The sequence below is a fragment of the Clarias gariepinus genome, chromosome 9, assembly GCF_024256425.1.
Source record: "Clarias gariepinus isolate MV-2021 ecotype Netherlands chromosome 9, CGAR_prim_01v2, whole genome shotgun sequence".
NCBI lineage: Eukaryota > Metazoa > Chordata > Actinopteri > Siluriformes > Clariidae > Clarias > Clarias gariepinus.
Genome location: NC_071108.1, coordinates 19,380,792 through 19,523,323, shown reverse-complemented (window position 1 = coordinate 19,523,323; position 142,532 = coordinate 19,380,792). Strand labels below are relative to the sequence as shown.

Here is a 142,532-nt window from a genome sequence, read left to right as displayed (position 1 = left end):
GCTGACGCCACATATTGTGATGATAAATTAGTCTTACAAGGTGAAAGTTCACAGTATCTCAGTAAGAAACAGAAAGACACAACTGCACATGAACTATCCTGATTATTGCTAGTTTAGGAACAACCATGTGGGACCATCCACGACAACAGTATGCCAATAAACCTCCCAATCTGCTTCTTTACCTTATGATAAAGCTATTTAACAAAATGTCCAACATTTTATAATGTTCAATATATTTTTGCTAATTACTTTGCAGTAGGCAGCACAGTGTAGTATTTAGCACTGTTGACGACCTCCAGGGTTGAGGGTTTCATTGTGTCCATGGAGTTTGCATGTTCTCCCTGTGGTTGGTGGGTTTCCTCTGGGTACTCCAGTTTCCTCCTACAGCCAAATTGCCCATGAGCGTGTAAGTGTATCAGGTGTGCAAAATTATTAGGCAACTTCCTTTCCTTTGGCAAAATGCATGGGTCAAAAGAAGGACTTGACAGGCTTAGAAAACTCAAAAATAGTGAGATATCTTGCAGAGGGATGCAGCACTCTTAAAATTGCAAAGCTTCTGAAGCGTGATCATCGAACAATCAAGCGTTTCATTCAAAATAGTCAACAGGGTCGCAAGAAGTGTGTAAACTGAGAAAAGTCAAGCGTGCAGCTGCCAAGATGCCACTTGCCACCAGTTTGGCCATATTTCAGAGCTGCAACATCACTGGAGTGCCCAAAAGCACAATGTGTGCAATACTCAGAGACATGGCCAAGGTAAGAAAGGCTGAAAGACGACCACCACTGAACAAGACACACAAGCTGAAATGTCAAGACTGGGCCAAGAAATATCTCAAGACTGATTTTTCTAAGGTTTTATGGACTGATGAAATGAGAGTGAGTCTTGATGGGCCAGATGGATGGGCCCGTGGCTGGATTGGTAAAGGGCAGAGAGCTCCAGTCCGACTCAGACGCCAGCAAGGTGGAGGTGGAGTACTGGTTTGGGCTGGTATCATCAAAGATGAGCTTGACTCAACTCCCAGTCCTACTGCCAGTTTCTGGAAGACACCTTCTTCAAGCAGTGGTACAGGAAGAAGTCTGCATCCTTCAAGAAAAACATGATTTTCATGCAGGACAATGCTCCATCACACGAGTCCAAGTACTCCACAGCGTGGCTGGCAAGAAAGGGTATAAAAGAAGAAAAACTAATGACATGGCCTCCTTGTTCATCTGATCTGAACCCCATTGAGAACCTGTGGTCCATCATCAAATGTGAGATTTACAAGGAGGGAAAACAGTACACCTCTCTGAACAGTGTCTGGGAGGCTGTGGTTGCTGCTGCACGCAATGTTGATGGTGAACAGATCAAAACACTGACAGAATCCATGGATGGCAGGCTTTTGAGTGTCCTTGCAAAGAAAGGTGGCTATATTGGTCACTGATTTGTTTTTGTTTTGTTTTTGAATGTCAGAAATGTATATTTGTGAATGTGGAGATGTTATATTGGTTTCACTGGTAAAAATAAATATTTGAAATGGGTATATATTTGTTTTTTGTTAAGTTGCCTAATAATTATGCACATTAATAGTCACCTGCACACACAGATATCCCCCTAAAATAGCTAAAACTAAAAACAAACTAAAAACTACTTCCAAAAATATTCAGCTTTGATATTAATGAGTTTTTTGGGTTCATTGAGAACATGGTTTTTGTTCAATAATAAAATTATTCCTCAAAAATACAACTTGCCTAATAATTCTGCACTCCCTGTATGCATGTGGCCTGCAATGGATTGCACCCCCATCCTGGGTGTACCCCGCCTCATATCCCAAGTCTTATGGGCTAGGCTTCAGGCCACCCGCGACCTTGTATACAGGATAATGCAGTATAGACGATGAGTGAGTGAGTACTTCTGCAGTAATTCTCATAAAGGTCTATTTTTTATTTTTAGTTCATCAGTGGTCGTACACAAGTTTCACTTCATATTATACTGTGTATGTGACAAATAGAATTTGAACTTAATTTAAATGTAGAGTAAATTAATTTAATTCTTAACACACTTGAAGGAAAGCACAGTCTACCCTCTTTCAACACCGTTTGGCTTGCTTAGAACCCTGGATAAGGATGACTATAGCATCTTACATCTCAAACTCACAATGTTTATACAATAAAGCAAAACATATTTTACAGCTTTCATACTACCATTTTAAAAGTCTAAACAAACAGATAGCCCTAGTGTTATCGGTTTTCTGCTTTGGTCAGTTAATATGTTTTCCCTAGTTTTCAGTGTAATGTAATTCTCCATATTTCTGGATTTGTCCAAAATGCACCTCACCATCCTAAATATCAGGCTGATAGCCTTCAAGTTGGTGTAGAGTAGTTGTAGATGTTTGATGTCCCAAACCATAGTCATGTTCATCTTATGAAATCAAACACAGGTATTTAATGGAACTGATCCTCAATTATTATAGAAGTATTTAAAATGTTAGTTTACATGTTTAAATAAATTAAGCATAAAACAGCATAAAACTCTCAACCCTTCAAGTACATGTGGGCCAAGTGAAATGAGCAGCGTTTCCACATATTTGAAAACTTTTATTGCTCTGAACATTTATTGCTCAAAGGGAGACAAAAAAAGAAAATCATCATTTTACAAGGTAGTGAACAGTACCGTGGACAAAAAGATCTTTGAACAAATATTAATCTGTAAACAGGAGATGACAGTCGAATGAGTAATTAAGCCTGGGTCACAACATTCACAAAACATCAACATATTGTTTATATAAAAACTAATGAGTACAGTGACATAAAAGGAAGGACCCTTTATTTAGGAAAAAAACAACAACCCACACCTCAGAATACACAACAGAAAATATTTAAGATAGGAGGAGAGACTTAAGTTACGAAGGAGATTGAACACTTTAGTTTAATACACAACTTTTCCACTCACTGAAGTGTTTGGTCATCTATAAAACCAAAATGGTAATATGTTTAATCATTTAGACTAATATATTTATATTAATATTCCAATATGCTGTATTCATAATTCATAATTAAAAATCAGAATTTATCACTTCCTCAGTTCATAATTAACTGTGATGCAGGTGAGCTGAAATAACGGTTAACATCTGTTAATAATCATGCCCTTTTTTCTATACACACTTGTTATCCATGTATGCATGCATGAGCTAATTTATGGATTTATTCAAGCACAGAATTTATGTTTAAATTTGGCACATAAAAGATGAACACTAGACTATACAAAGTTTTTTTTTACTATACTATTTGTTTCTGAATTTAATTAATAATTGGAGAAAAATAAGCAATGTCCATACTGGATAAAATAACTGCACTAAACTTTTAAGTCCAGGACAAATTGGGGGTGGGATCAGCGGTGTGGAAGACAGTATTGTCCTGGTTAATAAAATAGTGCTCTAGTTTTTCCTGTTGGCTGCTGCCCCCTAGTGGATATATAATGATGAAGCACGAACACTGAAACACTAATAGGTCATGGTATTCTCTCTACAACTGATAATTCACCAAGGCACAGACTCTAAGGCACTTAGAAATTAATAATTAGAAAAACTGCTGACATCATATGGCACTTGTTGTGAATAAATTCCTGTATGGTTAGTGTGTGTGTCCAACAGAGAGTGAGGAGAAATTCTAGTACCATTTTCTCTATTGCCATTACCCTCTGTCCATGAACAACAAGTGGGGCATAGATAAGCATGAAAAATGTGAGAAGAGACTGGTACAGTGAGAGTTGCTTCTTCCTAACAGTGGACATGACAGAAAGAGAGAGAGAACGAGACAAACTGCTAAACCTGAAGCACTTTACAGTTTTAAAAATAAACTAATTTATTTATCATCCATGATAAATTATTTGCAATGTAAGACTGCATCTGTGGTGGCATATCAATTAGGTTCTATATATGGGTAATTAATAAAGTTAATGATCGGTCACATCAGGTCTGTGTAAATAAAGTTGAGCACATGGAGTGATGCACAAAATTAATTCTATTTGTTACAGAAAAAAGCTTATGATAAAAGAAAAGTAAACCGTATAAAAGTTTTGAAGTGCCCAGAATGATGGGAGATACTGGGTTTAAAATTATAAAGCCAGTAATGAAGTAGATGGCCCGGGCTTTCTATTGCTCTTATAACAAACACATACAATACATTATTTTTTTTAGTCATCTCCAGGTTTCATTTTCATTTGAGCCTGCATTTGAGCAATCATCTGCTGCATGCGTCTTAGCTGTGGACAGAAGGAGAAGGAGATGAATTAGCCTGATAATGAGAGGATTGTAAAATACTAACATATAGGCTTGTAACATGTCTAACACAGATAGGTCAGGAACTCTATGTGCTATACAACACCCACTTTTCAACTTATACAAGGATCTGGATTGTAACCCATGACTCCAAAAAATAGTTATATATATTGCTCCATCTACTATACAGAATATCAGAACCAGCTGCTTTTCAAGTGTCAGCAAAAACTGTATGACTTTCACATCTTCCCATTAAGATATACTGAGTACTGACATAATGACCATAACACAAGCACAGGGTCAATGCAATCCAAAATACAGCTTCTGCTGAAAACATGTTATTAGAGGATTCCATAAATACACACTGTATGACAAGTAATTTATAGAAAAGTCTTTACAAATACTGATTAAGCTGTGTTATGTCAGACAGGAAACTGATGTCATGTCCTGTGGCATGTTTTAACAAGTTCTGATTTTCCCTACATCTTACTAAGCAAAAAAACAACACAATAATCATGCCCATGGAATGCAGTCTTGAAACCATAAAAAGTAAACCTTCTTATACAGTAAAAGATTGAATCATTGATACGGTGTACAGTAGCAACGCTGTTAAATTCAAAGTGCGGGGAATTAACATGGGTTCTTTGTCCCGTTTACAGTTTGGTTAAAATCTACACAACATAAAAATAAAAAGGACTTAATTTATTTGTTACACAAATATCATAAAACAAATATCATTGTACAAATATCAGTTATAATAGACAAACAGCATCAGTGCTCAGGGTGAAAAATACAAGACATTTTTTATTACATTATAATAATTTAATAATGTCATCTAATAAGAAATAAAGTATATATTACAATGAGTTTACTGTTATGGTACAATCTATATTAATAAAAGGTTTTGTCTGTAAATGGGTCAGAACTTGCTCTCATCTTTACGTTTCATACACTGGGGGACCAGAAACCAAAATTTCTGTCTGATGTCTGTCTTTTTATATGTCTGTCTAACTGATTTTGTCACAGCATCACTCAAAACTGGCTGGATGAAATTTAATGAAACTTTGCCAGACCTTTGGTATTTATCTGAAGTTAAATCTGCACCATAAATGAAATCAAAATGTTGAGTCGAAGGTATGTTATAAGCAAATTTGTGCCACATCACAGCACAAAACGTCGTTACATCACATTACGTCACAGCAGCTAATGCTTTTTTGGACAAATATAGTGCTTTTTATTTTGGGGTGGGCGTGGCTATATGCGTCACTCAACAGAGCTGATTAACGTGATAATTTACCTGGTATAGACAGAGTATGCGTAAGACAGAAACAACCATAATGCATCTACAAATCGCCTAAATCCTTATGAAAAAAAACAAAAAACAAACGTGCAACACAGCATGGCTTTCTTAAAAAAAAAAAAAAAAAAAAAAGGCAACTACACTATGAAAAATTAACCTTCAAAAATGTTTTGACAGATCAATGAAACCTTAGATTGCGAGTAACCCGGTTTGCGAGTGTTCGGCAAAGACAAGCAAAGATTTTAAATAAATTTTGACTTGGAAAACAAACAAGTCTTGGTTTACGAGTACCGAGTATCATGTATCACATATGAGCTTCTTCTTTTGATGCAGAGCGTCACGTGATCACAAATGAGTCAACGGTTTTTCTCTCTCTTGCACTGCGGAATTGTGGATAATGGGTCTTAGTGCGCGTCTCTTACTGGTATAAAACCATCCGTGCATGTGTGTACTGTTTACTATAACACTGTGACCACGTGTGTGTGTGTAAAACATGTTTTATTTTGTGTCTGTATGCGTGTGTGTACAGCGCGCGTGTAAAGCAAAAGCAAGTCTCATTAGAGAGGTTTAAAATCTATTTTCTTTGTCTGCTTTAGGCTGCTCTTTGTGTCTGTGTGCATGCGCATCATTGGACACCGTGCCACACACACAGAGACCCCTCCTACTTTCGCCTTCACAGACGCACACAGACACACACACTCTTTCTCTCTGCTTTACACAGAAACACTGCTCTGTCGCAATTCTTTTTCAAGGTAAAGTGCAAGTTAATTTGTTTTTACAAATTAATTGTGATTCCGTTAGTGTGTCGCTCAATCGAGATTTCTTGTTTATTTTTCCGATAAAGCAGTGTTTCCGTTGTGTGCGCGCGTGTGTGAAAAGAGTGGAGGAAGGGTGTGTAAGACGACACACACACACACACACACACACACACAGCGCCTGCGCGCACAAAAGGAAACACTTATCTGTCGGGATTTTTTTTTTTAAAGATAAAGTGCAGGTTAGTTTGTTTTATTTTTACTTTATATCTTGTGTTAATTATTTTTTGGGGGGCCTGTGGAACGAATAATTTGAGTTTCCATTATTTCTTCAATTTGGTTTATGAGTGTTTTAAAATATGAGCCCACTTCCTGAACGAATTATGCTTGTAATCCAAGGTTCCACTGTATATTTATTTTTCTGCTGGACGTTTAAAACCACTTTGTCTCATATGTTGTGAAACTGTGGCACTAATATAAAGCAGTAATGTGAAGCACCATTGTGAAATAAAAAACAGGTCGTAGGGACAAACATATCCGCAGTAGTCGAGGTGTGGGGATGTAAAATACCCAAACTGAACGTTATACACTAAAATCAAAATGTTGAGTAAAAGTAATGTTATGAACAGTTATGTGCTGGATTTAATAATCAACTGTAAACAGGGTGTGATTACAACGTGGTTGACAATGAAGGAAGCACAACTTAGTTTTCATTTTTCACATAAATGAGGACCAACTGCAGTCAGTTTCTAATTTCTTTTCGTACAGTCTATAATTTATAGCACTATTTTTTTTTAAACTGCATTGTCAATATTGTAAGTTTTTTTTTAATATAGATTTTTCAAATAAAATTTTTACAATTCATATTCTTGTTATTTATTAGAATATTAATTAATTTTTTAATTGTACTCTACCAGTGCCATTTATTTCTCACATACCAATCTTTCTTTTTAGGTAATGGGCAGCTGTATAAGCATTTCACCGCATATCAGTGCCTACTGTGTATGGCTTTGAATGTGACAAAGTTTGAATTAGAATTTGGAGTCTCATTAATGAGCTTGTGAACAAAAGTTTACAAAACTCACAAAAACTATAACATTTATGGTCCAATCCTATAAAAGAGCTGCTGTGGCAAAAATTCCTAAAAAAAAAAAAGAAAAAAAAAAAAAGCTATAATTGGCTATCATAGAAAGATGTTGGAACACACTTTCCATTGCAGCTTGCGGTGTATAAGGTTCCCGGTCTCCGGTTTAAAATCCCTATAATAGGCATTAGAACTGTACCATGGAGCACTGAAAGAAGGTGACCTGGTCTGATGAATCATATTTTCTTTAACATCATGTGAACAGCCAACTATGTGAAGGGCAGAGCCAGCAGGATGCACTATGGGAGGAAAGCAACCCAGCTGAGACAATGTGATGCTTTGAAATGTTCTGCTAGGAAACCTTAGTTCCTGACATTCATGCAGATTTTATTTTGACGCATACCACCTGGATAAATATTATTTTCCCCTACACAGCAATGATATTCCCAATAGCAGTGGCCCTTTTCAGCATAGTAATACACCCTGTCATGCTGCCAAAATTGTTCAAGAATCATTTAAAGAACGTGACAAAGAGTTCAAGGTGTCATTGTCCATTACTGGTTTTAGTTTTTCTTACCTTTTTCTCTGAGCCTTCACTCCAATCATCAAAAATCTGCACCTAGCTGTTTTGGAGCTGCTTTCAGTCTGCTCCTAATCAGTAACAGTGCAAGTCTGCTTCTCTCAGTTAAATTTGGACTCTGTCTCTGCCCTGCAATATGTGTCTATAGGTTTCAGACTATTTGTGTTTCTTATGCTCATTGTAATCACCTATCTTTTTTCCTGCCTTGAGTTGCAGCCTCATTCTGCTTCATTGTGTGACAGAGTAGCTTCATCTTGCTTTCATCTTGCTCCTAATGAGCAGGGCTCAGGCTTTGGGTAACAACCAAGTGGGAAGGTAAATCATCAGTAGGAGTTTATTCATTAAATCTGTTCATGATTATACTATAGAGTTTAGAAATGTTTACACTTTGCAGACAGTTAATTGACCAGGCATACTTTATAGGATGCTTTTTATCAAGGGCTTTCAGATCTTCTAAAGGATTAACTAGCCAGGAATTGCCAAGGACTGATCTGGCCATAAGGATAGAATGATGATTATGAGGGCAGAATAGAGATTGGTCTTTCTGTATAAAGAGCCACACCATTTCTTCCTGAGAACTGCAAGTTGTACGCCCCCCCCCTTTTTACAGACCAAAAAGTGGACAAACTAACACTTATTGGTTAAACTGTAATTATTAATTATCATTTTAGTTCAGGAGTCTTTAAAGAATTCACTAAAGGTTGTTTCATTAACATTAGTTACTTACCATTTTTAAAAACTCCCATCAACGGCAGGTACTAAAACTAGTAATCAATATAAAGGTGGTTTAATGCGGCTCAATTAAAAGCTAAAAGTTCCTTTTAGCACAGCATGCCGTTTAAACTATTGTTTTTAGCTGTGTATATATGATGTTAAATGTCTTGTGAAACAAAATTAATGCCAGTCTTGTTCAGGTTTTCTAAAACCAGTGAATTGAATAAAAGACCTGTTAAAACATGATGAAAAATATCTTACCTCAGCCTCCTTTTCCATTAGGATCTGATCTTTGTCTAGCACCTCATCATCCACTGACCTGTAAAATACAAACACACGTCATGGTCTATTCACCAATGAACGTGGATACAGTACTCAAAGTATGTTTATTTCTGTTAATTATGGTTTTTAGTTTGTTTAGGTTGGAAGAGGAACTGCTATGATTTTACGAATAAAGCTGCTTTTTGTTTTCATCACATACAGTCATGTGAAAAAATTAGGACACCCTTTGAAAGCATGTGGTTTTTTGTAACATTTTTAATAAATGGTTATTTCATCTCCGTTTCAACAATACAGATAGATTAAAGTAATCCAACTAAACAAAGAAAACTGAAGAAAAGTCTTTTCAAGATCTTCTGTAAATGTCATTCTACAAAAATGCCTATTCTAACTGAGGAAAAAGATAGGACACCCTTGCCCCTAATAGCGAGTGTTACCTCCTTTGGCTGAAATAACTGCAGTGAGACGGTTCTTGTAGCCATCTACCAGTCTTCGACATCGGTCTGAGGAAATTTTACCCCACTCCTCAATGCAGAACTTTTTCAGCTGTGAGATGTTTGAGGGGTTTCTTGCGCGTACAGCCCTTTTCAAGTCACCCCACAGCATCTCAATGGGATTCAAATCTGGACTTTGACTTGGCCATTCCAGGACTCTCCATTTCTTCTTTTTCAGCCAATCTTTGGTTGATTTACTAGTATGTTTTGGGTCATTGTCATGTTGCATGGTCCAGTTCCGCTTCAGCTTTAATTTTCTAACTGATGGTCTCACATGTTCTTCAAGCACCTTCTGATACACAGTAGAATTCATCGTGGATTCTATGATGGTGAGCTGACCAGGTCCTGCTGCAGCAAAGCAGCCCCAAACCATGACACTTCCACCTCCATGCTTCACAGTTGGTATGAGGTTCTTTTCTTGGAATGCTGTGTTTGGTTTACGCCAAACATGTCCTCTGCTGTTGTGTCCAAATAATTCAATTTTGGACTCATCTGTCCAAAGAACATTATTCCAGAAGTCCTGGTCTTTGTCAACTTTATCTCTGGCAAATGTCAGTCTGGCCTCGATGTTTCTCTTGGAAAGCAAAGGTTTCCTCCTTGCACACCTCCCATGCAAGTTAAACTTGTACAGTCTCTTTCTGATTGTAGAGGCATGTACTTCTACATCAACAGTAGTCAGAGCCTGCTGTAGTTCTCGAGATGACACTTTAGGGTTTTTGGAGACCTCTTTTAGCATCTTGCGGTCTGCTCTTGGGGTGAACTTGCTGGGGCGACCAGTCCTGGGCATGTTGGCAGTTGTTTTGAAAGCCCTCCACTTGTAGACTATCTTCCGGACAGTGGAATGGCTGATTTCAAAATCTTTTGAGATCTTTTTAAATCCCTTCCCAGACTCATAGGCTGCTACAATCTTTTTTCTGAAGTCCTCTGACAGCTCTTTTGTTCTCACCATGGTGCTCACTCTCACTTCAACAGTCAGGAGCACACCAAACTAAATGTCTGAGGTTTAAATAGGGCAAGCCTCATTCAACATGCAGAGTAACGATCTACTAATTATGTGCACCTGGTGTGATATACCTGTGTGAGATCTGAGCCAATTTAAGAGGGAATACATGTGAGGGTGTCCTATCTTTTTCCTCAGTTAGAATAGGCATTTTTGTAGAATGACATTTACAGAAGATCTTGAAAAGACTTTTCTTCAGTTTTCTTTGTTTAGTTGGATTACTTTAATCTCTCTGTATTGTTGAAACGGAGATGAAATAACCATTTATTAAAAATGTTACAAAAAACCACATGCTTTCAAAGGGTGTTCTAATTTTTTCACATGACTGTATGTAATGCGTAAGGCTGTGAATTTCTTACACCTGTAACATGTGTTGAGGTTTTCTGTCCTTATACTGTACCTGCCAACTCTTTTCAGTCTCTCTGAGCGGAAGTTCTCATAGTGTAGATCCTGAGTCACTTCCTGTAGGTCCTGCATATGAGTCCTGAACACACACACACACACACACAGCTATATCTTAACCATTTTACTTAATAAATCACTTAACCTTCATTTAATGGTTGTTGCATGTCTATTGAATTCATTTTGCTCGATGTCCAGTGGAGGGCGCCACAGTATACCACTCTCAAACACTATTGGCATCACCAAAAGTGACACTTGATAGTGAGAGTCTCACTGTACTCACACCAGCATGGTGCGCAGTTTGAGGAAATCATTGTGTTCAGGGTTTTCCACTTCCACCACACCCCAAGGGTACAAACGACCTCGAATCTTTTTCCCCTTCACCTCAATCAGCTGGTTAGAGCCAATCACAGCAAAAGGTATGCTGGCCTAGAGAAGATTACATAGGATAATGTTTAAACACTTCAAAGCAAAATATATATATTTTAATAGGAACTCATGGTTGCACACCATCTGACCTTTAGGACACGGGTCTGCTCTTTAAACTCCTCGTCTTCATCAGAGTCTGCATCAGGGAGCTGGTAGATCCGAATGCCATGCTCATTAATCTCATCCAGGATCTACATAGAGAAAAGCATACAGCAGACATAATAAATTGCATAAAGATCTCAGTACAATAGATTTATTTCTTTGTCTATATACCAGAATAAATGGTAAGTTTAAACTAGGTTCTGTTCAGGCCATACTTATAAAAGTTAACAAATGGCCAATGCTTTTGCTATTGTATGCACAACAAATAAAAAAAACTTTTTTCACAATCAGCTTTGGTCAGACATAAGTTCAGAAACCAAATCTGAAAGTGATTTGTCCATGCTCGAAACACACAATTTCTCACAAAATAAGCCACACCAGCCTAAAGCTCCGCTTGTGATTCAGAACTATTCAAAATTCCCCTGTACTTTAAATGCACCTGTGGGGAAAAGACACAATTATTTATTTTTTCTTACATCAAAGGTAGAACGGCAGAGCCTTTTTCACAATGCTATTTTGTATCAGGAGCCAAAAACGCCACCAGCAGACTTTTCCTGACATTCTGATTGCTTTCATGTTCTCTCAGCAGGGACAATGTTTCAAAAGGGCAGAAGCCCCCCACTCCCCTTGTACTATCAACAAATCTCCTCCTGTTATGAAGAGGCTTATTTTCATAGCATGGAGATAAACCCACCGGGACTGTGCGTGTATGTGTATGTGTGAGTGCTCATGTGGGTGTCATTGTTGTCTGGTCCTAGTCCAAATAAACATGGCACGTCATCTGGATGGTAAGCGTGACCATGGACACGGATCAGTGAATCAAATGAGAAATACAGAAGCCTACAGAAAGAATGGAAGAGGCAAAGCACAATATAAAAGAGGGAGACGGAAAGGAAAGTACAAAGACAAAAAAAAAGAAAAGAAATAAAGAACAAAAAGAACCTAAATACTTGATGCGTACATCGGGCTTCCTCCAGGGAAGGAAGAAATAAAGCGCGTCAATATAAAAGCTTGCAGTTTAGACCGACACGGGCGGAGACGTGAACTACCAAAAACTTGGAGCAGACCAGGTGTACTGATTAAAAAATAAATAAAGAAATTTCTACTAATAGCTTTCTATTTTTATCAAAGCTTTACCGTTGAATGAACATGACAAATGCACACATTCTGGATTTTCCCCCCTTTGATCATTGATGTCAGGATTTAATCAGTGAATATCTGCATGTCTCCTAAAACTTTAAAGGGAACCTTTACAGCATTATTTTAATACTGACTAGTGTGTGTGCATCAGTGTTAGAGGACACAAAGGGAAGCACATGACGCGATGCACTCATCATGCACTCATCATAGTGCCCAATGTACAAGCCTCTGGACGCAGTGTTATGATCTGGAGTTGCTTCACAGTTGGTCAGTTCTAGGCTCAGCAAAGTTATGAGAAAAATAAAATTAAGTCAGCTAAAAACTGAATGTATTGAATGAGCAGGGTAATCCCATCATTCGATTTTTTTTCTTCCCTGATGGCACAGACTTACATTTTTAGTGATTCTGGAAATAATTTTCACACATGAATTGAAAACCATGTTGTGTGCCTCAATCAATACACGTCTGTTCGTGGATCTGTGTTCTCTAATTAATAATTGGCTGCTGTCAGAAATATATAAACTACTTTGGTTCATGAAACAAAACATCTCCAAGCTTGATTATTAAAACAGATCTCCAACTTACTTAAGCAGAGAATTACTAATAGCTTTCTACCGCTGCAAAAGTTCAGACTACTTCAAATGGAACAGGGCTTTAACACCAGCTTAAATCAAGGCTCAAGGTCATCCAGTCTGTTTATATTGGCTGGTCACTGAATTCTGGACAATAGGGGCAGAAGTCTCTCCAAAAATTAAAAAGGAAGTGAGGCTCACTGTTTCTGTTGGTGATTTGCTTGCTCAAGGATGCATTATGACTTAGGATTGTGTTCGTGAAGCAGGACTCAAACGAGCCTTAGATAAGCATTTTTGAATAAATCATGAGAAAATGCCTATGATTTGTCACTCAGACTATGAAAAAGGCTAATACACACTATGATTACAGTATTACAGTTTGTGTGGTATTAAAGTTCATAATTAGAGTAGGACAGCATTTAGATTGTTAAAATGAATTAATCCTATGCACAGTGAAGCGTAATCCTTCTTTGAGGACCTTTACATTGTGTTGTGTGGTGTTGTTAATTCTGTTTTAAAACTACAGTAGCAGTAATAGTGAACAATGCTCTATTCTTAGTGCAAAGTATTTTTCTAAAACAGCAGCTTAAAATTTGAGATGACAGGCTATATTTGACTTTTACACACAAAAACACATTATAAACACAGGGATTTACCCACAACCCATTATTACTGTACAAACAGGGATTTTGCCACGCAATGCAAAATAGGCTTTTCATGGCAAGACTCAGCATGACCTTATTGTCACACACACACACACACACACACACACGTCTATAAGTGGGTACTGACTCACACACAGGCAGTGAATCACAGAACAATCTCTCTCACTTAGAAACAGTTTTTGCATTTATCCAACAGTTTGTATATAGTTTTTATATACTGTTTTCAATACTTGAAAGTTTTACACAAAGAATTCAAGTGAAAATGCATCTAAAGCTTACAAGCACACATACACACACACTCCTGCACATCTCCTAAAACAGTGAGGGCAAAGCTTTACCATTGAATGAACATGGCAAATGCACACATTCTGGACTTTACCCCCTTTGGTCACTGACGTTAGGATTTAATCAGTAAATATCTGCATGCCTCCTAAAACTTTAAAGGGAACCTCTACAGCATTTTTTAAATACTAACTACTGTGTGTGTAACAGTGTTACGAGTTGTCTTCCAGAACCTCTACAAAAGTAGGGTGAAGGAAACATTTGCGTTGGCAAAATCAGCAATATACACTCCATGGCTAAAAGAAACGTCCTCATTCCAATGGATGGGCATTAAGCAAAAAAGAGGGATTGCTGAAATTACTGGAATTGGACTAAGAACTGTCAAATTAAAATGATTTTAATATTCATTTTGAGAATCCAGAAGACCCTCTGAGAACAGCATTTATGTCCATACTGAACTCGGTAGGAGTAAATCAGTGTGTAGTAGGACCCACTCATAAAGCAGGTCACACTTTAGATTTAATAATATTATTCAGATTAAGTATAAGAAATTTATTCACAATTCCACTATCTGAAGTTATCTCAGACCACTATCTTGTCTCAATTCAAGTGTGTCACAGTAATAATGTACGCACAGCGCCGTGCTACCATATGAAATGTACATTCACATCAACTACCAAACAGAGTTTTATCAGTAATCTCCCAGAGTTCCCAACTAGATTAGATCACCGTCTGACCCCACAGAACTCGATCAGGCGACTGAATATTTTGAGTCGACATTTCGCTATACCTTAGATAATAAATATTATTAGATAAAAAATTATTAGAAATAAGAAACTTGCTCCCTGGTATAACGATTACACGCGCACTTTAAAACAGACCGCTCGGAAATTAGAACATAAATGGCGTCAAACTAAATTGTTAGTATTTCAAATAGCATGAAAGGAGAGCATCCTGAACTATAAAAAAGCTCTTAGTGTAGCTAGATCAACATATCTCTCCATTTCAATAACAAAAATAATCCTAGATTTTTATTTAATGCTGTAGCCATATTAACCAGAAATAAGACCACTGCAGAAATCTCCTCAACAACATCATGCAATAGTGAGGACTTCATGAACTTTTTTAATAATAAAATTGTAAATATTAGGCATGAAATAGAGGTTTTGAAACTGAACAATGTAATTGATGCAGATGTTAATCTAGCCATGTCAGATCAGAACCTAAAATACTTTACTCCCCTTGACGAGAATGAACTAATTTCACTCATCTCTTCTGTAAATTCTGCAAGATCCTGTACCGACACATTTTCTGAAACAGATAGTACCAGCAATAACAAACCTCCTGTTAAGAATAATTAATTCTTCACTCAGCATTGGTTATGTTCCAAAATCTTTTAAATTAGCAGTTATCAAACCAATAATTAAGAAACCTGACCTCGACCCCTGTCAGCTGTTTAATTACAGGCCAATATCAAACCTCCCCTTTATCTCTAAGATTCTGGAAAAGATAGTAGCGGAGCAGCTATGCTATGAAATGGCATACATGAACTGTATCAGTCAGGATTTAGGCCTCATCACAGTACAGAGACAGCACTCGTTAAAGTAGTAAATGACCTACTATTGGCCTCTGATCAGGGTTGCGTAACTATGCTTGTATTACTCGACCTCAGTGCAGCTTTTGACACCATTGATCACGCTATTCTTCTTTACAGATTAGAAAATGTAGTAGGAATTATGGGTACAGCCCTCTCCTGGCTCAGATCCTATCTGACCCATCGTTATCAGTATGTAGACCTAAATGGTGATTATTCTTCATGTTCTCTAGTGGAGTTTGCCATTTCGCAGGGTTCAGTTTTGGGTCCACTGCTTTTTTCCCTTTATATGCTTCCTCTGGGCAACATAATCCGTAAGCATGGTATTAGTTTTCATTGTTATGCTGACGACACACAGTTATATGTCTTAGCAAAACCTGATGAGAAAAAACAGCTTAGTAAAGTTGAGCAATGTGTGCAGTACAAAAGAAATTGAATGCTAATTAACTTCCTTCTGCTTAATCCGGATAAGACAGAAGTTCTAGTCATAGGACCGCATACAGCTAGGAGTAAAATTTTAGATCACACCATAACTTTAGATGGCCTTTCTGTTCCATCAAGTGCAACAGTGAAAGACCTTGGTGTGATTATTGATTCCAGCCTTTCATTTGAAGCTCATGTAGATAATATTACCAGGATAGCATTCTTTCACCTCAGAAATATTGCAAAGATAAGAAATTTATTGTCGCTAAACGATGCAGAAAAACTAGTTCATGCTTTTATCACCTCTACTGTAGGTTGGACTATTGTAATGCCTTACTGTCTGGTTGTTCAGCTAGATGCATAAATAAGCTTCAGTTAGTCCAGAATGCAGCAGCGAGAGTCCTTACTAGAACCAGAAGATATGAGCGCATCACCCCTATCTTATCTTTACTGCATTGGCTCCCTGTGAAATTTCGCATTGATTTTAAAATACTACTCTTGACATATAAAGCATTAAATGGGCTCGCGCCGCAGTACCTGAGCGAACTGCTAGTGTCTTACGATCCGCCACGCCTACTTCGATCAAAGGATGCAGGCTGCTTGTCAGTACCGCGTATTATGAAAAATACAGCTCGGGGCAGAGCTTTTTCTTACAAAGCCCCAAAATTATGGAATAGTCTTCCAATTGGTGTTCGGGACTCAAACACAGTCTCAGTGTTTAAGTCCAGGCTAAAAACCTATTTATTTAACCAAGCATTTTTATAAATAGATTTGCCTTAGATAAAGAAGCAGATCTGGGGGACTCATGGATGTAGAGTATAACGTAGAGTTTAGATGCTGTCTTCCTCACTCTCATTGATCACTCAGGTTTGCTGACGGTAAGGTGATTGTTTGCTTTACATCACAGGAAGCCCTTGTGTTTGTGTTTCCTTCTGGCTCTCCCTTTTAGTTATGCTGTCATAGTTATCACTAACTATCATAGTCATAGTATAACTGCCATCTCTCCTCTTCTTCTCTTTCTCCCCCTTTTTCTCTTTCCTCTCTCCCCGTCTTCCCCTTTTACTCTTTCTCTCTTTCTGTCGAGCTACTCATGTCGTTCCTAAGCTGCCAGTGATCCAGACTCCCTATGCCCTCCGGACCTGTCTGACCCATCCTGGTGCCCCGCTTCCGGTTGAAGATCTCGTCACATGGATGCCCTGTGTGTCTCTCTGGGATGCGTCTGGCGTCTGGGGATGATTCTCTCTACCTAGAAGATGGTTCTGGCCTTGACTGGTGTTGGCAACTGTTTCTCTGGGGACTTGACAGTTCGATAGTTCAGGACTGGAACTTCCTACAAGTCTATCTGGGTCTTCAATAACTACCTGGACTTCATATTAACATCAATTAACATCAGCTATTATAGCTGAACTGCCTGCCACCTAACACACCGTATAAATGCAGATCATTTACTGCTTTCTGTTTCACCCAAATGAGGATGGGTTCCCTGTTGAGTCTGGTTCCTCTCAAGGATTCTTCCTACTACCATCTCAGGGAGTTTTTCCTTGCCACTGTCGCCCTCGGCTTGCTCACCAGGGACTATCTGACCATTTTTATTTATACACATTCACATTTCATACAAATTTAAATAATTCTTTTGATTGTTTAAAGCTGCTTTGCGGCAATGAAAATTGCTAAAAGCGCTATACAAACAAAATTGAATTGAATTAAATTGTCAAATGCAATAATAAACTCTTAAAGTACAGTGCTGAACCTTCCTGAAGAATTATGGTCTGAAAAAGATCATGCTATCACAGTTTGAAAGAAAACCACTTGTTAAGGAGAATTATCATGGGGAAGTTTTAATTTGCCAAAAAGCATAAAAATGGGAAGATGCAGATGTGCAAGATTGGACTTCGGAAAGAAGTTGACACAAAGGGAAGAACATGACGCGATGCACTCAACATGCATAGTGCCCAATGTACAAGCCTCTGGACGCAGTGTTATGATCTGGAGTTGCTTCACAGTTGGTCAGTTCTAGGCTTAGCAAAGTTAGGAGAAAAATTCAGAGAAAAATTCAGCTGAAAAGTCAGCTGATGACTGAATGTATTGAATGAGCAGGTTAATCCCATCATTCGATTTTTTTTTCTTCCCTGATGGCACAGACTTAAATTTTTAAAGAGTGATTCTGGAAATAATTTTCACACATGAATTGAAAACCATGTTGTGTGCCTTAATCAATACGTGTCTGCTCGTGGATCTGTGTTCTCTAATTAAAAATTGGCTGCTGTCAGAAATACATAAACTACTTTGGTTCTCATGAAACAAAACATCCCCAAGCTTGATTAATAAAACAGATCTCCAGCAAGGATATAATAGCTATTACTAGCTAAAAACTTGGATCTGTAAAATGGGAAATAAAGCATGAAGTAACAAAAGATCTATGTATAGATCCTATTACCAAACAGATTAAATTGCAGCTCTGGCGCTACTGTTTAACTGTGAGCAAGTACACAAGGATAGTGGCCACATTCCAAGGTGCAATCACCCTGCAAAACAAGACAAATAAACAAGAACAATTTTTTTGTGCACACACAGGAATAAGCCCTAATTATACGTGTTAGACGGTAATGAAAGGTGAGTGTATGATGAGGTACTGTCTATATACAGGATGTGACTTCATAATCTCTTGGCTCATGTTGCTGAAGGTGTAACACAGTTATAAATTTTTCCATGTAAATGGCATAACAGAAGAACATGCTTGTGCCAAAATGAGCTAATAGACAGAGTCATGATTCAAGCCTTCCTTAAGAAACAAAACAGTACTTGAGTTCACAAACCCTCAAAAACACACGCACACCATTTGGGAGTTTTCAGGAATGACATATATCAGTGTACTCAATTCCACAGACAAAAGGAGGAAAGGTTTAAAGGCTCAGCAATGGACAGCAACAATAGAATCCAAATTTCACACACTATGAAAATGCTGCTCAGAGTTTACTCAGGATATGTAAGGAAATGTAGCATTGTTTTCATGCTATTATGTATAAATTCAGAAATCAACTGTACAAAAACTTGTAATAGAGGTTCAGCAGCAGCTTCTCACTCAACAGCTCTCCATTCTTCAGAAATCCACAGCGCGAGCGTCAACATGCTTACGCATTGTTCAAACCAACTAATTCTCTTATAGTACAATAGTGAATGCACTGCAAAGGTTTTTTAATACAGTTTTATTCCACCTAATAATTCATATGCATAGTGCACGCTGTATGCTCTGAAATACATAAATTGCAAAACCAGGACATAAGTGAGCATCAAGCAAACACAAAAGTGCTTTATGAGCTATGACCTCAGGCAGGAAAGCTGCTGGTCCATTTGGACAAACTCTGATAAGTATCCAACACAGCCAATGTCCACGCCACCAATCGCTTAGACATGCATCAAAAAAGGCACGACAGGCTGCTTCCTAGTTCATAAATCAAAAGGAGGGGGTAGTAAAAAACTAAAAGCACCAATGACACAATGAACAACAACAAAAAATCTGAAAAGACTTCAGAGTACAAGTAAAAAAAAGTCTTTCTTTGCAATGTGAGAAAGCAGATGAAATGTTTAAAAAATTAGATTTCACTTGCTTGTAAAATTCACTGCATATAATGCGTTGTTTGCTATACTTGGGGCTTGAGGGTGTTAGAATTTTGGCACACTTTATAGCCACACTGACATAATTAAAAACAAAAGGAAGACTCCCCTAATTCAGCCTTTCACTGACCTGTGCAGCTACGCAGAGGTTGATGCCAGTAGTGTATTCAATGTCCACATCCTTTTTAAAAGGTCAAACTTAACACAAGGGTACCTGGTATGCGTTTACCAGGCATTTCTAACAATACCACTTAAACTAATAACTCGATGTCCTGCCCACTGAAGGAGAGGTCATCGACTGTCTAACCTTCTTTTTTTTTTTGCAGAAAAACAATAGGCATGTCACAATATTAAAATAAGTCGTCTTTGCGCTTATATGTGGCTTTAAGCTCCTGCAGAATTACCAAAATGCAAGCAGTGGAACAAGCAGGTTATCCTCTGTTGACATGGAGAAAGTGATGCACATTTAATTGCACAAAATGAAGGTTGCATACAGACCTGTGCAATTATTTTCCAAAAGGATGCAATTTAGTACGAGTAATATATGCACAGTTGGGAATTTATGTAGAGTTTGTCAATAATTACAAAAAATTATAATTTATTTGTTGTTAGCCTAGATAAGCCTAGGCATTAGCGTAATTTGCATACGAAAATGGTACATTTAATAGTTACATACCTTAGTTTAAATTACAATCACTATACTGTATGTGTCAAAATAATGGCACTGTGTTTTTTGTTCAAATCGTGCAGCCCTAATGGTTATAAATCACATGAATACAGCAACTGAGTTTCCTGATTTAATGTATGGATTTAAAATACAAACATGCTCGATAAAAGGTTTGGCAGAGGGCAATTTCCGAATTTCTCCTTATTTTTTTCCATAATATAATAATTTAAAACAGAATTGTGTAATTATATTTATACTTATTAAATTAAACCCAAATATATAACTTAGGTTAAACCACAGGCGCAAACCCAAATTGTCCCAAAGCAAAATATACAATATCAAAGCTGCAGGAGACAGCCACTTACATGGTGTGAGCTCATGCTTGGCTCTTCGTCTGCTATGGTTAAAGGGCAACACAAGGTTTGCTGAGCAAACTGGAGAACATCAATGCAAGGAAATAGATTGATTGATTACAGGAAAACAACTTAGACTACACTGGTCTTATCACCGCTATTAAGACCACCATGAGCCCTATTGGCACCAGTGCACATATCCTAGACAAATGACTGTAAAAGGAGTCAAATGGCCAACAAAACATTCTCCATGTTCTTCAGTCCAGGAAAAACTCCAGTGTGCTTGCCCATCTCAGGGTTTCCCCACATTTAGAGTACAGTAGGAGGCCGCCCAAGTATATTTGTGCACCCTTTTTAAAAATCTGTTCGGGAGAGTGATGCCATCCACGATCGATTAATTAGTAGCAAATATTTTATTAAAAAGTCATATGTACTATATTTGTTGTATGTATGTAATTTCAGACCTGTGGGGAAGACTGAATCTTCTTGTTTTTTTTTTTTTTTGCTCACAAAATAGCCTTTTGCCTTGATTCTACTGAATTTTCCCTTCAGTGGGAAATCAAAACCTAACATAAGATTTAGACAAAGAATGGCAAAGTCAAATGTTCTGTTTGTGCTATATACTGAAGACATTTGGTTTAAAAAAAAAATCTAAAGCTAAGACAATGGATCATAATTTCTGCTTGCAATTCCTGATATTAACATTTAAATATGGTAAACAACTTGGCATCTTTAAATCTCAAATCCACGTCTTAATTGTATATAAAAAAAAATAAATAAATAACAATTGGCCTTACCATTCCAACACTTTTAGAATGGGGGCTGTAATGAGCCTCAGGCTCTTGGGCACTTGTGTTCGAAGCACTAATCTAAAACAGTTGCTTTTAAAAAGTCTAAAGCTCATTAGGGCCCTCTGTGCTGATTTCGCAATGGATACAAAATCAGCACAGAGGGAATTATGAAGAACAATCATATCAGCTCCTAGCAAAATTAAATCTAACAAAAAAAAAATGCACAATGTATGCCACAGTATTGCTACTTGGCTTTGAGTTCAAATTTCACTATACTGACACCCTCTGTGACTGTGTAAAAAAATCTTATATAATATTGTGACAAACGTGTCTTCAAGAGACAATATTTACTTTTAGTATTACTGTTTTTGTCATCATCTCTCAAAATATCACAAAGCTATTAAAAAAATATGTACTTACATTTAATTACCGCATTACAAAGACCTAATCCACAAAGATGGATCCAAAAAGAATTATAGTTTTTCCATTCCACAGTATGTTTTGTTAGGGAAGTAACATGTCTGATATGACATCCTATTTAAATTTTTTAACAACATCTATTTACAACATGTAGTGCTCCCTTTCTTTCACTCTCACACACCCGAGTCTTTCATACAGACTGTCAAGCTTCAACCCACTACTGAATGCAAATTTACATTGCAGACTGGCAATTAACATTAGGCTGCTCAGCTTGTCATAAAATTCCTGATAAGAGCAGAAGGGAAACTGGGTAATGACAAATGTTAACATACTGTAACTATGTCATCCATTTGCTCAATAACATATCAGCATATGTGCCAGCATCCAGCAGTGTCAGCAGTTTCTGACACTGAAACAAAGGAAAGCATCTGCAAAAAAATGAAAGTAACTTTACTGCTATCCGGCGAGGATAACAGCCATCACCTCTAGAACACACACAGTTGTCTTAAGACCAGAGTAACAAGACCTCACTTAAACAAAACCCTTTTTCTTTATGTCATGTGTGTGTCAAACACAAATTTATAATATCTCATCTAGGATTTGTGGGAGTAAGATACACTTACCCTTCGCTTCAAGCGGTCCCTCTCTCGGAGTGTCAGAGTGTCAGCTTTTGCTATGACAGGAACAATGTTCACTTTGCTGTGGATGGCTTTCATGAATTCAACATCAAGTGGCTTCAGTCTGAAACATGCACACAGCTTTGACAATAAGTATTACATATACCATTCATAATCAGCATTAATAATTAATTTCTGAGGAGAGCCTCACAATGATATTAAGGCAAAAGTGTGTGGTTTGTTTTACCCGTGTCCAAATGGAGAAATGAAATAGAAGCAGCAGTGAACTCTGTTGTCCACAATGTGTCTGCGATTTAGGCCACTCTCATCATGCAGGTAGCGTTCAAACTGATTGTCAATGTACTGGATGATGGTCTTAAAACTGTAGAACAAGATAAACAAAGGTTAATTTACTGAACCATTTTAGCACAGTAGTAGAGTAATTCTGGACATGTGCTTACATTTAAATTTAATTTAAGCTTAATTTAAATTGAATTAATTCAAGCGCCAAAGGCTGAGGATGCAAAGCCTTCAGACCAGCGGTGTCCAATCTCATGTGCAAATGTCCAGTGTTGTTGTTGTCTTCATTCCAACTGAGCAGAAGCCAAAAGAGACTGGAGGCCAAGATCAACTGATTAAACAGGTTGAATTAGGATTGACCCCTGCATTAAAACCTAAACCCATGCTGGCTTTTTGCACATAAGATAGGACTTCAATCTTTTTATAGTTATAGTGGTCTAGAATATCTAAAATATAGAAAAGAAGTGATACAAAAACAAAGTGGAGAGAAAAAAGGTATTATCCTAGATATTATCAGAAGAGGTGGGTTTCAGAGCCTGGCTGTAAATGAGTTCCACAATCTGCTTGAACTGGGCACCCTGGGTGAAAACTGGGGATCTTGACTGCTAAACGGTATAGGATACAGTGACATACAGTAAGTGTAGCTTTTGGCATAATTTTCATTAACTGCAAATTTGTGTTAACTTAAGCGTTGATATAATAACCTTTTAAGTCCAAAATGACCTTTTTTTTTAGCTGAAAACTGAAATTTTTATCTAAAATGCCTTCAGTGTACAGCAACAACAAAATAAATGGTCTTACCATTCCGATATTTTTAAAGGGACTGTAAATAAGATGTCTCTCAGCATTCATTAACATTACTCGAATACAGTATACTGTAACTCAAAAATAATAAAAACTCCTGTTCAAACATTGTTTTGACCATTTTTCTATCCACTGTACCTGTACAACATAACATAAAACATCATGTCCTGTCTCATTTTAAGACCTTTAAACCTACAATGTAATGTTTGTTGCCTTGAATTGGTATTTCAGACTCACATTAAACATCCATAGACTTTTATTGAATGTAATTTTGAGTAAATATGTCTTATCAAATTCTTGATATTCTAGATATTATCAGAAGAAGTAGTGTATATAAAACCTTATAATCCAAAGAAAAACATTGCTTTCTAGTGTTTGAATCATACCTGTCTCAGTATTAAGTAAACATGCCCCTGGTATCGTTCTATATCTAATACTATAAGTTACCACTTGGTTTAATGGTAACCAGGCATGATCACAAATGCTAAACCAACCAGACATCCACAAACTCACTTACCAGTCTTGACTGTTGATGGCATCTCCATATCCAGGAGTGTCCACAACGGTAAGGCGGAGCTTCACCCCTCTCTCCTCAATCTCCACCGTCGAGGCCTCAATCTGCACAGTCCGCTCAATCTTCTCTACAGTAATCATGAAGAAAACAAAACAAAACAAAACAGGAGCCCCCAGTGAGCCTCTGCCTTTACCTTTACACTGTTTAAATTCTCACCTGACTGAGAGGAATGAAGCAACAACAAATCATTTAGAAATTGATAAAAGTCGAATATGCATTTATTCATTCATTCATCTAATTAATCATTCATTCAAATTGTATGCACAATTTATGCACAAAATTATGAGTATGCACAGTTGGTAAGTGAGGCTCTAGAACCTTAACCTCCCATTTTAATTGCAAACCAGTGGAATAAAAGCTGTAAAAACCATCAGTGTCTGAGCAGTTTGGGAATGGCAAGGTTACTTATTGTAAAGTTTAGTCAGTTAGGGGTATGTGAGCTATGTGACCTGGCTGAAACAGAGTCATGTGTAGGATTATGCCGATTAAAAGTGGGTTATTGTCTTGGAGTTTTAATATATACCTGACCCCATGGGAGACTTTAGGGGGCTTTTCTATTCAGGAGACTAAAATGAAAAACTTTCTGCATTCCACCTTAAGCACTCAAGTTTTTAGAAACTTTACAAAGTCATCTATTCAGCATTATTTCGTTATTTATTGGAGGCCATGAGGGGAAAGAGAAAGAAAGAAAATGTAACATTTGGTAACATTTAGACCACAAAGATACCTGCTGCTCCAGGTATGTAGCGTTCTGGATAGAGGTCGGTGAGAAACAGGCTGTTGATGAGGGTGGATTTACCCAGTCCAGACTCTCCTACAAAACAAAAATAAGTCAGACAAAGTAAAAAAGAAATTGTTTTTAAAAACTCAATTTAGTCACCTGTGAGAGTGTGTATTTTTGTAACTCACCTACTACCATCAGTGTAAACTCAAAGCCTTTCTTCACAGACTTCCTATGTACCTGGTTAGGGAGGTTAGCAAAACCCACATACCCGGCTGCTTCGGGGAACTACAGCAAACGAAAAAATATACAGAACAAAGAAATCATTACAATTCTGTTTAAATCAGGAAAAATATAATAGAAATGTAATTCTTGATCATTGAATTATGATTACTGTGGGTGCTGGTTACTAATATCCTACCTTTCCTTTTTCTCCAGATTGTGACATGCCTGCAGCAACTTTGCAACAAAAAATAAGGAGAAAAAAAAAACAGTTTAGGTGCATGTCCATAATACACTTTGAAGTTTATGCACAGCATAAAACCCAAATGTTTTTCCTTAAAACTACTTTCATCTGGCTTTTTCACCTCTGGCACACTTATATTCATCAATGACCACTTGTGATTTATATTCACATACTTGCACATAAGTGATGATACAATATAAACCTCAGGACGAGGTGGGAAGTGTGTAAATCCATGAACCGATAGACAGTACAGTTCTGTTTATTTTTCATCTTGCATATGGACTTAGAAAATCTATGCAAGGTGCTTATTTGTACTGAAACCGACTAGCACAATCATAAGATGTTTCTTAAGAGGAGATCTTTCAATAATATAAAGAAAAATTTTTAAAGCTTCAATTAAAAAGTTAGAAAGCTTATCACCAAGTATCCAAACTTTTGTTTTCAGTAGAACTGCACAAATGCATTAAAATAGAATAATTTCAGGAACAGCATACTATAATATGATAATGGAAGTTTAATGTTATATGGTCTTTTTTTTTTACCTTATACTTTCTTTCTATTGAAATGGAAGCATACAGATGCCCAGCAGAATACATGGTTAAAAAAATACTCAACATGGTTAAAAAACAAATTCAACAATGGCAAGTGGTATATAATCTCAATTTCCCTAATAAAGTAAAAATATTCCAGATTCTGCATGGGCCAAAAGCGAGTATACATACACGCACGTACACAGCGGGAGGTGCTGTTACTGCTTGCTGCCAGTAGTGAAAACAATAACATGGATTTAGATTAATGAAGTGGCTCTTTTATTAACACAGGAATCACACAAAGCAGCTTCACATGAGGCACGGAATAAGAGCACAGATTTACGCACACATGTATTATTCAAACTTGTGGGCATTATACCGATCTCTTTGCTAACAAAACTTAGATTTAGTTTTTATAAACGTTTCTGCTTTAAAATACAACAGCTCTTTCTTCAAATATGAACAATCTGTCCTAAACAATAGGAACAACGCTTATTACATTTTCCTGCCATTGTTGAGAAACCTACACTTTCCACCCCCTGTAGCAGGTGACCACCAGTAGTGACCCGACTTAAAAGATTTGCTATTTCAACCTTTAAGCTTAAAAGGGCTGTAAAGCTCTTAACTAAATTCCTGCTGAAGCTTTGCATTGAAAAAGCCATGGAAATGTGATCCACACATACAGGAAATGGGAGCCACACATACAGTAAGCTTATTAAGGGAATTAGAATAATTTAGAGGCACAGACGCAAGGGAGAGAGACAAAGACTGGTCTCCTAAAATTGACATTGGAGAGGTGAAATAACCGTGCACTCAGATTTATAAAATACTATAAAAGTAACCCAGTAAATCAGTACTTACCGATGATAAATTTGATTTAAGTACAAGAGAAATACTTAACAAGCCATCTAATTTAAAGATTCAAGATTCAAAGAACTTTATTAATCCCAGAGGGAAATTGCTTAGCATTTTTAGACCAATGGTTTAGGATAGTAACAATTGTACAAGCTCACATTTTGTTCTGTGCCATAACCAAGAAACCATACTGAATTTTGTCAAAAAACTGAACACAGACATATGAGAAACAAACTGTGTGCCACTGATTAACCATCATAGATTTGTTTCAAAAAGCTATTTTGAACAAACCTTGACATTTCTGCCAAACACAATGGTAGTGATTATTTTCTGCTGCTGTAGTACATTAGATGTCTGACAGAACCCTATTTGATAGTCGGCTAAAAAAATGTGTGACATTGTATTAAGTCTCAAAAATTTGGGAGTGTTATCTCTCTGTTTCACAAAGAAATATTTCCACACTTGGAATCTTTTGGGCTGCTTGTCACCATTAACACAACCCAACAAAGGTTCTACTCAGAAAAAGCACTATAAGGCTAATGAAGTATAAGGCTAATGAAGTAAAAAAAAAAAGCTCTATGCCTCTTATTTTATCTCTTATATTGAATGAGAAGATGGTGTCATGCTAAATATTCTAAGTTAAGGCCACTATTTAAGGCAATAACTGGTCAGCAACCTAAAACTGCCATATGATGGATACTGAACAACCGGTGTATCAATCAAAGTGTTGGATCACACAATATGGACACCTTACCCTAGCTAAAAACTGATTGCTGGGTCTAGTCCTGCTTAAAGCTCACAAAGTCTATGTCATGCATTAGCTCATAAGTAGGAAGAACCCTAGCTAATTCAGTGTTAAGACCTGAATGCTAGTCAGAGCAGACAAACAGCATATTCACTTCAGAGTACCATATTGCTAATATGCAAACATATGATGAGACTTCCAGATAAATTTCTCCTTGCTGATAAATGTAGCCTAATTTTCCCCTGGTATCACAGAATAAACTAATGAATAATAATTATTTTAGCATTACAGTGTGTGGCTATACCCAAATGTGCACTTAAAAGGTTCCTCTAGCAGACTGAACATGCAAAAATCACACAATATATATATATATATATATATATATATATATATATATATATATATATATATATATATACACTGACACTATTATTCAAATCATTTATTTTTATGTGAACTCAATGCAAGTCACTTTTGTCAGCAGGTCATTTTGCTAAAACACAGCTCCAAGGTTCCAGTTCAGAATTCCCTGAGCTCAGGTAACTGTCTATGCAAAATACCACTCGTTTTTCTGATGTCCATATTGGTTTTCTGAAAGTTCCTTCCATAATTACCTTACAAAAATATGCACAAAAAAAAAAAAAAAGAATACACATATGCTAGTTTTGACTATAGATGCTATAGTCTATTAGACTATGGTACTGTGAACCATAAGTATCAATTTTGCATAAAATAAATGCACCAAATGTAATCGTGTTGATTATTATTGGCTTGTTATATAAGAAATAAATAGAACCTCAACTGGATGGCATTTCCTTAAACTATTAACAATATCGATACACACTGGAATAGAACTAACGCCTTTACCATTTCATAAGACATGATTTTATTAGTGCTGGCTTAATTAATCACTGCTAACCACAAATCCCTTCTGTTTATCAGCAGAAATCCTATAGAATGCCCTGCCATCTGCTAGCTCCCCCCAATTACAGCATACAACCATCAAACATGTGTCAGGCTTTATAAAGCACTTATTACTATTGCTTTTAACCATCAACTGTGAAATACTGACCACCAAGATAAAGACCCCCAAAAGAAAAAAATAATTGCATTCTAAAGCTGATGTCAGGTACAGGATCTCTATACTGGAAAGGTCCCCATTTTGCTCTCAACCTCAATTCTTTGTGCTGTGAGTTCCAAAATACGTTGCAAACATTCTGTTCCATGTTAATATGATTGCATAATTTCAACATGGACAGATTTTCCAGTTACACTTTAATGTTGTAATGAATCTCCCCCTCTACAACATCCCAAACGTCTTCTACTTGATTCAGCTCCAGTGGCTGAGAAGGCCACAAAGAACATTGAACATGTTGTAATGTTCATAATACCAGTTAGGAATTTTCCCTTTGTTTACAGTATATAAACATATTATATACATACATATATACTATATACAACTAATTGGTGTTAATGAGTCCAAAAGAATGCCAAGAAAAAAAAATTCTGTCTGTGCTGAATTCTGTCCATACCATCTGTGCACATGAGCAGAAATTGAGATTCTTTAGCCCAGGCTACATTTTTCAGGCTTCAGCTGTCCAGTTTTTGTGAGTCTGTGCCCACTGCAGCCTCAGTGTTCTGTTTTTGGTTGACACAACTGAAATATGAATTGGTCTTCTGCTGTTGGAGCTCATCAGCCACAAGATTTGACAAGCTGGGCAGTCTGAAATGCTTTTCTGCTTAACACAAGGTGGTTATCTTAGACTTTATGTCAGCTCAAATGATTTTATTCATTTTCATTTGACCTCACTGATCAACAAGATATTTACATTTTCTGAGCTTTTTCTTTACTTTTTCTTTACTTTTTCCTTACTTTAATGATACAATGAAGGACCCGAAACCAGTCTCCGAATAATTTGCTGTATGTCTGGCAGAATTTAATGACACTTTTGCAGTGCTTAGGTATTAAACCATAAATGAAATCAAAATGTTGAGTAGAAGTGAAGTTATAAGCAGTTATGCGACATCCACGCACTTGATTCTTAAGTCTGATTAATGTTTTACATTATAGTGCTGCTTAAATACAACACAAAACTGGCTGGACAGACTTTAATGAAACTTTAGGAGTGCTTAGACATCTGCCTGAAGTTTAACCTGCGCCATAAATGAAATCAAAATAGTAAGTAAAAGCAATGTTATGAACAGTTATGTGCCAGATTTAATAATCTATTTTTAAATAGGCTACTAATAAGCTCCTTGCTCAATATAAACACACATCTGCAACAATAGATATTAATTAGAAATTTAAAACTGATTATTTTTAGTGCAATTGGTTAACATTTTCACAGCTAAGATAACAACACTGAAGTGGTACAAGCGAATTTTAATGGTGTTATTTTAAGAAGTTTAAGAACTTTATCTGAACTACTTTTTCAATTTCTCATCAGTAATTTACTCTCCAATTACCAATTACAGGGAGTGTACTTGGCTGACGATGAAAGGATTTCGGCCTTTTAACTATTTCTACAAACTCTTTTCCCGCCAATAATGGGTACTGTTGTGCATGAAAATCCCAGGAGATTAGCAATTACAGAAATACTTAAAGTGGCTAGTCTGGTACCAACAATCATGCTATGGTCAAAGTCACTGTGATCACAGTTTCCTCCAGTCTTGTGGCTGTATCTCCAAGCTTTAATGCTTTGTTGCCAAAAGATTGGATATGGAGATAACTGCATAAATGGGTGTGTGTACAGGTTTGTGCTTAGTAAGTGTGTATGTGTAACTTAAAAGGAGAAAAAATAGATACTTTATGCCAGTTTTAAAAATGCTACATAAATGTTCTCAAAACATTTAACTTTTCAGCAAACCCAATCACACCAGACCTTTAAAAGGTTCCATGCTGTCCCTCTAAGATCCATTCTGCCTGAACACTATCTTTCTATTGGTGGCAGTGTTCAACGTGAATAGCACAAAATCCACATAAACTTAGAAAGAACAGTAGGGCTTTCAGGTAAATGTAATACTGGATTTCACTGGGCCTTCACCGTCCTATTCATTGCTTTAGCCGCCCAAAGCGCCCACACCCTGTTTTTAAGGGCACTGCCGTTAGCACTAAAACAGCTGAGGAATGTTAAATAAACACCGTATCGTGTTGAATGATTACTTGAAATATTCGGTAAATAAAATAAACTGACCAACTTTTAAAGTGCGCTATTGCGACGAATTCCAAAGTATTTCAGCTGTTCGTGTAAACTTTTAACTTCCGCACATCAGTCTACAGTGTTTCACTGGACTCAGCTGTTAGCTCAGGCAGCGCAAGCAGGCTACCGCAAGCAGGCTCAACACAGAAGAAGCGCTTACCTCGGTGTAAACTTTTGACAAAATACAAAAGACAGACTTCTCTTCTTCTCACTTATATTCACACTTTTCCCAGGACTGTCCAGGGGATCCGGAAACCGCTACAATCCCGCCTCCGCCCCACAATGCCGTTCAGTCTCTGCCCCTGAAGTAGAGAGCAACAAGCGACATTCCGGCTCCTAATGGGCGTCGCGTAGAGCGAGGGAAAAGGGCCATTAAGAGCCAAGATGGTGGAAAACGCGCACAGTTTCTCTAGAAACCTGCACGCGCTGTTTTGTCGGGGATCAATGGAGGTGACTGGACATGATGTTAAAGAAACAAAAAAGTTTAGTCCATCTATTTGGATGTTCCCTTTTCGTTTAATTATTATCCGGAAGTTGAGTTATGTTAATTGGACTTCTTCTTAGTGTAGTGGAAACATTTCACTACTCATCCAAGGAGCTTCTTCAGTTTTTCAGTTTTTCAGTTTAATTATTATGGTTATTTAAATAGCTCTATGAACCTGGACTGGTGTTAAAACTGCACAATGCAAAACCCAAACAATGTAGAGCAAACTGAAATCTGTAAATGTACACACCCTCGAATTACTGTTTAAATCTGTTTTGACTGTTTGTCCATTACTGTTGTCTCCTTCCGAGGGGAAGGAGACCCCAAGGAACTTGGCCTGCCCATGGACCACCCCGAAGTGTACCTTGAAAAATCTAACATATATCTAATACATTTTAACATTAAATATCCCCCGCTCCCCTCCTGAGCAGGAAGCAGTAACAAATGTTTTCACACTCCTTTGTTCTTGCATGTGTGAATACAATAGTTCAATAGTTATTATTGTAAATGTAAATAAGAGGTTCAATTTAAAATAAGTTCCTTTATTTTTTAAATCTAGCATTGTTATTCTGTATCCTGTATGTTATCATGTATACTGTAACTTCAGTGACATATTGGATGTGTGAAAATATTATAACATTAGTCTTAAAGTAAATTAAAGTAAATAATGCTTAGCATTTGGTTAAATATGAATTTTTCCCAATAAGTGCATCAAGCCAGTGACTCACAGATATCACCATACTGTTGCATTCTTTTTTTTGTGATGCTTTCCAGTTTTGTACTATAGCGTCTTTTCAGTTTATGTTCCTTTTGGAGGGTTTTGCCCCTTTCAGTCTCCTCCTTTGGTGGTAAAATGCATGTTCCATAGTAGTTATGGTCCGGTGATTGCATTTGTCCAGTCTAAAATCTTCCATTTTTTGCTCCAATAAAGTTTTTTGTTGTGTCTTTTTGTAGTAAACAAGATCACTGTGTTGCACATTCTATTCTAATATATGGACACCATCTACTGCGTAATCCCCCTTTTGTTACCCCAAACTTTGCAATATATCTTACAATAGAAAAAGTTCTGTATATCATACTTAAAACTGTCTGACCTTACATTGTGCTTTAGATTATCTTTGTAGATTTTTTTAATATATTTTTTTAATAGGGTCTCAGAAGCCACTGAATTTTTACTCACTCACTTACTCACTCATCATCTATACAGCTTTATCCTGTATCCAGGGTCGCGGGGGCTCTGGAGTCTATCCCAGGAGACTTAGGGCACAAGGCAGGGTACACCCAGGACAGGGTGCCAATCCATCACAGGTCACACACATCATACACCAATTAGCCTAATCTGCAGGTCTTTGGACTATGGGAGGAAACCCACCAAGGCCAGGGAGAACATGCAAACTCCTCGCACACAGAGATAAGAATTAAACCCAGATCCTGGAGGTGCAAGGCGACAGTGCTAACCACTACACCACTGTGCTGCCTGAATTTTGACTATTTTACTTTTTTTTTTACTTCGACTATTAATAACTACTCCAATGTGCAATGCTATCAGTCCTGTTCTTACCCATCCCAAAGAATATTCCTTCTCTGCTGGAAAGGTTTAGAGTAAATATGAAGTAGCATGATTTGCTCCCCAATGGGGTTATACCTATTACTGTATCTCTTGTAGCCATTTCTTTTTTTTTTTTTTTTTTGCATGATGCAAATAATAACTTTTGGGTTACAGTGGACAACATGCTGCCTTGTGATTGCAGTGAAAAAATTAATTAATTAAGAGAACATTTGTTAACTGTCATTTAAGAGATTTTAATGTATTTTAATGTATAATGGTAATGTTAATGTTTGAAACTATGAACGAGGACTATGAACATCAACATTTGCTAAATGTTTGCTAGGTTACAGGCTTCATGAACAAGTTGTCAATTTTTATATTGAAATAATATAAAAACTTCATTAAGTGGTCAAATAATGCAGTGTTATTTTGGAGAATTAAAGCGTTTATTAATTCTTTAAAAAAAGAAACTTTAAACTTTATAAAGGTATCAGTCTCTCCATCCTATGATTTTGCTTTTAAATTACATGGGCGTGTGTTTATTCAACACTAATACATGAGTTCATAGCCAAAGCTGTAATTAGCCTCTGCTGAGACTGTATAGGGGAAAACAGTTATTAGAACTATATGCACTTAAGTACAGTATATATTTTTAAACTCGTAGTCCTAATAACTTCTATTAAAAGTTAATGAGCTGGATTTAATTAAGTTAAACGTACACGACATTAAGTGATTAAGATTATATAGGCTACAACAGTACTCGTGATAGTTTTCTGTCTCCCCCTCATCTGTGTCCCTATGTCCAGCCTGCTAGAGAGTTTCAAACCAGTAGGTGCCTTCCTCCCCTTCCTCCCTGATGGTCTCACTGCCCAGCTTCCTCTGTTTTCTATTGGCCACGAGTAGATGCGGCGCTTTGTGATTGGACAAAAGTTTGGCTTTTCTGCTTGAACACGCTTGCAAGCTCAGTCACCCCCTTCTTCTGGTGTACCGTTTGTTAGCAGCTTTGATTCTCTCCTCCTCCTCCTCACTCTCCTGCGCGCAGAGACCGTTACTCAGAGCTCCTGCATCACGCAGTGGTGTTTATCTGAGGGGAAGCATCTGCGTCTTTTAAACGACCAACTGGAAAGTGGACCTGCTGTTTATCATTTAAGAAGCGGACTGTTCACCAGCCCCGAAGGGTAATACTAAGGAGAATATTCTAAGGGAAGATGGCCTCGGCGGCTCTGGAGCTTCTCGGCCTGATACTAGCCGTGTTTGGCACGCTGCTGGAGATGATCGCATGCGGTCTGCCCACGTGGAAGGTGGCGGCGCACATCGAGGCCAACATCGTGGTGTCGCAGACCATCTGGGACGGCCTGTGGATGTCTTGCGCTGTTCAGAGTACGGGCCAGATGCAGTGTAAGGTGCACGACTCGATGCTGGCGCTCAGCAGCGACCTGCAGGTGGCGCGCGCACTGACTGTAGTCTCGTCCGTGCTGTGCGTGTTGGCGCTGCTGGCCGTGATCGCCGGAGCGCAGTGCACCAACTGCATCCGTGCCGAGCTCGTCAAGGTGCGAGTTGTGAACTTCGGTGGAGCGCTCTACATCGTCAGCGCCGTGCTGGTGCTCGTGCCCCTCTGCTGGATGGCCAACAAAATCATCGCCGATTTTTACAACCCGCACGTGCCCCCGGCCCAGAAGCGCGAGATGGGGGCCGCGCTGTACATCGGCTGGGCGGCCGCGGGGCTCCTACTGCTGGGCGGCTCAGTGCTCTGCTGCTCGTGTCCGCCATCATCAGCGGCCGGGGCGGGTTACTCCATCAACTACGCACCCACAAAAAGAGCGCCCACATCCAATGGAGACTACGATAAGAGGAACTACGTCTAAATCCACAACTAAAACGCAGGCGTAAAGCCATGGTTAGGGCGGACTGCAGAACCCAGTAGCTGCAACATGGGATTTGCGCGCAACACTTCCAAACGGCTCCCTTAAAGATCTTTTTTTTTTTTCGGTTTTAAAGGTTCTCTAGAGGACCATACAACAGAGGATTTTACTTCTGGGTTCAATCTAGAATCCGGTTAGAATACTCGAACCCGTAACCATCCAAAGAAACCTTGAACTCTTTTCTAAAAGTCTAACACCGTCTGTCCCATATATCAATTCCGACATTATTCGCATTGAATAAAATATTGCAGAAGAAGAGGAAGGAGCCGACCACTGCCCTAAAATCTGTAAAAAGAATTTCAGGACTAAATGTCTTTCTGCATTGAGTTAATGTACCGCTGTACTGTAAAAGCAAAGTGTCGGGTAACGCCTGGCTGTTTCCTTGTAGCCTGTGTGATTTTTGCACCTGTAGATTTTTTTTGTCCTATATATAAACCACCTGTTTTTTCCTAGTCATGGACTCTTAATGTCTTCTACGGACTTTTTTGGACTCCCTGTTTTAATCATAGAAGGCTATGTGTTTTGAAGGGCCAAAAAAACTGATTTCAGCTTAATTTTTTGAAAGAATATTTCCACTTTTGATTGTTTGTTTGATTGTTTGTTTGTTTTTTACGCAATTCTTTCTTGAATTTTTAACAAAGCATGATGATGATGATGGTGATGATAATGATTGTTTCCATGGGAAACTTGAAAGTCTATTTGCTAGTCCTTATTCTATTTGGGAGGTCTGAAAGCAGAGATTTTTCCTTGCATGTGCTGTCAGACACACATCTGCCTAGCTCAGAAACTGATGTTGATTTTAGTAGCTGTTTAGTTAAATGAGCAGGTGCGTTAAAGGACAGGCCAGACCAGTGTGCCATTAAAATAATGTGCTGGGCATACTTTGTTTGTGCCTTGTAAAATTATTTGTACATTAAACTAAAAAGACCACAATACCAAAATTTTTCCTCAGTAGTAAATTACTATTTTTTAAACATGTTTTGTTTTAAATGCTTTGAACTGTAATGTTTTTAATAAACAGTTATCAAAATGGAACCGTGAATGTTTATTTAGCCGTTAAACAGCAAATGGCAACAAATCTAAGAAATATTTCTCATTTATTTGAGTGATGTGATTGTTTTTATTCCTGGAAATAGACTTGGGTGACCTGGTTTTAAAAGTGGTTAAATGATGTTATTCTGCATTTCCAAATGTGTCCTACTTATGTGTTTACTGGAAATGTCTTTCACTGCACTTTGTTTCAGTCCCATTGTCTTCAGAACCCCCTCCACACATGCAAGCGCGTGCGCGCACACACACACACACTCCTTGTCTATCTGCCTAAACACCACACGGTCACCGCACAATAAATTTAAGCTCCAATTTGCATCGTATTCTCAAGGCACCTATGTATGATTTAGAAATATAGTTCTGCCTGCCCAACTATAAATCTAAATCTTACATGGGTGTCTTTATATAAAAATAATTTTCATACTTAGCAACTTCTCATTGGGCGTAATACCATAACTTTTAATATTTAGACCTTGTTGTTCACATATTTGGCTATGTACAGGCCTTTATTGTATTTATTATTGTAATTGGATTAGATACACATTAAAACAAATTTACTATTCACCATTGGATTAAAGTAAAATTGAAGCCAAACTCTAGAAAATTTGACATTAATTTACAAACAGAGCAGGAGACAAAAAGCAGTGCCTGATTGGGTATGGGCTTTGCTCAGCATGCTTAAGTAGACAGTGCAAAGTTTTAAAATGGTATTTAGCTGCTTAATTAGTCAATGTCTAATGCTTAATTAGCTTTAGCTGTTTAATTTAATTAAAAAATGATTACATTTAGTAAGATAGAAAGATTAAATAAAGCTAAAAAAATAATTAGTCTATTAGTATAATTAGTAGCATAGTTGCCCCTGAGTTGGGGCAAAATATGTGCAAATAATATTTAAATGTATTTAATTAGTGTCCACATTGTTTTTAGGTAATGAACAAATACAGTAAAAACAGAGAGCTCCAGTGAGAGCTTAGTCAAAGCACTGCTGTATTTTACAGCGTTGTTGACAGTGCTCACGTCAGCCCACCTCTCCACTATAGTCTCTGCACAATGACGCCTATCTGAATGTTCCAGACCTGGAGTAGCTTTTTCAGACTCCATTGTGCAACTGTTAGTTCCAGTCACCCTGTTACAGCAGACTAGGTTATGCAGAAGTGTAAGGTGTGTGTGTGTGTGTGTGTGTGTGAGAGAGAGAGAGAGGGTCTAAGTTGGGTGTAGTAGTAGGGGGAAGGGATGAGTTTTTTAAGGACCCTCATTCCACAGCAAACAGCGAGGCACACAGGGGCAGGCACAACATCATTAAAGAACCTTTGTCATGGCAACCATAAAGAGCCTGTAGATGTTGCCTGGTGACAGTTCCCTGTAATGTGGTCTTATGGATGAAGACAATAAGGACCCCGATGGTTCACATTCCAAAACACAGAGGGAGAGAGAGACAGAAACAGAGAGAGGGTGAAGGACAGATACAGACAGTGGGGGAGGGAAAAGATGTGGGAGGTGGTGTGTGTGTGTGTGTGTGTGTGTGTGTGTGTTAGGGTCAGAGTAAAGAGCAGAGCAATCTATTTCTTTAAAGGTCTTACAAGTCTTCCTTAGGTCAAAATTAGATTGTACAAAATAAATTATTTAGTAAGTATTAACATGACAAAAATGTAAACCAAACATCAAGAAATATGAAACTTTTGTGGGGTATAAAAATCAAATCAAATAATACAATATTAATTATCTGCTAGCTTAAATAGCTTATTTTTAAAGGTGGGCTATTGTATTTAAAACCACAACTTGATTTACACATTGGTAGTATAGAATAATTTGGAAAGAGCATGGTTGTGTGTTAAATTTAGACATAAATCAAAGGGATAGATTTAAAAAGGGATTTATAAATAAAAAGAATTCTTAAATCAAAACCGAGATGCTTATAAGTATATTTCAATAGATCTTGGTTGTTGTAAATTTTCCTTTCTCTGCATGCCAAACTTTGTCACCCAGAGCATGAGTACAATGTATCTGGTTAGCCATGTGGATACAAGAGTTAAATTTGTGCTAAATGCACTGTAACCTTGAAAGATACCAACTTGATTTATCTCAGTGGGACTTTTTGTGAGTCAGAAGCTTCACGTGAGTCTCAGCTTAACCTCGGAATGCATTGTTTTACAAATATTACATTGTTATATTACAGAAACTTCACATTTGAGGTGAAGAGCAAGAGAATTTATAACAACTGATACCTACAGTATGGTAACGTTACTGCTGTCACACACATCATCTCATTCCCATGGTCACTCATACTGTTGCTGTCATACCTACATTTATATTCATTTTATTCTAACTGTATATTGTATATCTGTAGATTTTATTTTTTACATTCTTATCTATTTGCCTTTGCTTAACTTCTTATTCTGTTTAATTTTTTCTTTTTAGTCCAAGAACAGTCATGTAAGCATTTCACTGCGTATCATACTGAGTATGGATGTGTACGTGACAAATAAAATGTTGAATTTGAAATTATACTTATATGCTGGAAAAAAACTAAACTATTTCTTTACCTCCTGCTGGTCTAGACTTATATCACAAAACTAAAGACACAGACTATTTACTATTACAGACTATTGGGTCATAAATGCACACAATTATAGAAGAGGTGACTATACCCCCTCTCTTTCTTTTTCACACACAGTTAAACAATTGTGATTCTATGTTCTCATTGTGGCACTTTCTCATGTAGCCTTTGTCCCTCTTCGGTTGGGGACAAAGTCATTTCCTTCTTCCCACAGCTGAGTATTTGTTATCTCATCATCCAGATCACTGCCAACAGGACCTCACAAATAACCTCTTACCTCTTTTCACACCACTGGATTTTGTGTATATCGTTATCCCTTTCCCTGTCCATGTTTAAATGCTGCTTTTAAAAAAGTGTTCTTATTAGGACATTACAAGGTATTTATGTCCACCAAATGCTTATTGAGATTACATGGGCAAAATTCCACCTGGAGCTGCAGTCAAAAGTGCATTACACATAAGCTGAGTATGTGAAAGTGAATAAGTTATGTTCTGCTTGTGAGTAATATTGTTCCGATCAACATACATTCTAGTCCCCTTTGTCCATGTACACGTGGGTGTGTGTGATGCACAGATGTGTCACAGTGTAGGAGAGTAATGAGACTTCCTGCTTAACGATCAGCAGGTCAGGAAACAGGAAGGAAGTCAATGAGGAGAGCCTATGTACCAAAGTCTACAGAAACGTTTATTCTTCTGTAATATTTACTTTTTGAAGACAGGATTTAAAGGTCACAGTGCTAACCACTATGCGCCACCATGTTTCCATAAAATTAAAGAAGAAGAAAAAAAATCAAGAGTAATTTTCAAAATATTGGCAAATATTAATAAATTAGTAACTAAATCTCTGGTCATGAAGATAAGGAATCTCTTGGGAATGTAATGCCTCGAGTAAGTGATGATCATGCTGTCAGCTCGTGAAAAAACCTCGCAATGTGACTTGTTTACATTCAGATTCAAACTCTTGGATCAAGGTCGAGGTTTGAAAACATTGCTGAGCCATCGAACTAAGGTGTGAGTTCCATCAAAGTGGGACTTGGGTACTTGTCAAATATTTTAACCTTGTTAACTGCACAATGATCCATACAGAGGTGCAGAGCACCAGGCTCCTCCTTAGCCAACACAAGTTTGCCAGAGTAACAGTAAAAGTTGCAGACTTGCCTGTACCCAAAAGTGAGAACCAGAGCATTGTAAACAGTTAGACTGGCATTCTGTTGGGAAATAACTAAAAGTTTGGGTAAAATATTGCTTCATAAAAAAGTCAGATCACCGTAATTATGCAGGGCAGTAGATGGCACAACCAAAAACTGTTTAATAAAATAGTATCAACTTTTAAGAGAGATACACTGGTACCAGTGTCCACCTGAAATTGTAGATGAACATTGAGACTGACTGTGCACAGTTCAATGTTATAAGCCTTGAGTTCACATTGTAAGTTATTGTGGTCACAGTTGGGTACCATTGTTGACTGTTTCGGCTAAGGCAAAGTAACATGATGTTGTTGTTAGTCTTTCGGCTGCTTCCATCAACTTGGCACAGGTTTTATGCCGGATGCCTTTACTGACGCTACCCACCCAAAATGTATGTGAGCAAATTTATTGAACGTAGTTAATCTTTGGCATGTCAGTTCGCAAGCTAGCCAGGTCTTGTATATCTCCTGTTGTCTCGCTGGAATGAGAGGAAGGATCTGAAGAAGCTGCTCAACTGAAAGTTGATACTTATTGCTGAGTTAAATTAGTTGCTGATTACGTAGTAACTCTACATGCATGGCCTTTCTGTTTAATGTGCCGCAGTAAAAGTACACGCATTGATTTGATTATTGATTCCAATCTTTCATATTGAGCAAGTACAAAACATACTGTATATAACTGTGATAGTACCTGTTTATTTCAGAAATAAGTGCATTATTCCTCTCTCTCTCTCTCTCTCTTTCTCTCTCTCTCACTCACTCATTCACTCACTCACACTCACTCACTCACTCACTCACTCACTCACTCACTCACTCACTCACTCACTCTCACTCACTCACTCACTCACTCACTCACTCACACTCACTCACTCACACTCACTCACTCACTCATTCACTTACTCTTTCACTCACTCACTCACTCACTCTCTCACTCACTCACTCACACTCACTCACTCACACTCACTCACTCACACTCTCTCACTCACTCACTCACACTCACTCACTCACTCATTCATTCACTTACTCTCTCACTCACTCTTTCACTCACTCACTCACTCACACTCACTCACTCACACTCTCTCACTCACTCACACTCACTCACTCACACTCACTCACTCACTCTTTCACTCACTCTTTCACTCACTCACTCACACTCTCTCCCTGACTCACTCACTCACTCATTCACTCACTCTCTCACTCACTCTTTCACTCACTCACTCACACTCACTCACTCACTCACTCTTTCACTCACTCACTCACACTCACTCACTCACTCACTCACTCACTCACTCACACTCACTCACACTCACTCACTCACTCACTCAAACTCACTCACTCACACTCTCTCACTCACTCACTCACTTACTCACACTCACTCACTCACTCACTCACTCACTCACTCACTCACACTCTCTCACTCACTCATTCACTCACTCTCTCACTCACTCACTCACACTCACTCACTCACTCACTCACTCACTCACTCACACTCACTCACTTACTCACACTCACTTACACTCTCTCACTCACTCACTCACTCACTCACACTCACTCACTGACACTCACTCACTCACTCACACTCACTCACTCACTTACACTCACTCACTCACTCACTCACACTCACTCACTCACACTCACTCACTCACTCACTCTCTCATTCACTCTTTCACTCACTCACACTCACTCACTCACTTACACTCACTCACTCACTCACTCACTCACTCACTCACTCACTCACTCACACTCTCTCACTCACTCACTCACTCTCTCATTCACTCTTTCACTCACTCACACTCACTCACTCACACTCACTCACTCATTCACTCACTCACTCTTTAAACTGCTTATCCTGTACAGGCTTGCGTGAGGTCTGGAGTCTATCCCACCACGGGGACTTGGGACACGTGGCAGGGTTCACCCTGGACATGGTGCCAATTCATCATGGGGTACACAAGCACACACACACTCTCACATTTTGGAAGTGCTAATTCACCTACTCTGCATGTCTATGGACTGTGAAAGGAAACCAAATTACCCAGAGGAAACCCACAAGCATTGGGAGAACATGCTAACTCCATGCGCACAGACCTGAGGCAGAAATTGAACCCTCGACCCTGGAGGTGTGAAGCCACAGTACTAACGACTACACCACTGTTGGTACCTCATTATTATGACTTACTAATTTATAAGTAGTACTTACTAATAAATAAGTATAATGTACTATCTCATAATTATGACATTCTGATCTTGTGATTATGAGAAAAGGTATGGTTGCTGACAAAGTATGTCATAATTAGGATGAATCAGGATCTCATGAGAGAATAATTGATAATTATAAGAAAAGTGATAATTATGAGATACATGATGAGAACGTAGTGAGATCAGCTAAGCGCACCATCTGCACCAGTGAAGGACCTCAGCCACCCTAATAATGGACTGTTTTCTCTGTTGCGGTCAGGAAAGCGATTCCACCCCCTGTCAATTCTGTCAATTTCCACAACAGTTACTATATTTTCCATATTTGTACACACATTTCGTCTATATTTTGTACAGCTAAGTTTTTTAGAATATATATATATATATATATATATATATATATATATATATATATATATATATATATAATATTTTGTTCTTATCTTGTATATTTTATGCTCATTTTCCATAATTTATTTCTTATTAATAATCTTGTTTTTTAAGGTCATGGACCATCCTAAAAGCATTTCACTGTATATCATACTGTGTATGACTATGTGACAAATAAAATTAGAATTTGGATTTGAATTTCTGTAGATAACAGTGTAAGTTAAGGAACTTCAGTCACAGACATTATGGTGAAATTTACAGATAATCTCATCAGATACGATTTAACACTAAACTATTATTTAGTTAATATTTTACGATATCAGCATAGTTCATCCTATTAAATATGTTGTTTTTTTTACTTAATTTTCTCCCTATTGTGCACAGTGACCTTGTCACTCATCAGACAGCACAGATAGAAGTGAGACAATGAATACACGCTGAATACACTGTCTCACTGCTATCTGTACTGTCTGATGAGTGACTAAGGTCACTGTGCAGGTGGTCACACCAGTGTATTTAGCCATTTTGCACATAGGATGAAACTAATGGATTAAAAAAATTGAGACAATAGTCAGTATCTTACAAGAAAGGATGGAAACAAACTTTTTAGTACTTGTAAAATCAAAAGGAGCTTTTCAGCCTCATTTAACACATAGATGGGATGATGCAAGTAAACGGCTCTTTCTGGGCTTCTGTCTGAATGATGGTTTGAAGACTGGAGACCAGTTTTCTCAGGTATGTTTTAGAGAATAAAGTATAATAATTTTTGGTAACTTGTGTAATTATAAGAGTGACTTATCATCTAGAAAACATCCCAGATGTATGCAGGTGTTGAAAAAAGCCCACACACTCTGCCACCTGGAGAGTAAGGGAAATAGTTATTTGGCTTGGTCAAAGATAATAACCCATAACACACACCTCCACCTAGTCATTAGTAGGGCGGGTATGGGTGATTTCAGTGTTTTGGTTTTGCTAAGTTTGTATTCACTCATAATGGAAAAACAAAACTTTGTGCCATATCCAAACCTGACAGTCAATTAATTTAATAGGAGGCATATCATATATACAGCAGAAGTCTTTACTGATTCTAACTCTCAGCAAGACAACCTATTTAGTTTTGATTATACTTTCTTCCTGGCCTGAAGAAGTGGCTTGTAATAGTCAGGATTAGAGGCTACATATTAATAATATTTCTACTTAATAGATATAAAAAGATTGCCATAAAATCATCATAAAGTTTCACTCATTTATGATAGCAAACAGTGAGGCCATGTCAAAAATTCTAAAAGTTCCTATAAAATAAGAGTAAATTTATACACTTTATACAAATAGGACACACACACACACACAATACCATACTGATAAATTAATAAAACATCATTTATTACTGAGTACATAATCTTTACACCGAGTTTCACACAAACACCAAGAGATTAAAATTATAACAAAAGGTAAAAAAAAGAAAAGAAAAAAAAAGATTTACAGTATAATACACATAGAAGATCTCAGAAGTACACAGAAGATATGCAGGACCTGTATCAAATAACAGAAGAGCCCATAGTAATGTGTGAATGCTACAGGTCATGCTCTTTAAGTGGGTGGCGCTATACACATGGCACAAAACTGACAAGAGACATGTTAGAATTCATATTTGCTCTCAAGCAATGTAAAATTCCATTCACAGACAGAATTTTCCCAGTAAGAAACCAAGTCGGGTGAGATGACAAATTTATAATCCAGGTTCTCAACGTTCTGTTGGTGTGTGATATTTGAGAGAGCAGTTTGGAACATGCAGTGAGGCATTAGGACAGCAGGGTAATCAGGGCGTCAAGAAATTTTCCTTTGTCTTCCATCTTCAGCTCAATAACTAAAAATAAATAAATAAATAAAATAGAAGAAAGGAAATCAATAAGTTCATATTTGTATTGTACAGAAAGTCTGTAAAGAAAAAAAAAACGTGTAGGAGAATGAATGTGCATGAATTGGCTTATCAGATGTGGATATAAAGGAGTAGAACAAAGTAGCAGTGTGTCTGCATCAGTGTGTATAATAATTATGGCATACACATAATGAGGTAAAGTATCAGGTAATGTTTAAAACTAGTGTTGGAAATGCACTGATATTCATAACAGTTCAGCAAAATAACTAATATTTGCATTCAAATAATAACTGTTGCAAAACATTTACTGAGGGGTGGTAAGTAACTGTGTAGAGCCAAAGTGCGATTACACCATTTTGACCACAGTCAAATCAGCATAACAAACATAAAAATCATGTATGAAATTTGACCTATACTGCCCAACCTGAGCTATGGTTCACTGCCATTTGTCCGCACTCTAAGTGGAACTACAATGCTTTAGTCTAAGCAGAAATAAATGGGATGTAGCTCTGCCACCTGGTGGCCCTTTGGCCACATGAGTTACCCACCTGAAGTGTCAAAGTGATCATGTAATGTCCTGGAGCTTGTACTTTCTGCAGCTTTCTCAAACGCCCGGCCAAAGAAACTGGGGAAAGAAGATAAAAACATAACATTCATATTTGTAATTATAAATGTTTTTTGAACAAATATGCTTCTACTTGGGGGCTTCCCCCAAAATATTATTTTACTCCAAATGGCCACTTTGAAATGACCCCAAGCCTTGGCCAGCCTACATTTTGTGAAGTCCAGATTTACAGTTTAGGACCACTGTAACACTTACAAATTGTATTACTTAAGTAAATCATATACGCATATAAGTGACTAAAAACCAAAGGAATATTATTTACATTTTATATTTCTGCATACAAGAATTGTCCTTTTAAAAAGACAGGAGGTTTGCTTGAAAAGGGTTATATTTTAATATAGAATCAAACTAGGTGGGTGTGTTGTTATAGACAAACAAGATTAACGATGGGGTGGTGTGATACCGTCTGACACAAAGCAGAGGAGCCTTCATCCATGTCAAGAGTATTGACAAATATAATAAGTGCAAAAAAACCCCTCTTTATTTATTTATTTTTTAAATATCATCTTTCGGTTTTGTTCAACACACTCTTTCAATATTTAAAAATGGTAGTGGAAAGAGTAAGTGAACCCTTGGAATTAATAAGTCCCCTCACTTGGCAGCAATAATCTCAACCAGACACTTCCTGTAGCTGTGGATTAGACCTGCATATCATTCAATAGGAATTTTAGCTCATTTTTCCAGGCAGAACTTCTTTAGTGAAGTCATATTGCTCACTTCAAGTTATTCCAGATCATGTCAATTGGGTTGAGGTCTGGGCTCTGACTTGGCCACTCCAAAAGGCAGATTTTGTTTTTCTAAAGCCATTCTGTTGTGGATTGCTCTGGTGATTTGTCTATTGTCCCTGTTGCATTACACAAACTTTACAGTGTTTCAGCTGATGTACAGACATTCTAACATTAACCTCAAGAATTTTTTTGACATACTTGGAAATTCATCTTCCCCTCACTGCCTGCAATCATGGTGTTTCATCCACCATACTTTACAGTTGGGATGATGTTTTAATTATATGCAGTGCCCTTATTAAAGCAGATGCAGCTCGTTCTTTCCGAATATTTAAATCTTAGTCTCATTAGTGCATAAAACATTTAGCCAATTATCACTGTGTACATATGATGCTCTTTTGCAAACTTCAGGCGTACTGCAATGATGTTCTTAAAAATCAGCTGATTCCTCTGTGGTGTCCTGCAATGATCATCCTGCTTGTTCAATACTTTACATACTGTAGACTAATAAACAAGATGTTAACCAGTTTTGATGCTGCCCTCAAATCTTCAGCTGAATTATAACCATTTCCAGCTTTATGCAAATCAATAATTCTTGATTTTAGATCCTGTGAAAGCAGGAAAGCAACCTGTGAGGTTTTTAACCAGCCAAATTAACTCATTTTCTCAACAAGACTCCATCACCTAACTTTTTTAGGTCAAAAAAAAAAGATCATTAATTCAAGGTTTCCCATACACTTTTCACTAGCACTGAGGTTATTTTGGGGTTATTCTCAATAAACACATAAAAGATCAGAATTTTTCTGAATCAGTACAGTTTTGTTATTATTTATGGCACATTATATTTGCCTACAGTCTTAACTTAGATGATGTCTATACATATGGATCACATTTTATGACAAATTAATGCAGAAAACCATGAAATTTCAAAAGAATCACATTTTTTTAAAAATTCTTGCCACTTTATACTCGATCCATGACTGTGGTGTGTGTGCAAAAGCAGCAGCATTATTCACAGTTTCACCTGCATTTTTTAAGTAAAAACTGGACGATTAAATGCATTCATTCATTCATTCATTCATTCAAAAGCATTTCACAATCCACAACTCAAATCTGAATCTCAAAAAAAAAAAAAAAAAGATTCTTCAAAAGTATTCTCTTATCTAGAAAATGCAGAATTCAAACTAACTGTAATAGTAAACTGACAAGTTCACATGACAGTGAAAAAGAGTTTGGAAACCACTATTGTACTTACTTCTTCTTGCTAGAGGTCTCAGACTCTGGTGGAATGCCCAAGACTATGACAGTGCCCTTCTCGACATCCATAGGAGCAGCCATAATGAGTGGCAAGAGCTTGCAGCGTTTATTCCGAGTCTATGGCACAACCAGTTTGCGGGGGGGGGGGGGGGAGAGTAATTTTTCACCAAATCAGTAAGAATTCAACATGCATTATTAAAAAGTCAATATTTTCTTTAAGACAAAGACTGCTAAAAATTATTTAACATTTTTAAAATAAATGATTCTGAGAAATATGTAAAAACATGTTGGGTATGGAAACAGTTTACTGTTGCTGCTCTTCTTTTGGCTCTTCCTATTAAGGGGTCTTCACAGTGAATCATTTGATCTGCATATTTGATTCGGCAATTTTCCCAATTTTTCCCAGGCTTGGGAACAGCACTAAGTGTGTAACACTTGTAAATCTCTGGGGCTGGCCAGGGTTCACTGCTGGGGGATTGAACACTGGTTTCTCAGAAGAAACCTGAAGATACCCCAACTGTACTAAAGGGATGGTCAGGCACTTTAATCATCCAAAATTTTTGTGACACTGTTTTAATCAAGGTAGTTACAATTATTGTAATAATTGGAGTTTTATTCTAATCTTGCTTTTGAGGCACATTGAAAGAACATGACATTTGAGGCATTTTAAGACCTTTGTCATGAAGAAATAGTTAATATTATTTGCTAAATAATAACATTCCAGTTGATAAACAATAATCTAGCAAATGAAAAAAAATTGGTGGCAAATGAGTTAATGTAGCATGTAGAAAAGGAAAATTGGACCAAAATTATAATTAAGGTTACGACAGAATTTCTAACTAGAATTACAATCTTACTGTCATTTAGCAGATTACCTGCCAAACCATAAATTTGTCAGCCAAGAGAGACACAAATTAGAAATAATCTGTCGAACATCGTCTGCCAATTCTTGCAAACAAGTTTTACTCCATATGAAGTGGGGAGGAAGAAGAAGGAAGGGGAGGAGAGAAAACAAAAAACAAAAAAAACAAAACCTTATGAAAAATATACAATGTTCCCAGGTAACTGTAAATACCAGGCACATCAGGCAGGGACACTGCTATTTTTAATTAAAAAGCAGGAAATTTCTCCTACACCACTGCACCCTCCCAACACTATATTGGAAAAGAAGAAGGGCATGGTTCATAAAAGGTTGGCACACAGCACACTAGGAAGCAAACATCTTGCTGCAGCTTAAGACAAACACCGGAGCACTCATCAGTCACCTACTATGGACTCTAATAAGGTGCTACATAGCCTAAATTAAAGATTCCATTGGAAGTTAAACTGCCCTGCCTGCTGTCTCTTATACAATTATTTTCTTAACTGAACAACTTATAAATTATTATTTATTATAATAAATTAAGTCATCATTAATATGGAAGGACTGTTTCATTGTGTACAAACGTGTATGTAGCTAAAACTCACGAGCTGTTCACATTTAGTGTAACATGTAGTATCGTAAATCTAATAATTTTAAAGTCAAAGGTATTAGTGAAAACAGTCGGTAGAGGATAACATCTTTTCATGACATTCCATGATTTTTATGAAGACCAAAATTATATTTCCAATGATCGTATTAATATTCAGCTAGATAAGTATTCTGTATTAAAGTGCGAGTGAAAAATCTAAATTCTATGACAAACAATGAATTCATATTTAACATAGAAGGTATGATCAGTCATGGGTAGTGCTTACAGAGCAGACAAAGGACTTAAGCAGGAATTTGCAGAGCAGAGTCAGGGCCAAAGGCTTGGAAAAGAGCTTCACATCTGGTGTTCCCTAAAACACAAAATGTAACAGTTGTATTAAAGCAATCATGCAACCACACAGAAATATTAGCCATGACCAGAAAAAAAGGTATACAGAGTTCAAATTACACAAAGTTTAAACTCTTCTAGAGTTCAAAGAATAAAAACATGCATGTTTGCTTTTTCTTACCTCCAGTAAATGGCAGTAAAGAAATGGTCCTTGCGAGAGAATGAGATTAGTGCAGATGCAGCTGGCGACTGTTTGCTGAATAGCCTTCAGCTTTTTCTTAGCCAGATCAATTCCCAAATGCAGCCTTTCTATGTTACTCCTACATAAACACACACAAAAACAAACCAAAGAGCATGAAATAAAATTGGCTTAAAAAACTATTGCATGCATGTTGCATGTGTGACCTAACCTTGAGAGGCAATCCAGAGCTTTGATGAAGTTGTCTGTAGCAGTCTCATCCTTCTCCACATTCTCCAGCAGAGCTGCAGCAGCATGTACCACATCACTCGCCAAGAAACGATTCTTAAATCCAAAGTGCACGCCAAATGTCTGTATACGGATGTCCTTCATTCTTATACACAAAAATAGAAAATGTTCTATATCAGCCACGGAAAGGTTTGGAATCAAGCCTCGAATATTTACATCACATAAAAGTCTTACCCAAATTTGTTGGCCGATTCCTCAATGACCTCACGTAGGTTCTCCTTGATTGACATGTCCATGGAGTTAAACTTCTGTCTCACCTGTTTGAGTGGCAGGCTAAGAGGACATGAAGATCAACTGGCTTAAAATAGACTATATGGACCACAACTGCTCAATTTATGTCAAACTACTCCTGTTATATTGGAGCATGCTACAGAACATGATATAGTAGTATAGACACAGTATGTTGGACACAGGATTGTAGCTACATTTCAGATCAGCGTAAAATACATAGTTGATGGATAATGACCAAAAATAACACATTAGCACACAAATCATAATTATCATTAGCTAGGCCATTGAGCCTAAAATCACACCAAAAAAACCCTAAAAATCACACCAAAAGTTTTAGTTTTTTTTTTTTTTTTTGCAGTTTCAAGTTGGAGCAAACAGTTTCTAACACAGCACATCACTGGTCGCTCAGTGGTTAAAAGCTCTGGGTCACTTATCAGAAATTTGGGAGTTCAAGCCCCAGCACTGAAAATTTTCCACTGTTAGCCCCCTGAACAAGGCCCTTAACCCTCTCTGCTTCAGGGTTGCCATAAAACCTCTAAAGGCTGTGGTACCTGGTACAAAGGTGTTAGTAGCAGTTCGTCAATCAGATTCTCATGCTTCCACATTTTCCTGATTTCCAACAAATAAACTCCAAGAATTGATATTTAACTTGCTGCTTAATATATATGACCCCACTGACCAGTGTCCTTATAATTAAATAATTAAATGTTATTCAAGTCACCAGATAACCAAATGTTTTTCATGTGTTTTTAATGTTATGGTTGATTTGTGGACCACAAAGTTTAACAGAAGCTTATGCATTTGATTTACATTCACAATCACTAATGTTCATGATCATGGCGTAAACTGAAAAGAATATAAAAAAAACAGTAGATAACTGATGTATTGCACTTACCCCATATCCGCCAGGAACTCCTGCAGTTTCTTTTGCCCATTTATAGACCAGAGTTTAAAACTGCAGGAGGTGTAGCAGGAATTACAGATGCTCTCATACAGTGACCAGTGCTGATACAAAGCCAATCTCAAGCTAACACACCAGGTTAAGGGATTATACACACCAATACTAAAAAAAATTGAGCCAAAAGATTCAGCTTTGCTTCTCTAAAAACACAGTTTCGGTAGGATACTCGTATTCAAAAGTGATCCTCATGCAGTCAATAGAGACAGAGTTCTCTTCATCCTCATTGCGATGGTTATGGCGAGACACATGCCTTTGCAGAGTAGCGATGTCCGTTACATACTTAATACTAAAAGAAGCAGTATATTGCAGAGTTAGGTTTTATTGAATACCAGTTAAGTCATCACAGAAAGAACGCCAATTTTGAAATTCTACTCATAAAAGGAAACACTCACTGTGTGATTTTTTCATGAACCCACTGATCAGTCAGACCAAGGATGCTCCACCTGTCAAGCACAGAAAATAAATAAATGTTGGTATGTCTATAATATATACATTAATGATGCGCGGGGCGGGTATTTTTCCAACCCGCCCAGCAAATAAAATGACAATTTCTTTACCCGCCCCAACCCTTTACCCACGGGTTACCAGATGACCCGCGCATCACTAATATACACGGATACAATTTGTTTAAAAATGTATCATACCACAACATGTCCTTGGTGTCTTTGGTCATTACCCAGGCCAGGTCAAACATAAACATGGCAGCCTTTACCAAAAAAAAAAACAGAGAAGAAAGATTAACTACTCAGTTAATAATAAAATTACACATATAAATGTAAGATAACACAAAGAATGCAATACTTACCGAAGTGCCATGGTACTCATACTGCTCGTAATCAAACAAGATATCCCTCCTGAAAACATGGCCATTTACATGATAAGCACATTGATACATGTATGATAAATGCATTAACAAAACTAGCAATTCTTGAGTTGGACTAACTGACCTTCGAGCCTCCCACTCTCTTCGTTCTCGCTGCCTCTCGATCCTCCTCTCCAGAGCTCCCTGAGAAAAGTTAAAACATTCAGACCAATCCATGTCAAACAATGTGAGTTTCCCTAGGTAATAAAAGGGAAAAAAAGATATACCTCATCAAAACGCCTCCGTTTTCCAGATGGCTCTGAACCACCATCACTTTCATTCCCAGAATCCTGTCCATCACTGTTTTCATCCTCATCATCACGAAAAATATCATCAAAGGAGGGCACACCAAGGTCCTCATCTTTAATTAGCAGTTTGATCTGAAATAGAATATTGTGTATTTTTATATACATAGGGGGCAAGTAAAAGCATGCTTTTTGAAATTTCATGTGTTTTTTTTTTTTTGCATTTTGTCATAAAATGTGATCTGATCAAGAGTATTTAGAAATATAACATGCCTAAAACACCCCCCCTTAATAATTTAAAGTGTTATTTTCACAGACTACTATAAAGTCAGATGTGTAATGCAAAAGATTTTACAGCCATTTGATGCTTGTAAAAGGAATATGCTAAGTGATTAAAAAATGCTTAATATTAAATACTGATTAAAAAATGCTTAATATACAAAGCTAAGATTAAAAAGACTAACCAAAAACCTCATACTTTATCATATAAATAAAACTGAGTGTAAGCTCAGACAAATTACACCATTTTAATTACCATTTTAAATACTAAAATCAAGCATTTTCTTTTAAACGTAAAATTAAGCACATTGCTACTTCAATGTGCTTAATTTTAAGTTTTAAAAAATAAAAATGCTTGATTTTAGTATTCTGAGTGGTCTAATAGTCCTATATGAACATTTTATTTACTAACAACTAATTAAATTGGTGTAAATTGTCTAAGCTTACGCTGTCAGTTCTAAATCATACGTTAGTAGGTTTTGGGCATTGGTGGCTTTTCTTGCCTACCATGTGGAAGGCCCAGGTCCGAATCCCAGCCAATGCCCAAACCCCACAGGATGCAGCTGTTGTGTGCTGAGGCGAGCCCTTGATGGGAGCAGCTGAAGGATTAACAACATTTAGACACTAGGGCTTCCATTTTCCCCATGTGTGTGATCCCTGTACTAATGCTGGTGTGCAGTCCTACCTGTGTGTCGTTGTACACGTTCACCACATCAACAGGCCTGTGTGTATCACAGATGAAGAAAACCGAATCCTCCTCTGGCTGGAGAGTCTCAAGCAGGTCCACATTCGCTCCACAGTTAATCAGGACAAAATATCGGTACTGAAATGTGAAGATTTAGTGAAACATGCATAAAAAAATGGATAATATCGTATCTGTAGTGATTCCCATCCTAATTCATGCATAGGATGCATGAACTAGTTTACCCACAGTTTGGGTCACTACACACCTCGTTAAGGACAAACATAATTACAGAACACCAACACTACCTGCTCCTTGTGTTCCAGGAAAGCTGTACCGAGTTCCTGCCACCCTGTCACAGGAACCAGTGTGTACTGCACCTGATCACAGTGGAACAAAGCCTGAAAAGAAACACGTTCATAAATATTCCAACATTAAGCTCCACACTTTACACACTGCGATATTAAAGTGCTGTTGAAAGAACCGACCTGTAGGATTTTACACGCACAAAGCGCGTCGATGTCGGAGGACACGAGCAGAGCCACTCGCTACAACGTGATAATGATAAACAGTGAGAATAATAAACGGAGCCGAGCAACAGACCAGGTCAGTACATGTCTATTAGCTATGGTTAAGGTTAATGTTAAGGTCAAAGCGTACATCTACTGAGCTTATCCTCTATACCATGAAGCTGCTAAAAGCTCGGAGTTCGCTAGTCCTCAGCACTATTAACACCTCATCAGCAAAAAAACACGCAGTGCACTCACCTGATTAACCACAACATCATAAAACTCTTTTCTAACGTCTGTTACAAACATCTTAAATAACCGACATAAATATCGAAGACAAATAAATCCTTCGCCGCAATAAACTCTTCAAATAAAACTGCTTGTTTAGTTCAGCGCTGAAACTCTGGCGCCAAATTCGTTTGTGAAAGAGTGGGCGGGGCTTACAGCTATGTCCAATAGAATCACTGACAGCTAATCATCGCTGACTTGAAACGGTCCATAATATCTTAAATGTTTAAAAAGAAAAATATATACACGTTTCTTCATATTTCTCGTAACTAAATTAAACTATGTTAAAAAAATATACAAAATTATTTCGGTGTTGACTGGGACATGAGACTGGGTCCTGACGCACTTCTGTAAAAGGGGTCTGAATGCTGTGATTGGCTAGCCCGAAGGCGGAACCGTGATTTGATTGGACCGCGGATTTGTTGTGGGGCTGCGTCACATCCTCCTTGACTGTGCAATTTCCCTGTGAAGGGAAAAGCTCTTGTACTGTCTTTTGTGAGACATTTTTTTTTACATAATATTTAAAACAGTATTCAGATAACGAGACATCATGGTGGGTATCAAAGTAGATGTATTAATGGAATACTTCTAATATTAGGATTGTGTTAAACCACATCATGTTTACACTGAAGCGAGCTCGGTCACTAAGCTAAGATGGCTAACATGTCGCAGCCAAAACAGTAGGCTTTAGGAAAGCTGCACCGTCACAGTCACTGATGAGTCGTGCATGTTTAGTGCTGTCCGATCGGAGTGTAGATAATTCTTTTTGGATTATTGTACTGTTAGCTTGGAAGAAAGTAATAGTGTTCACAGCGTAACATAAGACGACTCGGTGTGATCAGAACTACGCTTCACTAATGCTCCATGTTCTCTCGACAGTTTTCCTTTAACATGTTTGATCACCCGATCCCGCGAGCCTTCCACAGCCGCTTCTCCACTCAGTACCGCTGTTACTCCGTGTCCATGCTGGCCGGGCCCAACGACCGCTCAGACGTCGAGAAAGGCGGAAAAAGTATGTGAAAATCATTACTATATCCCAGCTTTTATGTCAGAGCCGCTTAGTAGTTGGCACTGTCGCCCTGCACCTTCAGGGTCTGGGTTCGATTCTCACCTCAGGTCTGTGTGCATGGAGTTTGCATGTTCTCCCCATGCTTTTCAGGTTTCCTCCCACAGTCCAAAGACACGCACATTAGGCTGATCAATGTTCCCAAACTGCCTGTAGTGTGTGTTTTGTTTGTTTGTTTGTCCTGCAATGGATTAAATACAGGATAATGCAGGACAGTTTTTATTTCAATTATTTATTTCCTATTAGCAAATCCAGATGTGTGTCTAGTGTGCTGCAAATGCATTGTCACTACATGTTCTTCTTTTACAGGTTCATACTTTCTATAAACCCAGTACCTCACACACTGCACACGTGATGTGTTTCTACACTTTGTCGTACTTGTGCGCTGATTGTACAATGTGTGTGTAAATGTGAAATTAGGTTTTGACTACTGTAGTAGACAAATTTCTACTCTAAAGGTATGCCCGTTTATCCATCAATCAATATATACATAACACACTCACTCCCTCCTTTCTCCTTTCCCAGTTATCATGCCCCCATCTGCACTGGACCAGCTAAGTAAGTACCTACATTTAAACCTCTATTTGTCACATATACATTACTGCACAGTAAAATTCCCTCTTTGCATATCCCAGTGTATCTGAGGTCAGAGCGCAGGGTCAGCCATGAGATATCACCTCTGAAGCAGACAGTGTTAAGCGCCTATGCATGTGTGTGCACGTAGAAAAAACATAAATAACTTGCTCAAGGGCCCAACAATGGCAACCCGGTAGAGCTAGGGCTTGAACCGCTGACCTTCTTATTATTTCAGGTTGAATCTCATGTGCATGTCTGCCCGTCTTTTTGTACAGCAGAACTATCTGCCTAACTTAATAATGATGATGGTGTTACAAAATCGCCTGGACTTTTTCTTATTTTATTTATATTGATTGCATCGGCTTTGTAGGAGCATTACAGTCTTTTCTGTCTTCCCTATACTGTATGTGTGCGCGCACACAGAAAACTTCAACCCGTTGTTTGGCTCTATTAAGTGACACCTAAAACCACACACACCTCGAAGTAGTTAAGAAAAAAATGCCAGATGGTGTAACCTAATGTGGCACATAACTGTTTATAACATCCTTTATATTCAACATTTTAATTTAATTTATGGTGCCATGTTCAGTTTTTATAATGCATGCACCATTTTCAGAGTAGGCTTTGGAGTAAGCCATGATGAGTTGTGCTGTCGCGCTGAATGAGTAAAATAAACTCACTGGATGCTGTGACGTCCCTTTGACTTAACATTTTGCTTTCTTTACTGGCACAGGTTCAACTCCAGGCAAATAAAAGACTGGAAAAGTGGCATTAAATTCTGTTCAGGCAGTTTTGTGTGATGCTGTGACATACAGACAGACAGAGACATACAGATAGAAATTTTTCTGAGACTGCTTTCGGAACATTTAGTGTATAAAACATAAAGATATGATTAAAAGAGTTTTATTTATATAGATGTCTATATGCATTACAGAATAATACATTCCTGCTCTTTGTGGATAATTTTGTATATACAGAACACATATATCCTGCCCATTGTTATGGACGTTACATAGCATTATCTTTTCTGTAGTTGCTGCATATACTGACTGCATTACCATGTTGCAAAATATTTACTGTATGTAACATTGCTGAGTACCTGTACTATGCAATGACGAAAAATTTGTACCTACCTACCCACCTACCTTTTGCAGTAACATAGAACCCCAGTACACAGTTCTGAGACTGTGCGTACTATGTAGTTTGTTATAGTCTCCGTAAAATCTGCCCACTGAGATGCTTAAATGTTATCTAATCATGATAATTATGACTTGTTACAGTAAATATGTGTATTCTTAACTGACGGAAGTTGTTTTCTGTCTCTCTTAAAACAGGCAGACTTAATATCACATACCCTATGCTGTTTAAACTGACCAATAAGAACTCAGACAGAATGACACACTGTGGTGTTTTGGAGTTTGTTGCTGATGAAGGGATCTGTTACTTGCCTCATTGGGTAAGTTGCTGAAATTTAAATAGCTATTATTAGCAGATTGATATAATTGCATATTTATAATGATTAGTGGTAAGATTTATGAGACAAATTTATATTCCAATGATCTGGGTATGGTGTACCCACAGATGATGCAGAACCTCTTGCTGGAAGAAGGAGGTTTGGTCCAGGTTGAAAGTGTTAATCTAATGGTGGCAACATACTCCAAATTTCAGCCCCAGAGTCCAGATTTCTTGGACATCACAAACCCCAAAGCTGTGTAAGCATCAGTACTGTTCAACCCAGTGGTAAAGAATTGTTGCTAATCGGGCAAAATTTAATGTGATTTTATGTGTTATTTTCTAGACTAGAAAATGCATTGAGAAACTTTGCTTGCTTGACTACTGGTGATGTTATTGCTATCAACTACAATGAAAAGGTGGGTGAATGCATGAGCAGCTTAATGCACACATTTTATTTTCATTCAACAAAAGATGCAAAATATGAAAAAGGTCAATTTTTGTCTTTCAGATCTATGAGCTGCGTGTCATGGAGACCAAACCGGACAAAGCAGTGTCCATAATTGAATGTGACATGAATGTAAGGCTGCACAGCACTAACGTGTTGTTTATAGGCGAAGAAGACAGTTTAGAGCTATGATCATCAGATCCATTTGTTCTGTGGGTTTACATACACCTAAATCCCTTTTTTTTTTTTTATTAGGTTGACTTTGATGCTCCACTCGGTTATAAGGAGCCAGAGAGACCCACACAGCATCACGAGGAACCAACAGTATGTTTGTATAATGAACTTAATAATATTAAAATTGATTTTAACAGCGACATTTTAAAATTAAATCAAACCTGTTTGCCCATTAGGACGAAGAGACAGATGCCAGTAATTATGAAATGGATATCGGATTCAGAGTGAGCAAAACATAGCACCGTCACTTTATTCTTACAATATTCATGTAGTTATTAAATTCCTATTCAACTGTGCTTTTAAAATGCATTATTAAAACTGCATTACACTTTCAGTATACTAAATGACATTTTCTCTGCTGTGTCCCATTCTGCCCAGGCTTTCACAGGCTCTGGAAATCGCCTTGATGGAAAGAAGAAAGGCATTGATCCAAATCCTTTCCGCATTGTTCCAAGTGACATCAAACGGTAAAAATGCACTACTGTCTTTCATACAACTGCTTTGAGTTGTGTCTCAAGTCTTTTCCTAAAACTTTAACTATTTAACAGGGGTATTCCGAACTATGACTTCAAGGTTGGGAAGATCACCTTCATCAGAAACTCTAGACCACAGCCTCGGAAAACAGAGGAGGTACTGTACAAGACACATTTGATCATTTGCATCACAATCATTTATCCACACTATAGTCAGTCACATACATGGAATGATTAAGTTTGAGAAGTCTGTAAAATACAAAGTAAAATATACTTTTATCAATTCATTAGATGTTCTATTGTCACATATTTTGTTCTTTGTGTACAGGAGGACTCTTCCACTAGCTTCATTGCATTCTCGGGAGAAGGCCAATCCTTGCGCAAGAAAGGCAGGAAATCATAATTCAATCCCAAGTTGACCAGAAACTAATAATAAACGCATCTTCATTACAAATAACTGCTAATGTATTCTGTTTTTAGAACGAAATGTCAAATTTCCGATATTCTCATGGATTAATTTTTTACTGATAATACAGGTTTTTGTCACACACTATAAAGCTCATATTCATTACATCCAGTGTAAATCCAATGACCATAAATTTTTTAAATTAATTTATATATGCAAAGTTAACATCATTTGAATAAAGAGCCAATGAGCCTACTTTTGAGCCAGCGCTTCCTGATTGAGTCATTTATATTTTTGTATACAATTTATTCATTATATTAATAGACCTAAAACAGACTTGAACAGTTGAATGGTATCTAAATCTTGAACAAAAACACTATTGCTTTTAAATCTGAGTGCTTTATGGAGAAAAAGCAGCACTCACGGAGAATATTTACTCTCAATGTTTTAATCATCTGATTGGTAGTTCCAGATAGCGATTTCTCCATCGTCGCTGCATGTAGCCAGCACACCTGCTTCCTTTGGATTCCAGGCCACACAGTTAACATCCTGGCTGTGCGCTTTGGGCACGTGAGCAGATATATAAAACACGGGCTGCTCAGGATCAGAGGCTGCTTCCTCCTTAAAAACACGAACTCCATCATCTCCACAAGCTGTAGCCAGAGCACCATTAAGACGACTCCTTTAAAAGGCAAAAATATTCTAGTCAGACTTGAATAATATATTTTACATTGGCTTTAAAGATTAAACACCCAATGTTTCTTGGAGATTCTAGTAGATGTTGACCAGAATTGGAAAAAAAAATGTATATAGATTTTTCTGATCAGAATACAGAGTACTTTCCTGCTGTGCATCTCCCATTTACCATATAAGACCAGTTTGTGAAAAATAACTAAAGTTTTGTGGAAACATTCTCTTCACAATTATACCACCTACATCAGCCTGGAATGTTAACATAAGGCAGGTTGGTTCAAATGCTCTTGGAATCAAATTCTGTCCCTACCGTCAGTGTACAAGTAGAAATTCGAATTCTTTAGACCAGGCAACATTTTTTTATCACAGTTATAATGATATAGTGAGGTGTTTTCCCCCTCTCTTTACATGTGCTTTATGATTTATGATTTACTTCTGCTTAGTTTCAAAACTGAGAGCATTGAAATCCTCTTTAAATGCACACAAAGATATGATGGGACAGATTAAGTGAGCTACTATATCTTTGTTTAGATCAGATTATTGGTCCACATCTATTAAATGGCCATCTACACTTTACACTCTACACTACAGCTTTAGCATTTTTTAGCATTTTTTCCCTCGTACAAATAATTCATAAACTCTTGACAAATAGAACAGTGCAGTAATGTTTGGAGAAGCTTTTTAACTTAGACTTAAACCTGACTAAAGTGCAAGACTGCAGCAGAAAAAAAAAAACTCTTGGGTGATCGAATCCTAGTACTTACCATGAGACATCATACACTGTACGGCTGTGAAAGCCAGACAAGGTGCAAATACACTTCCATGAACCATCGACGGATTCATCATCTGTAGGGAAGTCACAAGTACATAAAAAATGTCAGGATCCTTTAAATATAACTTTTAAAACAATTCAGTAGCTTTTGTAATTAATTTAGGCAAAACATTGCCCTGTCTTAAGTTCTCCCTTACCTGCTGCACACTCCTTCCATATTTTTACAGTGCGGTCATCACTACAGGAGGCTAACCGCTGTCCTTCAGGGTCAAATGAAAGACTCCACACTGTTGACGTATGTCCTTCTAAGGTTGCCCGGCATTCCCAGTCATCATCCTCTTCTTTATAAATACACACTTTGTTGTCATAACTGGCTGAGGCAAGTAACTGTAAAGAAAGAAAAGCTATTACTGGAATATGCTTTCAAATAGTAGTGAGAGTACAGTGTTAGCAGTGATACAGACAAAAATGCTGGTCTACTTTAGTAAATTTGTAAAGAAGGAAAATCATACCTCTTGTGTGGGATGCCAAACTACATGTTTTACATCCTGTGTGTGAGAATTTAAGACACTCACACACTCATACTCATCCTCTTCATCCACTGAAAAAAGAAGCAGCTATTATTATGCTAAACATTTTACCATTTGCATCTGTACAAGGTGGCCTACAAGTCTGGATCCATGGGCAAAAATGTATTTTAAAGTAGAAATTCCAGGTAATGCTTGGCCTCTGACTTTGTAGCACTTGTGTATTTGCTGTATAAAAATATTTAACATTCCTTAATCTAGAAGAACTTGATTTGTTACACACAGACATAATTTTCTTCTTTTGTTCTGGGCTGACTGTGACAGACTACTAATTTCAGATGACCCCAAAGAGCAAAAGTCGAATGGTCTTAGGTCTGGTTATATTTTATATTTTCTATTGATAAATTTGAGGCCATTCTGGGTCTGAAATAACAGAAAGGACTAAAAAGTAAAATACCAATTCTCATAAGGAAGAATACCTATGGATCTAGACTTTTTTGTGCTACTCGTATATGCACTGCTGATATGAAGACAGCTATTGGTGCTGTTCAAGAATTTAAAGGAAGCAAATTATAAGACAAAGACTCAAAACAACATCATCTTGACTGCATTAATGCCCTTAAACAAAACGAGGACAAAAATTCAAGTCTCTCAAATTCAAGATAATTATGTTTCATAGAACAGTGCTGAAAATGTGGTTTTCATAGGTTTGAGATTAAAAAGTAATGAACCATTAATTGAAAAAAAAGCTCTAATTATGATGAGTTTGCCACTTCAGAAGGGTACCTCTGCATAAAGCAAACTGGCAAAAGTGAACCAAAAATAAAAAGCAAAACTACTGTACATTGCCTACCTTTAAATAGAAAGGTCATGCTATTGAGTGGTGTATAAATACTCTAGTGTAAAACCCCTTGAGGTCAACATCTGATTAAAAAAAATCGTTGCCATTATTATTTTGTTTAAAAACAGAAATAGTAATTTTTGGCTGCAATTTTACTATCCAAAATTCACAATACATACCTTCCCATATCCAAACACTCTTGTCTCTGCTGCAGGTGGCTAGCAAGTTACCAGATGGAGCCCATGCGACACACTTCACCTCATTTTCATGTCCCTCTAACACTGTAAGGCACTGAAAAAAAAAGAAGGATTTTTGTATTTAGTGCCAAGCTAAAAGTTTTAAGGTAAATGTGAGATTGACAGTTTCACACTTATCGCCCTTCATGTTAAAATGCTCCCAGAACCAATCTTACAAATCTGGAATATGCCTGTGCCACCAGGGAAGGAAAGAAAAAGATGTGATAGCCTGGTCATTCAGTAGACTCAGCATTTCTCAGAAACAGGGTTAATCTGGACACACCAGACCACATGACTTTTTCTCTGATTAGTCTCACTGGTTTTCTTACGACCATACAGCTGTTTAGTCCCAATTCTTTACTCTCTGACAGTGTATCAGGCAGATCAGGAGTGCTGGGATGTTCCAATACTGTACTGTAGTGTTGCTGATGCACTGAAAAACTGTCATACAAAATGATCCACTCAACAGCACTTCACTCTAGAAACTACAACCTAGGCACTAATGAGGGATATATGTATGATTAACTCACTGTGTATGGAAAAACATGGGGTATAAACTTTATCTTTACATCAAAAACAAACAAAGAAATGGCCCCAAGTTATTTATTATGCTTATTATTACTTGAAAATCGTCATCCTTCTTTTTCCAGATACACGTGGTGGCATCGAAGCTAGCGGATGCGAGAAAGTTCCCACAGGGTGACCAGGAGATCTTCCTGACAGTTCGCTGGTGTCCATCTGACAGCACACACTTACACTGCCAGCTCTCTCCTGTGTGTGAGAGAACAGGTCACAGGACACTCATTAAATACAACTGACTTCACACACACTTCAGGCTTGAGTATCAGGCAGAATGACTTCGTGTACATGTGAACGCCTCAGCGCTAATCCTAGGTGTAGCGTTACCTTCTTTGCCCCATATCCGTATAGCTCGGTCTCCCCCGCAGGAAGCCAGCAGCGCGCCCGTGGGGCTCCACGCTACGTACCAGCAGCGCGAGTCCGGGTGCGCGCTCAGTCTGTGCACGAGCTGCAGCGTGTCCTTCATCTGATCCCTGAGCTGACGCGGGAACCTGACTGGTTTAAAAACTGCACTTAAAATAAGGAACGGCTTCAATGACCTGATAATAACAACAGAACTTCACTGTTTGCTTCTCATGTCGGATGTTTATCAGATGTTTCCGACTTCCTGTACGGTCTTTCTCCTGCTCTTCCGGGTCTCAGTGGTCATATATAAACCACAGCGCCGCCTACACAGACGCCTCTGGTCCGTGTGCTAGGTTAAAACAAACAAAAACCTGGTAATTGATGTTTTATTACAAAAACCTTACTCGATAGTTCGGGGCATACAATCCTACAGCAGTGTCCGGTTTGGTGTAATTCATTGGTCCAATTTCTCAATTCAGTGTGATAAAACATTAAACCGAGATTTACCGCATGGGTGTCAAACGGTACATGTTATAATCAGAACCACCAATGAAGGCAGAACCAGTGATATATATATATATATATATATATATATATATACTCTGTTTTTCCACTAGTGGGCAAAATAGAGCAAATACCGACACCACTTTAAGTTACTACAAACATTAAAATAACACCATGAATTTTATATATACTGTATATATGCAAATAGCAGCAATAAATATAGTGCAAAAGCTGCTTATAATACTCAGTATTTCATTAGCAAGCTTTTCTTTCGTTTATGTTTTGCATATTTGAAAAGCACACCTGGGGTCCGTTCTTCGTACGTCGCTTGACACATCCGAGATGAATTGACACATCTAAGATGAGATCATCGTGCTAATTACGATCTGGCTAATTCGGTTCTTCGAGCTCACCTGTTGTTGATGATTAGTGTAGCTGGATTGAGTTGTCTAGGATTATTGCGCGCTCGTGCGTTGGTTTAAAAGGCGATATGCATCGACAGTAGAAACACTGATCACAAGCCCTCTGATTGGTGGACAAAATGGAAAAAGAGCGGCTCAACTTTTTTTGTAACACGTGTTATGCGCTAAAATGCCCCCCTGCCATGGATTGCCCCCCCTACATAATCACTATCAAATATTATATTTGAACATAAATTTATAGGTTATTGGTTTACAAATTACAAATTACATGAGACAATAAAATAAAATAAGCAATATGAAAATAAATATGTCGTATATGAAAAAATAGAAATATTATGTATACTTTTATATTGTTTATTTTATAATAAAATTAGTTTCGTCCAATTTATCATTATAAAATATTTATTTTAAATATATATAAATATTTATTTGCATATTTTTATGACAAACCCCTGAAATATAAATGTGTTACAAAAAAAACATTATACAAGAATTTGTATTAATGGTCTCGACGGCTGTCTCATGCCGAGGGTTTATTATAATAGTAATATCATATTTGATAATACTAAACCTACGAATTTATGTTCATATATAATATTTAATAGCGATTATGTGTCTGTGTGTGTGTGTGGGTGTGTGTGACCTCGCCATTTCAACCAATCATAACCTGGCAGGAGCGCAGGCTAAATCCTGTTTACATGAAATAAACCTGCTCCCGAGCAGGTTCAAGCTTACGGATATGTTGCTATGACAACAAATGCGAGAAGCGCATCGAAGAACGAAACAATCCAAGATCAGGACAAATTCACAACAATCAAATCCAGCTAACTGAGTTAGCGACGTACGAAGAACGGACCCCTGAATAAACAGTGTAATTATGTTAATAAATGTTAGCACATCATCCTAATAATACATACAGAATGGTTTCTGTAGGTCTTTCCTTTTCATGGCAATGTCACATTATATTGCCATTACCAAATTATAAAATAATATATCATAAAAATCAACAACAATAGAACAACTAAAAAACTGCAGGAGTAGTATTGACTATTGTTAATTCTGATATATTACGTAATTTAGGAATTTACAGGGTAATAACTCTGTTCCTGCTTCACAGCCTTATTGCTTTACAACACTGGAGGCTTGCTTATTCATTTTGCCTATAAAGAGTTTCGTATTAGTTAAACATTAATGAGTTCAGGTTAACCAGGTCGACCCGTACCGAGAGACACTTAAATAAGAGCTTGATTGTGAAGGATATGGCGCCCTCGAAGCGAGCAGGGCATGATTACTCCACATCGCGCTGCCCGTAAGGCTGCAAAACAGGAAGCGGAAATCTAAAGAGCAGGGAGAAAACGCGGAAGCGTACTGACTGTTGTTTAATATCCAGCCTTTGTGTTTTAGTTTTGTGTTTAGATGTAAAGGGCGAACATGGCAATGTCTTAGTTACAAACCTTGCAAGGTATATTTATATAGAAAAAGGATATTATAATTGTAGGAACCTGCCATGTTTTGTTTTGTGTGAGAATCTCTGTCGGCTTCATTAGCTGTGTAGTTTAGCTTTCGTGTTGCTGCGCTAACCGGGCCTGTTCAATTTCTCTTAAAACTTCCCAATTCTCCGCTATGGCTGTATCTGACTTTCAGTAAACGCGATCGTTGATCTTTACAGGTAAGTGCTTGTTATTATAAATCGTTATAACCCAGTGTTGTTATTTTCACAATACACGGAGAGCTACGATACCATTTACGGTTAGTTTTGCCCTTTAAAAAAAATAAAAAAACACTATAACAAAAAAACACGCGATTTTTTATTATTATTTTTATTAGGGCTAAACAACAACATGCATTCCCCAATGTGTTTTATTTATTTAGTTATTTTTTTAAAGTTATGTTGTTTAAATACCTTTGATGTTTATTTAGCAAACATAATCTAGTGAGAAAAAGTATTGTGGTAAAAAAAAAAAAAAGACAGGAATTGTAGTAAGCAGGCAAGAAAGCTGAGAATACTGTTCTGAGCAGTGTTTCCCTGCCCTGTCAGTCAGGAGTGATCTGATACCCAGTAATGTGTACCAGCCCGATACCCACAGAAATGCTGGATCAGTATCGGCTCCTATAACAAAAGGTAGAGACTGGAAATGGATTTGGAAGATAAATTTATTTGTGGAAATTAATTTAAACTAAGTTTATTTTTAATTATTTTATTGCCTTTAGAATTATTATGTTTGTATAGTAAAATGCGGTGTTTAATTAGGATAAAGGCACTTTTTAATGACAGGGTCCAAATCAGCGTCTTCATTCTTTATAGATATACACTGTTGTTGTCCTCTAATATTTTTAGAGTAAGGTCAAATATATAACAATAATTTTTAGTGTTTAACAAACCGCAGGCGATATGTTGACACTGAAAAATGACTTGTATACAAATTTCTATATTTATCTGTTTTGATTATTCTAGGACAGTCATCTCCAAGTTAAGCACCGCCATATTGTGCTGTTCAGTTGTACGATTCAGCTAGTGGATGATGTATGCCCCCACGGGAAGTGCTCACCCTGGAGCCCGCAGGAGACGAGGCGGGCCTGCTATTCCCAAGCAACCGGAACGCAGTCTGGCGTCCGCATTCCCTGGTGCACTCTCCATCACAGCACTGTGCACAGCCCTGGCTGAACCAGCATGGCTGCGTGTGCATGGAGGAACCTGCCCCAGACAGGAGCTTGGGGTGGCCGACGTGCTGGGATATATAGACGAAAAGCTAATTGAAGGCAATTTTTCATTATCGTATTTGTTGAGTCAATAACACTGTAGTGCTAGCTAGTGAAAACTGTTGAGTTCAGGCACTTTGAATACTTGCAACTTGAATAACCAAACAGTATTCTTATTGCACTCTCATGAACTTGCAGACGATACACATCTTTGTTTTAGCTTTTAAGAACCAGTCCTATAGATTTTTTAAAATTTATATAAACTAACAATGTTTGTTTTGTTTTCCCAACAGACTACTGTATTAATTCCCAGACAATTCTACTGTTGCGAGTCATTGCCGCCTTCTGTTTCTTGGGCATCTTGTGTAGTCTTACAGCTTTTCTCCTGGATGTCTTTGGGCCTAAACACCCTGCTCTGAAAATTACACGCCGATATGCCTTTGCTCACATTTTTACAGGTATTCACCATGTCAGGAACCCTTCTATTTTTATTTTTCATGACAGCTGATTACTGAAAAACTGAGAAAAAATATTTTTATTATTAAAAATATTAGAAATCTTAAACTGGATGTCTCTATTTTTTTCAATGTCTAGTGCTCCAGTGTGCCACTGTGATAGGCTTCTGTTATTGGGCTTCAGAGCTAATCCTCATCCTGCAGCAGCAACACAAGAAGTATCATGGCTCCCTCATCTATGTGACATTTGCCATCAGCTTTTATTTGGTGGCTGGAGCTGGAGGAGCTTCCATTTTAGCTACAGCTGCTAACTTGCTCCGCCACTACCCCACCGAGGAAGAAGAGCAGGCCCTAGAACTACTCTCTGAGATGGAAGAGAGCAGTGAGACGTATCCAGTTGACTATGATATCGCTAACCAGTTCCAACCACCACCTGCTTACACACCCTGAACGAAAAGCATTCTTAAGTCTTTTGTGTTGTCCAGCTTTCTCACCCCATGCTTAAGGTACCTTTTGCATCCTCCCAACAAATAATGGATGGAGCCATGTGCAAAGTCTGTTCAATGTAATACAATGTAATAAGTCATCCACATGTCAGCCTAATACTCATACAATACTATATTACCAATTTGCCCATGTCTAATTTCTATTCACCTATTTAAGTGTCCATTGTGGACTTTTATTATGGCAGTACTTTTGGAATGGCTGATAATCACTGGAAAAATTTGTATTTATCTTTCATTATCATAGTGTGCGCGTAGATGCCAGTAAAGGTTGGAAATTTAAACGAACCTCCTTCTAGGTTCTGTCAAAAGTGGCATGCTTTACTATGCACTAGTAACAAGCTAGATATACCCTGAGACTAGGCATACAGAAAATCTAACTGCCTGTTGGACACATTGAGTAGGGTTTTAAAAAAACTTTAGGTTTCCTCTTCTTTTTTTCTTCTTTTGCTAAATACTGCATGTTGGTCTTTTGTAACATTCCACATGAAGAAATGATCCACGTTAAAGTTATTTTGAATTGCCACTATAATCAATATGTTCCTTTTACTTTAGATTTTTTGCAGCTGGTCTCGTGTACACACACACACTTTGGTTTTTCCATGAAACTGCACATACACTGTTTTATTTTAGTCACTGTTAACTTGCTTTTGGAGGGGATGGCTGGTTTCTTTTTTTAAACACTGAAACCTAAGTAAATTCTGCATTTCAATGATGCCCAGTGTGTTTTATATTTGTTATTCATGTTTAATAATATTGTAAAATACCGATTTTGCTGTTCAAACAATTTACCTTAATACTAGAATTTGACTTTGTGTAGATATTTTAAATTCAAACTTCGCAAAACTGTGTGTGGAACAAACATCAATTGACAAAAGGGTTGTGAATTAATTATTATTATTATTTCTTTTTCTTTTAGATTAAATTATTTTCCCCTGGATGGTCTTTTATTTTGTGACGTGTGACTTTAAGGAAAATGCATATATTCCCCCCCCCCCCAAAAAAAAATATTTATTTGTTCTTGTATATTATTCATTACACATGGTGAACTTTGATCTCTATGACATTGCCATTTTTATTAGACTCATTGGCTGTGATTTTAAATTGTTCCATTTTGCCAGGTGGTGTTGGTGTGTTCACTATTTGTTTATTGTTAGAATCCTACATCTGTCCTTGAGTTATTTGAAGAATGCTTTGCTAGTTTATATAACTGAGGATGTCCCAGCTTCAAGCACTGCTCCAAAGTTCTTCTACGAAAACAATAATTTGTGTGTATTCATATGATCGCAGTTTACATAAATTGTTTATAGTTCTGGAATTGTTTGATATTTCAAAGCATGCCCTGACTATGTAATGTGTGTTTATTCAGTGATCATTAGGGATCTGATTGTAAACATGAACAATCGAATTTTACACCCATTATTTTGGCATTTATATTGGGCTGGATTGTGCCAGATGTGCTATGTTTCTCTTTCTGTATTCATTTATGTAGCTTTGTCACAGAAAATAAAGTCACTGATGACTTATGTGGTATTGTTGCTTGTGGAAGGCTTTGTTTAAAACATTGGTTCTCAAAATCATTAAAATGGTCTTCAGTCATAAAAAAGACAAATCTAAAGTGGTGGAACCCTATTATCGAAATGAGATTATTTAGAATATTTATTGGCCTGTTGCACAATGTTCTTATTATTACAATAACGTGGTGGTCGAGGTTTACATGTCACTTCCGGTGTTCTGGCAGAGTTTGTCGTTGCCATGACAACGTTTGATTCCGGCTGAGCCCAACAGAAATTGCCTGCGTTATCGCTTCAGCTTTTCCGCCGAAGTGTCCCTATGAATCCGATGAGCACAACCGGTTAATTTCTCCGGGTTTTCGGTTGTGGAGACGTGTTCGGCCGGGCCTGGAGGATAAAAGCTCATCCAGGTAGTTTTAGCTACACAGCCATGTTTAAGCAGCACGATCAGTCAGCACTAACAACTGTTTTGATCGCTGTTTGTATAAGAAACGGCTCGGCTCAGTACTGCTTCATGTCTGTCCGGAGCAGATGACCGGAAGAGCCGATAGTCTAGCTAAAATGATGAGCTGGAGTTAAAGTCGGCTAATTAGCTTCTAACATGATGTCCTCCTGCAACTTACCCCCCCTGCGGAATTTGCCCAGCTGGAGTCGGGTTGGGACGCTCGATCGGGCTCGTTTCCCTCCGCGATTTCCCTGTGAATGTCAGCAGAAAGCAGCAACAGAGCACAAGACAAGTCAGACCGGTGTCGGGATGGACAGGGCCGGAGCGAGGGTCTCCTCACTGGAGAGAGACATTCAGTTCCTTCAGCAGACGCACAAAAGCACCCTGGAGAAACTACACGAGGAGATTGATCACCTGAAGCGTGCTAACAAAGGTGAGAGTGATCATTCGAAGCCTCCTGGATCATTCTTGCTCAGTATTTGGACACTATCAATCTGCTCACAGATCATTTCTTCCCTTATTCAGAACTGCAGTATCAGCTGATTATGGGAGCTCAGCATCTTCCTCCCAGAGGTAGCAGAACAAAGGTGCACAACATACACATCTGTTCAGTTTGAAAGATCTGTATTGTAATTCTCTCTGTGGTGTATCAAACACCTTGTAGAACCTCCACCACAAGGCTTACGTGAAAAGCAGTGCCAGGCTCGAGTCCGCAGGTGATATACTGCACCCGGTCCACCTATTGTACATAGCAGTCATTCACAAAATGACCAGAACCGACACATTCAGCTTTACTTGCTTTGATCTGCTTAAGGCCTGAAGAGAAGCCAGAGACAGGTCATCATGGTGTAGAACACAGCATGTCCGTCATCTTGTCTCTGCTGCCTCTGAGGATTCAAGACAGTTCAACACGGGCTCCGCGCAGCCCAACTCTACAGGAGTGTGAGGCCATGATCCGACAGCTCTATAACACCAACACCTCGCAGTCTCAAGAGGTGAGAAATCATCATCTATAGAAAGTTAAAAAATTTTTTTTTATTAGCATGTAATTCTTATTGGGTAAGCTGTTATCTGATGGTGCCCTAAATTTCATTTGATTCTGTAAACATGCTTTGTGACAATTAAAAGGGTTACATAAATAAAAATGAAATGAAATAAAATAATACAATAGGATATATTAGCTCATATACTGCTCATTTTGATTCTGTCACACACATTCTATAATGTTTGTGACACGCTCATAACAGTTGATGATGACACAATCCCTCTTTCCACCTAATGATGATCTGGTAATCAAATGAAGATACATTATTACCTCACAGTATGGCATAAAAGTTGATGCTGCTGCCTAGTGTTGCATTAAGTGGGGAATGATTGACTACCTGTGCAAACACACAACAAATGATAGATTTGTCAATATAACAGTTGAACTGGCAATTCAAATAGAAACTTTTTTTCCCATAGAACTTTTACATAATAAACAAAAGAGTATGATCACAATGCATATAAATTGTGGGTCTGAGAATTTATGAGACAAAATAAGGTAAAAAATAGAGAACCTTAGACGTACCTAAGTAGCCTGTAACCAACTGTAAGTGACAAGTAAGTGAAGTGTCCATAATAACCAACATTGCAGTTCACAGTAAGATCCTAGATCTTAATGATCTTTTTGAGCATTACAGGAAGATTATGTTAAATTTACAGCTTCTTTGGGGGAAACAATCCCCACCAAAATCTAAGCAAACAAATAGAAATGGTTCTAGGGAAAAAAAGGCCAGTGATTATTAATGCTTATCTTAGTGCACAGGTTAATCACAAATGATTAAAAACACTCCACAATCTAAGTAACAATTCATAACACAAGAATACATGTCAATGTTATATTTTTCTTTATCTTAGCTGTTGCAGTTGAAGGCTGTTCTCCGAGACTTGTCAAACAAAAAAAAACTTTCACCTGAGGTCTACAATCTGACAAAGACAAATCGCTCTGATAACACAAGGTACTCTTTTTCATCATGTTACTATATTAAGATGCTCAAAGTCATATCTTGTACTAATGCTGTTATTTATTTTTGCTTTCAGAAGTGGAGAGTTGACAAATATTCCAAAAGTGTCTCTTATGCCACTCAAGCCCTTGCCAAAAATACAGTAAGTTGACTTGTCTTACTTTGTTACTTACAAAAATGATAGATTTATACAGTGCCTTGCATAAATATTCACCCCTTGAACACCAGTTTTGTGGAGTGTCCATGGCTATGGTTATCACGTGAACAGTTTCTCTAAACTGAGCTGTGGATTTCTATCTTTCAGATTTATTCCAGTCCTCTTGGACTTTGGTGGAGGGCCTCTGCTAGGCAGAGTCTTGACTGTGGTCTTTTAGTATTCTAATAATGGAATACTATACTGGTGCTTTACAGAATGTTCACATACAATCTAAAGGGACTGCCTAATCAATACTTTAATACTTGTTGCAGTACTTGTGAAAAAATGTGGAATAGTTTAGAGAGTAGCTCCTTTCAAGTGCTGAGAGAAAGCTCAGTTTCATCCGCAGTCATGCTACTATCATGAGTTACATCATCAGTAAAGCGTAGTGAGCTCTGTCTGAAACAGCCTTGCCAACCCAAGCCATTATTCCTATCTCCACTGTGATTGATCAGTAAGCTTGTATGTTTTCAATCATGAGCAGATCCTTCCTTTCTCAACACTTTGGTGATTCCATCACTTAATTAAGGTTAATCTTAGTTCTAGAACTTTTGTGGCATATCTTTATATTTATAGGGGAATTCCAATCTGGCCCTCTTGCCTCCACCAAAAAACAAAATAAACAAACTAAAGAACTGTTAAATACGCCCGTCAGTCACATAATCTTTTTCTTTCTGTCACTTGAATGGGCTCACATGCGTGGATTTAGAGAAAATTATCGCACCATGGTGCAAGTTGTTTAACACATCTAAATGTAAATATCAGGAGATTAAATTTGACAAAGTTGATAATATGATATACTTATTGTCCTGCTGTAGACATCAGACCCAGGTGACTGTGAGAGAGAAAGTTATTCTTCCTGCCATCAGGCAGACCCTGAGCAGCAACCTGACAGAGAGGCAGAAACGTGCTCAGGACATTCACAAATTGCGCCTCAGAAGAGCAATCTTCTCCTAGCCTATACAGCTGCTGTATGCGACAGTAAATATTATGAAATAAAATTTGCTTGTATTAATTTTTATGCATTGTATTTTATCTCCCACTTTCATCTGGCAGAAGTTTTACTATTTGTCCAGTGCATCTTCTCAGATTGTTGATAATGACCGTTGGCCTCAGACTATCCCCCACCCCCCGTTGTAGCAAATTACCCTTGGTACTTCACTCACACATTGTCTGTACTGCTTGATCCTGTATTCAGGGTCAAGGGGGGCCTAAAGCCTACCCCAAGAGACTTAGGGCACGAAGCGGGGAACACTCTGGACAGGGTGCCAATCCATCGCAGGGCACACACATACACACACAATAAAGTGGATCCTTGGATTTCGAGCATAATTCATTCAGGAAGCAGACTTGTATTTCAAAACACTCGTAAACCAGAGCGAATTTTCCCATAAGAAATAATAAAAACTTAAATTATTTGTCCCACAGCCCAAAAAAATGAACACAGAAAAACAGTTAATACAAAATATAAAGTAAAAATAAAAACGAATTTTCCCATAAGAAATAATAAAAACTTAAATTATTTGTCCCACAGCCCAAAAAAATGAACACAGAAAAACAGTTAATACAAAATATAAAGTAAAAATAAAAACAATTAACCTGCACTTTTAAGTGCTTCCGTTTGTGCGCGCAGGCGATGTGTGTGTGTGTGTGTGTGTGTGTGTGTGTCTGAAGCTAAAGTAAGAGAAGAGGAGAAATCAGACCCTCCCCTCTTCTCGTCTTACCTCTCGTCAGTAACCCTTCTTCCTCACACACATACACACTCATTAATGGAAAGACTGAAAAGACTAAATAAAAAAAAAATCTTTGCTTGTCTTGCGGAATGCTCATGAACCGTGTTACTCGCAATCTGAGGTTCCACTGTATGGGCAATTTGGAAACGCAGATTAACCTAATCTGCATGTCTTTGGACTGTGGGAGGAAACCAAAGTACCCACAAGCATGGGGAGAACATGCAAACTCCATGCCCACAGAGATGGGAATTGAGCCCGGATCCTGGAGGTGCATGGCGACAGTGCTAACCCCTACACCACCGTGCCCTTTGGTACCTGCTAAATCCGCTAAGAATAAGGGTTCTTAGACACTAAACACAGTAGTCAAATTACATTAAGTCAAATGTACACAAAACTTATAAATATGAAATATATATTTTAAAATAAATATTAGTCTACATTTTTGCTTTTGAAACAAAATCAAGGCAATTAAACATTAAATACGATCAGTATGATATGTAAGGAACAAAATTATTGGCCTGGCCAGTACTGAAAACAATTAATAAAATTTAAAGAGATTGGAATTGGGTTAAGAACTGTCCAGCACAAAATAATGAATAAAGATCATCTAAATTCTAGGTAAAGATGTATGGTAAAAAATGAAAACAGTAAAAATCACAGCTCTGTTTTGAAAGTAAGAGCATTTTCCTATGCACAATGTAATGAGAACTCACAAAAAATAATTAAAACTATTTTGAGCATGAGGAATCATTTTCACACATGAACGGACCACCACATTGTGTTCTGTAATCAAAGCTAAATGTGAAAGAATGAAATTGAGTGTGGGACTGTTTTTTTGGCCAGGTAGTAGTACATAATGGAGTGTGTTAATTTCTGAGGAAAATAATTTACTTTGTGTGGTTTGATGTGGTCACCTTATAACAGCGCATCGCAGAGTGTTTTATTCCCTTTATAATACAGTAAGTTGCCAACAGTAGTTTTAATAAATTAGATTAAATATTCTATAAATATTCTATAGTTTTAATAAATTAGATTAAATATATAAGTGCTTTTAACAATGGTCCTTGTCGCAAAACAGCTTTACAGAATCAAAAGAAAATTATGAAAGTGTGCATGGAATTTAAGAAAATATGTATAAATCAAAATGATCAGATTGTCCCTGATGAGCAATCTGAGGGCGACTCAACAGGGAACCCATCTTTATTTGGGTGATTATGGATACAATGTGTTTGTCCAGTGCATCGTATGGGCGCTTGATTGGATCCAACAACCAAGTGGACAGAGCTAACCAGGAGATTGGCCAATTCCTGAAAACATACTGCGCTATCACCGGAAAAAACACACATACACACACACAGTCCATCCATTAAGGGAAAAAAATAATAATTCAAATTTGCCAAAACATTAGCAAAAGTCACTTTTATCCTACAGAAATTTTCTAGGCAATCCCTTTGCAAGTTGCCTTGTCTATGTTTAAACCCTAGACTCAAGACTTATCTAAGCCTCTTTTTGACATAAGACCAAAAAGACCTATTTATGCTAGCAGAAATACTCTCTGAATTATAAATGCTTTCTGAGATTAAAAGTAACCCAATAGGGCTATAAAGAGATAATCTGTTTAAGATAGGTATATACAATTTCTTCTTTTCAGCCAATTTTTCCTGATTCTGGTATATTTCCTAAAAAGAAAAAAAAAAAAAACAATAGTTCAGACACAATATTAGCATACTACTACATAACTTAGACATGGTTTCGTGTTGTCTCAACAGTTTTACAGCACTGACTACTATGTCTCAAATGCTCAACTTACTAGTTACTAGGTAACTTACTGGGTCACAGTTCTTCTGTAGTTCAGGGCAGGCGGTGTAGACATGCTAGAACATTTATCAGCTTAACACTTCTGGTATTTGGCACTCAGAGTCTTGTGAGTAATCATGTGGTGGCAGCTCAGGATGGAAGTTATTCCACGGCTTTTCGTTTTATCTGCTTGAGTGGGTACAGCTAAAACAAGAATGGAAAAGTCCTTGCAGTGATGCGGAGAGCGTTCTTGAAGGACTTTCATGCTTCTCACAAGCACACTGGGTAATTATCCAGCTGAAATCCAGCTGCTGTCAATAGCATGGAGCTCACCTAAGTCCCTAATCTTTATATTTCTTAAAATATATAAAGAGAAAAAATATACACATTACAGACTCAAGTGTGCCCTAGAGCACAATTGTAATTGCGGTGATTTTTAAAAAACATGCAATGGAAAAAGAAAAATGCACTTACCTTAATGGCATCCAAGCACTAGTGCAATAATGGAGCAAGGGATAATATAGTAAAATTAAGGGAGGTTTTACTCTCTTAACTGTTGCTCTGACCAATCAAAAGGTTTGACTTGAACAGTCTTCATATTATTATTGCATGAATCTAGACATTTTTGACTGAAATAATTAGTAATACTATGAGGAACTATATAAACATTTATTAAAGATCATTTATTAAAAACAATTATTGACAAGAGTTCATGAAAAACAAAATATAAAACAACACAAAACTTAAAAATAAGTTTCAAAATACTGATCATTTTTAAAACAAATTTTACATAAAGTATTTTAAATATAAAATGTCTTGGCAGAATATTATATACAGTATATAAAACAGGAAAGCTCTTGACAAAATACCATATATACTGTACAAATTATTTGCTGCATGGCATCATCTCAGTAATATATAAAAGTGTAAAAGACCAAAAATATATATACAGTACATTAAAAAAATCGTTGGCTCACATGCATCATCACAATACTGGAAACTGTACAAATAAACTGTGGCATATTGAGCAGAGTGACATGTTACAAAACAGACTTCAGTTGTCAAACTAATTTATAAGGCACTGGGTGAGTCATAAAATGGCGAGTCACAATTGTCTCTTCTAAATAAAACATGTAAAATAAAAGAATTAATAAATCAGCAGTACAAAAGAAGCTGTATGGAATAAGGCTACTTTATAATTACAATTTGATGTCTGACACGCCACTTTATCATTTATATACATCAAGCGTAATAAGACAAAATGACATGAAATATGAAGAAACATCACTATAAGTTGTAGAGCTTAGTTTGAGGTATTACAGCAGCATGGGTGCAGAAAGGAAATATAAGCAATGCTAAAAGACAACAATAGGTACTGTATACTGTATGTATATATGTATGTATATATATATATATATATATATATATATATATAATATTAATATATGCTGTATGTATTCTTTAGCACTATATGTCAAAATGCATTATTTTACTTTTTACTATTTTTTAACAGAAACCACTGTGTTGTTGGAAAACAGGTTAAGAAATATTATGGCTTTACACTTATATTGTGGCTTTATACATCACGCATCTTCACACACACACACACACACACACACACACACACACAAATATAGTGTACAGTATATATACAGTGCTGACAGAACGTGGTTTTAGACCCTTTAAAATTTTCCACAAACTGTATACACCTGCACCTTAAGGACCATTGACAGGAGTAGAATGCACCTGAACTTAAGTGCTGTAACAAAGGGCCTGAATACATACAGAATGTAAATGGGATATTTACATTTTAAATAAAAAAATATAAAATATATTTTATTAATAATGCTATCATTCAGTGCTATTATTCAGTGTTAAATAAATGTCTTGGTCATATTTTTTGACCTGGTTTCTTACAACACAATGTTTTCTGTTAAAGTAATGCGGCATTAAAGTAATGCGGCATTAAAGTAATGCATATTTACCAGAAAATATAAATCTCAGTTTTCAGTTTTAAAGGCTTGTGGTCAGGGGTGAGTCAGTCTCCTTAGGTAACTCAAAAACAAGAATGTATCCGAAAGTTGCATATATTAATTTCAAGTATATTCAGAAAAGGAGACACCAAAGGAGACCCAATACAGTAAAAATGAGAGTCATAACACATGTAATTCAGAGAAATGGATGGTTCCATTTTAGGGAGCAGAAACAGATTGTCCAAGCACATGTATACAATTTTAATGATTTTGTGAAATTATTATCAAGTACGCCCACAACCAAGTTCTCCAAGATCTGTTATTTGAATGATTAGATTTGTTATTATAATTATTTAAGTGATTTCAGTAATACCAAATTGCCATGATCAGAAGAAACGTAATAAATGTTAAGCCCATTTGAATAACATTTAAAACATGAATACTGACAAATTATTGGCATTTAGGAGCATCAAACTTACAAGTCTTATCTAAAAGTATTAGCTTCATAATAGGCATGTCCCAAGTCACAGAGTGATGTTTAAAGCTAACAACCAAGTGGGGCCCCCTAAAGCAGGGCAGACTCTAAATCGTAGTTGAGGTCAGGTAGGGGGCAGGGGTTTTGGGAGTCCAGGGCTTTGCGGTACTCTTGGAACTCTTGCATCAGTGCATTGAAACGTGTCTCACTTAGTGAATGAATATGTGGCTGTTGAGGAGGCTGGGAGGCAAAGGGAAAACTTACGAAGGAGTTCGGGTCTGTAGTGGAGACAACAGGTAAAGGGAAAAAAATAAGTGAAGAAGAGGACGAACAGGAAAAGGTCACATTTATCCCAGTGCTTGCAGTTTATGTTTATATGGGTAGATAGCTGTTGAAACTCTCACCTTTATCTTGCAGGTCCTGGAGGCCAGTGCTAGAAAGGGGCCTATTACATCTGAGGTCCCTCCCTTGCCCCATACCTGCCTGCTTTATCTTCATGGCCTCCAGGAGGTCAAGGCCTTGCTGGCATTCAGTAGCATCAAACTCATAACTTTCATCTACTGGTGTATTCATACTATGGACAAATATAAATAATATGCAATAAGACTTCCAAACAATATGTGGGGACAATATTTTGTTCTTGCAAAGGATGAACAAAGGTTCACCTTTTTAACCTTCGCTCTGGCAGGTCTGTCTCCCTCTTGTGCCTTTCAACCTCCTTTGCAGACTGTTGAAGGTGCCCAAATGGCCCCACACTCCCCCTTCCACTGCTCTGGCTATCATAACTTGCTCGACAACCCTTTATTGTACTTTCCCTTGCCTCGTTCATACCCACCACCTCATACAGTTCTCTCTGAATCTCTGCTGAGGGGAAAGCTGCTTGGTGAGCTGAGGGCCAGCTGTAACCCCTAGGCAATAATGGCCTCTGAAAACTATTTCTGCTGTCCACAGGATGAGGATGGTCCAACCTTGCAACTTGTCTGGGTGCACTAATAGGTCGAGGAGGAACATTGGGGACATACCTGTGCTGGACTAACCTGAGGGTCTCTTGATATGACAGTGGGCATCTTAGAGACTCTGGAAAGGTTGTGGCTTGTCGACGTGGATCTAACTCTTGTCTACAAAGTCTTACATGCTTTGGTGGCTCTAAGACTGATGGGACATGTACATGCATGAGAGAGGAAGAAGTCATATATGCCCTCTCATTGAAGTAAGGTCTCTTCGGGCCATAGCTGCTGTAAGATCTGGCACACCTTGTCCCTTTACATGAGGTTTCAGGACTCAAGTAAGTATTGGCAGGTGTGCAACCCAAATTGTAGGACTTTTCTTTTACACTAAGATTGGGTAACTCAACTTTGTTATAGTTATGAGAAACGTATGTTCTAGAGCCTTGATGATGATCCCACTGTTGGGACCCTAAACTAGTGGATTTCCTAAGGTATGAACAAGGTTGTCCCATACCTGAGAGAGTCCTACATGGACCAATGCTGACTGATTTCTTCATTAGAGGCACAGGAGCCTGAGAGATCCGGGCACTTATTTGGTTGGTCCTCTTATTCTGAGGTTGACACCACTGAATGTGCTCTGGTAAAGATTTTTTCATAGCCTCACCTTGATTAGGGATATTATAAACTACTTTTGGTCTCTCTAGAGGTTGTGCTATGCTCATGTTTGTGGGTTTAACAGAAGCAAGGTTTTTGTGGGAGAACAGTTGCTGGGGACTTTTTTTACCATAAGCCAGGTACTGGGTTGAAAAACTTTTTTTTGTCTCTGATGACCCTGGGTTTTTACTTGTATTTCCTTGTGCCAGTTCAGAACTAGTTACATTTTCAGATATAGAATGTCCTACAGAAATAATGGGTTTTTTAACGTCCATCAAAAATCTACTTTGGTGACCATCACATCCCTCTAGATGGTAATGACTGCCCCAGTTTTTAGGGACCACATCTGGTTCACCTCTTACCAGAGTCCCATCTGCTTGGTTGGTGCTCAGCGAAGTAGTTTCTGGAATTTCACACTCCTCAATCGGTTCATCAACACTCATCTCAACAAACCCAGGCAAGCTTAAATACTCCAAAATAGTGCTTGGTTGAAGAGGAGACATCCTGTCAGGTTGGGGTATGTGAGAAAATCTAAACGAGCAATTAGACTGATCACTTTGAACCTCATTTTCAAAGAGGGGCAGAGGAGAAATAGGATTGGTGCTAACATTAAAAATACACTTGTCACTTTTGCGAGAACGTGCCCGAACATTCTCCTTCTCATCTTCAGCCTGCAAAGATGCAGAGCTGGACCTAGCTTGAGTTTGGATTTGATGATCACTTTTCAATTTATCAGAGGTAATGGTGTAACAACCAGTGAAACTGTGACTCAAGTTATTGCTAAGTTTTTGGTAGTGCCCAATAGGGCTGGCCTCTTCTCCGCAGGGAACAGGGCATGTGGACATAGAGACACTTGCTTGAGTCTTTATTTCCCTTTCTTGAATCCTCTGATCCTCTGTTGATATCCTGCTGGAAAGGTCCTTCTCTACTGGTCTCTCTGGGCATCTGGCCAGTGCTTTACTTATGTCTGACTTACAGAAAGAATGACTGTCCCTTTGGGGAGAAAGGATTGAGATAGAGGTGTACTGTGTAATTGGTGAATGTGAGTGGTCTTCTGCTGCTGTGTCTTCTACATGCTCCAAACATTTGGGTGGTGTTTCTCGAAGCATTGAGTGAGGTGTTTTTCCCTCCAAGAGGCTCTGAACAGGGCTATGTCTGACATGAGATGTCACAGGACTTATATCCCATTGAATGTTTGGGGAGGTGGAGGTAAGTAGCCTCTCCATGGGACTGCTGGTATTGCCAAAGTAGCAACCCCTTCGATACTCTGAAACCTGTTGGGTCAGGCTGCTAGGTCTCTTGGCTTTTTGCCGAAGAAGAATATTCTGAGGTTTCAAGATGGTGTCATCCAACTCAGCCTCTGACCATCTTTGAATAGGGCTTGCTGATTTTGTCTGCTTCTGCTCTTCTTCACACTGTGCTCTGTGGCTGAGGCTCTCCTCTTGCTCTTTCAACTGTGTTAGACCTTGGCTCTGGCTGCCCTGCCCTGTTGATGGCAGATCTGGTATCACTCTTTTCTCTGAGCTAACTGAGCAGGTTGTGGGAGAGTTTTGGAAAGAGCTTCTCTTTCTCCCTTCACTATTTTCTTGTACAGGGGACTGGGGAAATTCTTTTTTTGTTTCACTGTGCATTGCCATAGAATCCTCTAAATATGGTTGGGCAATGAAACGGCCATCTGGACCTCTGGATATAGATTGAATGGCAGACAGTGAGGATGGAGAACTGCCGAGATGGCTCTCAAAGAGAGTGTAGCAAGGTGGTGGGGATGATGAGGGGAGAAGTTGCTTCTTTTGATCATGAAACTCACTGCGGCTGCCTTTGTCAATGGATGAATGACCTGAATGGTCAGAAGAGGAGGAATTGGGGAAAAAGTTAAGCGGAGGACATAACTTCATCTTCAGTATGCTGCTGGGGCTGTCAACAGGCAAACTAGATCGGAGTAAAGAAAAAAAAACAATTTAACAAACAAAGAGTTTAGTGTCAAGACATGCACAAAGACATTTTATCATATTCTTTACATTAACATATTATTAATTTAAGAGAAGTTTCTTTTATTTAATCTTGTCATGATCAAATAGTTTTTAAATTCTGCACTTTGTACAGTTAAATGTATTAAGTATGTTTTAAAAAGTTATTAAATTTTGAAAGAAAACAAACTTTTAAAGATAGGCTAATGTAAAATCTGATTATTTCACTAATTCCTATTTTGAGGTGTTACAAGTTTGAAATTAAATTAATTATACAATATAATATAATATTGTAATAAGAGTAATAAGAGCTATTTATTCCAAAACACCCTGAATGTTTTTGAAAGTATTTTGGGATGATGATGAAGATGATATTGATGATAACATGCATAGTATTAATGGAGACTTACTGTGGAGATCGTGTCTTTCGTAAGCCAGTAGAGGTAACTAACCCAGTAAGGCCTTGGAAAATTGAGAAGATTGAGTTATTATTATATAATGTCACAGAGAGCAATAATGAATGATCAAACAATGTAAGAAAAAGAAATCAACAAAAATGGATGTTCATACTTTAATTATTGACAAATTACTTTAAAGACTCATTTTAATATTGTAGAATATATGTAAAATTGTAGAAACGGTAGATAAACCAAGTAGGAGTCACACATGATTTTACTTTAATAGCCTTCAATTACTTAACACAAAAACAAAGAAACAAACAAACAAAAAAAAAACACACACTGCAGCAACATGAAATTCAGTTTTTCAGGTTAGACTGGACATGTATTGCTTACCGTTTTGTCTTTTCATACAGCCCTGCTTCCTCCTGTGGTTCACAATACATGCTGTTACCATTGAAAGAATTATAGCCACAAAAAGGAAGCACATCCCCGCAATCACACCAGCCATTAGGGGCTGAGTCAGCAAGCTGGATGGAGCTGGGTATAAATCCATACCTGTGGACCACATTGCAACAAAAACAATAAAATGGAAAAGAAACAAAGACAATTATTATTACTTTTACTACTTAACAGTATTCTTTTCCACTGTTTATAACAATTAGCAGCTAAGCATCTTCTAGACTGTTACATCCCAATCTTGTAGACTGTTTGTCAATTCTGGACTAAATTTTGCTTTACTGGCTAACAATCCTAGTGTATATACTGTATCCTAGTGGATACTGAGCTATACTGAGTTATACTCCGTGTACTTATAGATGTTATTATGGGACACATGCGAGGGGCGTTCAAGTTAAACTGGGACTTGTGGTAAAATTTCTCATGAATAAAGGCATAAAATTAAATAGTGAAAAACATCTGAATAGTGCAAACATTTTAAAGAAGGCCGTATGTCCATGAATGATGATCCTGGCTGGAGTGACTTGGAGCCCACTGTACTCATTCCTGTGAACATTGAGAGGTGAAATGCATGATCGTGGAAAATGGATAACTTGTCATCAACTTGCAGTCTATCTGTGGGAACTTTACACACAGGCGTTCACGATCACGTCTTGCACATTACAGGAACTTGGATGGGAGTTATTGCCACACCCCCCTCACCATGCTCCAAGTTATTTTCAGATGTTTGGGCCATTAAAGGAGTTCCAGGGAGGCCAGCTTTTTGGATGTGAAGCAGGCAGTCTGATCATGACTCCAGCATACTGATAAAAGCCTCTACCATGATGCTATCAAAGCACAAGTAAAATGCTAAGATATGTAAATTAGTGTGGCAGTCCTGGTCTGACTTGAACACACCTCGCACAAAACTGGAAATATAGTTTATGTTCAAGGCAAGTTCAAGGCAAGTGCCTTTGCATTTCTAATCAATGATAGTTGATTTCTATTTATAGTGAAATACTGTCAAGTCTTACTACCTTCAGTGGTGATATTCACTGATTCACTGGGATCACTGACTATTTTAGCTCCATGTGACAGTAGCCGCAGTTCATAACAGGAGTCCTAAAAGAAAAATTTAACAACAATTACTTTCAATGCCTCATTGTTAGTCACATTGAGTTGCATGTCTTTTCTTATATACATTACAAAACAATTTGGAACTTTACCCTTGTCAGTCCTTGGACAAGTATTTCTGTGGTGTTGGCAGGGATTTCTCCATCAAGTGTAACCCATTTGCCCTTCTCCTGCCTTGCTTGGAGCATGTAGGCTGTGATCAGTGGAGAGTGAGCAGGTGGTGGCAGCCACCGCAGGAGCACACCCACTGCTGTGTAATTGATTGACAGTGAGGTGGGAGCAAGTAGTGCTGCTAAATCAGTTACTACAGTGGGTGGCTCTTTTGGAGGAGCTGAGTATAGAAAACAAATGGGGAAGATCAACATCCCAATCATACAAAAAAACTAAATCAGTAAGTCAGTGTTCTAAAAGACATTGTCCTGTGTACATTAGGAGCTGTGCAACTAGCTATGCTGACCATGTGTGTATTGTAACCACGTTTGCTATTTTATTATGTCAAATTAAAACAAATAGCAAACATGAAATTCTGAGTCAAACTGCTACTCTCAGTGTAACAGTCCAGGCATTTCTTGCATGTGATTTGAACATCCGGCATGTTGCTGCAAAGTTCGTTCCCAGGCTGCTGACCCAGGAGTAGAAGTAACAGTGCTTTGAAGTCTGGAAAGACCTCTATCAGCATGCCGTAAATGACAAAACTTGGATGTACTTGGGTACAACCCTGAGGGGAAGTAAAGGTCTTCACAGTGGAAGAGCCTATCATCTCCACGACTGTAAAAGCCAGGACAGTTCTGCAGCTTGACCATGTGCATGCTCATCATCTTTTTTGACATTCCCTGCATTGTGCATAGAGAATTTGTCCCCAGAGACTTAATTATTAATTTTTTTATTATATTTAAAAAAATGTATTATCAATAGTGAATTCTACTGCTACGTTAAAAAATGTCTGAGGGATTACATACAGCAAAAAACAGAGCTTGTAAACAGAGCTAACTTTTTAATACCAACTTGTACATTAGGCACTATGCATGATGGGTGCATTGCTTCATCTGCCTCTGTTCTTACTCTGATGCACCCATCGCCATGGAAAAGGGTCACCTGAACTCAAATTAAAAAGATTAATCAGATTAAAAGTCCAATCCGAAGTCCAATCCAACTTCAGTCATTTTTAAATTGCTCCTAAATTGTACCTGATGCAAACCAAAACCTTTCTGAAGTGGTGACACAGGCAGTTTATAACAGTAAATAAAATGATTATAAAATAGGGGAAAATTATTACAGGAGCAACAATATGTAAATGAGAATGTAGTAAACACAAGGTCAGAAACTTTTTTTTCTGTATTACAGTATAACCAACATTATACTGACCCAGGGTCATGATGGTGACAATTTCGCTAAATGGGCCAGAGCCCAGCTTGTTCTGGGGCAAGATGCTGAACTGGTAACTGGTGGAAGGCTGAAGGCCTGTCACAAGAAGGCTGGATTTAGATGTAGGGACTGGTACTGAGGTCCATTCATGTTTCCCTCGCTTAGCAGGTTTTACCCTGGAACAAAGGACCAGCAAAATGAAAAACTGTTAGATAATATTTCTGCCTAGAAGCTTAATGCTACAATTTATAACATAGATCAAAATGAGGTCACTCACCAGATGCTAAACTTTTGGGTATATCCTCCATCAAAGCCAGGCTCCCAGGATACATTGGCATTGTTGATGCCTGGAGCTATGGATACCGCAGTCACAGCATGGGGGCTTGTGCCTGAGAATAAATAAACAAATAATTTATGCATAAAGACAACGCAAAATACATAGAATAAATAGTTTTGAAATGTTAAAAGCTTTTCTCTCTAAATGTTCTACACACCTAATACCAGCACCACAGTGCCTTTACTGACTGTGGCCACAGAGTTGGTAGCATGACACTCCCATTTCCCTTGATGGTTTTTGCTGAGTGGATGTAGAAGCAGAGAACCATTGGACAAAACAGTAAATGGAGAGCAAGGTGTACTCCCAACCTGGAATTAAAGACAAGAAAACATCCTGAAAATAATCTTACAATGCTCCATATAAAAATGGTGTGTAAAAGAAAAAATATTTCCTTCCTCTTCTTACGAAATTGAGTACTCACCTTGGTCCAAGTGATATTAGGTGCTGGGTCCCCACGTCCTTGGCAAGGAATGGTCAGCTCTCTACCAATTTCCTGCAGGTATTTGGCCCTGGGGGACACCTGAAATGATGGAGGATCCTATGAAAAAAAGTAATTGTTAATAAACAATTCAGGAAAAATTCAAATCTGGGGCCTTCTCCATAAAATGTTTTGTACAGTACCCAAAGTGGGGGTATGCATACCAAAAAACAAAAACAAACAAATAAAGAATGCACCACTAATAGTAGAATACATACTGTACAACCATGTGTACATCATTTCTTACTCACAAGCCGCTTTATAAATAACACTCTTTTGGTTTAACACATATTTTTTTTTAATAAATTAAACATAAGTTTATCATTAATTTATGGTCTCATATGTATATAAAGAAATCTACAACTGTGAAGTATGTACAATTAATTTGTGTGCAGAAACAGCTGATGAAACTACACTAGTCAGTGTCTGTTACACAGCTCTTTGTTTACAGAATCCTGTACCTTCAGAATTACTTTGGTGGGCTCAGACTGACCCATAGTCCCATAGCTGTTGTAAGCAGTGCAAGTGTACATTCCTACTGCATCATTGTTGGTTGTGGTTATGAACACAGAGCCTTCTGAGTTTATCGTCCAACCTGGGTACTAATCAACAAACAAGAAAAAAAATCCAGTAAGAATCTGTTTATGTATTTGTAATAACTAAGGTGATTCTTCTAACTTAGTTAAGTACCTGGTGTAGATCCAGTGACACACCATCTTTGGTCCAGTTGACAAACAGCATTGGAGGCTCAGCTTGAAATGGGCACACAATTGTTCCACTCATGCCAGCAGGTAGGTAAGTCTCCTTGGGCATCATTACCACTCTTGCAGGATCTAAGAGAATGAAAAAGGATAGAAGGGACAAATTAGCACAACAAATACAGTAACAAACTAAGGTCAAAAGCTGCAGGTCAAATAATGCATCCATTATGAAACATGATTTGACTAATATGCAGCATGCCTTGTTTAGACTTAATTTTGTAAAAATAATACTAACATTTCACTTTAAGGTAGGCAGAAGCAGATGGTGGAGTCAGTAATCCATTTGAAGAAATGCAGGTGTAGTTTCCTGAGTCTTCAGGGATTAGTTTAGAAATGAGTAAAGTGCCATCCACCAGGATCTTTACTCGAGACCTTAGAGATCTATGAACATGTGCACCAAGAAAAATCATTTTGTAACATTGATTGAACTTCACCATATTATATGACCATATTCACTATATATTTATAATAGGCTACCCATTACCACATAGGTATATAATTAAAATATCTGCTAAATAACTGGGGCCCTTTGAGTACTAAAGACATAAGGGATTAAGAATATTAATTATTGCACTAAAATACACTAATATTATATGCTGTGCATAACTGTGTAACATGTTGGGGTTTTAAGGTTTAGAACCATAACCACTCTTGACTTACACAGAGGAACATTCAACCCTTTTACACAAGTACAAATGCATTTAGCACTCACTCAATATTATAGACATTTTGCCCTTCTTTCTGCCACTCATATGTTAGGTTAGATGGGTATGCATCAGCATGGCACTGCAGAGCTGCAGACTCGGACATGTTCATTGTGGTGTCCTCAGGCGGAATAACAATCACTGGAGGACCTGCTCACAAACAAACATAAATCCTGATTTAACCTTTTGTAAATAAATCCTTTACAAGTTGCTCATGCTGGAAATAAACAACAGGGGGCACTGTTTTTCCCTTTATATGGCTTCCTTGAACATGCAGGAATTAAAATAAGATTTTAGCATTTCTTATATGTTGTTATTAACACTGTTGCACAGATCTACAAGTATTTGCCCCCTTCCACTCTACAATATAGGCCTGACTGGTGTAGTGCTGCAGTGATGGTTTTCCTTCTGTAAGGCTCCCCCTCCTCCCCAAGAGAACTCAGAATCTTATTTATAGTGACCCTTGGGTTCATTGGTTATTTGTCTGACTAAGCCCTTCATCCCCAATTACTTAGTTTGTCTGGTTAGCCAGACCTGGGAAGGTTGTTCCAAATCTCTTTTATCTAAGAATGATGAAGGCTATTGTGCTTTCTCCATATCTGTGTCTTGACGCAATAATGTTTTACAGGTCCACAGCTAATTATCTTCATCTAGATATAAATTAACTAAACTCTCCAAACACCATGTTTTAAATTTGTCATCGTAATATAATGAGAAAAAGGGATTTTAATCCATTTTAAGCTGAGTATGAAACATAACAAAATATGAAAAACTTAAAATGTTATGTCTGCACTGTATGAGGTGTAGAAAGGAGTCAAACAGACAATTTTGTTGTTCATTCATTGTTATCCAAACATCATGTGAACTGTGGTCTGACATCAAGTAATCCTAACTTTTAAAAACATCCCTTTGTGACCATAACATTACCAAAGTCCATAATGTAGCCAAATTACCACTGGCACAGCATGCAAGAACCAAATATTCTGTGATGGTTCTAAGAAGTGTTGCATTTTGGGGCCAAAGACATTGCTACTCAAAATGTTTATAAAAAAGTTAATTAAAGAATTATCTTCAGTTTTTATTTGGGTCCTGAAGCCTGGTCCAGGATACAACCTTCTTTAAGTCAATATTTACTACATCCAGAGCCAAAAAACCTGGTTATGCCCCACTGCTCAATAATATCTCTTGGTCTTTCACATGACTGAGTCAGGGTCACTGACCTTTAACCTGTAGATGGGTAATGTGAGTCAAGTTTCCCTCAGAGTTGGACACGTGACACCTGTACATTCCTGCTGTTTCCCTAGTAACCTTGACCAAAGATAACGTTTCACTGATTACCTGATGGGAACAAGAATGTCAAAAATGAGAAGTGAAATGTCACAAACATCTTACTATAAACAAATTGGTAGATTTCATTTATTTTCAAACAACTTTCTGCAAATTCTATGCCAATGAAATTCTACTTTGACTATTTCCATGTTGCATATGACAACATGATACATTCAGTCCCTTTTGTTATCACCCACTGCATGTAAAGTTAATTTTTACCCATCCAGGCTTGTTGTTCTAGTATCCCAAACAGAGAGTGCTAATTTGTGTGTATAATCTGATAACTGAGCATGCAGTTGGTGGGTGTGTTGTGGATGATTATGAAATAATAAAAATGACAAAGAAAGTGAAATATTGAAACAATATAAGGAGCAAAATTTGAGACCTGTTTGTGGTTTTCAGAAAGTCTTAAACGGGTAAACTGAATATATATCTGTGTCAAGTATAACATAAGGTGGTGTTTTCACTTAAAATATGGTATGAATATTTTGTCTTAAAATGGTAAAAAACAGACTGCTGCAAATGACTCCCTGCCGTTCAGAAATATTCATTTGGTGATGACAAACTTTCTCTGAGGCCAAGTAATTTTCCCTAAAAGTAAAATGTACACAGCGAGAATTCTTTGTTTTACCTAGATAGTTTATATTAAATGATTTAATGATCATTGAACAAATGAGTTGTGTGTCCAGATTCAGTTTTCTGACTAGCAAGTTAGGGCTTTACACTGATAAAAGCATCTCACACATCATCAAACAATTTTGCAATTCTGCAATTTTCTCTTTTAAGCAGTCTTTAGTTTACCATCTGAATCTTGTTATCTTCCTCCACTGGGTTGCCCTCTTTTCTCCAGGTGACTGTAGGTTTTGGGTTGCCAAGTGCGACACAGCTAATAGAGAGTGATTCCCCCAAAAGGACTTCCACAAAGGAAGGCGGTGTGTTTATAAACACTGGAGGAGCTACAGTGAAAAGGAATAGGGAAAGTGTTATTTAGCTAATGGGGAACTATATTTCTCTACCTATATGGTCAAACACAACTGCCATATTTATCTGATCACATAGACATTTAAACAGCATCTGATTTACCTCTGGTTCAATGGCACATGATTAGGTAATCACAGTAAAGCATGACTAAACCCATTAAGCACAAAACACAAGATTTCCCAAATGTCACAAAGAGACATTCATAATATGAAAACAATGAAAGTATGCAAAAAAAAAAAAAAACACAGGCATTATTAAAATATTAATGTCAGTAAAAGCTTTGGAAGAACACTTCTCTCATTTATAATGTGATATTTGAACTTGATCAGTCAAAAAGGATTGATACCCCACTCCTTATTTGAGTTCTAACATGAAAAGTGATCTGATTTGAAAATGTCACGAGCACTGGTGTTTTAACGATATGTGTTAGTGTCTTGGGCATGTGAGCAAAAACCAATAGAAGAAACATGTAAAAATGTTTAAATATGAAGTATAAAAATGTGTTGTTCTAGTTGATACATTCATAACAGGGGCACAGGAAAAGATGATACAGCAAGTTCACACGGCGTTATAGCATAGTGCCAAAGTATTTAGGAAAGTGTTTAACTAGTGATGTGTCAGTCACAAATAAGCCGGCTCTGTGAACTGCCTCTTTTATGTCAATGATTGGACCTGGCTTCAGGAGCTGATTTAAAGAAAAAAATATATATATTGCTGTTAATAAACCACATAATTATAGGTGATCTTTCTGCCACACTGGTCAACCAGGCACACAATGTGCTGACTAAATGAACCATTTTAAGGTTTAGTATAATTGCATTGAATAAGGTCAGTGATATAGGTGGGCACAAACCAATCACAAGTCAAAACATTGCAAAAGTTAGCTGAATTCTAAAAGGCGGAAGCAGTACAGTACTACTAAATGAAGAGCAGTTTGGGAGTTGAAAGAGCTTGCTGTGCCAAATAATCTGTCCCTCTGAAAAGAGCTGTAATTTCCATGAGTATATTAAACCTTCATGTACACTGTTCTACTTAAAGTTATTAGCCTCTTGCTTTAATTAATGCCTTCTTAAAACATTGCATCACAAGACAACCACATCAAACACTCACCCTTACAAAGCTAAATAATGTCACACACACTAATATTTCATTTAACCATCACCATCATCATTTCACTACCGTCTTGGAATACGCCCATGACCTCAGGAAAAAAAAAAATCCATTGATGGAAAAACCTGTTTATTCAATATATTCAGGTAGTCAGCCAAACTAATTTTTGGACACATAACATTGCTGAACCTTAAATTATAACACTGGCAAGGACCTGGTTATGATGAGTGCATCACTTAATTCACCTTTCTTGTTACCCTGATGCTCAGAAAACTCTGGAACAGAGAAATCCAGACTCAACATGACCATTTCCAATTGAAAAATTAAAGCCGTTCACCTTTTCATTTGTAATCCTTTGAGTTCTTTTTGCATTGTGCATGTGGACATGCTCTTACTTTCTCAATTAAACATGGCTGTAAATTCTACTGTTGTTTTTTTTTTTACTATTCGATTTTAGTAATGCTCATTTAGGATGTTGTTCCGACCACATTTCTTTCTTAAAAATGATGGTTCACCAATATCCTCCCAGGTTTTAACAATAACAGTCCTTACCCCAATTTCAGTAGTTTTAGCAATCGCCTAGGTTGTTTTCTTTTCTTGATTTGGCCAATGACTGCTCCAAAACAGAGTAAAATCTTTTCCATAACCACAGGATATGTCTTCTGACATGGTTGTTGAAGAGAAAGAAACTAACACACTGCATCACTTATTTATCCGATTGGAGACTTATACCCACTGTACAGTATATGCTTAGATAAATTTAAGTGGTACTATTTATTTATTTATTTATTTATTTATTTATTGTCCGGTCTCTATATGGTAACCATTATAATATTAACACAGCAATACACTGGCAGCATGTATAGTATGTATATACATACATTATGAGTGTATGTTTACGTACCTAAATGCAAAGTGTGTACATTCCACACATTTCTAATAATAATTTTTTATTTTTTCATAATATTTATTTAAACATTCAAATGTTCCTTTCATGCTCCAATCACAGACAAATAAATAAGTAGAACATAGTGACAAAGTGGTGCAATAAGCAGTGTTTCTGTCTTTGCATGTTCCCCTGTTTAATCTTGGGCTCATGTTACTGTCAGAGAAGTTTTTCATTTCCCCCCGTATTCACATGGGTTTCCTCCATCTTCCCCAAAACATGCTGGTACATGGATTCCTGACTCTTAATGGCCCCTAAGTATGAATGTAAATATACACATAATAAGATAGACTGTAATTCCATCTTGGATGTACCCCCATATGTGGTATGATGGGGTCTGAATACAGCACAACGGGTATTCAAAAGCGGAAGAATTAGTTGCTGAAGATGAATAAATATATAAATAAGTTTTCCAATAACTGACTATATATGAATTTAGTAATGTTACACAGGAAGTATGCATCAGATTAAATCAAGGCCATTCAGTTAAGTCTTATTGCTCAACCTGTGAGGAATCATACCTGTTATTGACAGGAAGGTCCACGTTCCATTTCGAAATTCATCAGCGGTTCTGTCCAGCAAAAGTATACGACACTCAAACCAGCCTTCATCTTCCAGAGTCAAGCCATCAACCACTAGAGATGCACCTTTTAACAGAGACACACGACCTAAAGGGAGAGAGAGAGAGAGAAATAGTGAGAGAGAAAAAGAGATGGGACAGCTAAATAAATAGAAAAGATAGGAAACCTATAAATACTTCAAATATACACAGCAATGACAATGTAATCAAATGACTATATAAGACTGTAAATCTGAACAAATAACAGAAAAGTGTGCAGCTTTACCTATCACTCACTATTTAATTCATACATGCTTTTAAAAATTCTATTCTATGTTCAGTCCCCCTTTACTGTTATAATTACCTCAGCTATTTAAGAAAGACTCTCCACTATAGCATTAGAGAAGTCAGGCACTGGTCTTTGGTGGAGAGGCCTCGGGTGCAGCTGGTATTTCAGTTGTTCTTAAAGGTATTTAGTGGAGTTAATGTCAGCGCTCTATACAGGCCGATCAATTTCTTTCACTTCAACATTGGCAAACCATGTCTTCGTGGTTCACTTTATGCACAGGGCACTGTCACGCTGAAACATGTTTAAGGGGGAAATTGTGCTTACAGACATTCTATACACGCGAGTGCTTCCAACTTTATTGCAACAGCTAATAGAATCAACACATTGGTGTGATGGTTGGGTGTCCACAAACTTTTGACTGTATAGTGCACATTATGACAGTTTTTATATTTAACAGAAAGCCAGCCATTTGTTTTGGAGCTGAGGACAAACTCAGTTGTGGTGTAACCGCACAAATCTAAACCCCCCTGTCAGACATACAGCAAACACCTAAACACTTTTCTGAGACAAGGTCTATTGTGCTTTAGTTTGCAATCAATAACTTAGACAAAACTGAAATAAGAGAGCAAGATTTATAAAAGAGCAGTAAATTGCAGTAGATTGCAGTCATTATACACTTCTGTAATGTCACACAGAACTAATAGATAGAATAGAATATGAGCACTTTGTAACACCCTTACATACCCACACACACCCTTACACACCCACACACACCCTTACACACGCGCGCACACGCACGCACGCACGCACGCGCACGCACACACACACGCACACACACGCACACATACAAAGCCCCACTCTGACTCCCTGATTCTGACCACCCCTGTTCTTGTCATTCTGCTTCTGACATCTCTTAGCTCTCAGTAACTTGATCTGTCAGTTGCCTAGTTACTGAAGCCCGCTTTTTCAGTTCCTAACTGTCCCCTTTTCTTTCATTGGCCCCCCAAATCTACAACCTTTTCCTCACCATCTCAAGCTGAAGGCTTTTTCAAACTGAGTTTCGGTTTTAAATAACAACACTATAATTGTGCATGGGTGAGAGACCTTTCCTCTTTTCCTGTTTGAAATTTCATAAAACCCAATGTGCATTCTGATGCTACAGTGAAACTGTGAAACTAGCTTGTCTTGGTTTGAGAAATATACTGCATACACACTAGGCTTTTCTTGAGCTCCCAAGAAAAATAATTAAATCCAGGTAGGGAACATTACAAACACAGGAGCTGGGCAGATTCACCTGCCACATTAGAAACTGTATTAATGTTTCCCTAGTGGCTTTATGTAGATGTGCAAGTCAAAATCCACTTTCACACAAAGATATAATGCACTACAAAGCCACTAAGAAGTCCCCCTCAGGATGCCTCCTTTGCTTGGCCTTGATAGTTCAAATTGAGCCCACCATCTAGGGTTTGATGTGTAACACGACAGGATTGGCAAATATGCATTAAAAATACTTTGTGACCTGCACCTTGTCATGCAAGCTGTTTTGATACCCTTTGCAATAAAGGGTCTTCCCTGTTACATGAAAATAATTTCATCCTCTATTCAAAGGGTAAGGAGCTCTTGAACCTCACTATACCTCCAATTTACTACCATTTCCAACTGTTACACTCATCCTGTTGTTTTCCCAAGTGGTTAGCTGTTAACTGTTTACTGTTTCTAAATCTCCGGCTGACAGGTCACTTAACATGTTAGACTGGCGTTCAAGTTTCCACTTTCACACAAATCGTGTTTTGCCTGTGACTACTGCCTTTGCCAACTTAAAGGCACAACGACCCATCATTCAGTCTGTGCCCTTCACATAAAACTGCAATGCATAATGAATGAACAACAGTTCCACCTTGAGCAAGCTCTGTGAATGGAGCTATGGCCATAGACACATTGGTTTCAAATAATGACCCAAATATAAAGGAACATTATTACCCATTATGGGTTGTGCAATTGTTTGCATATTGTAACTTCTTGTTGCCCACAGCATATTACATCACATTATAAGGTACACCTTTAAATAACCTTTGACATGCGCCTCTTAAGCATGAGACAAGAAACCAAAGCAAGACTATTATAATAAAGGTTTTTCTGCAGATATAGGCAGTTAATGCTTCATGCTATTAATTCTTGGTAATAAATGTATTTATTTATTTCAGCCTTTACATTTCACTCACAAAAAAACCTAGACAAACAGAGACCTATAAGGTATTATCCTCCACAGACTGCCCCTGGTAGAAAAGCATGACAATCAAGCAGTCTAATAACCTTAGGCTCATACATTGTGACTTACACCATTTCTCTGTGTAAATGTTTATGCTGTCACTGGGGTAGGCTGCTACATGATGAAAGCTTCAGTCCCATCCCCCTTAAGCAGAGGCGCCTCTTGAAAGGAGTGTTTGTTTATGTTCTAATAAATATGGGTGCCAGATTGGTAAGGGGAAGGTAGTTATTAACAGAGCAGGGAGAGGGGCAAACATTTACAGATGTTACAGCAGGTGTGCTGAAGCATGGCCGGAATTTGCTCTTATCTCTCATGGGAGCTCCTCCCAGCCCATCCCATTTCCTCCCCGTTTGATTTCCCAAAAGCATTATTCTGAGCAGACTGTAATTAGAATCCCCAAAATATATATTTTAAAAGTGTCACAGGTTTATACCTAACTGATCCCTAAAAAACCACTGCAAAGGTAAAAGTCTGCCAAGTAAAATTAAGATAATAACAAGTATAAATCTGCATGCAGACTTTAAAGCAGTTGACTGAGCCCTCTGTTGAGGGAATACCATCCTTACTATAATACAGAAAGAAAGGCTCTCTTATTACAATTATCCTTTTATTTTGATTTAACTTAACAAAATAATTATAAATCTGCATTAATAATCATACACATACAAATATAACTTAGTGTAATATCCCCAATCCTGACTATACATTTGGCAACTGCTACAGTGGGAAGATAAACCTTCTATTGGACACTTAACCCCTTCCTGCTGTGGTGTGGCCGTTCATCAATAGGGGGAGAATGAGACTGCTCACCACCCCACCTAATTCTCAGGTTACCATAGTGATGGACTCAGGGGTGGGGAGTTTGGATTTGAATTCATTTGCTGTAGAAAGACAACAGGGCAAAAAGACTGGGTGAAAGGCAGGCTCATGAGGCAGTTTTTATTTTTTTGAACCCCAATTTCTTTTCTTTAAATGACGTATTGGGGAGAATACTGTGTGTTTTGATTTAAACTGGCTAAAGAATCATGACAAATAAGGCTCAAAACAAAGAGGAAAAGGAGTGTACATAAGGGAATGCTTGCATGTGTGTGTGTAAATGTGTGTGTGTGTGTACTTGTGTGAGTGTGTGAGAGCGAAAAGGAGAGTAGGAGAGAGAGTGTTTTGGGGTAAAAAATACCTTGCACAAAAGCATATTTGTCTGTGATACATTTCAAATTACATTAGATCCATGAAAATTATATTATAATTAAATTATAAATTAAATTATATCGTATTTTATACGAATTTTCAAAAATGAAAAAAATTTTCGTTATCTTATTCAAATATGTACATATAAATAAAACTACTAATATTAAACTATGATAAAACATAAATTCCTAAAGTTGTTTAAATAGGATGTGGATCAATAAATCCTCCATGATCAATGTGCACTCGTGAGCTCTGATCTCTCTGTCCCTGTATTTTTCCTTCAGACACGTTCATCAGTCTGCACATTGTTTTATTGGCATGATGGCCAGGTCATCCAGGCCTGACCAATCATAGCACAAGAATCACAGACAAAGACAATTAGATGTGGTTCTACCTTTCTTATATATGCATCTATATAACATTCATAGTTGTACTTTTATTTGTCTTTTTTATCTGTGTGAACTTTCTCTTTTCTCTTCTTATTTGAAGAAGAGTATTGTATAGTATAGTCTTGTATGCAGTTAATGGTGTAAATTAGAGACTAATTTCTTCTGATGGATGCATAAATCTCAGACTGACAATATACTCTATCATAGATGCATTTTAAAAGATCCATTAAAATAAAAAAAATTATAAATAATTGAAACCAAAATTAAGTACCAAAAGCTGTTTCTGTGAATGACTGACAATTAGGTGTCTCTTAAGTTTTTTCATCTCATATTTATCTTCAGGCAGTGGACTTAAAAATGCAATTGATATGTCTGTGGGGTTTTCTGTCCCATAAATCTCAGGGACCCATGTGGTGGGGTTCTGGGCTGGGGCGGGGACCCATGCAACAATCTATGGAAAACGTTGGATCATTGTGTTAAGGGGACCCTCAGCCTCGCTGTTCTTTGTTCAACACTGTGTGAGTTTAACGGGAGTCCTGGCCCAGATGCATTTTGGGATTTGTTTGGATTTGAATAAAACAATATGTCTAGACCCTCCCAGTAAACCCCTAGAGCTCCCCTCATTTTACATGCCTTACTTCAAAATGTTCCTCAACCCCAATCCTCCACAGCTCTCTCTTAATCAGTTAAATCCTCTCATGAATGGCTCTTTGTCATGAGATAGATTACAGTGAACTCTCTCATTGTCTCAACGCACCAGTGAACAGGCTACAGCTAGACACTATGTTGAGAGATATAGATAGATCTTCCTCTATCATTCAGCTATAATCATACAAGTACATTGAAAAGACAGCTAATGAGCATGAATGGTTTCCCCCATATAATTTTTTATTAAATTTAATATTAGTATATTAAGTAACATTTTACAATTTATCCCAGTAAATGTAACTTAAATGTAACTGTTTGTGTAATATCCATCTGACTAAACTGATTACAGGATCTTGCAAATAGGACCACATAACCTTTACTGAAAGAACAGTGTTACTATAATATTGGTTTTTATTACAGGCTTTTCATTCTCTTTCCAAAAAAGGAATTTGTTAAAAGACACACTATTATGAAACACAGATGTGTTTCAATCCTTTCTCACCACCAAAATAGGAATAGGGCATTATCTATATTTTTTCCAGTATTGCTCTTGAGGAATAAGAATTATGGGGATAGAAAAATCAGGGGTCTTGCTGTGTGGTCCCAAGGCAAAGAAATATCAGTGATACCCTTATTTCTCCTTTTTGCTTTAGGTCATTATTTCCCACTATCATCTTCTTTTTCTTCTTCACTGGTCCTCTTCGTCCTCATCTTTCTCAACTTCCACATCTCCTTCTTTTCCTTTGTCTTCTTCCTCTGCCAAATAATTTACCTTCTCTTATCCTAAATGTCACTCACTCACTTATTGCCTATACCGCTTTATCCTGTATTAAACGCGGGTTGCGGGGGGCCTGGAGCACCCGGACAGGGTGCCAATCCATCGCAGGACACACACACATTCACACACTCGCACATTATGGGCAATTTGGGAACACCAATTAGCCAAACCTACATGTCTTTGGACTGTGGGAGGAAACTGGAATACCCAGAGGAAACCCACCAAGCACAGGGAAACCATGCAAACTTCATGTACACAGAGACAAGGATTTGACCTGGCCGGGAATTGAACCCGGACCCTGGAGGTGCAAGGCGACATTGCTAACCACTTAAAGTATACAGTATGTTGCATAATTCCTAAATATTTATGAATTTATCAATTTGCATTTCCCGTATTGCGGGCTCTGATATTATATATTAAATTATTGGCAAATTTTTGTTGTTCATCTAATGTGCAATGACAATAAAAACCTCTAACTCTAACTCTAACTATAGTGGCCAATTATGAGTTTCAGCATAGATTATACTTACATACTTACTACTTAAAAATGCATATGGAATTCTTTTTCTCCGCTACTATTCCTTACAACACACTTGGATCACAGTAGACCTATTTGTTCTTAAAGCAATGGCAATTAAAATTTAATTAAAATTTAAACAGATGAAGCACAGAAGGCTAAATCTTCTTACCCAGGGTCACCCATAAATTGGTTCATTCACAAAAAACCGTACCATGTACTCTCCAACTGTTCCGATGTACCAATTCTCTCCATGGAGGTAAAACCAAACACAGTGATTGTTCACAAATTAAGTTCAAACACAATAGCAGGCTGCTCTTCTTCCTTCACCAACCCCCCTCCCAAAACTATTAATGAATCTGGTCCAGTTTAAAAAACATTACTGGTTTCATGTAGTTGTGTGTAAAGTTCTTTAATGTCCTTTGGCATGTCTTTGCACCATTTATCTGGGACAAATACTTTTTAAGATAATAACACAGGGGTCCAATTATCTTCACTTATTCCTCTTAAATAACATCCAAAATAACCTGAATCAACCTGAAAAGCAGTTACATTTGTGCCATGATCACACAAGGTTTAAATAAATAAGTCACTGCTAAAAGGTGTTGTTCAAAGTAAGTAATTAAAAAAAAAAAAGGTTTTATAACTAAATATAATCCAAAAACTGAATGAGAGACATGTATGAAAGGTGCAAACTAAGAAGAAGGAATTTAAAAACTTTAGCTAGTAGTGAGGGGTGGGTCGGACTAAGAAGGGCTATTCTTTTAATGATTTATAACCTATAAATGCTCTATATAAAAGCGGCAGACACACAAGACACAAGGAGAAATGGTACCACGTCTTAGCTCAAAACAAAGCAGCAAATCCAAATCTCAAAGATTTGAAGTGGCAACTAAGGTATTGACTTCTTAACATATTTTTGAGCTTTTAAAGGCAAAGGACTAAGAAAAGAGAAAATGGTCCGTTATAGGACCCTGGCAAACCTGACTTGAGAGAATGAAACTCTTCCCGCCCCTGACAGGGGGCCTTTGCCTTCATTTCCTTTGTGCCGGGGGGCATTTGATCTATCTCCGCTTAGGATAACAATGCCTGACAGTGCAGCAGTGCTAGAAATAGGAGAAGCTAACATGATTTTACCCATTAAAATCTTATAGTTTCTATATATTACTGCAGAGGTATATTGAGGCAAAGGTGCACAATTATCAGACCTTCACCAGTCTCCATACAGTATATACCAGTCTGTTTAACTATTAAACAAAAAGTCGCCGACTTCCAATTACTAGTATAAAAACAAACAAAAAAGGCACATGTTTCTGACCGTTTCTGAGGAATGCAATTATCCCTTTGGCTAGTCTTATCAGGAACAACATGGAATAAATGTATTATTGGGGTCCTCCTGTAAGCAACATATTCTAACTTGTATTCGATAGTTGTTTAAATAAAGTTTATTGGAGTTGTGTAGCCACACTTTTGTTCCTCAACAACAACATTAGAATAATAGGGACAGTACAAACAGGATGCATGCCATATTGACGCTGGATATACTATATAAATAATGTACATGTTTTTAATTTTGAATATCAATGCTAAGATATTTGTAGTCAAATCACTCTTTACTTTGTGTCGTAGACAGCGGAAATCAAAAATAAATTAAAGTGAAGGCTCAATGCTCACACATATGTCAAATGATAAAATACTAAAATAACTTTTAGCCACAAAATATGAAGGTTTATTATTAAAATAGTCTGTATTAAAAATAGATGGCAATCTATTTGTAATAGCACATTACAATAACCGGTTAACCTCCCATTTTTATTAGGGTAATATTTCATTTTTGTAATTAGGTGCCTGCCATGTTTGTCTGCAAATTATCTTCTATCCAGGAAATATGTCATTGCCTTTTTGCAGACTGAAATTTGTAATATCGCTTTAAATGTGTCAAAAATAAGAAATCTTAGAACTTGATTGTCCTCATTCTGCTTCCAGTAGGGCACACACTGCTTCTTTTTAATTCAATTCAGAAGTAGTATTGATATTTGGACACTTGCACGATAACCATATTGTGCATTATTCTCTTGCTCATTATTTAGGTGTTGCTGACAGATCTGAATTGATGTTGCATCAGTTGCTCTCCCTGAAGGGGTTGTATGAGTAATAGAACAGAGCATGGGTGCAGGTCAGGCAGAGCCCCATCTGTGCCATGGCCCACTGGGGAAACAGGGAAATTATAATTTTCTCTCTGATCAAAATCTGCCCACATGAAATAAAACCCCATCAAAGTAAGCAGCATTAACCAAGGCTTAGAAGAGGATTTTGCTGACGCAGACGCAGTGGATTGGGTTAATATCAGTGATTATCATTTCTAGATTATGGAGTCTATTATCTCCTGTGCTTTATGTTTTCACCTTGCATCATAAAAGAAATCCTTGTCTTAGTGGGTCAGACATTCAGGATCAGAATACTCACCCAGACAGCAGTAGTCCAATATGTCCCCCAACCAGCTAACTACATGATCCTTAATCCAGACCCCTCTGTAAACCCACCTCCCCCACAGGCTGCACACAGCCCACCCCTCCTGCACTGCATCCATAAAAGCTCCCCCTTTCCCTTCTAGTGGCATCTCTCCCACACACGCAGACACACTCAGTGTAATTACAGGCTCCTTGTTATTTGGGCTGGATCACCTATTTGATGATATTCTTTCTATGACTGAATGCTTAGACACATACACTCTAATCAACCCCCCCCCCCCCCCCCCCCCACACACACACACATAAACACGCACCCATGCAAACACTATCATCAAGAAAAAGAGTTTGAAAGCAATTCTCTTGCCAAGAAAGGTCTCTGGATTAAACCATTCAAAGGGCCTTTTAAGTTAAATCAGAATGTGCTCTTCTCTTAAATTATCTTGGGAACTTTATATTGTCTACAAGCCCTTCACTAAACAAACAGTACTCTACATGAGAGAGTGGATCGCTCATCAGCACACTTATACTATTTATCCAGCTTATAATAAAAATAAATCAAACACCTTTGTGCAAGTAACTGATTAAGTCATTAACTCACCATAATGACTTAATCAGTGATGAGGGCCTAAAAGATTACTGGACACAAATGAAGCAGTAACTCACCTTTATAATTTGGATGGACACGTGGCATGTAGTCTCCAAATTTAATGAGAATGGGTACGTTGTAGCCCAGCCGCACCCACTCTACCACGTGCAGAGGTAATGGATTGGGAGACATGACCCCATCCGATGAAGAGGTGAGGGTGCAGCCCAGTTCTACATTCCCCCCTACTCTTCCTTTCACCACTGTTTCAGCATTCAGTGAGTGATCTGGTACAAGACACACACGCACATACATACACAGCGTAAGCAATGTGCACATACTGAATCATATTTTAGTTGTGTGTAAAGTTGTTTAATGCCTTTGGCATGTCTTTGCACCATGTATCTGGGACAAATACTTTTTAAGATGATAACACAAGGGTCCAATAATCATGCACACTTTGCACTACATATTTAAATTTTCATATTTTTTAATTTATATTTTCACATTTTCATATTTTTATATTTTCATATTTTTATCTATGGACCACTGCACAAATCACTTTAAATAAGTCACTTTACGAAGTCACTTTTTTATGCATATTTGCAAACCCCATTTCAAACTTTTAAATTTCTGTTTGGACAAATTTCTATTTTCTTTTCTATATTTCTATATCTGTTATATTGATATTTTGTTCTCATTTCACTATGTTCATCTTATGTTCTAACGTATTTCTTTGATTACAGTATATTTTTTTGCACAGCATATTTTACTAGTTAATTTTATTCTTAACATATTTCTTTTATTCATATTTATTTTCTTATTTATAAGCTTTTATTGTTTAAGGTCACTGGCAGTTGTGTAAGCATTTCACTTCATATCGTACTGTGTATGACTGTGTATGTGACAAATAAAATTTGAATTTGAATTTATGTTTACTTATTCCTCTTAAATAACATCCAAAATAACCTGAATCAACCTGTAAAGCAGTTACATTTGTGCCATGATCACACAAGTTTAGTAGAAATCTTATTTTAAAGCCATGTTTTTCATATCGAAACAATATGTAACAGTAACAATATGTAAAAAAAAAAAAATAATAATAAAAACTTTGAAACCTTTGTTATGAGAATTTTTTTTTGTGATTCACTGATTTCTATTTCAGTAATCATATAAAGAATACTGGGTTCTTACAGTCTGGGTCACTTATCAATAGATATCATCTATTCCTAATTATTTTTTTTTATTTAAACTTCAATTAGATTTTTAACTTGACTTTCCTAAGATACATTTTTCCATGTTAGGTGAAACGAAGGAAAGTTAGTATACTCAAGTCACACATGCATATGCAAGTCAGACAGCAGATAGACAAATATGAAGGGGCCATGACAGCTGTTGGGTAATTTATGTTAATACATTGGCTCTCAGCCTGCATGTTCAAACATCCATACAAACCTAAAATGAACACTTCCCCTCAGTACCACAGCAATATGCAGTAAAATGCTGAAAGCCATGTTTAGTAACCGGGGGAGGTTTGTATACCTCCATGCTTCAAGTTGACAAACAGCAATTTCATTTTAGCCAGCTGTTAACTTGGTCATCTTTCCCTTCTTCTCTTTGTCTAGAACTGAGATTAGGACTAATCTCTTAAAGATGATGGTCTCTGATAAAGAAAGAAAGCAGCATGGGCCATCACACAGACCCTCCTCAGACTGCTGTAAACACAAGGCCTGTGACCCATCAACACCCCCTCCCCTGGAACAGACAATAAAACCATGCCTTGACTAAAGGGGGAGAGCCTATCTAAACCCCAGACTGATCAAAATCCGGATTTGCTGAACACATCTATTTTTTGGCCAGATTTGGATGTTAAATATATTCTTGCTCTGTCTCACATTTTCTATCCCCATTATGCTTTGGGACAATGCTGGTTGATCCCTAATAAAATATTTATGTCAAATTGGTTCAGCTGAATTCATTCAGACATCACAGGTTAAATGGTAAATGCTGATATCTAACCATGTTTGAAAATGAAAATTAGGAGAGCAATGAAGAAAAGAAAAAAGAAAATAAAAATTCTAAATGGAAACTACACTTGTGAAATGCCTCTATTATGTTTTACTTATTAATTTAATAAATAAATTTTCCTTAAAGATTATACTCCAAACAATAACATGAATAAAAAGTACAATCACTTCTATAAATATTTTGATGAATTTTTTTTACATGTTTTTCTTAGTAATTATGTCCCTTCTTTTTTTTTAACAAAAAGGAGCACACAAGCTGACATCAACTTCCAAAGCTTCTGATCCATTTAGCATTCAATCCATTGGAGTGTTGTCTCAACACATGCACAGAGTTTGAATTACCCATAAGGAAAATCTGACCTTTTATACAAAAATTTAAGCATGGTAAATACCTTCACATTTGCTTACATCTTAATAGGGTCCTTTTTTTTTAACTTTTGGAGTATTTTTAACTAAACACTTTAACGCTTAAAACATTTTGTTTATTTACACGCTTAAATGAAAAAGGATTTTTTATATGGTCAGGTTTTGGATCACAGTGTATGTTATGAAAAATAATACGGGCCAAATATAAAATAATAAATGTTACACCGGGTGAATGGTTAAAACTGGGAAATTAAATCTTAAAAAGCAATGAAAATGGCCTGCAATACTGAAGTATAGTAGAGCAATAAAAAGTATCTGAGTAAAAAGTACAGCACATTATAACAAATACTGTAGGGGAAAGAAGAATTTCACACTACTTACTTGTTAGATACAGGTAAACAGCAAATATGACACAGAGAAGCCAGATTTTCTTCCGTCCCATTGCAAGCACTCACACACCATCACACATTTCTGTGAAACAGAAAAACACAAATTTAAAATCACTGCTTTCTTTGGGGAGACACCAGTAATCATAAATTAAAAGTAAATAAAAGGTCTTGAAATCTTATGTAAACTTCACATAACTCAACATTCATCTATACTGTGTGGGTGGACCATGTGATTCAAATTTTAAGAAAATACTAAAAACCTGATCAAATAAAAGCTTGTTAAGCACAAGGACATTTAGTTTAGACATTTAGTTATTTTTTTTCACCCGTCACCCATCTTCACTCAGACTCAGTAGGAAAGTCAGTAGAGAATTATGCAGCACATGCATTCTTTCTTTAATCCTAATATTACAGTAAACTGTCTGATCTGTGGTTTGGAACAGTAAAATTAGTGATTATTCTTTTTTCCTCTTAAATAAAAAAAAAAAACTTAAAGCACAGTATACACTATAAAAGATCTGGTAGCACATCAAAACTAACAGATCGAAGCGGCACATCAGAGTACTGCAGTTAAATCAAACAAATACATTTTTAAATACATCAGACCATCACACAAACAGACCAGACGCAGAATGATCCAGGCGGCTGTTGGTTGGATAGCAATTGATTAAGTGGCTAAATGGACATTAGAATTAAGAATATGAGTTAATGAAACATGATCAATGTGCACAGATGGTTCCAGACATTCTAAGCAACTTTAGACTGCATCTAAAATGCATAACAGGAATTAATTCTGTGCTGCCCAGCATTGAAGATAAATTGCATTCATAGCAGTTTGTGAATGAATAGAAGTAAACAACTTGGCAAATATCCACCTGGTGAGAAACCAAAGGTGTTTGAAACCTCCTTCACCTATGACACACAGACGAACACACACCTTATTGTAAAGCCACTAATAATAGCTTAATACTTTAAGATCAAACAACAAATTATTGTTTACAATGCTTTATTTTGGAGGTAAGAATTGTCACCTCGCAACTCCACGGTTTGGGGACAGAAATCTTCTTTTTGGTGTGTGTGTGTGCGCGCGGAGCTTAGATGATCTCTGTAGACTTTGTTTGACTCCTCTTAGGACTCTGGTCTCTTTCACAGTCCAAATAAATGCGTTGGCTAAATGGGGTTCCTGAGCTGTCAGTGGTGTATAAGTGGGTGTGTGAGTGCGTAAATGTGCCTGTGCCCTGCAATGGATTTGTTCCAAAATGGTATTTATAAATACAAACATTACAGCAATACATTGGAAACAAAAATGTTTATAATGTGTTATATGGGCCATTTCTATGGATTATTGGATTTCATTATTTTACTCTCTACAATTACAGCAACTTTGAGAACACCAATTAGCTTAATCTGCATGTTTTTAAACTGTGGGAGGAAACCAGAGTGCTCAGAGGAATTACACCAAGCATAGGGAAAAGAGGCAAACTCCTTGAACACAGAGGCAGGAATCGAACCTAGCTAGGAACCAAATCCGGACCCTGGAGGTGCAAGGCGACAATTTTAACATGAACTAGAAATGGTATGCGTACTCTGGTCATATTTTTACTGTGATTATTGAAGAGTGTGTTTAACTGTGAAGATCCACCAAGAAATGTGCCTGCACAAGTCTTCAGCAACCTTTTTTCTGAATCTGGGTTAAGAATCTGCATAAACAATATGAACACTGTCTACAGTGAGGCAGTGAACACACTTCACTCACATAACGCATATCATGGTAAATCAACACAATAATGTGTATTTTAGTTTTTTAGGAGAAATAAACTCACAGATGACAACATGGTAATATTGTTCATCAGTTCATTTCAGTACTGTATATTTTGGCGCATACTGTATTAGCATTGCCTGCACTCTAATGCAGGTAAAACCTGGTTTGATAATGAACTGATTATTATAGATGAGTCTCTTAGAGAATGAAAACAAAATCCCACAAGAATGTGCAGAGCACAGGGTTTTCACAACTGAAACTGAGAACCACTGTTCTAAGTAAATGGAGCAGTAGGGCTTCATGTCTCTGTGTGTTTCCTCAGCAGGCTGGTTGCAGAACAAGGGTGGCAAGTGATAGCTTTTTGGAAAGGGGTGTCTGCCATGAACACAGAAAGATACAGAGAAAACAAGGTTGAACTGAGTGAAACTCAGATTGTGGATTTGCTATAGTGCAACAGGATATACTATAGGCCACTAATGAGCATATATGGTCTTTGTTGACATTTTAGATTCCACTGGCCAAATAAATGTGCATGCTATATTATAGTATCAGTAGAGTCATGCACTAAAGCCTGAAAGGGTTTTCGTATATTTAACTTCTGTAATTTCACAACACTTACAGTGCATCCGGAAAGTATTCACAGTGCTTCACTTTTTCCTCATTTTGTTACGTTACAGCCTTATTCCAAAATAAATTAAATTAATTATTTTCCTTAAAATTCTACAAACAATAACCTATAATGACAATGTGAAAAAAATTTTGTCTTTGCGAAATTCATTAAAAATAAAAATCACATAAATACAAGTATTTACAGCATTTGCCATGACACTCAAAATTGAGAACACTGTTTCCACTGATCATTCTTGAGATGTTTCTATCTCTTGATTGGAGTTCACTTAAATTCAATTTGTAAATTAAATTGATTGGACATGATTTGAAAAGGCAGAGACTTGTGTATATAAGATCCCACAGTTCACAGTGGATGCCAGAGAACAAACCAAGCTAGGACATCCAAGGAAGATTTGTATGAGACAGGATTGTATAGAGGAACAAATCTGAATAACTTTTGCAGCATTGAGGGTCCATACTGAGCATAGTGACCGTAATCATCTGTAAATGGAAGATATTTGGAACAACTAGGACTCTTCCTAAAATAAGCCGCTCTGCCAAACTGCGTGGCCACTACCAACTCCACCGCCATCATCAAGTTTGCTGACGACACTGTCGTGGTGGGCCTGATCACCAACAATGATGAGTCGGCCTACCTAGAGGAGATTGTAAATCTGGAGAACTGGTGCCAGAGGAACAATCTCCTTCTGAACGTCAGCAAGACAAAGGAGCTGATAGTGGACTTTAGTACAAAGCAGGAGAGGAACTACCAGACCCCCATCATCAATGAGAACCCAGTGGAGAGAGTGAACAGCTTCCGATACCTCGATGTTCACATCACGCAGGACCTGTCATAGTCCTGTCACATCAACACAGTGGTAAAAAAGGCCCGGCAGCGTCTCTACCACCTCAGACGCTTGAGAGACTTTAGACTGCCCTCTAAGGTGCTCAGGAATTTCTACTCCTGTACCATAGAGAGCATCCTGACGGGAAACATTACGACCTGGTTTGGAAACAGCACCATGCAGGACAGACAAGCTCTACAGAGGGTGGTGCGATCAGCTGAGCGCATCATCCGCACCGAGCTCCCTGACCTGCACTTGATCTACAGCAAGCGGTGCTGGACCAAGGCCAGGAAGATTGTGAAGGACCTCAGCCATCCCAACAATGGACTGTTTTCTCTGTTGCGGTCTGGGAAGCGATTCCGCTCCCTGAAGGCCAACACAGAGAGACTGAGGAGGAGCTTTTTCCCGCAGGCGATAAGGTCTCTCAATCACATCACACCACACAGGAGTTAACGTCTTTTAAACATTGACACTGACTGGACAATCATGGACACATTCATGCAATACATATTTACATATCTGAAGCTATTGCACATGTCACTTTATACAATACATGTTTACCTGCCATTGCACATGACACTTTGCCACTCTGACACTTTAAGACATTTCAATGCCACTTTAAAACACTTTTAAAAAATTTATATATATATTTCCCCCCCATATTCCTATATTCTATTATTTTTACATGCCCTTATTTGTACAGTTGTTAATTTTACTAGTTACATTTATTTTCCTTTGTATTTTATGCTATTTCTTTTATTAATATTTATTCCTTATATATAGTTTTTTTTTTTTTTTCTTTTTAAGGTCACCGGCGGTCGTATAAGCATTTCACTGCATATCGTACTGTGTATGTGACAAATAAAATTTGAATTTGAACTGAGCAATTAGGGGAGAAGGGCCTTAATCAGACAGGGGACCAAGAATCTGATGGTTATTCTGAAAGAACTCCAGCATTGTAAACTCTATCTGGATGCACTGTATTTAAAGCTTTCAAATACATTTTCATTCAATGTCAAGAAACACACAAATGTATTATTATTTTCTTTATTAGGTATCTATGTCACCAGCAATATAAAACCAAGATGTATGATTTCACTCCAATGGTCACAACTCCCTAGAGAGTAAGGTTACAAAGTTCTCCCCACAAGCCATGATAAACACAAGCCATTAAATATCTATATTCAGTAGTCAGATGACACAGGTTGAAGTGTTTCTTAAGTTACACAAGGACCTAAAGGAACACTTATAGGCTGATGTAAAACAAATGATGCTGTACTAATCTCAGCCTAGTGGCCAAACATGGCATCCAGCTTTTCACAAATATTCTTTGGTTTGGTAGACTATCTACCCACTCCTGCAGCTCCACACAGTTTTATTGAGCTTATTGTATTTAATCCGGATGCTACCTGCATCAGAAACAGTGGAAGCCCTGAAAGTACTATTGTAAAATGCCAACCAATTCTAGATTACCTGTTGATGTCCCTACCCATACCACCTTGTAATCCTTAGCTTAACTTACTTGCTGTTATAGGTAACCTGTCAGATGACACAGACATTTACACTTTATTATTCTTAATCTTAGCACAGGAAAAGAAATTCAAAGAAATTCAAAGAGCAGAATCAGTCAGGAAAAGGTCAGAAGTTAGACAATATTCAAACAAAGTTACTTTGGTACATGACAAAGACATAAACCGGGAAGCAGAAATAAAGTTGCAACTATAAACACAATCAGTAGTATGCAGGTACAAGACAATAGGAATACACTTGATAATAAGCTGTAGTGAAGTGGTGGTGATTGTGTAATTGATGTCATGTAAAGTACCTTAAGAATGAAGGCAAACATGAATTTTTGATGCTTGTTGGGTGCTGCAGTCTTTAGCAGCCAAATGTGTAAGCTGCTCTATCATCCAAAAGCTTTAGTATGCTCTGCTCTATGTTCCCTCGTGTAGGATACAACTCAGTTTCTGGGATGATGTGATCTTATAAATCTTTGGGCCTTCCTGTGTTTCACAATTGCTTTTTTAAATTTTATATCAGGTGTTGTGGCGTGAGATTTAATAGCTCCATAAATGTGACTGACTTGGGTGCATTGCTCTGTGAAAGCTGTTATTAATATGTTTGTGGTGCATGACATGAATACAAACTGAGTATGAAATGCTCCTCTGCCTGTAGAGACCTGAAGAGGCAGTTTGTTGGATTAAAGAGTCATTTAACAATGAGGTTGGAATGTACTTGCATGTTAAGAATATTCTACTCATGCAGTGAATGAGTGCCAGAGTGTAAAATTAGAAATAAAGATGACTTATATGTCTTCATAATACCTTGATGACAATTGCGGACAGAAAACCCTTCCAAATAACTTACTGCCATAATAGTGGAATGTACATCCAGAAACCATATTAAAAGGTAAATACCAATGGTGTATTTTCATTGACTCCACACATACAGTACTGTACATACTAGTCACAATAGTACAAAGAATATGCACAAATCTGCATCAATTCATCTGGCTGTTATTTACTTGATATCAAGAGTAAAACAACATAATCCATATTAAAAATATAAAGTAAATAAACATAAATCAGTGTTTCAGTCAGTGTGTTCCTATGCAAATTACCACACATAACAGCTTACTCACTTAATGATAAAGTATTATAGCTTTAATAATACCACGAACAATGGACCAGGCAATCACTTCACTGCTCTAAACAATTGCAGAATTAAAAAATTCAGCCAATCAATCTTCACAACCCATGCTGATAAAAAGCCTTTATAACACAAGTAAGTACATCTTAAATATTTCATAAAACTGTACTGATGACTTTATGAAAGGCTTAAGTTTATTCCTCCTGTTGTGAGAACCACTTCATTCATTTGGGTTCAGCAAAAAGTTTTGAAACTTTCTTTTTTTTAATTATTTATCTGGAGTTGCTTGAATTCATGGATGTGGAGTCTGCAGAAATGGAGGGTCAGCTAGACGGTGCCTGCCATTTTACTAACAGCACAATCACTAGGTATTCAAATGAATGATTTGAATACCTAGTGAATGTGCTGTTGGTATAAAAAAATTTTTTTTAAAAGCTAATTATTATTAAAAGCCTATTATTATAGGTCCACCTAAACAGCCTTTACCCTTTAAGGCATAAACTTTGGCACATCCCACAGATGCTCAATTGGATTGGGATTTGGAGAATTTGAAGGCCAAATCAACACCTTGAACTTGTCATGTTCCTCACTCTATTCTTGAACCATTTTTGCAGTGTGTTAAAGCACATTACTCTGCCACACCCATAAGGATACCGTTTCCATGAAGGTGTGTGCTTGCTCAGCAGAAATGTTTAATTACAGTAGGTGATGTATGTCAAAGTAACATTCACATAAATGGCTGGATCTAAGATTTTCCAGCAGTGGTCCAGTTCTGATGCACACATGCCCATTGAAGGCTACTTTGGTGAGAGACCCAGGTCAGCATGGGCACCCTGCATGTTCTGGGGCTACGCAGCTCCGTATGCAACAAACTGAGAAGCATTGTGTTTTCTGACACCTTTTCAATCATAAATTCAGGGACAAAATATTCACTTGCTGCCCAATATATCCCACCTATTTTTCAGGATGTATTGTAATGCGATAATCAATTTTATTTAATTCACCTGTTAGTGGTCATAATTTTATGGCTGACTAGTTTATGACTTTAACACTAGTTTGTTGAAATCATGCTACTTTGGGAGACATTACTGCTTCTAAAAAAATTTGTTCTGAACTTTTAACTGGCATTGTTAAAAGATTTTTATAAGTGACATACTGTCACAGTGTTGCTTTCCCTAGGTTCAAGCTCTGAGATACCAAAAGGAAAATGCACCTAATTCTCTCTGAAGTCAACAAAGCCCATTTGGTCTAAACCTACCAAAAATAAGCTGGTGCCTTATATTTGCTTGAACAGATTAATGGGTTGTTAAAAGAACAGATGGCACCAAGAAGAATAAAGCCAGCTGTGAATTTAAGATCTAGGAGTCATTTTCAATATTCTGTAACTCAATATTAAATAAGTTTTAATTCAACATATTCAACATATTATGATTATTATATAACACAAAAATAATTTATATGGTGCTATTAAGTTACAAACTAATCTATTAAAGATACATTTAGTTTATTTAGTTTGCACAGACAGAACAATATTAAACTTTTGACTCATAAGTGGCAAATGAATTAGAGATTAGAGATCATCTGATTATTATTATGCTTATTAGCATAAATATTTTAGTATTATGCTGTGGGAGAAGTCTGTTTAAAACATTGCAGAATTGAAAAAGAGCTAAAGTTAACATTTACTGTGCACCTAAATTTTACTATTTAAATTGATATTTTACAAAATATTTGAAGTATACTTCTAAAGTTTAGATCATTCAAACTTAAAGTAATAGTATGTTCAGAAGGTTTTACTTCCACAGCCATCAAGCAGTAGTTGTGCAATAATGATGTAAGTGGTCTCATGCTTCCCTTAAACATTAACTCTCACCCATGTGTGATTTGTAAAACTGTTACTGAAACAAAGCTTGTAAGCTCATACAATGTTTCCTTTTTTTCCGAATATTTCTTTGTAATTTAGATTAAATGAATAAATAATAATAAAAAAAACTTATTTTAACCTGAAAAATATAATAAGAATTGATATCCAGGTGGCAGGTAATGAGCACTCCCCACAAACTCCCCACAAACTCCCCACAAACTAGTGGTTCATGGTGACCCAATATGACAACATGACAGACATTTGCTTAATGGGAATAACAGAGAAAGAAAGCAAAATGTGCTGTTGGTGCACTCACTGAGCTCTTCTACCACAGGGGAATTGTCTTGAGATGAAGCAACATAGACTGGGTGACAATTGCAGCCCTGTATACTAATTAAGAATTTTGGATTTAAAAAGCTATTTTAAGTTGCTTGTATTGAAACAGCACACTGGTGTATAGAACAAATATAACTGAAGAGGAGGAAACAATAAAATATATAACTTTCATTAAATGTCTGTTTGCATTGATAATTTTACAAATCTTTCACTAGACACAAATGTATAATTTGTCTGAAGGTGAGAAAAATATTCAGTAATAAAATCCAGTCCAAGATGCAAAGGGGCAAAGTAAGTATTGTCATGTTAAAGTGCTGAAATTTACATTTGTATATGTATTATATGCGATTATGCACAGACTTCAAATACGGTTCATTAAGAGCACGAGAACCATAAGTCTATAAACAAGCTACCATGTTAATTTTGCCCAGCTAGACTTAAATATTCTGAATTCTGAAAGTGTTAAATCAACCGGTGATATTAATGTGTGTGTGAATAAGATAACATGGCTGTTTAAGTTATGGCAAAGGACATGGACAAAGACATCATATCACATTACATGAGTAAGATGAGACAGCTCACACTGTGTAGTCCCATGACATGCATCCCAATAACACACAACTGTTTACACTGGTTCCGCACATTGATAGTAAATAGAGGAGGTTTTCCTGTGTTTCACTTGCTGTACATTTAAGGCATCTGGCAGACACCCTTAGCCAGAGCAACTTACACACATCTCATGTATACAACCGAGCGGTTGAGGGTTATGGGTCATGCTCAAGGGCTAGCAGTGGCAACTTGTCCTGCCCAGGATTTTAACTCAAGACCTTCCAAATAACAGGCCAACTTACCATGTAACATGTCACTAATGCTATATTAGCAGACACATACACAGATCATGACTTAAAGGTGTTACATACAGTAGATGTCAACATTACAAGCATGGTCTAACATTACATGGGGGTGTGTAGAAGTTCCTTATAAAAACACCAGTCCGAAAGTCGGTGTGCTGGATGGGTTATGGGAAGAACTTTAAAATCACTGCTGATTAACAATAATTAGCGTTTTCTTATAGCTTACAATGTGGAACTGATTAAAATCAGTGTGTATTAACTAACATAATACAAATAGTCTATAACGATACCAAGCGTAGTCAATATCTACCTTAGCGTGTGTGTGTGTGTGTGTAAGTGACTGCTTTACCTGAATCTCTGCACCTTCTCTGAGACATCACTTCATGGAACAGTTTTCCTTTTTCCTGCAGTCAAGTCAAACTACTTCCGAATATCTCCTGGTAAAACAAAAACCACTTGTCTGTATGTAGAGAGAGGTGTTGAATTCCTCCTGAAACAGAGCTGCAATAACCCGTCAGCGTCCTCAGTATCAGGTGCCGAGCTGAAGAAGTTCCTGCTGTCTAACCATTAAACTTTTCGCCTAGAGCAACACAGGAATGTCCCGAGGCAGTGCTGTTTCCTCTCCCTTTGACCGCTGTGAGTTATTACTCCGTTCACACGAGCTTACCTGCTTCCACAGGTCGTCCCGAACACGCAGCGCTAAACGCAGCTCGCTGCAGGCGACACAGCGCGCGCGCTCCCGCTCCCGCGCTCCCGCTCCAGCTTCCTCTTCTCGTCTCCTTTAAGTTTATAGCGGAGTCAGAATCACAGAAGCTCTCTAAAACCTCCAAGCCAATGAGCTGAGGAAAAAGATAGCAGCTTTCTAAAAGTTCAAGTTAACTACAGTAGATAAACTGAATGAGTCATGTGGAATTAAACGAACAGCGTCTACTACAGTACGTGCTGCTCCTCCTCACCTTTCTCCTTCCCTTCCATTCTTCCCTTGTTCCCTCCCTCAGTCCCCTCCCCCTTCCCTCTCTCTCCCCCTTCCCTCTCTCTCCCCCTCTCTTTCAGCACAAGATGCATAGTACCAAAGTCTTACCCGTTGTTTTATATATATTGATATTGGAAGAATATAGGCCCACCTCATGCATACAATTTAAGGCTACAGCTGGAACCTCATACGGCCGAACAAGCCCAATTGCCACCGAAACTGTAATGATCTGTGTGTTCTGATACTTTTCTTTTGAACCTTTTTTCTTAATTTGAGCTACAGTAGGTTTTTTTTTATTGGATCGGACTACACTGGCCAGCCTTCGCTCCTCGTGTGCATCAGTGACCAGTTCACCCTGTTTTCCTTCCTTGAATCACTTTGGGTTGGTCCTGACCACTGCAGCCTGAGAACATCCCACATGAGCTCCAATTTTGGGGTTGCTCTGACCGAGTTGTCTCACCATTACAATTGAGCCCTTCTCACAGTAGCTACATTTTCAATATCTTTTTACAATGGCGGCTGAAAGTGAGTGAGATACACTAAGCAGCAAGAGAACCTTTTCCTGACGTTGATGCGTTGTAAGCATAAAAAATGATAAAGCATAAGTATTTAAGTGACTTTAAAAAAGGCCAAATTATCATGGTTAGAGGACTGGGTCAGTGCAACTCTAACAATGCTTGTGGAAAGTTCCCAGGCTGGGGAAAGGGTCATGGGTGGCCAAGGCTTACTGATGCACATGGGGGGGGGGGGGGGGGGGGGGGGGGTGGAGTGAAGCCTGGCCTGTGTACTCTGATCCAATAGAAGCGCCAGTGTAGATCAAATTGATAAAGGTTAATGCTGGTTGTGATAGAAAGGTGTAAGAAGTGTATCACTGTTATGGTGACAAAAGTGGGACCTATTCAATATCAGGAAGGTGGTCATAATGTTTTGGCTGATCAGTGTATAAAGTCTAGAGTAATATTTTATAATATTAATTAAACATTAAATTATATTAACATTTAAATCATCTATAAATTATCCTATATTTTATATATAATATTTAATTTTAAAAAAATGTATTTACATTTGCTGCAGTGTTACTAAACCAAATTACTTTCGAACCGCTAGAGGGCGAAAAGCGCCACATAAAATGCGCTTTCAAATCTGGAGAAAAAATATATAGATTTTAATTTAGCGTGTGCTCTGGCATGTTAAAAATAAAACATGTATAAAAAATATATAAATTATAGTTAACTGCAAAGTGGCTTTTGCACAGCATACACATACAACGCTGTGCAAAAGCCACCTTGCAGTTACCTATGAATCATTTTAAAGCATTAAAAAATATATAACTGTGATTAGTATACTGGTGATACTATATGGTTGGAACAGACAAGAAGGGAAGTGAGGTTGCTGCTGAGGTTGTTACATAAACAACCAATTTTTTTTAATTGTATTTTTGGGCACTTTGCAGCCTATCACAGTGAAACATTTTCTCACATTTCTTTAGTTTAATCTACATAATTTAATTTGCTATGAAGAAATGCGAATGTTTACATGTTTTTTTTTTGCTTTGTTTTAATTTGATGACTTAAATGTAATCTATACTAATGGAGATAAAAACTGAAAAAGAATTGAAAATGATTCTATTACTGTATTCTAAATAAATACAGAATGCTAGATTTAATCCACAGTCATCAGTTTTTTAACAGATCAAAACTTTTTTTTTTACATGATAATGAAAGACAATATATATTTATGTAAATATTTTTTACTACACAAATGTCCATATTTTATAGCCAGATTGTATAGTATACATTTATACTGTTAGTATTTTTATTTTATTTTTCCCCCTATTTTTATTTTATTTTATTTTAGTCTGTTGTTTATTAATTTTTAACTTTGTACTGTCCACTTGCTGCATTGGCAAAACAAATTTCCCACTTGTGGGACTAATAAAGGTTTATCTCTATCTCTCAACTCATGGAATGCAGTATTAATGATACACAACGGCACCACAGTCATAGAAGGGTCTAGTCATTATAAATTGCTATTCAATTGATTTTAAATCAAACTCATCTAACAGAGCTTTATTTTGACCCAGGGATTATGACCAGATTCTATTCACCACAAAAACCTCAGAAGATAGGGAAAAGTTAGTTTTAGTTGCATATCATGATTTTTTTTCATGATTCATGTATCGCCACACTCCTTTTTATAAAGATATTTTACATTTATATATGTTTGCATTTAAGGTAGTAATATGTTGCAGTTCTCTATAACCACATGCTCTGAACGATTCATATATTGGCAACCAGCACAGCATCCTGTATGGTTGGAGCAAATAATTTAAGTTTATTTATTAAGTTTCCTTAGAGTTTTAACAAAATCTGATAAATAATACAGAATATGCATAGTTATAAAATCACGATATTAACAGGATCACAATACAAACTGCTTTGGCTATACCATACAGGGTGTTCCCTAGTTATTCCCATCCCTAGTAGTAGCACGTCAAACACAATAATAAAAAGTTGACCAAACAAATATCTATACATTTCAAATAGCTTACTTCCACCTGCCTTATTTTCAATCATCACTAAAGCCAACTACATGTCAGCATAGCATCACAAATGCTAAATTTTTCCATTTCTAAAATATGGAATCTAAATCCATACAGAATGTTGGATTCATAAGCCTCATGCTATCAGACTTTTTCTAATGTGATATGAAAAATTTCATGTAGCATAAGCGCCAGCCTCTCTAGACAGAACCAATGTCTGGAGATACAGGAGGAGACCAGGGACTAGTTGTGAACACCGGTAAATTGTCCTGAGTTACTCAATCATCAAAGTCTGGAATGTCATCATAAGAGTATCCACGGTAACCTTTATAGGCATAGTAAGCAATCCGCAAGTGGTAGAATCCTGGGACGAAGACGAGAATTCCAATGATGAGGACTGGTATAGTGCGCTCACGATGCTGTAGATGAAATAAAACATGCTGTCAATTATGGAAAATTTCAAGGAAAAAAAGAAATTCTTAATCAACAATAATAAATGAGATGGCACGGGCAGGTGTATTGGTACAGTAAGAAAAGACTTTAATCAGCATTAATCATATTTCATATTACCACATCTAGCTAATATAGTCTGCTCAGACTAGGCCTGATTGCCAGTTTTATCACCTAGAGAGAACATATTGATCCAACTCCATCTTTGTGTGTTTGTGTGTGTGTGTGTGTGTGTGTGTAAGTGCAAGTTAAAAGTTCAGTAGCTGCTAAACCATCTGCACTGAGCTGTGAAATCATGCCTGCCTGCTTGACATTAGTTAATTCTAATCAATGACTGAGATTAATCCTACCTAGGTGATGTGGTACCTCGCACCAGGAACATTGTACCCTTAGGTTCTAAGACTTGAATACAGTTTGAATTGTGCATCATCAACAAAAACATATGCTTAGTCTATTAATATGGAGCAAAGTTCTATAATAAAATAATTTTTTTTCATATTGTTATAGCTTCAGTGTTTACAAGATCAGACATCTGGACTTTTCTTAACAGATATTTGGTTGATAGGTCTGATGAGGTGGTTGTAAAATGCCTTGGTTATCTTTCTTTCAAAATGGTACTTTACATACACTGACATTAAGAAAAGAAAAAAAAAAAAAAGAATTTAGACATTTTTAAGAACTAACAATTTTACATGCCTAATGAGTGTTTAATTTGACAGGGGCAGTATACGTAAGGGTTGATATAATAGTAAGACTTCTGTTCAGATTACTAGTTCAATAATTATTTATATCAACTAGAAGGATCAGCACTCTTCACAAACGCTAATGGCCAAATAGAGCCAGCTCAGTGTTTGATTATCTTTTTAATAATCTGATAAAATGTACAAACATTCTAAAGCAGATTAAAGCAAAACAAGTTTTTTTAGGATTTATAACATCTGTGGAGTGCTCATCAAACCATTCCTTTAATGTTGTTTGTTTTGGTAGGTTTCTTTCTTTAGTCGCTTCAGGAGGTAAAATGCATGCTCAATCAACTAAAGGTCTAGTGATTGACTTGGCCAATTTAAATCCCTTCACTTTCGTCTTTTGTTGTGTTGGCAATGTGTCTTGTTGCGTGATCAAGTCTCTCCCCACTTGATTAGACGTAGTTCTCTGTAAATTGGTAGACAGAATGCTTCTGTAGAATTTTCTGTCTCCTTTTTTCAATCGTGCTGTTACTACCACAAGTTAAATCACCAATAAAGAATAGCAATCCCATTCCAGAAGCAGCCATGATGCTTGGCTGATGAGCTTGTATATTTAGGATCATGGGCAGATCCTTTCTTTCTCTACACTTTCTCTTTGTCACATCACTTTTGATGGAGGTTATTCTTGGTTTCCGAACTTTTGTAGGTAATTTCTACATTTCTTTTTGAATTCCAATCTCACTGACCAAACTGAGTAATAAGAAACACCTGCCCACCACATTTTCCAGTATTTTTGATTACTTAAAAAATGGGTAGAGTTGAACAAAAAGGCTCATGTTTTAAACTGTTCAATACATCTAGATAAAAAGCAGAAAATGAAAGCTAAAATTCTGATCTATTACCTCAAACATTTTTAAATCTCAAACCCAAATATATTCAGTGTATAGCAAAAAACAAAAGGACTGCCTTTTACATTATAATACTTTTGCAGATTACTGTAAATTCCAGTAAACAAAAGTATCTATTTTTATTTACTCTCTTAAGTAAAAAAAAAGGAAGTAAATAAAATGCAAAGTGATAAAATTGTGTATGATTACACCATTACATTCTGTCAAAAGTAAAATCTCTTGTATGCCTCATAATAAATAAATAAATAAATAAATAAATAACTTTATTTATATTTTTCTTTCTTTATTTTTTTAAACCAACTTTCAATTAGCATTTTTGGGGGGGGGGGGGAGGGGATCCTTTCACAGTCTCTTACATCATTCCTCTTTTCAAGTTCAATGATGTTTGAGGGCATTATTTTATGTACAGCTCTCTTGTGCTCTGTCCATGACATCTCAGTGGGGTGAGGTCTGGACTTTGATTCGGCTTTTCCAGTACCTTGATTTTTTTTTTCTTTCTTCTTAACCCATTTAGACTTAAACCTGTTGCACGACTCATTTTCAGCTCAGGTTAGGCTGATAGACGTACAGCCTCACAATAACCCAAACAATATTCTAATAAAGTTCATTAATAAATTAACCGCTTACTGATTATAACATTTGTGATTGATCCATATCTTATCTGTCAACAAGCTTTCGTATTCCCTCATTAAAAAATGCTTTAGGCTGAGCTGTAAGCCATGAATACACCACTTCACTTTATTAGAAGTGAATCTTTGTCCTTGTAAGGCTGCTTTCAGAGGACCAAACAGGTAACAGTCCGAGTTCAGGATATATGAACATACTCTTAATACTGCTCACAAAGTCTTCACTAAATAAAGGCAACAGGTGCACCCTCAGACCACAAAAAAAAAAAAAAAAAAAAATAGATAAATAAAAAAATCACTGCTCATCTTTTGTGCAAATCACAAGCAGGGCATATAACCACCATTTTTGCTCGCACCAATGAACTGATGGAACATGTTCACATCTGCACAGCAGTGAGTGGGGAGGACAGCGCTGATAATACATAGTGGCCAACAAAAGTTTTAATATAACCAGAGCAAAGATCATTTTTTATTTGCCCCCATATAAAGTATAATTCAACATTGCCTTATATAACTGCAAGTTTCCCAGGTTGCAAATCAAGCCACCACATTGTCATCATGATTGATAGTTGATATGAGGTATTTGTGGTAATTTGCTGTGATTTCTTTTCAACCAACGCATAATGACCAAACATCTCCAACTTGGTCTTATCAGCCCACAGAATGTGTGCGTTTTGTTCAGACACATTTTTGCTGCCATATTATTTTTGGAGAGAAGTGGCTGTTTCCTTACCACCCTTCCATGAAAGCCATATTTATTCAAACTCTCTCTGATGGCAACTGTTTTGGTGGCTTTCCATTTGTAAACAATCCTTCTCAAATGTCTGAAGATGGACTTATAACAATTGCCAGATTAATGAGCAAAAAGAATTGCTTCTTGAGTTCATGGCTGATGTTCCTTTTTTTTTTTTTTTTGGCAAAATACAGAAACACACCTGAGTGTCCCAGAACAGCAAACATATCCGAAGTTCTGCTGTTATAGAGGTAGATAAAGTTCTTGATGATTAGCTACTCTTGTGTATTTCTTTACTAACACCTGGCTGTTAATTACTCCCTTAATGTAGGCAAAGTTACCAATTTTCCTATCTGGTTTCTTAATATTCCTTTTTGAGGATAAGATTACTACATATTTAAGTCTGTTGTGTTATCAAGAGTACAAGTTTTTAGACGTTGATGATAACCAATTTTCGATTTTTTTATGTATGCCCTAATAAGAACATAGAATTGTATTCGGATGTCCTTTCTGCTCATGGCAATACTAAAAAGCATGGAAGCTCATGTAAATCGACAGGGCGGCCATCCTTGGATGTCTAAAGCAGTGTCTGATTTTTTTTTTAAATCAAGTTAATAATGACACATGGGTTTAACTGTCATGTTCAGTTCTGTCCTTAGTAGACCTCAAAAAATGTTTGGCTCTGTCTAAAGCTGGGTATAGCAGGTGACAGGTCCTAAAATAGCTGAAAGGTACTGGATAACAAGCAATCTGCAGCATTTAATGCATTCGTTCACACAGCAGTAGTCACTATGCCACAGTGTGAAGACATAATTTAATTTATACTTGCATTTTACAGTTTTAAAGAACAAAAAGAAAAAAGTGCAGAAGGAAGTCCTTATCAAATAAAAACTCACTAAAATTTCCCTAAAAGTGACAAGAGCTAGCAAGGCTGCATGTTGTTAAAGTAATACGACTTTTCATTTAGAAAAAAAAGAAGATGATGTGAACAACATACTTACATCTTGAACTTCAAAGTATCCCGCCAAGAGCAATGAGCCAATGGTGATTAAAACTGAGCCAGAGAGAAAAAGAACAGCCGCTAGGGCGATTGCCTTATATGGAACCTTGGGTGGGCTTTTCTTGAACTAAAAAAAAATAAAAACAAAAATAAAATTGGGGAAAATCATTAAATGGTACTTTAAATAAAGCTTGAATAATGAAATCTATTATATAATTATATAAGTGTCTGTCATGTGGATTTTCATGATTTTACTGAGATGCAATATATACACTGCTCAGATAAAAGAAAAACAAACTAATATTTCCCGGTGCCATCTTTTGCTTTGATTATGGCCGTAATATTGTTTTAAAAACGTTATGCAGAGTCACAATATTTATTCTCATCCCAGATCTTGTACTGATGATGGGAGAGTCGGACTGCTATATTAGGTCTTCTCCAGCACTTTCCAAAGATTCTCAGTGGAGTTAAGGTCTGGACTCTGTGGCGGCCAACTCTTGCAAAAAAAATGTCTCATGTTCCCTGAACAACTGTTTCACAACTGATGAGTCCTGGCATGATCATACTGTAATATGCCTGTGCCGTCAGGGGGGAAAAAAGCATGATTGGAAAAAACTGTTCATTCAGTTCAGGTAGTCAGCTAACATAATTTTTTGGGCAATTTTTTAAACATTCCTCAACATAGACCTCACCAACAGGAGCAACCACAGATCATAACACTGTACTGTAGGCACTAGATATCATAAACAGGGTATATTTGGATTCATCAGACCACATGATTTTTTTTCTAAGGCTCCACAATCTAGTTTAACCCTTGCAAATTGAAGCCTTTCCCAATTACGCTCACTGATATGCGCTTTTCTTAAGGCAGCTGTTTAGTCCCAATCCTTTGAGTTCTCTTCGCATTGTTTGTGTGGAAATGCGCTTACTTTCACTATTAACCATAGATGTTAGTTCTTCTGATGTTTTTTTCACTTTAGCACTATTCTAAATAATGTGTTTTTCAAGTCAAGTCAAGTCAAGTTCAGTTCTTAACCCAATTTAAGTAGCTTCAGCAATCATCTTTGTTGTTTTCTTCACTTGATGCAGGACTAAAAACAGAGTAACATCTTTGCCACGATCACATGATTGTATAACAAATGCGAATCTACTCACTGCATCAGTAAGGGGTTATTAATTAACTTCTCAAAAGCTGAAACATATTAATCACTGCAGTAATCCAGGTGTTGACTCTTCTGGCCTGTCAGTGTATATACTTGTCATGTCATCAAATGCATTCATTTTACCTGAAGGTCAATGTAGCCATCATCATCACTGGCTAGTTTGGAGTATCTCACGTTACTGTTGGTCAGTCCACCCGTCACAGTGCTCCGAACTGGCATTTTATATCTTCTTATCACCCTCCTTTAGTGGGGTCTGAAATAAACAGGATTTACATTCTTTCCTATAATGGTTAGACAGCCAGCTATAAAAACAGCTAGCGTTTAGGCTAATGCTTACTCTGTAGCTAGATATTCTCTTAAAACTATGCTAAAAGTCTAACAATTAACAGAAATGCCTTGGAAAATCAACAAAATAAAGATTGTTGCAAAAAGTAAAATACCTCATGTGAACGGAATATTCCGTCGAACAGAAAATTACAAACAAAAATAACATGCAGTAACAAACAAACGTGCAGGTACACTTCCGCATTGGACTCGCGCATGCGCATTCACGTGCACTATCACATGCTACGTTCCAAACCTCAAAAAACAGCTAGGAGAGCTTTATTCTGACATAAGGGTACATAGGGGATATTATGGAGCGATATCCCAGACAATATTAAAAAGAAATTGCAGTTGCAATTGCAAATTACATTTGCAATTGCGTTACCCATATGTGGACGCACAAAGTGTGCCATAATTCAAATGCAATTGCAAATATAATTTGCAATTCCTTTTGAATATTGTCCGGGATATCGCTCCATAGGATATGTTGATATTGGGTACATTACTCACAAATATGGCTATATCAGAGGCTGAGGCTACTGAAATAAAAGTATGTCATAGTGGCGCTTCACATTACTGCTTTTAATTAGCAATCATGCTTTGACAAATTTGGCTTGACACACATACGGTACATACAGAAGGACAGACAGAGATACATGTTTCTGAGGCTGGATTCTGGTCCTCCAATTTGTAAAATTTTAAGATATTGAAAGAGTAAGTTCTGATCAATATACATTTATACAGAGTAGAAATAAACATCATATTCTAGATTCATTACATGTAAATGAAAATATTTTACATTTTTTGTTCTGTTTCGTTTTAATTTGAATGATTAGGACTCATAACACATGGAATAAAAATTCAGCATCTCAAAATATTCGTAAGATCAAACAATTACAACAACAAAAATTATTTTAAATGCAAAAATTTCTAAAATGTGCCTTAATTTTTACACTAAGTACTTAAATTACCCTCCTTTAGTTACTGCATTGATCACTTAGCCGTTATTGAAGACCAGGTTGCTTTGATAGCAGTCTTCAGCTCATCTCATTGCACTTTACAATAAATATACATTTACATTATACATTATATGACTGTGACCAGACCTAACTGTTATCTCTTCTCTTCTGCTCTCTCTCCTCCCTCTCGCCCCCTTTCTCTCATTCACTCTTTCTGTCGAGCTACACATGTCGTTCCTGAGCTTCCAGTGATCCAGACTCCCTCTGCCCTCCGGACCTGTCTGACCCATCCTGGTGCCCCGCCTCTGGTTGGAGATCTCGTCGCATGGATGCCCCGTGTGTCTTTTTGGAATGTGTCTGGTGTCTGGGGATGGTTTCACTTTACCATATAGACGGTTCTGGCCTTGACTGGTGTTGGCAGCTGTTTCTCTGAGGACCTGACTGTTCGATAGTTCAGGAGTGGAACTTTATACAAGTCTACCTGAATTTTCAATAACTAACTGGACTCCATATTAACATCAATTAACATCAACTGTTATGCTGAACTGCCTGCCAACTAACACACAGTATGAATGCAGATCAATTCCTGCTTTCTGTTTCACCCAAATGAGGATGGGTTCCTTGTTGAGTCTGGTTCCTCTCAAGATTTCTTCCTACTACCATCTCAGGGAGTTTTTCCTTGCCACTGTTGCCTCGGCTTGCTCACCAGGGACTATCTGACCATTTTGATGTTAATTGATGTAAATATGGGGTCCAGGTAATTATTGGAGACAATTGCAATCTTGAACTATCGAGCAACCGCAGCCAAGTCAAGTCCTCAGGTCCCTCAAGTCCCTCAAGAGGGATTCTGGATCACTGGGAGCTCAGGAACGACATGTGTAGCTCGACAGAGAGAGAGAGGGGGAGATAGGGAAGAGAGAGAGGGGGAGAGAGAACAGAAAAAGGGGGGCAGAAGAGGAGAGATAACAGTTAGGTATGGTCACAGTCACATAATGTGTAATGTGAATGTACAGTATATTTAGTGCAGAGTGCAAGCAGAGACTCCGACTGGACTAACTATAACAGCATAACTAAAAGGGAAGAGCCAGAAGGAAACACAGACATAAGGGCTCCCTGAGATGTAAAGCAAACAATCACCTCACCGTCAACAAACCTGAGTGATCAATGAGAGTGGGGAAGACAGCATCTAAACATCCCAGTCACCATAATACTCTACGTCCATGAGTCCCCTAGGTCAGCCCCTTTACCCAAGACAAATCTATTTATAAAAATGCTTGATTAAATAAATAAACATTATTTGGAAGACTATTCCATAATTTTGGGGCTTTCTAAGAAAAAGCTCTGCCCCTCAGCTGTAGTTTTTATAATACGCGGTATTGACAAGCAGCCTGCATCCTTTGATCAAAGTAGGGGTGGCGAATCATAAGACACTAGCAGTTGCTGCGGCGTGAGACCATTTAATGCTTTAAATGTTAAGAGTAGTATTTTAAAATCAATGCATAATTTAATGGGGAGCCAATGAAGTGAAGATAAGGTAGGTGTGATGTGCTCGTATCTTCTGGTTCAAGTGAGGACTCTCGCTGCTGAAATACTGTATATCGAATGAGTAATAACTCAAGGAAACAAAGAGAAAGAGCATCCTAAAGTTAATATAGAATTAGGAAAAATCTAAAAAATAAAAAAACCCAGTTCCCCCTTAAATTCTAACAGAATTTACAAAAGTCCATGAGTTATCTTAAAACACATTGTTGAGATAAACAAGTTCATGCAATAGAGCAGTACCACAATTATTAATGAAACTAAACGTAAATAATGGATCAGGTGTTGGCTCAAGAATAGGGTAAAAAATATAAATTATATATAAAAAAATCAAGCTAATGCAAAATCAAAACTATTTGTTTCTGTGTAAAGATGAGAAAAGATGCCCCTTTTGATGTATCTTCAGGACAAATGTTGCTCTATAAGCACCTCTGAGCAGGCTAGGAGATGATGGAAGCTGTGTGGCTTCAAATGGCTGGCATTGATCCACTGTGGCAATGAGTCCATATTGAGTCTTATGAGTCGCTAGATTTAAGGTTTTGGGTAGACCACAACCTACAGAAGACAAATAAGATTGGATGACAATAGATTCCATAGTATAATCAACCTGTGAGAGCACTTCATGGAAAACATATAGAACAGAAAGAAATCACAAGACAACATAAAACAGAATAAAGGTTTTGGATCTTTTTGGTCCTGATTCAAGATCTGGACGTCAATTCAAATGAAATGGTGTGGCAGGAGAGAGCTGTGCCTAAACGACTGCCCAAAAACCAGAATGAATCAAAAAAAAATTGTTAAGAAGAATGGGCAAAAACAATTTGAGGGACTGCTAAAATCACACAGGAAACAATTACTTCTAGTTATTACTGCTAAAGGATCTGCAAGCTCTTGAATCATGGGTGTACTTAATATTGGCCACATGAATCCTTTCTTTTGTCTTTATTTTTGCTAAATTAATAATGGCAGAGTGAAACAAAATATGTTTTTTTAAATTTAATTTAATTTAATTTAATTTTATTTGGGCTTGCATTTAGCTGCAACCTTTTTTGTGTTAAGAAACAACAGGGAACTGTGCCATCTGAAAAAAAAATTCTGATGACACAGTTGTGGTCAGGTGCATAACTAATAAAAGAAAATTAGAATAGAGAACTTATGGGATCCTTTGTTGATTTATGTGAGTTGAATCATCTGCAACTGAACATCACCAAAAACAAAGGAGGTAGTTATAAACTCAACAAGGTTCAAAACACCTCTATCTCCTTGTGCCACTGAGGGTGAGTGTGTGCATGTAGTCTTTAACTACTTAAACCTGGGGGTGTATTTGAATGACAAACTGGACTGGAGCAGAAACACAGATGCTGTATACAAGAAAGGACAAAGTTAAATCTATTTCCTGAGAAGTCGCAAGTCCTTTGGGATTTGCAGACCACTTTTGAATGTGGTTAAGCAGTCTGTTGTTGCCAGAGTGATCTTTTATGCTCTGGTGTGCTGGGGCAATGGTGTGAGTGTGGGTGATGGCAATATGCTTAGGAAAGCAGGCACTGTCATATAGGAACCAGTACCAGGAACCATACTCACTAGACATGGCTGGTCAAATATAGATTATAAAATATACAAACAATACTGAACAATGACTCTTACCCATCCTATGCTATCTTAATAAAACAAAAGAGCACACTCAGTAACAGACTGAGACAGGTTTGCTGCACTAAGGTATGTTATGGGAGGTCATTTATATCTGCAGCCATTAGGCTGTTTAATGAGTGCCTGCAGGGCAGGGGTATTGTCGACCTTCATGTTGCTGATGAGGTGTGAATCTGCCACTGCATATATGTTTATTCTTACAGCTGCAGGACAACCTTACACACAGCATGAGCAATATCTTCACAAATGTCTTTCCATGACTAACTAACTCCCTGTATCAATATATATGAAAGTACTTTTGTGTTTCTGCTGAATCTTATTTCATCCATATCCAAGTATTGTATCCTTATTGTGTCTTAAAAAATCTTTACTGGTTTCGTCTCATGCCTAAGTACTGTACTTGTGTATGTTTTTAGTCTGTGCTTTTGTCTGAGTTGCTGCAGAACTGCGATTTCCAATAAAGATAATAAAGATTTATAATTTCTTATGTTATCTGCCTAATTCTGAGACACGTTATGATCAGACTATTTTTTATTACGTTTTAACACAAAAAAACATACACATTATTAAATTATACACATGACTCTATGGGCTATATGGATATATGTTAATACAGTGTATACATGATAGACACACACATACATACATACACGCATACATAGAAAGCTGCCTGCATACATACATACATACATACATACATACATACAGTACATACATACATACATACATACATACATACATACATACATACATACTGTACATACAAACATACATACATATGTGTATATACTGTACATTTACACACAAACCCCTTCATGCCTAAACATTGTAAGCACATGACAGTTCATGCTGTTGAATGGTTGGTTTGCCAATACTTCCCTTTTTTTATTATTTAAAATTGGAAAAATCTAATTTTATGGTTCACTGATTCACCCAGCCCCACTCGCACACATGCAGCAAACCTGTCTGTGAATAGCCCTGCACCTTCATACACCCACATCATGAACATACAACATCTCATCTTCTTGAACAGTTGATTTGCCAAAAGTGTTTTACAACAACTGACTGCAAATGGTTTTATATATATATATATATATATTTTTAAATATATAATTGTACTACACATTAGTCAAAGGCTGACAGAGAAATGACAATCACAGCCTCAGGGTGGGAGGAAACAACCAAGAATTTTTGGCAGATAGTAATGGACCACTGTTTGTACTCCATGGGGCAGTGCCTTTGTGAGGGGGTTTCTATTAGGGCTTACCCCTGGAGGGTGCTATGCAACCATGGGACTATTGGTGTTTGCCCTTGACTGTTTTAATTTAATTCAGTTCAGTTTTATTTGTATAGGTCTTTCATGGATGGACATGATCATAAAATTGATTTAAAGAAATAAAAAGACAGTATTAATTTAAATATAAAAACAATCAATAGGGTTATAGCTTGCTCAATTTGTTCATATTGAGCAAGCCAGAAGCGATGATGACAAGGAAAAAAACCCTGAGATAACACGAAGAAGAAATGTTGAGAACAACCAGACTTGGATTGTGGGGCCATAACAAAAAAAAAACCCTTCTATAGCTATTATATGGTCAAACGAGCAATTGCGTAGTTGTATTTTTGTTTAAATGAAGTTCTCTTTTATGAAGTTGCACACTATTCGGTACTCTTTATTTAAATGTCATCTGATATTTGTCTGACAAAAAATAGTTTTAAATGAGCAAAATATCACTGGAATTCTGTTACACTGTCAATGTAACTTAACAGTTTTTCTATTTTTTTCATTAAAGCGCATGAAGCTCATGGGTATATTAGTACACCTGACACAAACTGTTTGTGTCCTATTACCCTCTTCTGAGCTGGAATAAAGAACTAGACAATGTGATGTCACCCATAGATTTTGTACCAGGCTGCAAACATGTTTATAATATAAATAGTGTGACAGATTTTTAATTTACAGTATATGATGGAAACTATATTTCTTTACAGACAGAATGCTTATTCATTGAAGGTAACATTATATCATTGTATTTTATTGCCTTGGGGGTGGGTGGGGGGGAGGGGGGGCTATGTTTAATTTATGCTGCTATGGAACACAAAAAGGCCATGTCATCAACCCTCCATTAGACTCTGTGAAAAAAATGTGTCACAGAAGAAATGAGATTTGCAGATCAAATAGGTATACACAACTTAGCAGTTACTTCAACTCCAGCAAAACAATACATTTTGCAATGGTTAAATGACTGCATTGCTTTAAAAATGAAAATCTGCATAATGTTATTTTATCATTTCCAGTTTTGCAGTATGCCATGCTATGATTTACATTTCATCAGTTAATGGGAATACCTCAAAACTCACATAAACCAAAAGGGCCAGGAGTTCCATCCCTTGTGATTCCAGTTAATTTAACCTTGACTATTATGCGCGATCCCTTGTCTAATTTTGAACAGGGTTTCGGGAGAGAGGCAGAAGGCCAGTGAGCAATTAATAGTGGTCATAAAGCAACAGTCCATGACTAATAAACCTATGAATTGACTGCCATCTAATGAACTTTAATCACTATATAATTGGAATCAGGTATATTGCTTCACTGAAAAAGACCTTCTAGGAAAACAGTAACAGTTTTTTTTTTCTTTTTTCTAGTACAAATCAATCTTGTTTTTTTTTTACTCTTCCATTCTCTTAGCTCTGTCATTACAAGATATTTGCATAAGGAAAAGGTTTTATGGTTTTACTCATCTTGCTCTTCTAGGCTTAAAAGCATTTATCCCTGGACACAAAAGCACAGCTTGAGTGCAGTAAAGCAGCCTTTTTTTTTATTTTTCTATTTTTACCTGGACTGTTTTGTGGCATGTCTCTTACATCTATAGGCCTTGTAATTAAGTCATTCAGGTATATTGCATTTTATTACACAGTTTTAAAAAGGCACTCACTCAGTCAAGCTGCACCACTAGACTTTTAAGCTGGTTCATAGAAAACAGTTACAAAAGGTGACTAATTTCCACCATAAATGAACTAAGTGAAAAGATCTATCTATCTATCTATCTATCTATCTATCTATCTATCTATCTATCTATCGATCTATCTATCTATCTATCTATCTAATAAATCACATAATATTACATTTAAAGAAAAGCTGTAAAAAAAATAGAGATGGCTTTAAAAAGCCACAAATATTATCCACATTTCCTTATTGATAAACATCACAATAATCTATGAGCCTGAAAAAGAAAAGCAGAACAATAGACTGAGTTACGTCATTGTGAGTGCTCTGTTATTTTCTTGAATGTTGATTCTGAATGCCCTCAGTACCCTATCTAGATACATTCTCTTTTTCCAAGGCAATTCACGTTTGAAGGTATTTTCAATAGACTGACCAAAGTAGCTTGCTTTAACACATTTCTTTATGCATTTATGCATTATTATATTATCTTTGGTTTTATTCACACACTCACTCACTCACTCACTCACTCACTCACTCGTTCACTCACTCAACATCTATACTGCTTTATCCTGTATGCAGGGTGGCCTGGAGCCTATCCCATCAAACTTAGGGCACGAGGCGTTGTACACCCATAAACAGGGTGACAATACATCACAGGGAACACACATAAACACTCTTTCAAACATCATGGTCAATTTTGGAACGCCAGTTAATCTAATCTGCATGTCTTTGGACTGTGGAAAGAAAACCTGGAGGTTGTAGTGAAGATCACTGAAAATAGAAACTTACTACATAAATTAATGGTGTATTCATTTTCTTTATTTAAAAACCAAGGAAAGTGTAAACATGTGCTATTCCGAATGAGGTGATGAAAGCTTGGCAGCATTTATCAATTTTGCCTGCAGTCTTTACTTTCAGGACTCTGGAAACAGCTAACTACGTATGTAATATTAATGAATCTATTAAACTTGTGTAATAACACAATGTTTGTGATAAGAAAAATGTTGAAAAGCAAATACAATTGCATTATAGATTTTTTTGCTGTCATTCAACTGTCCATCCATTAGCTTGTTTATCCTTGTAGATTTACACTGTTAACATGTTTAAGTTAATTGAATGATTGCCCAGTGTAGTGCCCCTGATTCTAAAATCCCAATTTTGCTTTCCATTTAATTTCTAGAATTTATTTATTTTGTCCAAAAATCTATTATCATAAGCAAACCCATAGTCTCTCAATGTCTTAACCTTCCCACATATTACTAAATTGTTCATGTTCAGTAAATACTATGAATAATTATTGATAATAGGGAAATTAATGTGTAATTACAGTGTCAGGGATGCCAAGATGGTATGCTGGAAAATGTCAAGTCATATATCTGTGTGTACAATACAAGTATGTTTGGGCAGTTGTGTGTGTATCTTTGTCACCTTCCTTTTCATCTCACATTTAGTAATACTCAAAATGAAAACTATTATTAACCTATGTATTAAATAATACAGCAAAACCTCCTAAAAAATAAATGATTTTTTGAAAAATTAATAAGGTCTGAATGGATAAAAGGAAATTGTATTTTTGCAGTAGCAGCAGAGTAACAGCCACTCAGCTCATCAGTCTTGTGATTACTTGCAAAAACTGACCCGCCATCAAGATAAATACACAGAGTACTGTACAGGCAGAGGAAGAGCTCTTTATATGCTGACCTATGCAGAACAATATGTTTTGCACTCATTTTGTACTCAGGACTGTCTGTTAGGTGTTATGTTTCTAACAAAAAAATGTCTATCTAAAAAAAAACCTTGTTACTCAAAAATGTTTTTGTTAAAACTATTGTTGAAACAGGAGATCAGTCTTTTGTTTTAAATTTGTTGTAATATATGCTTTTAAATTAATAAATTTGTTGTATATAATAGAACCAATAAAAAGGCAAATAAAATAATCTTGACTGGACAGTGTATCTTTCGCCCTACACCTACATTCAATCAAACTGAATTGAAATAATTTAGCTTGAATGCCAACAAAAGATCTTTAGTCTACTTTAATACAGGATGAGGAAAGATATAATAATTCTATATTCATCCAGCACTTTTATAATAACATTAAAAACATTTCTACTGAAATCCGGGTATATTTTTGATGAGGAATGTACAGTATTATGCTGCATATCTTTTTAAAGACCACCTGGTCACTTTTAAGTGATCTGGCATTAGGGACATGGTAATAAACTTTTTCTACATTTTTAAGATGCTATCAAGCTCCAATGTGTCACTGAGCTAATAAGAGTTCCATTTCTCAAGAATCAAATTGGGAAATGTCATAGCAGCTTTACAGTTCATAAGAATTATTATTATTATTATTATTATTATTATTATTTTGCTACACCTCTTATTTAAAAACTTTTTCACATGCAAGGTCCAATGGTTTAATTAAATAGAAAGTATTTTTTAAAGAAACTATGTCATTACCGCTTAATCCTGTATCCTGTACACTGTGGACAATTTACGAACACCAATTAACCTAACCTTCATGTCTTTGGACTGTGGGAGGAAACCGGAGTACCCGGAGGAAATCCACCAAGCACGGGAGGAACATGCAAACTCCATGCACACAAGAGACAGGAATGGAGCCTGGAGGTGTTAGGCGACAGTGCTAACCACTCCAATACACCACCGTGCCGCCAAAATATGGACAATATTTGATAATATCGTATGTTTTGCTCTTATGCAAGATATCATAAAAATGACTCAAATGTTACTTTGTCTAGTGTTAAGAATAACTAACATAGTCTCTAGTGTGCATTTCAACTTTGGCCAAAAGTGTACGTCTCCTGCCATATGAGTCTCTGATGTTCAGCTTGTATCCTTGAGTGGGTGGGACAGTATGTTCTCCTTTCTGACTAACTGAACCTGAAGGCATGGACAAAAAGATTCTCTTCTCCTATATGACTAAACTTCAGTAAACCTGTCAGAGTAGGTCAAGCCATCCGGTTAAAGGCAAGGTGTGGGCGAGAAGCCAGCAATTACATTGCACTACTTGCTGAATATTTTGCAAATAGAACCCTGATTTCCTCATTCTGTGCTAGACTGCTTTCCTGAATCAGACCTCAATTATTTTAAAAGATCACAGTAAGGAGCAGTAGCATCTCGTCTTCTTCTGATACAATATTTTGCATCATTTAATAAACTTATTACTTCGAATGAAAACCTTAAATAACAAGAATGGTTTTAAACTTGATAATGTCAAAAATGATTGATCAACGAACATATTCTATCTGAATGAGAGGGGCCAGGGGTAGCTCAGTGGTTAAGGCATTGGACTACGGTTCGGAAGATCCCAGGTTCAAACCCCACAACCACCAAGTTGCCACTGTTGGGCCCTTGAGCAAGGCCCTTAACCCTCAACTGCTCAGATGTGTAATAAGATAAAAATGTAAGTCGCTCTGGATAAGAGCGTCTGCCAAATGCCTAAATGAATGACAAAAAAAAATGGCAATAGCTAAAGAAGAATTTACAATGAAGTTACATTTGCTGTAAACTTGAGCCTCTGTGAGCAAAGTAATATAATGCACCACAATTATATGACCTTGCCATCCATACCATGCATCTATGTGGTGATTAAGTAAAAGACCACTTGTTTAAGTATTGGATCGTTGAAGCACAGTTCAATTACCTCCTTTAGTTTTGGGCAGGGTATTAAGTTGCAACGTGCAAGTGATGAGCAATGGCTATTGTTTAATAGATTTCTATTAGAGCATGCAAAAACAACATGAGCAAAATGTTTTATCACATGTTTTGAAGAAATATGAAATCTATTTGTAGTCTTTGCAAATGATTATTATATCGCTATCATATATGTTTATATATTATAAACAAAAATTATATAGTTCTTTTTCACAGCATTGCACTTTAATTTCACACAGAATATCAAAGGCATAGAAAGGAGAAAGACGACTCTTCTACCATATTTGCATAGATTTCAATTAATTTTCTGATTGGAACATGATTCCTGAAATTAATTTTAAATTTTATGGTGGTAAGAGAAAAATTATAGACCTGCAAAGACACCTTGGCCTCATAAAATTGCTCACTGAGGACATGCTTCAAAGTAAAGATTGTTTTAAGTGAAGACAAATACACACACACCAACACAGACAGGATTTTTTTTCAGGAATTTTCTTTTCTCTTGCTCATTTGTTGTGTCTTCTACTGTACAATATCTCTTCAACAAATCAAAATAAGAAGTCACAAAAAGTAAATCTTTAATTGTTCCATAAAAATGCTTCAGGAGGAAAAAATAGTCTTTCTTTGTGTTGTCTATGATACAGGTAAATTGTATTTAAAACATAAGTCTTCAAAAAATATTTCTCAGTGTAAAAAGGACAAATGTCTAACTTAGTACATTTATTTCACCAAAAAAAAAAAAAAAAAAAAACATAGCAATCCATCCATTGTCTATACTGATTATCTTTTTGAGGGTTATAGGGTTATATCTCAGAGAACTCAGGGCACAAGGAAGGGTACACCCTGATAGGGATGCCCACCCATCACAGCATACCACTAAACACCTAATTATATACTGTACTACAGGCAACTTGGAAACAGCAGTCAGCCCACACTGCATATCTTTGGTCTGTGGGAGGAAACCAGAGTACATGAAAGAAACCCACCAACTCAGTGGCCACGGCTAGGATAAATGACTGTAATTCCTTGCAGTGGACTAGTGTCCCAAGTTGTGAACTGATATCATTATACACTACTGTCTGCAGGTTATACTGCAAATTTCTCATAATATTACTCTCCCAGAAAGCATGTACACACACACACACACACACACACACACACACACACACACACACACACACACATACAGTACAACTAGTTTGCTTACCAAATCCTTTCATATTGGACAAATCCATCACTGTCATGCCATCTATTACTACTCAGCAGCAGGAATCAAAAGTTACTTGTGACAGATGTGGGTACAATCATTTGCCAAACGTGTGCCCTTCTATTCTTATCTTCAATGCTATATCTGAGCAGCAATATAGAAGATTAACACAGTCCAAGAGTTGTCATGGTGATTTAGACTTGGTCGAAAGCAATACCTCCCTAAGGTGAAAAATACACGAAGTTGAAAGATGGGAAGCATACATCACTTTCTCAGTGTCATAATACCATTTATGGTGTCTGAAGTACCACTTGATTTCTTTGCATTAGCTAAAACAAGGCTGCAAAACAAATCCATTAGTCACATTAGGACTGGTGCAAAGGCACACACTCTCCCGCCAAGTGATTTATGTGATTGATGTCTATTGTTGCTTGCAGTTACATGCATTATTTGGAACATTATTTGGCAAGGTTGTCATTGTCTGTAGGTTTACAAGCAAACTACATCAGATTTTCTGACATTATACAGTTCTTAGCTTTCTTTGTATTTTCCTGTTTGGATGTGATGTTTTCTGTTATTCCAGAAACTACTGTAGCTAGCTGGGGGGCTTTTTTTTTTTTTTTTTTTTGGAAGCTTGTATTCCTGCTGGCTGCTTTAACATATGTCAGTGCTTGCTCTGTAATTTGCCTCACTTGGGGACAACACTTTTAGAATTAAAAAGTGAATAAATGAGAGTTCACAGACTCTCCAGTCAGTACTAGTGACCTATGTCTTCAGGAAGTGGGGCAGAACATTTATCATCAGTACACAACCCCACAATTCCCAGCAACTTCACAAATCCCCTGCATATGGGAACTTTACATGATTCCCAGCATAAAATAAACAATCGCCCCTGACTTGGTCCAAAGCTGATCTTGTCAACAGTGGTCAATAAAAAAGAAAGACTTTCTAGAGCCAGGCCGATTTGCTTGTGAACAACTTACAAGTGAGAGCGTGGGACAGACTTGCCTCCTGTGGAAAAGACTGGGGCAGTTCAAAACTTTGAAAAGTGGTAGAAAAAAACATGGTAAATGGTAAGAGCAGTAAAGAGTATCCAGTTAAAGTGAAAAAAAAGTAGAATAGTAACAAGGAAAATGGAGAGGAAGAATTTTGTTTGCTGACAACTAGTCTGGGAAGCGCCTATGTATGTGTCTGAAAATGAAACTAATGCATTAGGGACTCTTAAAATCCACCAGTCTGAGGACAGTCAGCGCTGTAACGCCAGTACACACAGTTGCGTCCACCAAATACTGGCAGTGTCGTCAGCAGTGTACTAAAACATTACTTCCTACTACTGTCTAAATAATACTTGCCCTCATGGCTCTAATGGTATATATATATATAGACATAGACAGTATATATACAATATATACGTATATGTGAACAATACAGTTTACACACACACACACACACACATATATATATATATATATATATATATATATATATATATATATATATCCTGAGGGTAAAAAAAACACTCAATATAAGTTCTTTCTAATCTTTACAGGTTCAGAGAGGGATATCCACAGGGTTTAAAATTTTCAGGGAGTACGAAGTATAGATGGATAGATTCTTTTTTTCTTTCTTTTCTTCCATTGACTGATTCCTCTTTCTCAAAGGTTCATTCCTCCGGGTTACTCTTGGTTCCATATATAGACCCAGATTTCTATAAACTACATTACGTCGCTTAAGGCGCACTCCAAAAAAAAAAAAAAAAGAAAAAGCCTGAATTGTACCAACAATAAGACACATGACGTTACTTGTAAGCTTCATAACACGTCACCGTGCTGAATCACCGAGTGTTGGAAGCCGTTAAAAGACGTGGGGTTGCCAGATTAGGCTTAAACCACCTCGACGAAGCTTTATAAATCATATTTGGCAGTAGATAGAATTGGGATGGTTGTCATTATTCGATTAATTTAAATACTCGTGCACTGTGAATCCTTTCGATCCGCAGCGGCTATATGGATGGAAACGGGCAGTTCAGACTGGCAACCCCGAAGTGGTGTGTGAAGAGGAGGAGAGGGAGAGCACTGACTCAGTCCGCTGTCACCCCAGAATGATCTGGCTCTCCTAGGAAATGAAATCTTTTCAGTATAGTAACTTAGGGAACTTGGGCTACGAGCCCACTTAACCGAACTTGTTGACACGGATTCGGAGCGCTTTCTATCAGACCCTCAGCACTGCCGTTACCTTTCGGCTCCTCACAGTCCCAGCAAAACCAACATGAAGTGCATTGACACCTAACTGGCAGGTAAGCACTTCGACATTCGCATTTAGTGTTTTGATATTAGACGAACAGGTCATGAGATAAATAAGGATTATTTTTTGATTTTTAGTGATTACTTTGGATGATGAACATGTGACAATATGATTCACGTGTTGCTTAGGTGTATACATTCATAGTTAAAATGATATTTTCACATGGAAAGCCGGTTGATAGACTGGTTAGGCTTATGTTGCATTTTCTTTGTCATAACAATCGTTTGCTGCAGGTTAAATACAGCATAACTGGTTGGTCAATTTACTCAAGGTTGAGTATGCACCTGCCGGATTTTACCACATATCATTTGATTGGTGTAGTATAATAATGTGATATTCATTACATTGAATGTCATTCGTTGTTAAAGCATTGGATACTTTTTTATTCAAATTTTTTTTAACGCAAGCATCATTTCTACGCGGTCACTGGAATTTTCTGTGATCAGTAAGTCTTTCCGTCTCACTCCAGTCATGCATGCATTTTGCTGTTTTGGGATTTGAGGTGTACACAACAAGTCTTATTAATAATCTACATTTTGGTGAAGGATTCCTCGAAGAAGCGTAGGAAATCTTCGCTGATCCAATCTGAACACGTATAGGCTACAGCATGAACATAACGGACCTTGGCATTAACGCCAGACAGTGCACTGGAGAAAGAGGCGTTCTCCTGCTATAGTAATCCGATTGGCTTGTTTCAAGGGTCACGGCCAAATCTTCATCCACCCAAATTCAACAGCAAAAACAAGAACAGCAAGTACCGAACGAGACAGCTATCCTCTACAATCAAATCTATGTAGCCTTTACATTACAATTGGAGCAAGCAAGCTTACAAATGCTTTTTTCCCTAGGGAAATGTTGAAATAAAATAGGCACGCTTCTGAGCTTTAGGACCTTTAGGATCTATCTATCTATCTATCTATCTATCTATCTATATATATATATACACAAAATATTGTCATATTCTAGAATTCTCAGTTGGGTACTGTATCTGCTTTAAATGTCACCTCAGAACAAATATATGTATTTTCTTTAGAACAGTACCGAAGTAAATAGACATTTTCATGTAAATAGGAATGAACTCTGCTAGCATTCATATCAGTGGATTCTGTGCACATTCATGGTTCAGAGCACATAGCGAACAAAAGAAAAACACAGTGCTTACTGCATTGCAGTGCACTGTGAAATAATTATTATATCTTCCTAAACATCTGCATTAAGAAAAATATTTGGTAACATTGCCTACTGGCGCTGTATATCTTCTGTACAGTACATACCTATAGCGCTCACGGTAGAGAATAAATGCGTCATTAGGATCACTGGGCATATCCTGGCACTTCTGCACTCTCTGACTGCATTTTCTAGAGAGCCATAGACTAGTACTTGGATTCAAAACGGCTTTACTGCCCAAAGCCTTTCAGCTGATTTGCAGATGTCACAGTACCTTCCAAAAGGTACTACTATTCCAGCCATAAAGTTAGCTCTATGCTTAAAAGATAAAGGAAACTGCAGAATCAGCCACTGTGCACCAAATGGATAAGAACACAGACAGCACAGTATCACGCTTGCAAATACACCTGGAGAATCCTGTGTGTGGAGGTTAGATGTTCTCCCTGTGCTTGGTGGGTTTCATTGTACAATACAAAGAAATGCAGATTAGACTAAGCTGTGTATCCATATTGCCCACAGGGTATGAGTGTGTGTGTGTGATTGTGCTCTGTGATGGATTGGCACACTGTCCAGGGTGTACCCTGCCTAGTACCTATAGTCCCTGTGGATAAGCTCCAGGGCTTCTGCAACCATGTACAGTATAACCAGTATAGATATTGAGTAAGTGAAGGAGAGTGAGTGTATCTTACTAAAAGCTTGGGATATATGTAAGATAATAATTTTACTGAAGACCACTAAGTTCCTGCCATCTGTGAGGAATAGAAAATAGCAGAGAAACTAAAATCATACACTGACCAGCCATAATATTAAAACCACCCCCCGAATTGTGTAGGTTCATATTGCGCCACCAAAACATCTCTGACTGAGTGAATAAGAGACCTCTAAGGTGTGCTGTGGTATCTGGCACCAGGACATAAACAACATTGTTTCTGGTAAATTGTGAGGTCGGATTAGACTTGTTTTTCCAGCACATTGCATAGACAGTCAAGTAAATTGGGATCTGGGGAATTTGGAGACCAAGTTAACATCATAACCTTTAAACTTTGTGATGTTCCTAAAAACAATTTTTGCAATGGGCCATGATGCATTATCCCACTGAAATCGGCCATTGGCATTAGGGAACATTGTTGCTATAATGGGGTATATTGACTGACTCCTGAAACCGTCGCCAGTCAGCACACGCATCCCAAGCAGACCATTTAGGGCCTCCTTTTAGATGAGTAAGACAGGTCCAGAGTTCATACAGGTTGCTGGCTGCTCAGGAGTGCTGTGTGTAGCTTGACAGAGAGAGAGAGAGTACGAGAGAGAGAGAGAGAGAGAGAGAGGGAGAGATAACAGTTAGGTAATCATGATTTGGCCCAGGTCATTATTTTACTCAGAACCTTATGCTTGCCCATTTTTCCTGCTTCTAATAAATCTGACTGTTAATTTGCTGCCCACTGTATCTTGCCCCTAGACAGATGCCAATGTAAGAAAATATAATCAATGTTATTAACTTTACCTGTTATTGGCTGATCAGTATATATGTTATCCCCTTTCCTGTCCTGAAAGGAATAAGCCAACATCAAATGTGGGCTCATTCCATTCATAGCTGTGCCTGCTACTTTCACTGGGGTGCAAGGTTATAGTAAACAGACTTATCCTTTTAAGACAATGAACTAGTCTGTTATCATAAACATATTGTTTACATGTAACACATATTTCACCAGCCCTTCCTTGTCACAGTGCTCCCCTTCATAAAGGGTTGGCAGTTTTAAGTCAAAGCATTTTGGGCAAAATATTTTAAAGAGTGGCAACTGAACCTGAGAAGACAACAAATACAGAAAACATAGGCAGACATGAAATCCAGTATGGCAGTTAGATTTAGACAGCTGAGCTCAGAAACAGCTGGTGTGACAGTGCAGAACCCCCACTCAGCTTGCTGGGGAAACGTAAAGGTCACGTTCTGTAATAGGTAATGCTGTGATGGAAGAATCTGAGACTGAGGAAGGCAGAGTGAACAGAATAAAGAGGGAACATTACCGGCTTCCACCTTCTCTGTCATTGGATGTGTTGCTGAGACTGCTGAATGATGGCATCCAATCCGCTTCTTTCTGTGGTGTGGTGGAAAAGAAGGGAGAGTAGTATTTACAGAAAAGCCCCAGTCATTGGGAAGTCCTCGGTAAATAGAATACTAATGGTTTCCGTATGAGTATCATTATAAACGAAAGATTTTATGCAAATTCTGTTAGCTGCACTGAACCAGTTTTTACTTTTTTTTTTTACCTTTATCAAGTAGCGTGAGGCTAAAACTTTATTTAACTGTAGATTACAGATAGCTCTCTTTATAGATAACTACACTGCTAGGCCCCCAAAAAAATCACAGTTACAGAAGGATGAACTTACTGGCATGCAATAAAGCAAAGACATGTGGTCAAGAAAAAAAATCATTAATGACCACGATCGGAGATGCTTGGTAAATTTTTATTTAAAAAAAATAGCAGTAGAACACACAGCTATGTTTAATAGTAAAAGTAAGAACATATGATGAGACCTCACAAGATTGCAACTAAAGAGAAATGTGGCCAAAAGAAAACTACTGGTTAGTGATGGCAATCAGAAAAAAAAACTCTTCTTGCCTGAGAATATGAGCATATTCTAGGACTGAAATGGTGACAGAGCATGAAGAATAATTTTCACACATGAATTGGGTATTAGAATGCACACCGTAATCAGAGCTAAATGGAGCTGAACAAAATATTATAATGTATTTTACTAGTAGTAATTTATTTTTGTAAATTTTCTGTATATTTGTAATATATTGTTTTCCCTATTTATACAGTATGCTACTGATAAACACAATGAGCATGAGATAGATGTTTGCTGTAAACAACTGTAATATGAAACAAAAACAAATATATATTGTATAATTAAATAAATAAATATACAGACATTATGGAATAATGAAACACACTTTAAAATTGTATGTTATTAAAAAAATGTTATGACATTATGTTTATATTTTTAAATTTAGCATTATTAAAAGAATAAATATACAATATAAATTGACTTCCTAGCAACTCTGCTGTCATGTCATGTTCAAGCCAGAATATCCACTGAACTCCATTTCCCACAATCCACATACATCTACAAACATGGACACCTTGGACTACAACACCCACACAAGACATTTAATGGCACGTTTACAGCCAACTACTGATTGAACACATTTGGTCTCATCTGCATTCATATATAAGCAACCTCACTTTACCTTTATGCCACAAAGTATTCATTAAACTCTGTCTATTTACCTGATGTACCAAACTTTCTATTCAAGTTTGTTGTCCCTAATTTTGTCCCCAGTATGTTATCTTCTTTGTTGATTTTTGCCTTGATATTGGATACTGGACCCACTGCCTGTATTGACCTAGTGATTTGGGTTTGTTTACTATTGTCAGTTAAAATAAAAACACTTTCTGCAACTGTCACAGTCTCTGTCTCTTAACAAATCTGTTAAGTGTACTTGTTTTGAGAGAATGTTGGATGAAGCAACTAATTTGTGTAACAAAAATATTATGTAATTTAATTAATATAAACTAAAAATAGTTTGCTTGTATACGTATGTCATTATAGTGATTGACATACACTCACCTAAAGGATTATTAGGAACACCATACTAATACGTACGTGTTTGACCCCCTTTCGGCTTCAGAACTGCCTTAATTCTACGTGGCATTGATTCAATAAGGTGCTGAAAGCATTCTTTAGAAATGTTGGCCCATATTGATAGAATAGCATCTTGCAGTTGATGGAGATTTATGGGATGCACATCCAAGGCGAGAGCTCCCGTTCCACCACATCCCAAAGATGCTCTATAGGTTGAGATCTGGTGACTGTGGGGGCCATTTTAGTACAGTGAACTCATTGTCATGTTCAAGAAACCGATTTAAAATGATTCGAGCTTTGTGACGTGGTGCATTATCTTGCTGGAAGTAGCCATCAGAGAATGGGTACATGGTGGTCATAAAGGGATGGACATGGTCAGAAACAATGCTCAGGTAGCCCGTGGCATTTAAACAATGCCCAATTGGCACTAAGGGGCCTAAAGTGTGCCAAGAAAACATTCCCCACACCATTACACCACCACCACCAACCTGCACAGTGGTAACAAGGCATAATGAATCCATGTTCTCATTTAGTTTACGCCAAATTCTGACTCTACCATTTAAATGTCTTAACAGAAATCGAGACTCATTAGACCAGGCAACATTTTTCCAGTCTTTAACTGTGAGCTTTTTGGTGAGCTCGTGCAAATTGTAGCCTCTTTTTCCTATTTGTAGTGGAGATGAGTGGTATCCGGTGGGGTCTTCTTCTGTTGTAGCCCATCCGCCTCAAGGTTGTGCGTTTTGTGGCTTCACAACTGCTTTGCTGCATACCTCGGTTATACTGAGTGGTTATTTTAGTCAAAGTTGCTCTTCTATCAGCTTGAATCAGTCGGCCCGTTCTCCTCTGACCTCTAGCATCAACAAGGCATTTTACACTCACAGGACTGCCGCATACTGGATGTTTTTCCCTTTTCACACCATTCTTTGTAAACCCTAGAAATGGTTGTGTACGAAAATCCCAGTAACTGAGCAGATTGTGAAATACTCAGACCGGCCCGTCTGGCACCAACAACCATGCCACGCTTAAAATTGCTTAAAACACCTTTCTTTCCCATTCTGACATTCAGTTTGGAGTTCAGGAGATTGTCTTGACCAGGACCACACCCCTAAATGCATTGAAGCAACTGCCATGTGATTGGTTGATTAGATAATTGCATTAATGAGAAATTAAACAGGTGTTCCTAATAATCCTTTAGGCGAGTGTATATACATATATACATATCTAGTATGTACTCAGTATTACAAGAGGTGGAGCAAATGATAAAACAGTTCTGCTTTAGTCCATACTTCTTGTGCAGCAAAGCAAAAACTCTCACCTCTGAAAGGCCACCTTGGAGGAACTGGATGTGATTTCGTATTTTCACACGCTGGCTGAGATCTGGCAACACTTTAGTAATGCCTGGGCACTTGAAGGTCACCTCTATAGTAGAAGGAAAACCTATTTACTGGAGATTATCGAGACTAGCAAAATTCTAAAATAAAAATAACGGTGTAAAGCCTGCATGGACTGTCATGTCCATGATAATCAATAAAGTTGTAATCTGATGGCCAGTTCATCTGGTGAGTTCATGGACAAAATCTGCATACAAATGAGAGGAATCTAATTTTGTCCTCTGGAGAGGGAAATGAAGCGGCTCTGAAAATGCTAATGGATTTTAACAAGTATCATCCTTGATGCCTAATCTGGCAGCAGGCATGCATATCACTGCTAAAATCCATAACATTCCCCTGGCAGTGTGGTCTTTCTTTCATCGCAGGTTTTTCTGTTGTATCTGCTTTGACAAACTCTAAACAATGCTGGGTTGTTTTTATAAACACATTGTTGGGTTGTTTATGCTGGGTCAAAATTCTGGGTTATTTCGGGTACTTTAAACACATTGTTGGGTTGCTCTTTTTTGGGTCAAAAGAGATGTAGTGGGTCATTTAAACCTGGGTTGGTTATTTTGACCCAACAACTGGTTTATTCTTTATTCTCTGGTTTCTCCAAACGGCAGCCTGCTAAATATTTGAAATATTACTGTTATTGTGTCACAAAGTGTAGATTTAAGAGTTGTTTAAGCTGGAATATATGTGTGTACAGGTCAAAACATCAGCTGGTTATTAAACATAGCGTCTATTTAAAAAATTGCCCCAACGATTTCGGAGATTTGAGCTCCAGGCAATACAGGTGTCCTGCGCTAATGTTGCCACTCAGCGCTGCCTCACCTCAGCAAGAACCGCTGGCTGTGATGTCCCTGCAGTGGTTAAAACAGCGGACTTATTTCACTTTGTGTATTTTTAAAAGGCAATATTTGATATAATACGGTTATGGTATAATATATCGCGTCTGTGTGACGCAGCCTGTACTCTGCGTTCCATTTGCAATATATCCGGTGTCCTCGAGTGTGCACTTCCAAGTCAAGTCTGACACACGCTAAGACACGGCATGACGAACTTTCTGGATTCTTTACTTATAAAGCGAGGGGCACGCAAATAAATAAAAAAAAACTAAATGTACTTAATACTAAAACTAATCTTAAATGTAATTTTAGGTAGATTACTAATAATCTTTACTAAAGCTGTGTGTGGAAAGTCTTTTGGCATATTTTAAAATATTGTAAAGTTGTCAGAAGAAGCAATTGGGATATGTTTAATGACAGTCTTAATGTTTTCTTTTCTGTATGTTAAAAAAAAACTGTGTTTCACCCAGCAGTTGGTTTATTTTAGCATGATGGGAATGATATCTGCAAAATATGGAGATGACAGGAGTATTGTTCCATGTTTTGTGCCTTGGGAAAGAGACAAGAGAAACCTGACAGACCTTTCCTATTGTTGGAGGCAATGCTATTGATACAG

The 142,532-nt window shown here is 37.3% G+C and overlaps 10 protein-coding genes across 13 annotated transcripts in view; 5 read left to right on the top strand and 5 right to left on the bottom strand.

Moving 5' to 3' along the window:
* Positions 1 to 2,556: 2,556 nt before the first annotated feature.
* On the bottom strand, positions 2,557 to 31,044 carry zgc:63587 (uncharacterized protein LOC393431 homolog). The gene is made up of 12 exons (XM_053503714.1): positions 30,887 to 31,044; positions 25,352 to 25,389; positions 25,119 to 25,218; positions 24,937 to 25,023; positions 24,153 to 24,276; positions 22,779 to 22,913; positions 22,538 to 22,655; positions 11,380 to 11,481; positions 11,145 to 11,290; positions 10,860 to 10,943; positions 8,948 to 9,005; positions 2,557 to 4,237 (listed from the first exon to the last, which is right to left on the bottom strand). Exons 2-12 carry the CDS (start codon positions 25,376 to 25,378, stop codon positions 4,169 to 4,171), a joined length of 1,050 nt encoding a protein of 349 aa, XP_053359689.1. The 5' UTR covers positions 25,379 to 25,389; positions 30,887 to 31,044; the 3' UTR covers positions 2,557 to 4,168.
* Positions 31,045 to 33,743: 2,699 nt separating this feature from the next.
* Positions 33,744 to 35,710, top strand: cldn5a (claudin 5a). The gene has a single exon (XM_053504627.1). The coding sequence runs from the start codon at positions 33,968 to 33,970 to the stop codon at positions 34,622 to 34,624; it is 657 nt and encodes a 218-aa protein (XP_053360602.1). The 5' UTR covers positions 33,744 to 33,967; the 3' UTR covers positions 34,625 to 35,710.
* A 7,711-nt stretch (positions 35,711 to 43,421) lies between these two features.
* Positions 43,422 to 53,041, bottom strand: cdc45 (CDC45 cell division cycle 45 homolog (S. cerevisiae)). 2 transcript variants are annotated; one of them, XM_053503327.1, is made up of 18 exons: positions 52,859 to 53,038; positions 52,580 to 52,639; positions 52,400 to 52,492; positions 52,095 to 52,232; positions 51,113 to 51,265; positions 50,971 to 51,029; positions 50,829 to 50,877; positions 50,668 to 50,729; positions 50,416 to 50,466; positions 50,190 to 50,309; positions 49,958 to 50,089; positions 49,006 to 49,104; positions 48,755 to 48,916; positions 48,526 to 48,664; positions 48,283 to 48,366; positions 46,544 to 46,662; positions 44,487 to 44,563; positions 43,422 to 43,926 (listed from the first exon to the last, which is right to left on the bottom strand). In XM_053503327.1, exons 1-18 carry the CDS (start codon positions 52,907 to 52,909, stop codon positions 43,862 to 43,864), a joined length of 1,713 nt encoding a protein of 570 aa, XP_053359302.1. In that variant the 5' UTR covers positions 52,910 to 53,038; the 3' UTR covers positions 43,422 to 43,861. The 2 variants fall into 2 exon arrangements, with proteins under 2 accessions (XP_053359302.1, XP_053359301.1); XM_053503326.1 differs by having other exon boundaries at positions 50,829 to 51,029; positions 52,859 to 53,041.
* Positions 53,042 to 53,322: 281 nt separating this feature from the next.
* ufd1l (ubiquitin recognition factor in ER associated degradation 1) lies at positions 53,323 to 57,805 on the top strand. Its single transcript, XM_053504426.1, has 12 exons — positions 53,323 to 53,441; positions 53,768 to 53,900; positions 54,480 to 54,512; positions 55,865 to 55,986; positions 56,112 to 56,242; positions 56,329 to 56,401; positions 56,494 to 56,562; positions 56,686 to 56,754; positions 56,841 to 56,888; positions 57,043 to 57,131; positions 57,213 to 57,294; positions 57,466 to 57,805. Exons 1-12 carry the CDS (start codon positions 53,439 to 53,441, stop codon positions 57,538 to 57,540), a joined length of 927 nt encoding a protein of 308 aa, XP_053360401.1. The 5' UTR covers positions 53,323 to 53,438; the 3' UTR covers positions 57,541 to 57,805.
* Positions 57,312 to 61,970, bottom strand: ciao1 (cytosolic iron-sulfur assembly component 1). Its single transcript, XM_053504425.1, has 7 exons — positions 61,519 to 61,970; positions 61,235 to 61,383; positions 60,556 to 60,667; positions 59,521 to 59,609; positions 59,206 to 59,395; positions 59,001 to 59,082; positions 57,312 to 58,225 (listed from the first exon to the last, which is right to left on the bottom strand). Exons 1-7 carry the CDS (start codon positions 61,655 to 61,657, stop codon positions 57,991 to 57,993), a joined length of 996 nt encoding a protein of 331 aa, XP_053360400.1. The 5' UTR covers positions 61,658 to 61,970; the 3' UTR covers positions 57,312 to 57,990.
* A 1,809-nt stretch (positions 61,971 to 63,779) lies between these two features.
* tmem127 (transmembrane protein 127) lies at positions 63,780 to 67,111 on the top strand. Its single transcript, XM_053504918.1, has 4 exons — positions 63,780 to 64,131; positions 64,918 to 65,222; positions 65,456 to 65,620; positions 65,757 to 67,111. The coding sequence occupies exons 2-4, from the start codon at positions 64,982 to 64,984 to the stop codon at positions 66,065 to 66,067; spliced, it is 717 nt and encodes a 238-aa protein (XP_053360893.1). The 5' UTR covers positions 63,780 to 64,131; positions 64,918 to 64,981; the 3' UTR covers positions 66,068 to 67,111.
* A 774-nt stretch (positions 67,112 to 67,885) lies between these two features.
* LOC128530501 (coiled-coil domain-containing protein 74B) lies at positions 67,886 to 71,281 on the top strand. 2 transcript variants are annotated; one of them, XM_053504483.1, is made up of 7 exons: positions 67,886 to 68,512; positions 68,605 to 68,652; positions 68,744 to 68,795; positions 68,894 to 69,074; positions 69,979 to 70,079; positions 70,165 to 70,227; positions 71,100 to 71,281. In XM_053504483.1, exons 1-7 carry the CDS (start codon positions 68,236 to 68,238, stop codon positions 71,236 to 71,238), a joined length of 861 nt encoding a protein of 286 aa, XP_053360458.1. In that variant the 5' UTR covers positions 67,886 to 68,235; the 3' UTR covers positions 71,239 to 71,281. The 2 variants fall into 2 exon arrangements, with proteins under 2 accessions (XP_053360458.1, XP_053360455.1); XM_053504480.1 differs by having other exon boundaries at positions 70,162 to 70,227.
* Positions 71,282 to 74,489: 3,208 nt separating this feature from the next.
* igsf9b (immunoglobulin superfamily, member 9b) lies at positions 74,490 to 112,035 on the bottom strand. The gene is made up of 21 exons (XM_053504723.1): positions 111,550 to 112,035; positions 102,274 to 102,363; positions 99,580 to 99,786; positions 90,330 to 90,476; positions 87,573 to 87,727; positions 86,663 to 86,780; positions 85,451 to 85,592; positions 84,974 to 85,119; positions 84,668 to 84,810; positions 84,439 to 84,579; positions 83,921 to 84,037; positions 83,657 to 83,807; positions 83,440 to 83,551; positions 83,163 to 83,338; positions 81,890 to 82,128; positions 81,701 to 81,785; positions 80,622 to 80,783; positions 80,238 to 80,289; positions 76,925 to 79,789; positions 76,664 to 76,833; positions 74,490 to 76,537 (listed from the first exon to the last, which is right to left on the bottom strand). The coding sequence occupies exons 2-21, from the start codon at positions 102,332 to 102,334 to the stop codon at positions 76,350 to 76,352; spliced, it is 5,577 nt and encodes a 1,858-aa protein (XP_053360698.1). The 5' UTR covers positions 102,335 to 102,363; positions 111,550 to 112,035; the 3' UTR covers positions 74,490 to 76,349.
* A 2,153-nt stretch (positions 112,036 to 114,188) lies between these two features.
* On the bottom strand, positions 114,189 to 120,826 carry tmem230b (transmembrane protein 230b). Its single transcript, XM_053503218.1, has 4 exons — positions 120,722 to 120,826; positions 120,405 to 120,534; positions 119,120 to 119,245; positions 114,189 to 115,134 (listed from the first exon to the last, which is right to left on the bottom strand). The coding sequence occupies exons 2-4, from the start codon at positions 120,498 to 120,500 to the stop codon at positions 114,994 to 114,996; spliced, it is 363 nt and encodes a 120-aa protein (XP_053359193.1). The 5' UTR covers positions 120,501 to 120,534; positions 120,722 to 120,826; the 3' UTR covers positions 114,189 to 114,993.
* A 13,631-nt stretch (positions 120,827 to 134,457) lies between these two features.
* adra1aa (adrenoceptor alpha 1Aa) overlaps positions 134,458 to 142,532 on the top strand; it is a 20,651-nt gene continuing 12,576 nt past the window's right edge. For both annotated transcript variants that reach the window (XM_053504631.1, XM_053504630.1), the window contains exon 1: positions 134,458 to 134,878. The gene's annotated coding sequence lies outside the window, so the exon portion shown is untranslated. The remainder of the gene's footprint in view (positions 134,879 to 142,532) is intronic.

Coding starts and splice junctions, on each gene's coding strand:
- zgc:63587 (XM_053503714.1), bottom strand. CDS start 25,378: ATGTCACAATCTGGAGAAAAAGGAAAG. Junction 22,914..24,152: donor GCCATCAACAGTCAAGACTG/GTAAGTGAGTTT, acceptor CTTGTTCTACAG/TTTTAAGACCATCATCCAGT. Junction 11,482..22,537: donor GGGACCGCTTGAAGCGAAGG/GTAAGTGTATCT, acceptor TTCTCTATGTAG/ATCCTGGATGAGATTAATGA.
- cldn5a (XM_053504627.1), top strand. CDS start 33,968: ATGGCCTCGGCGGCTCTGGAGCTTCTCGGCCTGATACTAGCCGTGTTT.
- cdc45 (XM_053503326.1), bottom strand. CDS start 52,909: ATGTTTGTAACAGACGTTAGAAAAGAGTTTTATGATGTTGTGGTTAAT. Junction 52,493..52,579: donor GTGCGTGTAAAATCCTACAG/GTCGGTTCTTTC, acceptor GTTTCTTTTCAG/GCTTTGTTCCACTGTGATCA. Junction 50,310..50,415: donor GTTCATGAAAAAATCACACA/GTGAGTGTTTCC, acceptor TGCTTCTTTTAG/TATTAAGTATGTAACGGACA.
- ufd1l (XM_053504426.1), top strand. Junction 56,402..56,493: donor CTATCAACTACAATGAAAAG/GTGGGTGAATGC, acceptor TTTGTCTTTCAG/ATCTATGAGCTGCGTGTCAT. Junction 57,295..57,465: donor AGCCTCGGAAAACAGAGGAG/GTACTGTACAAG, acceptor CTTTGTGTACAG/GAGGACTCTTCCACTAGCTT.
- ciao1 (XM_053504425.1), bottom strand. CDS start 61,657: ATGAAGGACACGCTGCAGCTCGTGCACAGACTGAGCGCGCACCCGGAC. Junction 60,668..61,234: donor AGAAGGATGACGATTTTCAA/GTAATAATAAGC, acceptor TTTTTTTTTCAG/TGCCTTACAGTGTTAGAGGG. Junction 59,083..59,205: donor ATGGAAGGAGTGTGCAGCAG/GTAAGGGAGAAC, acceptor ACTTCCCTACAG/ATGATGAATCCGTCGATGGT.
- tmem127 (XM_053504918.1), top strand. CDS start 64,982: ATGATGTATGCCCCCACGGGAAGTGCTCACCCTGGAGCCCGCAGGAGA. Junction 65,223..65,455: donor AGACGAAAAGCTAATTGAAG/GCAATTTTTCAT, acceptor TTTTCCCAACAG/ACTACTGTATTAATTCCCAG. Junction 65,621..65,756: donor CTTTGCTCACATTTTTACAG/GTATTCACCATG, acceptor TTCAATGTCTAG/TGCTCCAGTGTGCCACTGTG.
- LOC128530501 (XM_053504480.1), top strand. CDS start 68,236: ATGATGTCCTCCTGCAACTTACCCCCCCTGCGGAATTTGCCCAGCTGG. Junction 68,796..68,893: donor TGCCAGGCTCGAGTCCGCAG/GTGATATACTGC, acceptor GATCTGCTTAAG/GCCTGAAGAGAAGCCAGAGA. Junction 70,228..71,099: donor AAGCCCTTGCCAAAAATACA/GTAAGTTGACTT, acceptor GTCCTGCTGTAG/ACATCAGACCCAGGTGACTG.
- igsf9b (XM_053504723.1), bottom strand. CDS start 102,334: ATGGGACGGAAGAAAATCTGGCTTCTCTGTGTCATATTTGCTGTTTAC. Junction 85,593..86,662: donor TACCCATCTACAGGTTAAAG/GTCAGTGACCCT, acceptor GTTTGTGAGCAG/GTCCTCCAGTGATTGTTATT. Junction 81,786..81,889: donor TTGTCCAAGGACTGACAAGG/GTAAAGTTCCAA, acceptor TTTTTCTTTTAG/GACTCCTGTTATGAACTGCG.
- tmem230b (XM_053503218.1), bottom strand. CDS start 120,500: ATGCCAGTTCGGAGCACTGTGACGGGTGGACTGACCAACAGTAACGTG. Junction 119,246..120,404: donor ATGGCTACATTGACCTTCAG/GTAAAATGAATG, acceptor ATTTTTTTTTAG/TTCAAGAAAAGCCCACCCAA. Junction 115,135..119,119: donor GATACTTTGAAGTTCAAGAT/GTAAGTATGTTG, acceptor TTTCATCTACAG/CATCGTGAGCGCACTATACC.